At 41.0% G+C, this 144,179-nt stretch overlaps 1 long non-coding RNA gene across 1 annotated transcript; it reads left to right on the top strand.

The window, feature by feature from the left end:
• The first annotated feature begins 66,245 nt into the window (after positions 1 to 66,245).
• On the top strand, positions 66,246 to 129,064 carry LOC134353372 (uncharacterized). Its single transcript, XR_010019600.1, has 3 exons — positions 66,246 to 66,362; positions 127,394 to 127,469; positions 128,845 to 129,064. It is a non-coding gene; the product is annotated as an uncharacterized LOC134353372 (long non-coding RNA).
• The last annotated feature ends 15,115 nt before the right edge of the window (positions 129,065 to 144,179 follow it).

The following is a 144,179-nucleotide window of genomic DNA, read 5'->3' as shown; positions in this document are numbered from 1 at the left end:
AGATAATTCTGCTCACACCATGTGACAAAGTTTCCTACAGTAGCCCTGTACTCAATCTCATCTCCCTTGCTGATGCATCCAACTATGGCAGAGTCATCCGAAAACTTCTGAAGATGAAAGACTCTGTGCAGTAGTTGAAGTCCGAGGTGTAAATAGTGAAGAGAAAGGGAGACAAGACAGTGTCTCTCAGTGTGTATACTGTGCTAATTCTAGAAAATGATCATCCAATATTTATTTCAAACCCTATTGTAAAACTGAAGGTCCACTTACTGTAACTACTGTTGCTTGGCAGTAATAAGATGGAGATTTCTCAGTTTTTCAATGTACTTCTCTTCTGTCACTCTATTTCTGATTACAAAGTTCAAAGTAAATTTACTGTCGAAGTATGTATATGTTGCCATATACCAACTACCTTGAGATTTATTTGCTTGTAGTCATTTACAGGGGGAAAGAGAAATACAATAGAATGTTAGGAAAAATTATTCCCTAAACAGACAATGACTGACAAATGATCAAAGTGCAAAAGAAGATAAACTGTGTAAATAAAGATAATACTGAGAACATGGGTTGTAAAGAGTCCCTGAAAGTGAGTGTTAGGTCAATTCAGAGTAGTGGCGAATGAAGTTATCCACCAGATCAGAAGCCTGACGGCTGTTGGGTAATAACTGTTCGTGAACCTGATGGTGTGGGACCTAAAGTTTACATCTCCTACTGGATGCTAGTAGCGAGAAGGGGTCATGCTGCTTTCTTGTGGCACACTCTACTCAATACTCGGTAGTGGGGAGAGCTTTGCCTGTGAACTACTGCGCTGTATATTTTATTTATTTATTTGTTTGTTTTATTTAGAGATACAGCAGGATAATAGACACTTCTGGCCCAAGGTGTCGGTGCTACCCATTTACACCCATCTGATCAATTAAGTTACTAATCTTTGGAATAGTGAAGGAAACTCTCACTGTCACAGGGAGAACATACAAACTCTTTGTAGACAGATGCAGGAATTGAGCCCAGGCTACTGCATTACGCTAACTGCTACACTACTGTATCCACCACATTCTGTTGCCTTTTCTGTTCCTGGATGTTGGTGATTCCATAACAGCCATGATGCAACCAGTTAGGATACCCTCTAATGTGCATCCATAGGTCTATCAACCTTTTGTTTGATGAAATGCCGAATCTACACAAAATTCTAAGAAATTAATATGCCCCCTAAAGTTAAGTGGGCCACCAACGTCACAGTTCCTTGAAGTCGATGGACAGTGTAGGAGTTATTGGTAAGTAAATCTGGGACACCACCTTGAAGCTTCCATCACAATTTTTAAAAACTCCTCTCCAGGAAGCAAACCTTAATATTAATTCAACCCAGCATCTAGAGCATACCTATAAAGAATATGTATGCATGAAAGAGCTTGTTATTACCTCAAAGCCTACTTAACTGATTTTTAAAGTTGTTATTAATTAAATACTTTTCTATTCATTTGTTCCTTATATTTTCTGTTTTGGAATAACAGCACATCAGGATTTTTTTCTGAGGAAACAAGGCTACCGAATAGTGTTATCAACAAGGCTTGAGAAACTTAATGTAATCAGAACACTTAGAAAAGTTCTGTAGATTGTAAAGATGAGGAAGAAAGTAAAAGGCTCCTACAATACAATCTTTCATTCTAGTGACTGCCCAAGTCAATGGGTTACAGGCTACAGAATTTGATTTCATAATGTCCTTTGGGGTACTACTGGTACAGATAAATTCAAACAAGGTAAATTATGTATGCACTCACATTTTTAGCCAGATGTTAAAATCATGAGAATAATATTCTTGGTATTCTCTCCGACAGGCTTCTGCAGGAATGAATTTGCAGACAGATTCAACTCTTGCATAGATAAAGGTCCCACATAAAGTAGATAATGTGGAATTTGAACTTGGTGCAAGAGGTGAAGCACCTTCAATAACTCCAAAAGACTGAGGTTTGGTAAAATACTGAAAGGCTTTTATTCGCTGTACAATACGACCTCCACGACCTCCACGGTGAGTGTCTGCCCCGGCCTGAGGGGGAGGGGCAAGGCCAAACACCTTTATATAGGATTCTGTGGGAGGAGCCACAGGGGCAGTCAGCAGAGGGGCGTGTCCAGACAGTTAACCCAGTTACAACATATATATATGGTTTACCACAAGAGGTTTGATATCAGCTCAGTCACCCGTAACACACTTCTCTCAATTAATCCATAAAGCTATTCAATGAGTGTCTAAACCAATATCTCAAATGTTATCTTATAGCACGGATTCAAATGCTTAAACCTTGACTTCAAGGTTTGTGTATCATCCAGTGGCTGCAGACATGGGTGCATCAGATTGCATTATTGGGAGAATGGACAAAAGGCACTCAGAACAGATCAACCTGCTTGAGGAGGAAGGAGGGAGGAGAAGGCTACTCATCCTAATATGACATATCTGCCCAGGATGACTGCCACCAGTTCTCATGCCCAAACAAGTATGGAAGGATGTGTAAAATAACTGCACTTGATTAAGACCATATTCACAGAAGTATCCCATGCTCCAATCGCAGTTCCAGCCTTAGACCAGAGAGAGGAGGGCAATGCCATTGAGAAAGTCTCTTCAGGCTGGAAATGAGAAATTCTCAATATCCCATTTTCCTATTTGCTATCGAATAAGGACTTTCTCATTGTCTTTGCATTGTTTATTTGGAGGGTCTTTGACGTCCCTTTGGAAATAGGACATCTCTCCTACTTTGTACCTCTTCCACCAAAACCCCTATTAGAAAGCAACGAACCACCTTTCTAGACCCTTGAATGATTTCAGATGATGCACAATTCCAGGAAGCCTATACCAAACACCCAATTAATGGGTCTATGGCTACTCAGAACACTGGTTGCCTTCTTGAACAAATAAGCCAACAAACCATACTAGTTTTGACTACATATATCAATCATAAATGAGCAGGCAGCTGAAACATTTGTCAATTATATACATGGACAGGATGAAGAAGGTTGGTGTGCTGAAGAACACAAGAAATAGAAGCTAGAGGAAGCCATGTGACCCCTTGAAGTTACTTCTGCTTTAAATAATATGGCCGATTCTGGTCCCTAGCCTATTGTCACACTTCGTCCACATATTCCTTGATTTCCTTGGTATTTGAAAATCCACCTGTTTGGTCCAGAATAGGTTCATTGACTAACATTACAACAGCTCTGTGAGGAAGTGGATTTTGAAGATTTATATTGCTACACTCTTAACTGTGTGACTAAGCGCAGCTCAAGTGCCATCTATAAATTTGCCAGTGACACCACTCATTGTTGGTAGAATCTAACTGGGCAATGAGGAGATGTAAAGGGAGGAGACAGATTGATGGATAAGTTGTGTCAACACATTGATACCTCCCACAAAGAGTCCAGATTCTCTACAGGACAGATAGGGGGCACTTTATCCTTAACAGGTTCAAAACAAAGAGCAAGGTGTCTACTACTTTCATCATGGATCTCCAATATGTAGAGGAGAACACCATCTTAGCTCACTCTGTGGAAGATCTGCAGTGCATAATGGATGTTTTTGCCAGAGGATACAAGTTCCTGGGACTTGATCTAAACATCAGGAAAACCCAAGTCCTGCACCATCCTGCTCCAGATAAAGCTCCTTAGTCTCCAACCATCCAAGTTGACAACATCCCTATGGAGAACACTGATCATTTACCATATTTTGGCAGCTTTCTTTCTTCAGGAGCCAACATTGACCTTGAAGTAAATCGCAGAATAGGCTGCACGAGTAGAGCTTTTGCCAGGCTGTGAAAGAGGGTTTTTAACGACCAGGATATCAAGACCAACACTTAGCATCTGGTCTATAAAGCTATAGTCCTTTCCTCCTTGCTATATGCAGCAGAGTCATGAACAACATACAGCAGGCACATAATATCCCTAGAAACTTACCATCAAAGATGCCTCCAGAAGATTCTGAAAGTTAGCTGGAGAACAGGTGTTCTAACTCTAGCATCCTGGAGGAAGCTAACATTAACTCCATAGCCACAGTCTTGACTCAACGCCAATTGTGATGGATCAGCCACATCATCCGTTTGCCTGACTCCCGCCTCCCTAAACAACTCCTGTTTGGCCAACTCAAGGATGCAAAGCGCATTCCTGGAGGGCAGAAAAAGCAGTACAAGGACAATATCAAGACTCACCTGAGGAAGTGTAGTATCAATCTGAATGTATGGGAGAAATTAGCACAGGTTAGGAAAATCTGGAGAAGGACAATCAATGAGGGGACTGCATAGCTCAAAGAATACTTCCACTGTGCCGCTAAGAGTAAGCGGCTTCAGTGTTAAGGAGAGACTGGGAAAGACCCAACCAGCTACATCCACCATCAATTCTATGACCTACACCAGCTAACACTGCAATAGTACTTGTGGATCACAGATTGACTTCTTCAGACATCTCAAGACCCACAAGTGACCAAATCAACCACCAGGAGAAGAATTATACTCAACTACGAGTGATTGTTGATGATGAAGATGATGACAGTCACAAAGAAGGCACACCAGTGACTCTACTTTATTAGGTGCTTGAGGAAATTTGCCATGTCTTCAAAGACTCTTACAAATTTCTATCGGTGCACAGTTGAGATCTTTCTGACCAGTTGTAACCTCCAATCCATAGGATCAGAGGCTGCGGAGGGCTATAGACTCAGCTATCTCCATTTTAGGCAGATCCCTCACCACCATCGAGGACAGCATGAATAGGCAGTTCTTCAAGAAAGTGATATCCATCAATAAGGACACTCGCCATCTGAGACATGTCCTCTTCTCATGACTACCATTGGGGTGGGTGGAGAGTACAGGCGCCTGTAGACCCATACCCATACTTAGCAACTTAGGAACAGTGTCTTCCCCTCCACCATCACATTTCTGAATGGTCAATGAACCCATGAACACTATCATGTTATTCCTTTTTTGCTTTATTTATTTATTTTTGTAATTTATAGATTCTTATGTCATTGCAAATCAATGAATTTCATGTTACATGTCAGTCATAATAAATCTGATTCAATTATATAGGAAGAAACTTTCCCTCAAATCAATCCTAAATGGCTATTTCCAGAAATTATGCCCCACCTGTTAAACAGCCAAGCTGATGGATTAATCTTTTACAGTCAATCTACTTGCTTTGGGAAGAATACCCACATGTTAATTGTGCATCAAAATCTCCTTTAGCCTCATGGAAGCTTACCAGATATTTAGCGATAAGCAGGCAAGACAAAGACATCATGCTGAAAGACTGCAGCAAGTTCAGCGGTATCAATGGAGAGAACTAAACAGTTGGTGTTTTGGGCTGAGACCGTTCATCAGGACATGATGAAAGGTCTCAGCCTGAAATGTTAATTGTTTATTTCCCTCCCTAGATACTGAATGACCTGTTGAATTCCTCCAACATTTTGTGAGTGCTGCTTAAGATTTCCAGCATCTGCAGCATCTCCTGTCTATAGTTATCACCGGTTATATTGTGAACAGTTCCTTGTGTGTTTTACATGCCAGTGAGTGGGGTCTTGTCTGAGGAATGGGAGATTGCTTGGATTAATAGCAGTTTAGCATGGGCCAATAAAAAGAAGCGAGGTTTAAGAAGAGCAACCAGCATTGGAGAGGACAGACTCCAATTCCACAGGCTTGGATGAGAACAGGCACAGGCTAGAAATGAAGTTTGAGAAATTAGAGATGTAGGCGAGATGGTAGTTCAGGAAGTAGAATGCTCCTCCTGTGAGACGTGGGATTTCAGGGTACCTAACAGTCTACCTAATAACCACATCTGCAGGAAGTGGACCTAACTTCAGCTCCTGGATGACAAAGCCAAGAAACTGCAAAAGGAACTGGATAGATTCAGGTCCCCGTGGGAGGCTAGAAACTTCATAGATGACATTTTTACTGAGGTGATCACACCAAGAGTGCAGGCTTCAGATAGTAGATGGGTGACTACCAGGAGAAGTAAGGGGACAAGCAGTCAGTGCAGGCTTCCCCTGTGGAAATTCACCTTAGCAATAACCTTTTGTATACCCCTTTGGATACTGCTGGGGAGTGGTGTGACCTTTCAGGGCACAGCAGCCCCAGCCAGGCTAGTTGTTCTGTGGCCGGCTCTGAGGCTCAGCAGGGAAGGGTAAAGTTAGGCAGAGCAACAGTGATAGGAGACTTGATAGTTAGGGAGGTGGACAGCAAATTCTGTTGCCATGAAGGAGAAGCCAGGATGCATGTTGTCCCCAAGTGCTAAGGTCCAGAATGTCTCAGAGCAGCTGCAAAAGATTCTCAAGAGGGAGGTTGTGGTGCACATTGGCACAAATAACATCGGTAGAAAGGGGGAAGAAGTCCTCCACGGTGAGTATAGGGTGTTAAGGAAGAGGCTGAAGAACAGGCCTCCAAGGTAAGCTAGTCAATCATATAAAAGAACATCACAAAATTTTTTCAGAAATGAAGAATAAAAAAGAGGTGAGAATAGATATTGAAATGCTGGAAAACGATGCTGGAGAGGTACAAATGGGGGATAAAGAAATAGCTGATGAGTTTAATCTGTATTTTGCCAGAAATTAGACAGTGTCAAGGGCCAGAAGTAAGTGTAGTTGTTCCCTTCACCTTACAGAGGAGAAGGTGCTTGGGGAACTGAAAGCTCTGAAAGTAGACGAGTCACCTGAACCAGATGGTGTGCACCACAGGATTCTGAAAAAGGTAGCTTAAGAGATTGTCAAGGCATTAGTGATTCTTTCCGGAAGACTGGCAATCTGCAAATGTTGCTCCGCTCTCTAAGAAGGGAAGGCAGCAGAAAGAAAGGAATTATAGGCCAGTTAGCCTGACTTCAGTAGCTGGGAAGATGTTGAAATCCATTATTAAGGAGGTAGTTTCGGAGTACTTGGAGGTGTTTGCTAAAGTAGGCCAAAGTCAGCATGGTTTCCTGAAAGGGAAATCTTGCCTGAAAGATCTGTTCGAAATCTTTGAGGAAGTAACTGGCAGGATAGACAAGAGAGAGTCAGTGGTTGTTGTTTACTTTGATTTTCAGAATGCCTTTGATAAGGTGCCATACATGAGGCTGCTTAGCAAGATAAGAGCCCATGGTATAACAGGGAAAATACTAGTGTGGAAAGGAGATTGGCTGACTGTCAGGAGACAAAGAGTTGTAATAAAGGGGGCCTATCTAGTTGGCTGCCAGTGACTTGTGGTGTTCTGCAGGGGTCAGTATTGGGACCCGCTTCTTTTCATGTTATATATCAACAATTTGAATATGTAATGAATGACCTTTTGTCAAGTTTGTAGGTGATACAAGGATAGGTGGAAGGACAGATAGTGTTGAAGAAGTACCAAGTGGAATATAGTGTAGGGACGTGTAGGTTATCCATTTTGCTAGAAGGGATAAAGGCATGGTCTATTTCCTAAACAGGGCCAACATTCAAAAATCAGAAGTGCAAAGGGACTTGGGAGTCCTTGTGCAGGATCTTCAAAAGGTTAGCTTGCAGGGTGAATCAGTGATAAGGATGACAAATGCAATTTTAGCATTCATTTTGAGAGGACTGGAATATAAGAACAAGGATGTAATACTGAGACTTTATAAAGCATTGGTTAAATCACACTTGGACTATAATGAGCAGTTCTGGATTCCTTACGTAAGAAAAGGTAGTTGACATTGGAGAAGATCTGGAGGAGGTTCACAGGAATGATTCCAGGAATGAAAGGGTTAACGTATGAGGAACGTTTGATGGCTCCGAGACTGTGCTCACTGTAGTTTAGAAGACTGAGGGCAATTTCCTTGAAACCTATCGAATATTGAAAAGCCTGTACAGAGCTGATGTGGAGAGGATGCTTCCTACAGGGGGTGAGTCTAGGACCAGCAGCCACAGCCTCAGAATAGAGGGATATCAAAACAGAGATGAGAAGTAATTTCTTTAACTAGAGGGTGGTGAATCTGTGATATTCAGTGGCATGGAAGACTGTGAAGGTTAAGTCACTGAGTATAGTTAAAGCAGAGGTTGATCAGTTCTTGGTTATTCAGGGCATCAAAGGTTACAGGGAAAAGGCAGGAGCATGGCATTGAGAGGGTTAATAAATCAACCGTGATGAAATTGCAAAGTAGACTCGATGGATTAAGTAGCCTAATTCTGTACCTATGTCTTATGGCCTTACATTTGCAGACTAATGCAGACAATAACCAACAGTGCTTCTTTCTATACACTCCTGGTCAAAATGAAAATAATGTTAGACCATATACCACAATGTGTTAAATTGTTTGGCACGAGAATAAAGCATTGTGATTGCCCCTATACCTTGCACAAAGAGAAAATAGCTGTAATTTTGGAAGACAAACATCCTGTCCTGAGGATATCACTGCAGAGGTTCCTCAGGCCTTTGGCTCAGGCCCAAATGTCTTCCGCTGCTGCATCATTGGCCTTCTTTTCATCATGAGATCAAAACTGGGACTTTACTAATGATTGCAGAACACCACAACAAAACGGCAGTCCTTGCTTGTGTGAAGACACACCTAGACACTATGTAAGCACGGGCTGATTAGTAGTAATTAACATCCACACCACAAAGATATCAGAAGATGACTACCTCCAATAACAGTTGCCTTATTATCATCAAACCGAATGCTGTAATTACTATGCGAGTTACTATTCACAAGAAACTCAGCAGAACTATCCACATCAGTACTGTGGCTACAAGACTGAATCAGGCACTGGAAATCCTGCAGTTAGTGAGAGCATGTTGGAATATTCTCCACTTGATTGCATGAGTGCAGTAATAATAAAACTCTGGAGCCTCAACATCATCAAATCTGATTTGTTGCTGGCCTGTTTTCACCACGCATTGTTTACTATCTGTTAAATGCACTGCAAGTACTTGTCTAGACATTTGCAACTGCATCTCACAGACATTCAATCTGCAACCACTACAACCAAGATCAAGCATGTCAGATGGATCACAACATAAGTTTCTCACAGTTACCATCCTGACTTAATTATACATTGACATTCCTGCATCACCATTGAAGTAAAATCCTGAAATTTCTTTCAAAATAATATTTGGAAGTATCTTCAGGAAGGTGGTTAATACCAGCATCTCGGGACAAGTGGGGATGAGTAACAAATGCTGGCGCAAGAAAATGAATAAATTCGGCAAATTAGAGCATGTAATGTTAAAGAATGTGAAGGTATGTTCAGTGAAGCATGGAGGGTAGATAAAGTCAATTAGAGAGACTGAGCTTACAGAGGAAAAGGAGCATATGTAAAGTATAGTTAACTCTTTAACTTCAAGGGTTCAAAGTTTCAAAGGTTCATTTTATTATCAAAGTATTCAACTCTTCAGTTTTCCAGCCATAAAACCAAGAAAGGAAAGAAGGCAGCATGACAATCAGCATCCAAATCCCACCCTCCCCCCCAAAAAAAACAAACAAAAATAAAACAGGCACATCAACCCCTAAATCCCTCCTCCCATTCAAAAACTGAGCAAGTATAAACTTAATTGCATTTTCAATGAAACAATAAGGAAAGCTGTCCTACTTTCTCAGGTGTGATAAAGGGCCTTCAGCCTGAAATGTTAACTGCTTCATTTTCTATAGTGGCTGCTTGACCTTTGGAGTTCTTCCAGAATTTTCTGTTTTTACTTCATGAATACTATTTGATTATTTAAAAATATAGATAACCATTGTGACTATAACACCAGAGTAAATAAACCATTACATAGCATAACATTAGGAGATAAAGTCATGAAAATATGGAAGAGCAAGATGGCGTGCCTGAATGACTATTGACCTGCGGCTCTGACATCAATTGCTATGAAGTGCTTCGAGCGATTGGTTATGGCACACATCAACCACAGCCTACCGGTCAACCTCGACACTTTGCATTTTGCCTACCGGAGCAACAGGTCAACGGCAGATGCCATCTCTCTGGCCCTACATTCCTCCTTAGAACACCTGGAGAATAAAGACACATACGTAAGGCTCCTTTTCATTGACTACAGCTCTGCCTTTAATACAATCATTCCAAATAAACTGATTCCTAAGCTCCGGAACCTGGGCCTCAGCCCTCAGATCTGCAGCTGGATCTTTAACTTCCTCACAGACAGGACCCAGGTTGTAAAAATAGGGGACAAGCTCTCCTCTACAATCACTCTGAGCACTGGTGCCCCACAAGGCTGTCTACTCAGCCCCCCGCTGTACTCACTGTACACCCATGATTGTGCAGCCAAGTTTCCATCAAACTCAATATATAAGTTTGCTGATGAAACAACAATTGTAGGCCGTATCTCAGGTAATGATGAGTTTGAGTACAGAGAGGAAATTAAGAACCTGGTGGCTGGTGCAAAGACAATAACCTATCCCTCAACGTCAGCAAGAGGAAGGAATTGGTTGTTGACTTCAGAAGGAGTAGTGGACTGCACGACCCAATTTACATTGGTGCTGCGCAAGTGGAACAGGTAAAAAGCTTTAAGTTCCTCAGGGTCAATATCACAAATGACCTGACTTGGTCCAACCAAGCAGAGTCCCCTGCCAAGAAGGCCCACCAGCGCCTTTACTTCCTGAGAAAACTAAAGAAATTTGGCCTGTCCCCTAAAACCCTCACTAATTTTTATAGATGCACCATAGAAAGCATTCTTCTAGGGTGTATCACAACCTGGTATGGAAGTTGTCCTGTCCAAGACCAGAAAGAGCTGCAGAAGATCGTGAACACAGTCTGGCACATCACACAAACCAATCTTCCGTCCTTGGACCCACTTTACACCGCATGCTGTCGGAGCGGTGCTGCCAGGATAATCAAGGACACGACCCACCCAGCCAACACACTTTTCATCCCTCTTCCCTCCGGGAGAAGGCTCAGGAGCTTGAAGACTCGTACAGCCAGATTTGGGAACAGCTTCTTTCCAACTGTGATAAGACTGCTGAACAGATCCTGACCCGGATCTGGGCCGTACCCTCCAAATATCCGGACCTGCCACTCGGTTTTTTTTTGCCCTACCTTACTTTCCATTTTTCTATTTTCTATTTATGATTTATAATTTAAATTTTTAATATTTTCTATCGATTTGTAATCCAGGGAGCGGGAAATGCAGAATCAAATATCGCTGTGATGATTGTACGTTCTAGTATCAATTGTTTGGGGACAATAAAGTATAAAGTATAAAGTAAATAGACTCATAGTTTTATAACCACAGACACAGGCCCCATGGTTCAACTTGTACAGGACAGCCATGGCATCACTCTGAGCGAGTCCCATTTCTCTGTGTTGGGCCTATTGCCCTCAAAAATATTTTTTTTATACATGCCCCTGTCCAAATGTCTTTTATATATTGTAATTGTAACTAAACGACACCTTTTGCAGGTTGTTCTGTTTCCCACCACTCTCTGAGTGGTTTTAAGATAGCTTTGAAAATTGTTATAGTTGAGTACTTGGCATCTAATCCACATTGTCTCATCACTGACCCAACATCTCCTGAATCAATGCAAGAAATGGTTGTAACCAAGGAAATAATGTGAATTGCAAGCTAATCTCTAAGCATTTTTTGAAGGAAAGGACAAAACTTAACAACAGCTCCTAAGAGATCAAAGATATAGTCTATCCTTTTTGTTAATTAAATATTGCAAATCCATAGTCAAAACATTAGCCCAATGTGTTATAAATCTGCTTGGTTTTTTATACACCAACCACAGTGAAATAGAATAGTTACCCTATCACCTTCTAAATTAGAAGAAACACTTGTAATTTGAATAGTAGCCAAGATATAAAGTTGAAGGATTTCTATTTGACCTCAGGCCCTCTACAATTACCCAGTTATAAGCCTGCCCCCCAGTAGAATGATCTAAGAAATTGTCTGTATTGAAAAGGATGTTCCAGTCTCAGCAGAAGATCACCAAGAGACCAGTAAGATTTTCAATTTTAAAAAATTGGAAGTTAGTTCAAGGGTATCTCTGTGGGCCTAGAATGACTGACAGCCATAATTAGTCCATTTGGCTGCAGAGGAGAAAGTAAAGTTACATCCATAATAGTTGGAAGTCCTGGAACTGAAAAAAAAATAATACTAAGAACTTATTGGAAAGGATCACTACTTGCCTAAAGCATAGAGTGCCTTGAAGATTTGGACCTGGAGCAGAGGGCAAAGGGCAACACACCAAGGTCCTATGAACACAACATGCAGAGGGCATGGCTTGAATTGTCAGAGGAAAGGTATCAACATGACTTCAGTAAGTGCAGTATAGATGATGCACCTCACATCTGTGTATGATATAATTACATTAAATCCAGTCTGAAAGCAAAATTAAGGATAACCGTCGATTGCTGCTAGCCAAAGGCATTAAAAAAAAACATAATTAAAACCAAGAAGGACAGTATCAAAAGACATAGACAGTTTCTGTCAAACACTTTAAATGCTAAAGAGGTGAAGGCATAGTGAAGACAGAATCAAGCCCAGGTTTAGATTATGATGCCATTGTTTTTAAATGATTTATTTTGGTTGTCACCATAAATCTACAAGGGTTTGATGATTCCTAGAGTCTCTTAATGTTCCTAAAATCACCATACAATCTAGTGTTTTGTCCTAGTTGCAGGCTTCAACAAACCAATGAGGATAGGCATATTAATATGCATTTCTTTAAGATACAGTAAGTCAGGAGAATGGGCAGATTGCACACAAAAGTGAGAGAAGATGTGATAAGAGCAAGGGCAAAAGGAGATGTGCTCTCTGTAGATATACTCCCTGCTCGCCAGAGGAGATCTCCTGCCTGATCCTGAGGCATGTATTAGGGTCTGTGCTTTGTTGAAATAAACTACTTGCTTCATAGATGGCATGACCCCCAAGGCAGAGCAAGAACCAGAGCAAGGTTGTGGCAGACAATGGATAAACATCTCATGGTGTGCTATCCACTATTTCATAAAGACAGTGCTGGTGCTCTCTGTTTGTGAAACCCAGGGAGCGGCTGACAGAGCAAGCATATGGTTCCATAACAATTGCTGGTGCTCTCATCACACAAGATCCCATTGATTCTTAGGACATCAGATATCATCCCTGAATTTTAATGCAACTAGATGAGATTCTATTTGCATCATGTCCAGCTGATGTGAAACAATCACAGCACATCGTGCAGGCAATAATCTTTTTTTTTCGTTTTATATGTCTGTTCTTCCACTGGATTGAGTCAACATAATAAGCCAAACTGCAAAACCTATCCACCGACAAAATGCCTTTGACTTCAGTTGTTTGCATGCATAGGCAAATGTAGACAATGAATAACATGTTCCTTCACAAAATGCAAGAAAGCAGACTAATCCCTGGGGCTCTCTGGAGGGTCCTGCAATACTCTGCAATGCAACTGTCAGAACTAATGGCGAGCAATTGAAAGGTGAGCATTCATGAAGCAGGAAGAAAAGGAGAAGGATGGAGGAAGGTGAATGCACTACTAATTACATGGTCACTTTCTGAAGCTATTCATTTTAGCTTGTCATTGTTACTTTGTGCAATATGTCCTTCAGTAAGATTCAACAAGCAGTATTAGTAGATGTTGAAATCACAACTACTTTGATTGTCTTGGTTATCTTTGTCTTAAGTTCATAATAGCACTTGACACAAGTGATTAATTGCACTATTAATGAAGTAACTGAAGCTAGTAACACATGGATAAACAACAGATAGGTCTGATTGATCTTTATCAGTTGGCTCACCTCAGATGAAATGATCTTCATCTTCTATGGGAATAACATCACCTTCAAATTCTCTTCCAAATATCAACTTGTACATTTGCCCTTCCTTCCTCAAAATTGGTTCTTTTCCCTGGTGTTTTCAAATTAAGACCGTAAAACACAGGAGCAGAATTAGGCTATCAGCCCATCTAGTCAGCTGATTTATTAACCCTCTCAACTCCAATCTCCTGCCTTATCTCTGTAGCCCTTGATGCCCTTACTAATCAAGAAACTATCAACCTTTGCTTTAAATATATCCAATGACTTGGGCTCCATAACCATCTGTGGCAATAAATTCCACAGATTCACCACCCTCTGGCTAAAGAAATTTTTTCGCATCTCTGTTCTAAAGAACGTCCTTCTATTCTGAGACTGTGCCCTCTAGTCTAGACTTCCCACATCCACTCTATATAGGCCTTTCAATATTTGATAATATTGAAATATAATTATCAATAATATTTGTATATATTAACTACATGGATCTACTGTAGATGAAGAAGAATGTGACTCACCTCGACCTTCCCAAGAACAACTAAAGATGAGAAATGTATGTTGGTCTTGCAGACAATAATTGAAGCCCAAGAAAAAAAGATTAGGGTAAAAGCAATTAGCATTAACATTATTGAGTAAAAGGAAATTGGAACATTTTGCTCACAACACTGACATGCCTTGTATAGATGAGTAAGAAAATTAATATGACAAGAAACATTTCAAACTCTTGAAATATTTTGACAGCTTTTCTCACTTCTTAATTTCATGCAGGATCAGTAAGTCTGCTATAGAGCATTTGTTTCTTCTGGGGTATTATCAGAAAGATTCTTCAAACTGGTAAAAATTATGGTCTTTGGTGATTATTTTGATCAGCTTATCAATAAATTTTATGAATGCTTTGCTGATTTGATGCCTGCTGTCTGATTATTTACACCTGCCTTTTCTTACAAAGAAGAGTCTAAAGACATAGTGCTTAGTAGGTTAATTAGTAATTGCAAATTACCCTCTGATTAGCCTAGGTTAAATAAGTGGGTTGCTGGGTGGCATGGCTCAATGGGGTAAAAGGACCTATTCCACGGGAAAGAAAGAAAGAAAGAAAGAAAGAAAGAAAGAAAGAAAGAAAGAAAGAAAGAAAGAAAGAAAGAAAGAAAGGAAGAAAGGAAGAAAGGAAGAAAGAAAGAAAGAAAGAAAGAAAGAAAGAAAGAAAGAAAGAAAGAAAGAAAGAAAGAAAGAAAGAAAGAAAGAAAGAAAGAAAGAAAGAAAGAAAGAAAGAAAAAAAGAAAAGAAAAGTAAGAAAAGAAAAGAAAAGTAAGTTAGTTAGTAGCTTGGCCACCTTTCCCCACAGGTGTCATACAGCTAACTCAGTCAACTTACCATCAGACAGAAGACGACATTCTTTCTCCCCCACTTGGGTAAACCTTCATACCACACAAATACCACATAACAGCAGTCTGCAATCATGGAAAATATTACTACTTCACTTTGATAATGGTATTATCATTAATATCAGTAAATTATCCATTATCAATATACAACAGAGAAATAATTATTAAAACAAAATCCAACAGTTCCACTGTGGTTGGGTGAGACCATGGGCTAGAGATCATGGGTTAAGGGTGAAAGGTGAAATGATTAAGGGGAACATTAGGGGGAATTTCATTGCTCAGAGGATTTTGAGAGTGTGGAATCAGCTGCCAGTAGAGGTTGTGGATGAGGGTTCAATTTCAAAGTTCAAAGTTCTACGTAAATTTATTATCAAAGTACATATATGCCACCATTTACAATCCTGAGATTCATTTTCTTGTGGTCATACTCAACAATTCTATAGAAGAGTAACTATAACAAAATCAGTGAAAGACCGCCCAGCCAAGTCGTTCAACTAGACAACAAACTGTGCAAATATAAGAGCCTGATGGCTGACTGTTCTTGTACCTGGTGGCAGCAGTGAGAGGAGAGCAGGAGCTGGGTAATGGAGATCCCGGATGGGCACTGCATTCCTGTGACAGTGTTTCTTGTAGGGGATTTCAACACTTAAGAGCAGTTTGGATAAGTAAACAGATTGGAGGGTATGGAGGGCTATGGTGCAGGTGCATATCAATGGGACTTAGCCAGAACATTAGTTTGGCATGACGAGAGGAGTTGACGGGTTTGATTCCTTGCTGTAGTGCTCTATAGCTCTTTGACTCTGCAGCTGAGGGAGAGGATTCTGAAAATATGAACCTCTCTCCTGTGTTCCCTATGTATTAGTACTGTTAACAAGTACTAACTAGGACTGTGACAAAATATTCTCTACTTCCTTGGATAAGTATAGCTCCAAATAGAGTGAAAAAAGACATCAGCTAGGATAATGCAACTTATTTCATTGAATATTTCGACATTACCCTGAACACTTCCTCCATCTACCACAGGTGTAACTGAGTCATGTATCATTTACAAATTAATGGAAATAACTCACAGAGGCTTCTTCTTCAGAATTTAGAATATCTATGACCTCCAAAAACTACATGGACAATGAAACCATAATAATGGAGCTTTAAAAGATATTCTAAAAAAAAAGTAATGAGCACAGATTTTGCTGACTGGGTATTCTAATTGTGACAATGGCATAGAAATAGCTTTTCAGGAACAGATTCTTCCCCTCTACCGTCAGGTTTCTGAATAGGCAATGAGCTCGTGAATACTACCTTACTACTTTTTCTTTACTTTTTTTTTGTCTCTTTTAGCACTAATTATTTAATTTAATTTTTATGTATACTTATTGTAATTTATAGTTTTTTTTCTTATTCAATGTACTGCTACCAAAAAACAACTAATTTCACAACATATGCCAATGACATTAAATCTGATTATGATTCTGAATAAAAGTTCTTAGTGTCAGATACACTAGGTCAAACTTGCAAAAATGTTTTACTCTCAACAATTTCACTACATGTTTTCAAGTAAATCGAACTTCTCATACTTTCTCTTTTAAATATCGACACCCCACACCCCCTCTGTGTTTCTAAGGGAACGGTTGTTCTAACTTTACATATAGCAACATTGAAGGTACATTCAAAAAGATCTCTTCAATCATCTCTTCAGAATATGATCAGAATAGACAAATGATTTGGGCAGAATGGAGTAGACGGTAAAGCTGTTGTATCACATCTCCAGCAGCCTGGATTCAATCTTAATTTCTTTTGCTGCCTGTATGAAGTCTGCACATCAGACTATAAGATATAGGAACAGAATTAGGCTATTCAGCCCATTGAGTCTGCTCTGCTATTCCAGCGTGGCTGATTTATTATCCTTTTCAACCCCAGTCTCCTGCCTTTTCCCTGCAACCGTTAATGTCCTGACAAATCAAGAACTCTTCGACCCCCTGCTTTAAATATATCCAGTGACTAGGCCTTCACACCATCTGTGGCAATAAGCGAGTGCAGGTCCACAGCCATTAAACGCTCCTCATAAATTAACCCCTTCATTCTGGGTCTCAATCTCGTTAACCTATTCTGGACCCTCGCCAATGCCAACACATTTTTTTCTGAGATAAGGGGCCCAATATGCTCACAATAATGACCAATGCCTTATAAATCCTCAGCATTACATCTTTGGTCTTATATTCTAGTCTTTCCTTACCAATGACTCAATCTGCAAGTTAAACTTTAAAGAATCCTATATGAGGATTCCCAAGTCTGTTTGCACCTCTGATTTTTTGAATTTTTCTCCATTCAGAAAATAGTCTACTCATTTATTCCTTCTACCAAAGTGTATGACTAGGCACTTCCCTACACAACTCTATATTCCATCTGCCACTTCTCTGCCCATTCTCCTAATCTTTCAAAGTCCTCCCTGCTTCCAAAACTCTACATGCCTCTCCACCTATCTTCCTATCATTCGCAAATTTGGCCAGAGAGACATCAGTTCCATTATCCAAATCATTCACATACAACGTGAAAAGAAGTGGTCCCAACACCAACCCCTGCAGAGCACCACAAGTCACTGGGAGTCAAACAGGATAAACCCCCTTTATTCCAACACTTTGCCTCCTGCCAGTCAGCCAATCTTCTACCCGTGCTAATATCTTCCCTGTAATACCATGGGCTCTTGTTAAGCATCCTCACGTGTGGCATCTTGTTAAAGGCCTTCTGAAAACCCAGGTAAACAAAACCCACTGACTATACTTTGTCTATCCTACTTGTTATTTATTTAACGAATTCCAACAGATTTGTCAGGCAAGGTTTCCCCTCAAGGAAACCATGCTAACATTGGCCTATTTTATGATTTTACCTCATCCTTAAGAATGCACTCTAACATCTTCCCAACCATTGAAGTCAGGGTAATTGGCCCATAATTTCCTTTCTTCTGCCTCCCTCCCTTCTTAAACAGGGATGGGAGGCAGAGTCCCAGAATAGTAAGAGAAGAAATTGTGGTGGCAGGTGATGGTAAGACCTCAGACAAAGTTAGGAATCAAAATGTTGAGCATGTTGCAACTAGTGTCCTGAGCTGCATATATTTCAATGCCAGAAGAATTGTAGGAAAGGCAGATAATAGCGCTGAAGATTACGTAGCTGCCTAACAAACGGAGGCAATGCGTAGTGAGGAGAGACTGTTGATCGGGCAAAATTGCAGTCAGCAGGATGAGTTGCAATGTAAAAAGCAGACAAAATTGAAAAGGGTGAATACAGGACTGTAGGTATTGTATTTGAATGCATGCCGTATACGGAATACGGTAAAGGAATTTACAGCACATTTGCAGATTGGGAAGTATGATGTTGTAGGCATCACTGAATCATGGTTGAAAGAATATTATAGCTGCAAGCTTAATGTCCAAGGATTGTATCAAAAGGAGAGGCAGCAAGGAAGAAGCAGCGGTGTGGCTCTGTTGGTAAAGAATGAAATCAAGTCATTAGAAAGAGGTGACATCGGGTCAGAAAGTGTGGAATCATTGTGAATAGAGCGAAGTAACTGAAAAGGTAAAGAAGACCCTAATGGGAGTTGTATACAGGCCCCCAAACAGTAGTAAGGATGTGCGCTACAAATTATAATGGGAGATTGAAAATGCATGCCAAAAGGGGAATGTTACAATTGTCATGGGGGACTTCAATAGGTAGGTAGATTGGGAAAATCAGGCTGGTGCCAGATTCAAGGAGGGGGAATTTCTAGAGTGCTGTGATATGGCTTTTTAGTGGATCAGTTATTCTGGATTGGGCGTTGTACATTGAACCAGCATTTATTACAGACCTTAAGGTAAAAGATCCCTTCGGGGAAAGTGATCATAATATGATCGAATTTACCCTGAAATTTGAGAAGTTAATGACAGATATATCAGTATTGCAGTGAAGTAAAAGGAATTACAGAGGCATGAGAGAGGAGCCGGCCAGATTGGAAAAGAACACTGGTGGGGATGAGGGCCGAGCAGCAATGGTTGGATTTTCTGGAAGCAATTTGGAAGGCACAGGATGTATACTTCCCAAAGAAGAAGTATACTAAAGGCAGGATTATGTAACCATGGCTTGCAAGGGAAGACAAAGTCAACATAAAGCAAAAGTGGGGGGGGGGGGGACATAGAGCAAAAATAAGTGGGAAATTAGAGGTTTGGGAAGCTTTTAAAAATCAGCATAAGGCAACTGAAAAAGCCATTAAGAAGGTAAAGATGGAATACAAAAGTAAGCCAGTCAAAAATATTAAAGAGGATTCCAAAATTTCTTCAGTTATATTAAGTGTAAAAGAAAGGCGGGAGTGAATATTGGACTGCTGGAAAAAGATGCTGGAGAGGTAGTAATGGGGGACAATGAAATGGCAGATGAATTGAATAAGTATTTTGCGTCAGTCTTCACTGTGGAGACACTAGCAGTATGGTGGAAGTTCCAGGTGTCAGGGGTCATGAAGTGTTTGAAGTTATCACAACTAGAGAGAATTTTCTTGAGTAACTGAAATGTCTGAAGGTGAATAAGTCGCCTGGGCCAGATAGTGTACACCCCAGGGTTCTGAAAGTGGAGGCTAAAGAGATTTTGGAAGCATTAGTTAATGATCTTTCAAGAAACACTCGATTCTGGACTGGTTCTAGAAGACTGGAAAATTGCATTTATCACTCCACTCTTCAAGAAAGAAGGGAGCCAGAGGAAAGGAAACCATAGGCCAATTAGTCTGACCTCAGTGGTTGGGAAGACATTGGAGTCAATTATTAAGGATGAGATTTCAGAGTAGTTGGAGGCACATGATAAAATAGGTCACAGTCAACATGGTTTCCTCAAGGGAAAATCTTGCCTGACACATCAGTTGGAATTCTTTGAAGAAATTACAAGCCGGATAGACAAAGGAGAATCGGTCAATGTTGTGCACTTTGATTTTTCAGAAGTCCTTTGACAAGGTGCCGCACGAGGCTGCTTAACAAGCTGTGTGCCTATGGTATTACTGGAAAGATTCTAGAATGGATAAAGCAGTGATTGTTTGGCAGGAAGCAAAGGGTGGGAATAAAGGGAGCTTTTTCCAGTTGGCTGCTGTTGGTTAGTGGAGTTCCACAGGGTCTGTGCTGGGACCGATTCTTTTTACATTATATGTTAATGATTTAGACAATGGAATTGATGGCTTTGTTGCAAAGTTTGTAGACGATATGAAGATAGATGGAGGGGCAGATAGCACTGAGGATGTAGAGAGGCTACAGAAGGATTAGACAGATTAAGAGAGTAGGCAAAGAAATAGCAGATGGAATACAGTGTTGGGAAGTGTATGGTCATGCACTTCAGTAGAAGAAATGAAACGGTTGACTATTTTCTAAATGGAGAGGAAATACTAAAACTGAAGTACAAAGGGACTTGGAAGTCCTTGTGCAGGACTCCCTAAAGGTTAATTTGCAGGTTGAATCTGTGGTGAAGAAGCCACATACAATATTCAGTTATTCTATATTCAGTTCAAGAGGACTGGAATATAAAAGCAAATATATAACTTTGAGATTTTATAAGAGGCTGATGGCTGCACTTGTAACATTGTAAGCAATTTTGGCCCCTATCTTGGAAAGAATGTGCTGAGGCTGGGGAGGGTTCAAAGGAGGTTCACAAAAATGATTCTAGGATTGTGTGGCTTGTTATATGAAGAACATTTGTTGACTCTGGGCTTGTATTCATTAGAATTCAGAAGTATAAGGGCTGACCTGTTGAAACTTATCAAATGATGAATGGTGAATGGACGTGGGAGAGTCTAAGACCAGAGGACACACCCTCAGAATAGAGGGGCATTCTTTTAGAATGGAGATGAGGAAGAATTTCTTGAGCCAGAGAGTGGTGGGCCTGCTGGATACTTTGTCACAGGCAGCTGTGGACCAAGCCTTTATGTATATTTAAAGCAGAATTTGATAGATGCTTGATTGGTCAGGGCATGAAGAGGTAAGGGGAGAAGGCAGGAGATGGGGGCTGAGAGGAAAATTGGATCAGCTATGATGAAATGGCAGAGCAAACTCAATAGGCTAAATGGCCTGATTGTGCTCCTAGATCTTATGGTCTGATGTTCTTAAAGATTGGACTGACATTTGCAAATTTCCGGTCCTCAGGAACCACTTAAGAATCTTGCAATTCTTGAAAGATCATTCCCAATGCCCTCCACAATCCCTTCAGCCTCCTATTTCAGAACCCTGATGTGTAGTTCATCTGGACCAGGTGACTTACGTACCTTCAAACCTTTCAACTTCTCAATCACTTTCTCCTTAGTAGTAGCAACTACACTCACTTCTGACACTCTTGAATTTCTGGCATACTGTTATTGTCTTCCGCACTGATGACTGATACAAAAGACTTGTTAAGTTCATCCACTATTTCTTTGTTTCCCATTACTACCTTTTCAACGACATTTTCTATCTGTCTGATATCCACTCTCACCTCCCTTTTACTCTTTATTTATCTGCAAAAAAAATGGTATCCTTGGATATTATTGGCTACCGTACCTTTATATTTCATCTTTTCTCTCCTCATGGATCTTTAGTTGCCTTCTGTTGGTTTTTAAAAGTTTCCCAATAAAACTTCCCACTAAATTTTGTTATATTACATACCCTCTCTTTTGCTTTTATGCTGTCTTTGACTTCCCTTGTCAGCCACAGTTGCCTCATTCTCCTTTGAAAATACTTCATTTTTGGAATGAATCTATTTTGTGGCTTCTGAATTGTCCCAGAAACTCCAGCTATTACTATTCTGACATCATCCCTGCTAGTTTCCCTTCCAATAAACTCTCACCAGCTTCTCTCCTATGACTCTGTAATTCCCTTTACTCCACTGTAATACTGGTACATCTGACAGTAGCTTCTCCCTCTCAAACAGCAGGGTGAATTCTATCATATTATAATCATTGCCTCCTAAGGCTTTGATCACCTTCAGCACACTAATCAAATATGGTTCACTGCAAAACACCCAATCCAGAATTGCTTTTCCCCCGGTGGGCTCAACGACAAGCTGCTCTAAAAAGACATTTCATAGGCATTCTACAAATTCTCTCTCTTGGGATCCAGCACAAACCTAATTTTCCCAGTCTACCTGCATATTGAAATCTCCCATGACTATCATAATATTACCCTTTTTGCATGGATTTTCTATCTCCCATTGTAACTTGCAGCCCACTTCCTGGCTTCTTCGGAGCCCTGTATATAATTCCCATCAGGATCTATTTACCCTTGCATTTGTTAAACTTACCCACAAGGATTCCACATCTTCCACCCTATGTCACCTCCTTCTAAGGATTTGATCTCATTTTTTGCCAACAGAGCCACACCACCCCCTCTGCCTACTTGCCTGCCCATTCAATACAAAGTGTATCCTTGGATGTCAAGTTCCAAATTATGAGCTGCTTGCAGTCCTAACTCAGGGATGCCTGCAACATTATACCTACCGATCTCTATCAGCACTACAAGAGAGTCTACCTTATTCCATATACTGCGTTCATTTGAATATGACACCTTCAGTCCTGTATTCATCACCCATTTAGATTTTTCCTCATGTTACACTTCAACTCAGCCCACTGACTGCAATTTTGCCCTATCATCTGCCTGTCCTTCCTCACAGTCAAAATGCAACTGCATTGACTTGTATACCAACTGCTCCATCCTCAGCCCTATCACAATGGTTCCCTTCCCCCGCCAAATTAATTTTAGCCACCCCAACAGCTCTAGCAAACCTGCTCACAAGGATATTGATCCCCTGTAGGTTCAGGTGTAACCAGTTCATTTTGTACATGTCATAGAGTACTGTTCAAATGTCTTAGGTACCCTAACTATTGGCTGGTTACTCTTTTCCGTAAATGTTTCCCGGCCTACTGAATTCCGCCTGCTTTTTGTGTGTAGTACATTGATTTGCAGCTTCTGCAGATTTTCTTTTGTTTGTGACCCTAGCTATATGTATGTGTGTCCAAGACTTTTGCACATTACTGTAACAATTTTATGTCACAAATACGAGAAAATCTGCAGATGTTGGAAATCCAAAGTAACACATTTTTGCTGGAGGAACTCGGATGGCCAGGCAGCATGTATGGAAAAGAGTAAACAGTCAACATTTCATCAGGACCCTTCAGCATTATGCATTGCACTGAACTGCTGCTGCACAAAAAAAAAACATATTTCATAATATGTGAGTGATGATAAACCTAATTCTGATATGAGTCTTTACTGTTGACTGAGAGTGGGAAGGGGACAGGGTGAGAGGAATCGTGATTAGGAAAAGGGGAAGTGGGGGGGAGTGGGAAGCACCAGGGAAACATTGTAATGATCAATAAAGCAATTGTTTAGAATCAAATGACCTTGCCTGATGTCTCAGGGCCACAACCCCTTCCCCTGCCCTGGCACTCCTTCTCTACCATCTGTCCCACACCCCTCCCATGGCACTCCACCCTCCCTATTCCCAACCACCTTTGCTCCCGCTATGTTAACAGACTTGCTCTCCGCTCCACATTGACAAATACTGTACCAAAGTCTTAGATGCCCTAGCTACATAGATGTGCTTAATGCTTTTGCCCAGAACTTTACCTTCCTCTGTAGAGACTCCAATGACTCAGAAATCTGAAACCCTGACCCCTGCACCAATCCTTCAGCCACATATTCATCTGCCAGATCATCCTATTCTTACCCTCATTGACGTGTGGCACAGGCAGCAATCCAGAGATTACCACCCTGGAGACCCTGCTTTTCAGCTTTCTACCTAATTCCCAATATTCTGTCTTCGGTACCTCCTTCCTTTTCCAACCTATGTTGTTGGCAGAAATATGTATCATGACTTAGACCATAAGACCATAAGACAAAGGAGCAGAAGTAGGCCATTCGGCCCATCGAGTCTGCTCCGCCATTTTATCATGAGCTGATCCATTCTCCTATTCAGTCCCACTCCCCCGCCTTCTCACCATAACCTTTGATGCCCTGGCTACTCAGATACCTATCAATCTCTGCCTTAAATACACCCAATTACTTGGCCTCCACTGCTGCCCGTGGCAACAAATTCCATAGATTCACCACCCTCTAACTAAAAAAATTTCTTCGCATTTCTGTTCTGAATGGGCGCCCTTCAATCCTTAAGTCATGCCCTCTCGTACTAGACTCCCCCATCATGGGAAACAACTTTGCAACATCCACTCAGTCCATGCCTTTTAACATTCAAAATGTTTCTATGAGGTCTCCCCTCATTCTTCTAAACTCCAAGGAATACTGTCCAAGAGCGGACAAACATTCCTCATATGTTAACCCTCTCATTCCCGGAATCATTCTAGTGAATCTTCTCTGTACCTTCTCCAATGTCAGCACATTCTTTCTTCAATAAGGAGACCAAAACTGCCCACAGTACTCCAAGTGAGGTCTCACCAGCGCCTTATAGAGCCTCAACATCATATCCCTGCTCCTATACTCTATTCCTCTAGAAATGAATTCCAACATTGCATTCGCCTTCTTCACTACTGACACAACCTGGAGGTTAACTTTAAGGGTACCCTGTACGAGGACTCCCAAGTCCCGTTGCATCTCAGAACTTTGAATTCTTTCCCCATTTAAATAATAGCTTGCCTGTTTATTTTTTCTGCCAAAGTGCATAACCATACACTTTCCAACATTGTATTTCATTTGCCACTTCTCTGCCCATTCTTCCAATCTATCCAAGTCTCTCTGCAGACTCTCCGTTTCCTTGGCACTACCGGCCCCTCCACCTATCTTCGTATTGTCAGCAAACTTAGCCACAAAGCCATCCATTCCATAATCCAAATCGTTGATGTTGACTTCTGGCTGCTTATCTCCCCCACCTTCGGCATGCTGTGGACCCAATCCGAGACATCCCTCACCCTGGCACCTGGGAGGCAACGTATCATCTGGGTGTCTCTTTTGCATCCACTGAATCTCCTGCCTTCTCCTCTAACTATGGAATCCCCTATCAGAACTGCACTCCGCCCCTCTCCAGCTGAGCTACAAAGCCGAAGACCAAGGTGCTGTGGCTTCCCCTTGGCAGATTGTTCTCCCCAACACTGTCCAAAGTGATGTACTTATTAATGAGGGATCATTCCTCCCACATCACAAAAATGCGCAGATTGATAAATTAACTGGGCACTGTAGATCGTACCTCGTGTGTAGGTGAGTGTAGAATCCAGGAAGAGTTTTGGGGAGAATAAAATGGGATTAGTTGAAATGGGTGTTTGACGGTTGGAGTGGATTCAGTGGGCTGAAAGGTTTGGTTACATACTGTATGACTTTTTGATTCAAGGTGCCTATGATGGAACAGACTTACCCATGGTCTTGTAAACCAATACTAATGTGGGCCAGATGCAGCAAGCCATTGTTGCTGGCCCTTCACACCCTCAAGTCCACCAGCAAGGTCCAAAAGGTAACTGAGCCTCAGGCAGCACAGTGTGTAAACCCCACCCCTAAAATGCACCCTGACGTTTTGACAGAGGATAAACCTTGGTGCTGAACTTCCTGTCTGTCAAAGCTGTCATTTAAGTGAACACTTTTTAAATGGCTCTGACATCCAAAAGTATTTAAAATGTATTAAGGTTGAAGTAAATAAGCAAAATAAGGATTACTAATTTTAGAAGCTGAAATAACAAAACTAAAAACACAAAAGCAACTTTAAGTAATTGAGAGCATCTAATTGGCACAAATAATTTTAAACAATAATTTACCTTTCTCTTTGTTTTCAATCGGCCTGCCTTCAATCTCAATCTATATCAGCTGAGTTTGTTTTTCTGTGCCAGGTCTGACTAGGGCATGTGAAATGGATGTCTGGGAATCCCAGCAGGTTTGGGCTCCATTATCGAACACCATGAGGAGTCCAAGCAGTGGAATGCAGTGATGGATTTGTCCAGTCCACCAGGACACGTATCTGCTGGAAAGTCCTGCTCTTGGCGTATGTGTGAGACTTACTTTAGCTTCAATGTTGGAGTGGCAATAGTTCTGTTGAAACTACTGGACCAACTAGATTCAGCCTGGTGTCTATTGGAGTAGACATACATGTATTCTCGCAAAACATAGTTAGAAGGTTGTTCTCCTCTTTCTGATTAAATGAGCTTAGGAAAAATTATTAATTTCCCCACAACCCCAATAAACTATACTTATACATACAAAGGATAATTGTATTAAATAGCTTACATTATAGAAAAATTGAACCACACCTGCCAAATAACTCCAAACTCATAAATTTGATTTTTTTTTTGTGTCTGAGCTGTTCTATTGTTGCTTGGTACATTGTATAAAAACGGATTTCCTCTCAAACAGAAGCACATGGACTCACAGTCCAAAAGCAATCTGGAACCAGTTAAGTAAGACAGGCATGCCATACAATTTCCTTTGAGGAAACAAGACCTGGGGCTATAATTAGTGTTTCATTACGCACAATTCCTCACTGTAATCCAAACATAAATTAACCCTGTCCACTACTGCAAACAGTTCTCAATACTAAAATATGAAAATACAAACAAGGAATCAGCTTTTATTTTATTCTGGCTCTCTCTGTTCCTCACAGGTGCCAGTCACCCTCTGGTACCTTGCACAGAGAGCCATTTCTCATTTTGAGCTTAATCATTAAATTATTTTGAGAGCTATTTGATAGTGTGCTCGTCACAATTGATCTTGACCTTATCAGACTTACACAGAAACACACTTTCCAACAAATGTAACTGGTAACCACAAGAGCTGGAATAATGGAGAATTCTTTGCACTTTTGAATCAAAGGCATCTTATAGGACACCTAGTAACAAAGGTCAGCTAGTAGCACAGAATAAGGATCAGAAGGTGCTCAGACCAACTATATTTTGTTACCCTTCAAACAGAACAGGCTGGGGGTAAAAATTACTTTTTTTTTAAATCAATCATGATTAGATACGGACAGGATTGTTTCTAGTACAAAGGTCATTATGTGTTTTGAAATCTTTACTTGGTTCACCAGATGGGTTATAATGTATAGCAAGAATCCTTGGTTTACCATACATTCCACTTTTGCTATATTATGCAATCTTTTTTTAGTTTTTCTTATTTTCCTGGAAGAGCAGCAGGGTGATGCTAGGCAGCTTTATAGAGCAGTAAACTGTCAAATAACATAAAAACATCAAATCTTAAAAGTGTTCTTTTTAAAATTAAAATTGCACCTTCAGGAAATAACAAATGCATTAGCTGCTTAATGCAGGAGCATCAGTTTGTAATACTCCTTAGTATTGCTGCAGGATGGAAGAGATATCTCATGAGCAATTGGCTGTGAGAGATAAAGTTATCTTTAGTCAAATGCTGAAGAGTTCTGACATAAAGTCAACTTTAGCCCTGCATAGAGGAAGTGTGTGTCAGACATGGTATTTCTGCTCATCCTTCTCCAGCAGCTCACACACTTAATAATCCTATTTGTGAGTGTTTGAAGGGATCTGTGCTACTGAGGGGAAAAAGTGGATGCAATGATATTATTTGGTGCTTATTTGGGATCTAAGAACTGTAGGGAACATTTACAAATCATTTACTGAGTATGTCACTATTCCATTGAGCATTTCAAGGCAAAAGCAACATGTTAACTTAGATTTAAACACCTTCTACTTTGCTCCAGCAATTTACTTTAGCCCTGTCTTCCACTGATGTACCACAATTTGACATCTCCATTTAGCCTGCCAGCTGTCCTTAACTCCTGTGTGAGTGAAAATGTGCACTTACTTTTTCAAACTGAGGGTTGTTTTGGGGGTGTGGACTGTGCAAAATGCACTTTGCTTCATTACAAGAATATTATATCAGTACTGAATAGACATTCTTGTGATTCTCATACTTTTAGGGCTTAACTTCAGCACCAGGGATGGAAGAGGTGGACTTTAACTTATTATGCCAAAAATACATCTTTATTTATCTTTCACAAATCTTTGTGTCTTTAAATAAAGATGTTATAGTTCTAAATTTTAACTGAAGGATTGTTTTCAAATATTTCCTGCAAACCATCTTTTATTCCTTATTATGAGTTACTTTCACTTTCTCATCCTCGTTCACTTAAACTTGCTTTAAACTCCACCACTTCATAGATTTTCCCTTTAATTTACTCCTCAAATGTTTATCTATATCTTAAAGTTTAACATATCTTCAGCTAATCCCATTTCCAATTAAAGGTTAGCGACCTGATTTCTATTTCTTACTGGCTAACATATGTAATATTACCAGTAGATTCCGTTTTTGTTTTAGGCATCCTGTATTTGTGGTTGGAATAGAGAGAAAGGATAATAGGAAGATCTACAGATTGCTGAGCTGAACCTACATGCATTAAATATATTACTGTGACATTTATAGTAAGATGAACGAGATGTGTTCAAGTTTACTGGTAACACAAATATAAACAGCATTTTAAAAAGTTCGAAGTCCGAAGTTCAGCTTAAATTCAAGTTCAAGTTCAGTTTTGCTATTCAATTGTACACATGTATACTGCCAAATGAAACAAAGTTCCTCTGGGCCAAGAAGCACAGCACAGAACATATAATTCTCACGCACACGCACACTCAGTTGTCGAGGCCTCCGTTGGTCGGGGTCAACCATGGATGTTGTGCAGCAGCTACCTACATGATACACAAAGAGTACACAATTCCGGCTAGTACAATATGGAGAGCAAGTTGTTGCCCATGTAGCAGGCTCCCTACACAACTGATGAATCCAAAGAAATAACAGAGAACAATATAGTTTGGCACAGGCAGTGTCGCAGGAGATTAACTTGACGTAGGATGCCTAAGGGATTCCAGCTCCAGATATTTCCTCTAAGTTTACTTCCGAAGCCTTCCCCATGAGTGGGTATAGCCACACGGCACTGGACATTTGAGATCAGAGTTTTCTTTCTCCTAAATGAGCTGCAACCATAGCTGATGAGTCCCATCTGCCTGAAGCAACAGGTTTTAAGATGCCTTTGTCCTTCTCCTTTCAGTAGAAATGGTTCCACTGGACTTAGTAGCTAAGCCACACGTGAAGGTCAGGAGCTGGACTTGGCTGTCAAGGGCTACTGGAGACAGATAACTTTGGGAGAATTTAACAGGCAGTGGTAGCTTATCCCCACTACCATTCTCAGTTATAACAACCATAAAGAATCACACACACGAGACATAGAGTAACATTACCACAAATAAATTAAGAAATAATAAAGTGCATTTATTGCACAAGTTAAAAACTAAACAGGATAATGCTTCTAGCACTTCATATATGATGAATGCTTGGAGGTGGCAGGGAGTTCAGTAGTCTTATGGCCTGGGAGAAGAGGCTGTTTCCCATCCTAACAGTTCTCTTAATACCATGATACTTCCTGCCTGATTGTAGGGGGTCAAAGAGATAGTTGCAGACATTCACAGGAAAACAAAGTTTGTATTCATAATGATAGAACAGAGTACTTGCCAAAGAGTGAGAAGCTAGAAACAGTGCTCATGGATGTTAATGTACATAAGTTAAGAAAATATCATGGACTGGCAAAGAAAACGATCAAATAGACAAATAGAAGACTGACCTTTATATTTAAGTTGGGGTAGAAGGTGCTTGAAAATATGCATCACCCTTTTTGGACAATAACAAGAACATTTAATTTTCTGCTCAGCACAGTACTGTGTACATACTCCAGAATAATACTTAGACACCAGGAAAAGATTACATTATAAAGGGGAAAAACTACAGAAATTGAAGTTGTATTCACAGAAATTTAAAAATTTATGGAGTGAATTGATTTTAAATTTTAAGTGGAACTGAAATTCAGATATAAATTATTTCTGCTGGAACAGGGGACATGAACTAAAATTGGAACCAAGATTTTCAGAAGTGCAGTTAGAAATCATTTCTACAATAAAATGACAGTATAAATTTGGAAGTCCTTTCCAATGTGGCAATTGATGTCAGAACAAACGTTATTTTTCAATCTGAAATTAATAGATTTCTATTTGCCATAGGTATCAAGATACATGAAGAAAATGCAGGTGTATGCAATTAGATCACAAATTAGTCATGATTTATTTGAATAATAGATACGCTCCAAGGCACTAAATGGGCTAAATGTCCTTATTTTTCTCCTGCTCTGTCAGTTTCATGGTAATATTTCTTCCGATAACATTGGAATAAATACAGATGGAGAACCCTGATGAAGTTCTGAAATATCCAAAGGGCTCTATTCTAAGATGCTGTTTTACCTAATGTTCCACCCTCCAATTTATATTTTGTTCTGGTGCCATCAGAATTAGCAAATGGAAAATATAACCTTCGGGTGCTATGTGTCAATGTCTGGTAATGGATTCAAATTTTTTTATTAAAGAAAATCAACCCGCCATCTGTTAGGGGTTACAAAATTTGTATTTAAAGATTTGTTCAGTCTGCATTTTATAGATTCTATGCCATATTTCCCCATCCTCAATTAAGACTTTCATAACCATTAGGTCCAGTTCAGTCATAATAGTAGCATGACCCGGCTTTCAAACATCCTCTAAGGAGTTACAATTTAGCGTGGTATGGTGATTAGGAACGCAGTCACACTATTGACAGTGCCTGTAATAGATGTCATACTGAAGCAATAAAACTGTCTGGGACACTGCCTTTAGCCACGATAGCATTGAGTTCAAACCCAATCCTGAGTAAGTGGGGGAGGGAGAGCACTGAGCCTGGAAAAAATCAAAATGTTTGACTGTCTTTTTTTCATCTAAATTTCTCCGCAGGGATTAAGTTCAATCTGCCAGCCAGAAGAGTTTGGAAGTAATAGAATTACAGAAATCATTTTCCAAAAGGCAACAAATAATAGTTAAATAATTAGTTTTATTTATACAAGCACTGATCTAAAACTGATAAAGTGAGAATGGTTACGACAGAGTTCAACATATAAAAAGCTAACTGCTGTTTATGCATCATGCAGTCGATAAGCTGAATTTGTACAGCAGGTGATTGCTATTCATAACTGGCATCTTTTTCTTACTGAAGAAGGTTGGCTATTCTTGGCTGCTCCTCAGGATCAAGGGTGACTTGCTTCCACCGACGATTAGATGATTCCTGTGCATATTTCTTTTAATGTGGGATTGCCATTGCAATGCAGTCTTGACAGAGCAAGTTCTGTGACATGGTAAGCCATCGAAAACTGGGTCTCTGTCATCAGCTGTTTTCCTCTCTAACACTGAGTCCCTCAGTGTCTGTATGCTCGGCTTTATTTCTGGTCATACTGAAAGTAACAGCACAGAGGCCAACTTTAGCGTTTTACCTCAGTGCTGAGCTCAGTGATGTTATGCCTCACAAGTTGCTGCATAAACTGATAATAGTATGGTAAAGGAAACAGGGAATTTGGAACCTTACCAAATGACAGAACCACAGACTAGTAATATATAAGAGAATTCAGAAAGATGAACTAGACTCAACTTAGTTGCAGAAAGTAAAATAAAGAGGGAAAGAAAAAGTTAAAAAAAGAGGAAAGAGAAAGTAATGAAAAGACACAAAAGACCCTATTGGATTTACAGACAGAGAATAAAAAGTTATACTTTAAGCCAATAACTTTTATTGGGAAGAAATATTTGATTACAAGGAGAAAAGTGAGGTAAAAAGGAAAATGAAAACAAAATAAAAAATTTCATTAAATACAGCAAAGCAAAATGAGCCACCCCAATTTCCGCTCTGGTCTGTTGACGATGAATTACTTTTCAGTAATATGTACCTTATTAATCCTTGTAATTTCTGGGTCTGATGTTACCCTGCATTAAATTGCCAATCTTCTGCAGTGAGTTTAGTTTTTAATTAAAACACAAATTCAGCAATTTCGTGAAACTAACAATAAGGTTTGAGATCAGGTTATCATTTTTGTGAGTTTGACATTTTTGTAAGAAACTTGTCCAGCAAGTTGTGGTGAGTTTTATTTATATCTCTCATGCTACAAATTGCTGGATTATTCACACATCAATAATGACAAGCAGAAGTAAAACACATTGTTACTTGATGAACTTTGCCCAATTTTGAGATATAGTTTCAGAATGGTAGTTCCTTATGGTTGTCATACTTGGGGGGGGGTTTAGTGGGAATAAGCTCCCATTACCTATTAAATGCTCTCAATAGCTTGCGTCTCAAATAGCTTCTGACAACCAAATCCAGCTCCTGGCCTTTCCATGTGGCTTAACTACTAAGCCTGGTTGAATGCTTCTACTGACAGGAGAAGGGGCAAAGGTGGGTTACTGGTGCCATAAAACCAGTCGCTTTATCAGCTGTGGTTGGCACCTCATCTAAGAGAAGGAAAACTCGGATCTCAAAGCTCTGCTAACTTGCGGTTATACCACTCATGGGGAAGGCTTTGGGAGTAAACCTGGAGGAATAATCCAGAGCCGGGATCCCTAAGGTAGTTCTACATAGAGTTCAATGCTGACTGTCAACTCATGCAATGCCGTTGGTGCCAAGCTGTATCGGGCTCTGCCGTTCCTTTGGATTCATCAGCTGCGTGGAGGGGGGGTATCTGCTGCTTGAGCAACAGCTTGTTCTCCGCATCGAACTGCCGAGACTTGTGCACTGATGGTAGGCAGCTCGAAGGCAACATTCATGGTCGACCCCGACCAGCAGAGGCCTCTCCACTTGGAATAGTTCTGTACAATTCAACATCACTTGGCAGATTATTTTACACATTCCACATTTCATGTTGATACTTAGATGCTGCATTAATTTCTCCAACGTCTTCTCAAACCACCAGAGTTTGAGAATCTTTGTCTACTTTTTTCAAGTTTTAAATTCATGGAATCATTTGTCCAGGCTCTAATGTGACACATTAGTTTGTTTCACTGCCAATTTTATCATTGCTTAATATTGTTTGGATAACTCACTGAAAATAATTTAACAAACATTTTTCAGGAGGCTTAGAGCTCTATAAATCTATTTTGTAAAGTCATTTTAGACATTTTTCAGGATATGCTCATTGCTCTATTTGCCAAAGCAAATATATGTTTCTAAGTCCAGTAATATAAACTAGTACCAGTGATTCTGCAGATTATGCAGGTATCTGACTTGCAGCAATGCTGAGACACAAGCCCAATGACAAGGGGTATGGAGAGCAGCCAATTATCATTAGTAACGAGCACATTTAGCAGTCCAAACTTTGGATATCCAATTACAAACAAGCATAGCTTATAATGGAAGAATTTCAACTGATTAAAAGGTATTGAAGCAAATGTAGAAAAAAACAGAAAGAATCAAGTTGTGTCATTATATAGATAAATAACCACAGCAGACCAACTTCAACCTGTCCTGTCTGCTGTAAATATACTCTACTGACAGGGTCTCACTACCAACTACATCTTTTAAGCAATATACAGTAAATACAGGACATATCATGATGAGCTAAACATCTTAATAAGTCTTCTACTTGAGAGATAACTATTAAGTGGGTGTTTCTGAACTGGTATCGGCACAAGTAAAATGCAATGGCACAGGTGACAAGAAAATTGCAACACTGAGGCTATGTTACAATTGAGGTGTTCGGGTAGTCATTCGTTATTTTGACTGGCCTATTTGAAAAAGATGTCCTATTATAATGTTAAGTAAAAGAGCTTACTTAGCTGTCCAAGATTAGATTTTCCCTTGGGAAAAAAAATCCTGTTAACTATAACGAGTACATGGAGAATGCACCTCAAACTAGAATTACTTTATGATGAGAAGTTAGCAGGCTTTGCTCAGCTAACTGTCTCCTACCAGTCTCTGAGCTGACCCTCATTCATGTGTTCCCATGACAACTGCCTATGCAGGTTTCTCTTCAATGTGCAGTCCGGTTTTCCATTTAATTGTTCTTCTCCAGCAGTGTGTTTGGAGCCACTTATAGATCACCTTTGGAGACAATATTAAAAGCAAATGAGCAGCCTGAATACATTTCCCCAAAGGAGAGTGCATTACCTAGTATACAATAACTTCAATGATTTACAATAACTCTCAAGGTGGACAGTGTGAGCTTGGAGAATGATCTAAAGACGAACTTGGTGTGATGTGTTTTATGTTGGTTTACACATGGTCATTCCTGACAACTATGTGTTGTACATGCTACAGGTGCGAGAAGAAATCAGCCTCAACTTCACATTTTTGACTTTTTTGACCATAAGACAAAGGAGCAGAAGTCGGCCATTCGGCCCATCGAGTCTTCTCCGCCATTTTATCATGAGCTGATCCATTCTCCCATTTAGTCCCACTCCCCTGCCTTCTCACCATAACCCTTGATGCCCTGGCTACCTATCAATCTCTGCCTTAAATACACCCAAAGACTTGGCCTCCACTGCTGCCCATGGCAACAAATTCCATAGATTCACCACCCTCTGACTAAACAAATCTCTTCGCATTTCTGTTCTGAATGGCGCCCTTCAATCCTTAAGTCATGCCCTCTCGTACTAGACTCCCCCATCATGGGAAACAACTTTGCCACATCCACTCTGTCCATGCCTTTCAACATTTGAAATGTTTCTATGAGGTCTCCCCTCATTCTTCTAAACTCCAAGGAATACAGTCCAAGAGCGGACAAATGTTCCTCATATGTTAACCCTCTCATTCCCGGAATCATTCTAGTGAATCCTCTCTGTACCCTCTCCAACGTCAGCACATCCTTTCTTAAATAAGGAGACCAAAACTGCCCACAGTACTCCAAGTGAGGGCTCACCAGCACCTTATAGAGCCTCAACATCACATCCCTATGCCAGAGTCTGCCATGCCATAATGGACAGCCCACCCATTTACATGGTTATCGATCAAAAGTTCACTATCTATCAGACCCTGAAATTTGAGAAGGAGAAGCTGAAGTCAGATGTATCAGTATTACAGTGGAGTAAAGGGAATTACAGAGGCATGAGAGAGGAGTTGGCCAGAATTGATTGGAAAAGAACACTGGCAAGGATAAAAACAGAGCAGCAATGGCTGGAATTTCTGGAAGTAAATTAGAAGGATCAGGATGTATATATCCCAAAGAGGAAGGAATATTCTAAAGGCAAGATCACAAAACCATGGCTAACAAGGGAAGTCAAAACCAATGTAAAAGCCAAACAGAGGGCATATAATTGAGCAAAAATTAATGCGAGTTAGGGGACTTAAAAGATTTTATAAACCAACAGAATGCAACTAAAACAGACTAAATGAAGGCAAAGATGGAACACAAAAGTAAGCTAGCCAATAATGTTAAAGAAGATACCAAAAGTTTCTGCAGATACATCAAGCGTAAAAGAGAGGCAAGAGCAGATATTGGACCATTAGGGGACAAAGAAATGGTGGATGAACTGAAAATGTATTTTGCATCAGTCTTCACTGTGGGAAACACTAGCAGTATGGTGGAAGGTCCTGGTGTCAGGGCTTATGAAGTGTATGAAATTACCATGAGTAGAAAGAAGGTTCTTGGGAAAATGAAAGGTCTGGAGGTAGATAAGTCACCTGAACCAGATAATGTACACCCCAGGGTTCTGTAAGAGATGGCTGAAGAGATTGTGGAGCCATTAGTGATGATTTTTCAAGAATCACTCTCTCCAATCTTCAAGAAGGGAGAAAGGCGGAAGGAAGGAAATTATAGGTCAGTTAGTCTGACCTCTGTGGATGGGAAGAAGCTGGAGTCGATTATTAAGGATGAGGTCTCAGGGTACTTGGGTTCGCATGATAAAATAGGCCATAGTCAACATGGTTTCCTCAAGGGAAAATCTTCCCTGACAAATCTGTTGGAATTCTTTGAATAAATAATAAACAGGATGGATAAAGGAGAATTGGTTGATGTTGTGTACTTGGATTTTCAGAAGGCCTTTGACAAGGTGTTACAGATGAGGCTGCTTAGCAAGCTACAAGCCCCTGTTATTACAGGAAAGATTCTAGCATGGCTAAAGCAGTGACTGATTGGCAGGAAGTGGGAACAAAGGGAGCCTTTTCTGGCTGGCTGCTGTTGACTAGTGGTGTTTCACAGGGATCTGTGTTGGGACTGCTTCTTGTTATATGTCAGTGACTTGGATGATGGAATTTATGGTTTTGTTGCAAAGTTTGCAGAAAATATGAAAAAAGGTGGAGGGGCAGGTAGTTTTAGAGAGGCTAGGGAGGCTACAGAAGGACAGATTAGGAGAATAGACAAAGAAGTAGCAGATGGAACACAGTTTTGGGAAGTGAATGGTCATGTACTGTGGTAGAAGAAATGAAAATGTTGACTGTTTTCTCAACGGAGAGAGGCAAAGGGACTTGGGAGTCTTTGTGCAGGAATCCTTAAAGGTTAGTTTGCAGGGTTCAGTCCGTGGTAAGGAAGGTAAATGGAATATTAGCATTCATTTCAAGAAGACTAGAATATAAAAGTAATGTTGAAATTTTATAAGCACTGGTGAGGCCTCACTTGGAGCATTGTGAGCAGTTTTGGGCCCCTTATCTTAGAAAGGATGTGCTGAAACTGGAGAGGGTTCAATAGCAGTTTACAAAAATGATTCCAGAATTAAACAGTTTGTCATATGAAGTAGGCCAAGCAGCATCTATAGGAAGAGGCGCAGTCGACGTTTCAGGCCGAGACCCTTCGTCAGGACTAACTGAAGGAAGCCTTCCTTCAGTTAGTCCTGACGAAGGGTCTCCGCCTGAAACGTCGACTGCGCCTCTTCCTATAGATGCTGCTTGGCCTGCTGCGTTCACCAGCAACTTTGATGTGTGTTGCTTGAATTTCCAGCATCTGCAGAATTCCTGTTGTTTGTCATATGAAGAGCATTTAATGGCTTTGGGCCTGAATTCACTGGAATTTAGAAGAATGTGGTGTGTCCTAATTGAAACCTACTGAATGGTGAAAGGTCTTAATTGAGTGGGTATAAAAAGGATGTTTCATATAGAGAGAGTGTCTAAATCCAGAGGACACAGCCTCAGAATCAAGGAGTATCTTTTTAGAAAGGAGATGAGGAGGAATTTCTTTAGCTAGTGAGTAGTGAATCTGTAGAATTCTTTGCCACAGGCAGCTGTGGAGGCAAAGTCTTTATGTGTATTTAAGGCAGGGGTGTATAGTTTCTTGATTGTTTACGGCATGAATGATTACAAGGTGGGGGGTAGGGTAGGCAGGAGACTGGGGATGTGAGCAAAGTTGGATCAGCCAAGATGAGATGGCGGAGCAGACTCGATGGGCCAAATGGCCTAATTCTGCTTCTATATCTTTTGGTCTTATTGCACATGCCATTGAAGTAATGTTTAGGATAAGAGGAAAGTAACGAGTGGGTGACTGGTGAGAGACATGATATGACCACCATAGAGTAAATGAAAGTCTCTCCTTCTGGAGACATGTGAATTTACTTGATTTGCTTAAAACTTGGCTTTTGGTGCCAACACTTAGAAACCTGAACTAAGCAGCTCAGTTATTGTTCCTTGCCATTGTTATATTTTGTGACTCCAAAACATAAATAAATTAATTGAAAGGAAAACAAGGGAGCCAAGAGATAACAAGGCTGGTGAGACTTGTGGCTTCATCTTGACAGTAGAGGAGGCTGTGGATAGACATATCAGAATGGGAATGGTAGCTCCCCATTTACTACCCCACCAGCCTCCGGGTCCAACATATAATTCTCTGTAACTTCCGCCACCTCTAATGGGATCCCACCACTAAGCACATCTTTCCCTCCCACCCCTTCTGCTTTCCGCAGGGATCGTTCCCTACGCGACTCCCTTGTCCATTCGTTTACCACCCCCCCATCCCTTCCCACTGATCTCCCTCCCGGCACTTATCCTTGTAAGTGGAACAAGTGCTACACATGCCCTTACACTTCCTCTCTCACCACCATTCAGGACCCCAGACAGTCCTTCCAGGTGAGGTGACACTTCACCTGTGAGTTGGCTGGGGTGATATACTGCGTCCGGTGCTCCCGATGCGGCCTTCTATATATTGGCGAGACCCGAATGAGGCTCGGAGATCATTTCACTGAACGCCTATGCTCTGTCTGCCAGAGAAAGCAGGATCTCCCAGTGGCTACACATTTTAATTCCACGTCCCATTCCCATTCGGATATGTCTATCCAGGGCCTCCTCTACTGCCAAGATGAAACCACACTCAGGTTGGAGGAACAACACCTTATATTCCGTCTGGGTGGCCTCCAACCTGATAGCATGAACATCGACTTCTCTAACTTCTGTTAATGCCCCACTTCCCCCTCGTACCCCATCCCTTACTTATTTATTTTCTTTCCCCCTTTTTATCCTCCCTTTTTTCTCCCTCTGTCCCTCTCACTATAACTCCTTGCCCATCCTCTGGGTTTTGCCACCCCTTTCTTTCTCCCTAGGCCTCCCGTCCCACCTGGTATTCCTTTTGCCAATCAATTTTTCAGCTCTTAGCTCCATCCCTCCCTTCCTATCTTCTCCTATCGTTTTGGATCTTCCCCTCCCCCTCCCACTTTCAAATCTCTTACTGAATCTTCTTTCAGTTAGTCCTGACGAAGGGTCTCGGCCCAAAACGTCGACTGTACTTCTTCCTATAGATGCTGCCTGGCCTGCTGCGTTCACCAGCAATTTTTGTGTGTGTTGCTTGAATTTCCAGCATCTGCAGATTTCCTCGTAGTTGGGTATCTGCAGGCTTCAGTTTAGTATCTTTGAAATGGCAGTCAAACTCATTTTCTGAAATGACTGAAACAGCAAAATGATTTTAATTAATTTACTGTTCACTCCTAGTGTAAGCCATGTTACCTATCTTATGTTAGTTTTAACAATGTAAATCTCAAGTCTATGCGGTCCTGTGTCACTTTCATCATTATCAGTTTTACATCAACAGTGTGCAGATTAGTGCTCTTTTTGAAACTGCAACTTGACTTTATAATCTTTTTCTCTACTCTGTGCAGTCCACTTATTTTTGTCTGCCTGATTTGCTCTTTGTATGTGTCTTACTATCTTGTATTTTCTGCAAGTTTCTCCCTTAAATCTATATTGGTCTGGTATATGTGACCCTCTGCCACAACAGTAATACAGTCTGTTTGGCCAGGCAAGTCTCTGTTTAGACGCTACAATTTTGTTCATGCTCACATTTATACCTGATTGAAACTCTGTTTGCAGTTTCTATTAATACAGCAATTTCAACTGTTCTTTTAAATGTAAGTTGTGCTTTAGTTAGGAACTGTTTTTGAATACTTTCTTGTAAGATTCCGAAAACTAAAAGATCTCTCAATGCATCAAGCCCATTACTGAACTTAAAATGTTCAAACATCTTCTTCAATTCAGCCACATACATTGAAGTGAACTCCCCTTCCTTTTGAATCTGCTTATGAAACGTAAAGCATTCAGTAAGCAACAATGCTTTTGGTTCTAAATGTCCTTGCGTTACTTCCATGATAGCAACAAAGCTCATTTCAGCTGGTTTGGTTTGAAAAGATAAATTTCTAAGCAACCTGTATGCCTTTAAACCCAATGCATTCAGCAAAACTAGCGCTTGCTTCTCATTGGCTACTTCATTTGCTTCAAAATACTGCACAATTAGCTTAGTATAAATGATTTGTTATCCATTGAGCAATCAAATGCATCTTTTTAAAAATGTAGCCAGTCATTTCTGCCCCTTTTTTTTAAGATGATTATCTCTCAGTACTCATTGTCTATTAACCCACGGATTCTTCAATTTTTTGCCTTTTTTTAACTCAACAGTCTGGGTCTGCTTCCAAAGAAACATATGCTGAACTTTTTTTCACTCAAACATTTCTCAGTGCACTTTTTTAAACTCAAACATCTTGCTGTGCTTTATTTTAATTCATATGTCTCACTGCACTTCAACAGGTAGGTCATCATCTCAGGTTTGTTTAAAACTTCCTCATCACCACTGTAATGTTTTGTAAATTCAAAACATTAAAGCTAATTGAAAGGAAAACAAGGGAGCTGAGAGATAACACATAGCCTACAATGCATTTTGTAAAAAACAAAAATGCTTACTCTAACAATATACTTGCAATATTACTCAAATATTACTGAAATATTAAATATTCAACAGTCATGCTCAGCAATATGGTAGAGTGTATCTGGAAAAGTTAAGTGCCTGTTGCTTACTTATTGAAGAGGTCTAACACTTCTTCCAGATGGTCACCCCAGCAACCTGAAAAATAGCCTGACATACATTTCTGTCATCTTTGGGATTTAGGAGCAGCTTTTTAGACTGGCACCTCATTTTGCCTTTTAATGTCCAATAAAACAGAACAGAATGTTCCTTCGTACTTAGTCTTTTAAGACATTAACCTAGATTTACTGAGGTTCCCTCAGCTTTTCAGAGATTCAGCAATTATCAGACATTGCAGGGGTTGCGGCTTGGCAGCGGCAAAAGAGGCAGAAAGTGTGAGAGAGAGGGGGACAGCGACAGACACAGAAAGAGGGAGACAGACAGAGACAGAGGAGAGGTGGTATATGAAAGATAAAGAGTTGACAAATGCAATCTGCTGGAGGAGCTCAGTGGTTCAAGCTGCATACTGTGTGTGGAGGGAAGGGGATAGTCAATGTTTTGAGTTACTGAATGACACTGCATCAGCCTGTATGATGATTGAAAGGGAGGGTTAGGGAATGAGCCCACAGTGCAGAGGGAGATGATGAGTAGATGAATCCAAGTAGGGTGAGGGGATGGTGGATTTTGAGACAATGGCTCGAAGGTGATAAGAAGAAACAAGCTGAAAGAGGTAACAAAAGGCTGTCTGAGTAGTGAAAGGTGTGCACTGCAGTGATTATTCCTGTGGGTCACTGTGCTTCTCCCCATTTTTTATAGCACTTTCTAAAGCCGGCAATGTGACCCAAACTGCTTCCAATCTTCTTCCTTTCTTGCATCTTTTAAGTCAGTCTCCAATAAATTTATTATCTGTCCATGACTTGCCATAGCATGTTAAGGAATGGTTCTAAGAAAATGGGAGCATTTCCAGGTGCTGACATTGTTCAAGGTGCTAATTGAACTAATTTTGATGCTGCCTTTAGAAAAACTGCACAAGAATTTCTGTGACTTCCAGTGGCAAGAAATATTTCAGAAGTAGTACTGCTGCTCTAAGTTTGCTCTGCCTTGAAAACAAGGGTCATGGAAATAAAACGCCATGGTAGATTTGCATTCCTGTTCCACTATTAATCTAGTTACAGGAATGGAATCCAGGCCTCTCTTACTTAAACAAGAATGGGTGAATGCAAAGGAGACCCAAAACCACCATTAGGTTAAATATAAATTTTCAGAAACAAATCACAAACTGATGACCTGAGGCCATTGGTTTGATCTAGTGTCTATGCTTGTGATTAACTTCATGTATCAGCAACAATTACCTTATTTTAATATGCACTTTATCTATTTCCATGTTTATCTTGACATCCTTGTCCAAAGTTCAGTTTGAATCCATTGGAACTGAAAAGGTGGGGTGGGCAGAGTTAGATGTGTCGGTGGTGTTAGAGGATGTAATGTGGACGATAAAATTAATGACAGAGATCCTGCATTTGATCTTTGGAATACTGAGTTCTGTTAATGGATTCATTAACTTGCAGACTGTAAAATGAATACTGTTAGGTCAAGTATTTATTGCAAGGCTTCAGGATTGTGACCTGTAATATCTGTAAGTTAATGAAATCCTAGTGACCTTTTAATGCTTTTTTGTCATATTATAATGTCTGTAACATTTCTGAGAAATATCAAGATGGAGAGGTCAAAATGTAAGTACAAACGGTTAAATAGAAAATATTTTCCATTAGTTTCCATTATGCCAGCAATATGCTTTGCTCCCTGTCATTGATTGGCCTGTTGCTTCCCCTCTCATCTTGGTATCTCAAATGTGTCAATTGCTATGCTGTTCTCATGTTTAAAACCAAGCAACCAAGGGTTGGAAAAGTCAAAGTTTAGACCCTGAGACATTGATTGATCTTGACCGCATATAATCAGTTAAATATCTGAGTAGAATTACTGCCAGCAAATCTCCTCTTCTGCCCACACAAAGGCATGCTCCCAGGTGACATTGCTGAATTTGAAAGGTTAAAAATAAATCATGTGGTTTTACTTTCCCTTCTTCTTAAGCTGGAGGTCAGATTTATTTTTAAGACCATCTTTTATTCCCTACATACATGTATCCAGTCCATCCAGGTTCAGTAATGCATGAAATCTGAACTGGACTTTTGATCCTTCTACATATACTCTACCTCAATGTAGAAAGGTACTGAGTCCCCATTCACAGGTTTACAATCAATACACTATTACAGAGCATGTTTAAATGCACTAGCTATCTCTTATCAAAAAAGTGATCCATATACTTTTCCCTACCAAACTTCATATTAGAAACATAGGAAAATTAAGGTAATATTGTTTTTGGCAGGACTGTGCTAATAGCTCATTGACTAAGTGACCTGATTGCTAAATTGCCTTATATTCTACAGTAAAATTATTAGTGACAGATGGTTTTTAACCTAAATTATTAACTCTTTCTTTTTCCACAGATCCTGCCTAACCAGCATTTTCTATTTTTATTTCAGACTGCCAGGATCTGAGGGTTTTTTTTATATTTCTGTATTCATTGAATTCTTTTATACCTACAGTATCTCAATAAGTTTGTAAAATAAATGTAGACGAGAAACATTTACCAATCCCTTCTATTCTCATAAAGAAGCCATACTTTCTAAACCTTTTAAAACTGAGAGTGCTCCTGGTCAGCATGTATAGCAGTCTCTCAGCACTGTACTACCAGTCTAGATTTCTACTGAGTTTTGAGCAAAGAATTTCCTTAGTCAAAGGGAAGAGAACATACTAATTACAGAGCAGAACCACACTATTTACCTCATTTATAGTTCATGTAAACTTCCTACCACCCTGTTGTATCCAACACTATCAGCATCATCTTGTTTACCTTATATACTCTTTACCATGAACTGATTTCTGGTTTTCTTTGTAACCATTCCATATGGCTGCAAGATTAATTTCTAGTTGTTGTCTGTACAATAAACTTACTCGTGGATTGTTCAATACATGGTTGCTCTGGAGCCGAGGTACTCTAATTTCCTCCACAATGCCCGACAAGGAAGTATTGCTTGAGGTACAATGTAACATGATGTTCACCTAATGTAAAAAATACAGCTCATGTTCATCATACCATAAGATACCCAAATGAATTTCCAAAGTTTTTCAAAATTCCCCATAGATGGGCTTTATCTCATTTCATTTCAATGTAAATATACTTTCAAAGAAATAAATTAAAATTAACCAGCACCACACAATTTACTTTCCAGTCCATTGTCCACAAACAAATGGAAATAATAACAACTTGAAAGAAACAGCAAGAATAGGACAAAAAAGTGTTCTCTAAACATGGGAATACCTCATTGAATGATTAAATCCCCCACAGTCTACCATAATGCAGGAAAGACTGAAGAACATTAGACAATCAGGCTCCAGACTCTGAACCAAAGATCATTCTGTCAGAGGTTGAAAATGATATCAAACTGGCGCCAAGAAACAAAGCCCCTTGAGTCAACAGTTTACTGGCAAGAATAATAAGAACAACAGAATCAACAGGAGAAAAGTGGCACATAAAATCACAAACTGGGAAGACCTAAAGACTCCCCTGGACTGGCAAGAAGCCATTGTAATCTCAGTTTAGGAAAACAAGGGAAAGAGAAGAGACACTACGAACCTTTGGGACATTTCACATCTGACCATAGAGGGAAAATGTCTGCCAATGTACTGGAAAGAAAAGACCCAGAACACAATAAACACCAGTTGTCAGAAGTATAGATGGGGTTCCAAGAAGGTAATAGTTGTAGAAGTGCCATCATTACAAATAGGGTTCACTTTTAACCGTTTGGAGCCCAATAAAAGACAATTGATGGCTTTTGTTGATCAAGGGAAAGCTTTTAAAGCGGTCTGCGGGACTAAATTGTGGTGAGCTTCACAAAATTATGAATAAGGTACTGATATATGTCAAAGACTTTACAAAAGTTACAAGTACAAAAATTTTACTATCTTACTATCTCTTCTTTCAGTTAGTCCTGATGAAGGGTCTCAGCCTGAAACATCGACTGCACTTCTTCCTATAGATGCTGCCTGGCCTGCTGCATTCCATCAGCATTTTGCGTGTGTTTGCGAAGTACAAAAATTTGTAGTTCTTTAGAGTTACCTCTTAAGAACAATAAGAATCAACATTCAACTTTTCTCAGAGTTCTTACTAATGTATCTGGAAATGCAGTAGGAAACAAAAACATGTCCACAAAAGTACCTTGTGGAAGGACACATTACAACAAGAAAGTTCCATTATTTTTCATAAAAAAAGACAATGCAGAGCATGAAGAGAAACTTCACCAGAATATCTCAAGACTATACAAAGCATGTGAGGAGTAGAACGCCTGAATAAGTGCTGAACAAATAGAAGTGATATAATATAAAAGCTATGGAGAGGGTATATAATAGAACAAAAACTAGTGGGAAGTTAGAGAATTGAGAGGCTTTTAAAAACCAACAGAAGGCAATTAAGAAGGTCATTAAGAAGGTAAAGATGGAAAACAAGAGGTTTTTTTTTGGTGCCATTCTCTGCCAGAGCCTCGGTGACCACTTTTCAAGTCATAGTCAAAGTCATAGTCATAGTCATACTTCATTGATCCCGAGGGAAATTGGTTTTCGTTACAGTTGCACCTTAATTAATTAAATAGTGATAAAACCATAAATAATTAAATAGTAATATGTAAATTATGCCAGGAAATAAGTCCAGGACCAGCCTATTGGCTCAGGGTGTCTGACCCTCCAAGGGAGGAGTTGTAAAGTTTGATGGCCACAGGCAGGAATGACTTCCTATGACGCTCTGTGTTGCATCTCGGTGGAATGAGTCTCTGGCTGGAGGAAAGACTCTGTGAGTGGTCCCCCACATCCCTCTCACAATGCAGTTTTTTTTTCAAGGCCGAGTTGCAAGCTCGACACTCAAGCCAGCACGGATGGAAAGTGTGCCCGGGACCGGCCCGACTGGATTCGAAATCAGGAACCTTCGCTCTGGAGTCCAGCACTGATGTCACTGCACCACCAGCCACCAATACAAGAGTAAGCTAGCCATTAATATTGAAGATGATACCAGAAGTTTCTTCAGATAGATAAAGTGTAAAAGAGAGACGAGAGTGGATATTGGACCACTGGAAAATGATGCTGGAGAGGTAGTAATGGGGAACAATGAAATAGTGGATGAACTGTGTAAGTATTTGCATCAGTCTTCGCTGTGGAATACACTAGCAGTGTGCTGGAGGTCCCAGGTATTTGGGGGCATAAAGAGTGTGAAGCTACTATGACTAAAGAGAAGGTTCTTGGGAAAATAAAAGGTCTGAAGTTAGATAAGTCTCCTGGACCAGATGGTGTAAACCCCAGAGTTCTGAAAGAGGTGGCTGAAGAGATCGTGGAGGCATTAGTAATGATCATTCAAGAATCATTAGATCCTGGAATAGTTCCAGAAGACTGGAAAATTGCCAATGTCACTTCACTCTTCAAGAAGGGAGAGAGGCAGAAGAAAGGAAACTAAGGGCCAGTTATCTGACCTCTGCAGTTGGAAAGATGTTGGATAGATAGACAGATAGATAGATACTTTACTGATCCCAGACAAAATTATAGTGTCACAGAAGCATTATAAAAGCACAGATACACAAATATTAGAAGTAAGAAAGAATAAAAATAAGCTGCCTTAAAAATAAAATATACAAGATTTACAAGTCAAAGATTACAAGATCACTTACCCAGCTATAGGCTGACTCATTATAGAGCCTGATGGCTGAGGACAAGAATGACCTTTGGATTTGATTACTAAGGATGAGGTCTCAGGGTACATAAAATAGGCTATAGTCAGCATGGCTTCCTCAAGGAAAAATCTTGCCTGACTAACCTGTTGGAGTTCTTTGAAGATCTAACTATCAGAATAGACAAAGGAGAATTCGCTGTTGTTTGTACTTGGATTTTTAGAAAGCTACGAGCCCATGGTATCCACAGGAAAAATACCCAGTATGGATAAAGCAGTGGCGGATTGGTACGAGGGAAAGAGTGGGAATAAAGGGAGACTTTTCTGATTGGCTGCCAGTGACTAGCAGTGTTTCACAAGGGCCTGTGTTGGGACCGATTCTTTTTACATTATATGTCAATGATTTGGATAATGAAACTGATGGCTTTTTTGCAAAGTTTCCAGATGATATGAAGAAAGCTCGAGGGGCAGCTAGTTTTGAGGAAGTAGAGAGGCTACAGGAGTACTTGACAGATTAGGAGAATGGGCAAAAAAATGGCAGATGGAATACAGTGGTGGGAAGTGCATGGTCATGCACTTTGGAAGGAGAAATGAAAGAGATGACTATTTTCTAAATGGAGAGAAAATACAAAGAAAACTGAGATGCAAAGGGTCTTGGGAGTCCTTGTGCAGGATTTCCTAAATGTTCATTTGCAGGTTGAGTCTGTGGTGAGGAAGGCAAATGTAATGTTAGTATTCATTTCAAAATGACTAGAATATAAAAGCAAGGATATAACAGTGCAACTTTATAAAGCTCTGTTAAGGCCTCACTTGTATAATTGTGAGCAGATTCAGGCTGCTTTTCTTAGAAAGATGTACAGAAACTGGAAAGAATTTAATGGAGGTTCACAAAAATGAGTCCAGGATTGAATGGTTTGTCTTATGAAGAGTGTTTGTTGATGGCTGTGGCCCTGTATTCACTAGAATTCAGAAGAATAAGGGTTGACCGCATTGAAACCTATCAAATGGTGAATGGCCTTGGTAGAGTGGATGTGGAAAGGACTTTTCCTATGGTGGGAAAGTCTAAGACCAGAGGACACAGCCTCAGAATAGAGGGGTGTCCTTTTAGAACAGAGATGAGGAGGAATTTCTGTAGTGAGAGAGTGATAAATCTGTGGAATTCTTTGTCACAGACAACTGTGGAGGCCGAGCCTTTATGTATATTTAAGGCAGAGGTTGATAGATTCTTGACTGATCAGGATATGAAGGGATGAGGGGAGAAGGAAGGAGATTGGGGCTCAGATGAAAATGGGATCAACCATGATAAAATGGCAGAGCTGACTCGTTGGGCCAAAAGGCCTAATTCTACCCCCATATCTTATAGTCTGATGGTCTTAAGTGATTACTTTAAAAAAAAAACAAGCACTACACTCAGATAAAACAGCACATCACTGAAACATTATGAGATTTCAGGTACCTGAGGATCACTTTCAGAAATGACAGAAGAATGAACAGAGAAGTACACAGAACCAAATGGTAAGACAATTAATAAGCAAAATGTCATCAGTCTTATAATAACTTATCAATACACATCAGCAACAGGAAGAAATTTGTGTTAGCAATATTTCTACAGATGTTTTGCAGGCAAGATTACATCAGCACCCAAAAATTACATCACAAAAGGACACCAACAATTTCTGAAATGAAAAGCCCTCCGAGACCAAATAAGAGACAACTTTTTCAGAAGTATTAGGGATCCAATCCTATATCAATTATAAAAATAAACTGATAAATAAATTAACAAATGGAGCAAAGTAACCAGAAATAAAAGTCGGATACATACTCACATGGTGCAAAGAAGAGACTAACAGATAGCAAGCAAAAGGCTTTCCTTGTAATGATTTTGAAACCCCAAAGTTTCAAAACTTTGATTCTTGAGTGATTCTAGAATGTTTCTAGAGTGATTCCAGAGTGGAGTTCTCATCCTGCAATAGAAAACAAAAAAAAGTCAAGGAAAAAAATTGTATCTCCCCTCAACATTGAAAGATAGGAGAGATATTTACATGTGGAGCCATCTGCATTTATTTTCTGAAGAAACTTCACAAGATTTTTCTGATAAGTATGCATTTTTTGCATGATCTCTTCTGAAAATCATTGTATAAAAGGTTGCTGGTGGAATCATTGTAGGAAGTATTTTATACTGTGTCCACATTTGCCTTTTTCAGTAGCATGAACTTCCAAAGTCTACATTTAAGTTCTATTAAGGAGGACTGATACTCCATCACAGTCTCTAGTTTCTCCTTTTCCTGCTATACATTCTGTACATATGTACAGCACCAATGATTAACAACAGAATGATTCCAGACCAAGAATTAAAATACACATGAAAACACATCCTAAAATGGTGCAGCACAAGTTACCTTAACAGGTTTCATTCAAGGCTGCAGGAGAGTATTTCTTGTGTGGATATAGTATATAAAACTTCAAGTCAATAAACTGCATCACTTGCTTGATTGCATGTAACTTCAGGAGTTGGGCTGAACACTCACCTGGATAATGTACCATCATGCTTCTAGCCCTTAAAGTGACAGTACACAGCTATTTGAAGTAGTGGGAAAATGAAAGACTGTAAAGAATTCTAGGATAGGTACCCTGTTTCTCCAATGCTCTGTTGGAGATTCTGGCAACAGGTCTTGAAGCATTGAGAGTGGGATTAAGGAGAACAGGCATCTATAGAAATATAAACGTTCATGATGAGAAATCTGATGCATCATAGATTTTTTCCCAGGCAACAAAGCAGATAAACTTTGTTCATTTGGGGAGCACTGAAATGTGTCCACTTCCTTTCCTAAAAGTTGGCTTTCAGGGTAAGGCACATGGTGCTTCCTAGTCATGTGTTCTTGGTGCAATTTGCAAGTGACATCAAATACATATCCAACAGCATGTGTTCAACAACTGGTATCATTGCTTCCTACTAGAACTAGGAGACATAGCCTCAAGATTCAGGGGAGTAGATTTAGGACAGAGATAAGGCGAGCTGTTTTTCCCAGAGGGTGGTGAATCTGTGGAATTCTCTGCCCTCAGTAAATATATTTAAGAAAATGTTGGATAGACCTTTGAATAGTAGGGGAATTAAGGGTTATGGCAAAAAGTAGGTAGGTGGAGATGAGTCCATGGCCAGATCAGCCATGATCTTAGTGAATGGCGGAGCAGGCTCGATGGGCCGGATGGCCTACTCCTGCTCCTATTTCTTATGTTCTTATATTCTTTATTCCCAGAAGCCTTCAGGCAAAAACAACGAGTGACTCAACATTGCATGTCCAATATACACTACATTGTGCAATTCATGTTTCATGACTACTTTTAACTTTCAACTGTGCAGCACCTAAAAGCGTAACACATTGAATTTTTAAGACGTCCATGTAAAGTTTGTAATAGGCACAAAGCTAGTCTCTGGGATGTTAATAATGAATAATGTCACATTTTCAGTTAAAAAAAAAGCATCCTTTTTCAGAAGTAGAGCAATGGTTCAGGCATTTTCACCACTTCAAATACAAATGGAATAATGGTAATTTCCTAGTCCGAAGGGAGGAAAGAGGGAGATGAGAGAATGTTGAAAGCCACTGGGGCTTGTAAACTTCAGCAAGTTGTGAACAGAAGTATGGAAGAAGAAGAGGTATATTGTGAAGATATTCTGCAGTAATGCAAAGCACAGCCATGACTCTCCATCCTCCTGTGACACCCACTATACTGATCATTTGTTTAATCTATTTCACTTGGCAACAAATCAAAATCACAAGAAATTCTGCAGATGCTGGAAATCCAGAGCAACACACACAAAATGCTGGAGAAACTCAGCAGGTCAGGCAGCATCTATGGAGAGAACAAAGACTTCAGGACTCCTTCGGTGGATCTCAGAGATTTGTTGTGCACAAACCTCTTCTGCAAACAAGAAATGTTAGTGAATGGCCTATCAAGTGATTTGGAAGCTCCTTATAATAAAGGATTATTTCTTATACTCAACGTACAGAGTATAAGAAGAAGGCAAGGAAGATTTGTAAGATTAATGCAATGATTACAGGAAAGAGAAGGAGACAAGTGACGAGAGGGTTTCTGGTGTGGATTAAAGGTCAGATTCCACATGGACAGGAAAGTTTCAAATGTTGCCAGTGATATCCCAGCTGTATTCGACCAATCAACTCCTCATGGAATCTTGCAGCAAGGAAGAAGCTTGCAGAAATTACCAGCATTTACGCTGGGGACCCTGCTCTCTGAACATGTTCCAATTTAAACTTGGTCCATGAGCCTATTTATTTAAATAGGGATCATATGGGCTGCAGAAAAAAAAGGGAAAAATAACATACTTTTAATTATTTATGTTTGATTTAATGTTTTAATTGTTCAAAAGTTTTTAATGTTTTAGTTGTTTTTTTTAAAGAATATGTTCAATGGCTTTTTATTTTTAATTACTTAATCATTAAATGTTTCCTTATGTCAGAAACATTCAGAGATGTTGAAGAATTTTGGCTGTTCTGAGGAACAGCCGCTAGTCAGGGGTGGGGTTTGGCTGTCAGTCAATGGCTTTCAAATAAATTTCATAGGCAGAGCTTCAACCAACATAGTGGGGAGAGAGGGAGAGCGCCATAGGGGAGAACCACTGAAGAACAAATGTATACTGCATCCTAGGGCTACAGGAGATTGTAGAGGTGGAGCAAGGTGAGATCATGCAGAGATCTGAAGACAAGTCTGAGGATATTGATGTCAATACACCAAAGGATAAGGAGATCACATTTTAAACCTCAAAACTTAAATATAATATGATAGATACAGGAAAAAATAGCTATATTTCATATTTTCTGAAAGAATTAAGCCCACATTCAGATGCAGACTCTATTCTTCAAAGATCTGCAAGGTTTTCCTTATTGTGCTCTGTCTTTTTCTTTTCTCTGGATAACCCACATTATTGTTCAACTATTAGCAAAAGGAAGGCTGTAAGGGGAACTAACCAGAAAACTCATTAGCAATGCCGAAAAGGATCCCACGAGAAATGGTTCCTACCCACAATGGTGACAAAAGCAGCAGGACGGGGATTTTAATGGAGGTGTGAGGGTGCAAAACCACTCTGCTATTTTTCTTGACTACCTTTGTGTATCAGGCAATACCTATGCAGGCTATTCCCTTTGGAGATTAATTCAGTAGGTTATAAAGTACTGCCAGCAGTAATATTCTTAAATATATTGATCTTGAGATCTTTTTAATGTGTGCCTTTGCTGGAATGGAGTAGAAATGTAAAATTAATTTCTCTCACTCACTGTCCTTATATCAACATGAATCAAGACCATTAAAGCAATAATGAAAGCTCAGCTAACTAAACATCAAGTGCTGATAAATGGTGGATAGACTCAGTTTTAAAAGAGATTGACATAAGGATTTGATGGACAAAATGGGTGTTTTTCATTTCATATTTTTATTATCCTATTCATGCTTTTACGGGACATAAAAGACAACCAAAACTCAGGTAGGATTCTAGGACTCGACAATGTGGCCTGAGAGCAATCTTGCCTCACTATCTTTATCGCTTCAATGATATTTTTGTTGAAGACAAACCAAGGAAGAAAAGGGAAAATCCATAGTCAAAATTACTATTAAACACTGGCCCTTTGCATCTGACTGGTGTGTGTTGTTAAAGAAGTATTGAGGGACTAGTAGTGCACTGAGGATTAGGGTACTCACTTACAGTAGGTGTTTATTCCGTAGATATGCCCCTCTAACAGACTTAAAAGTGACCCTAGGGGTAACAATAGGAGTCAGGTAATCTCCTCTTAAAAAGAAAAGTTAATTGCCTGACCAAATTTAAGGTCCTGGTGCCCCTGTTTCACTGTTGCAGCATTGAATTAAACTGCCATACAGTGCTATAGCTGTGTTGTTTCTCATTTCACTCTGCTTTTCCCTTGTTGGTTTAATAATTCTCTGTAATTTGGTTAATTAAGGTTGATACTCTGAGAAATATTTTTGCAATTTCCTATGAATGTTTGTGGTTTTCAGATCTCCCCCTCTGAGCCTCAGGCTTGGATTATGGCACTGATGGGAGAGTTCAGAATCTTTTTCCAATTGAAGTGTTTTCTTAACAATCACCATTGAAAGTTAACCCTTCCCACATGGAGTCTTTCATAGGACATGTTCGCAGTAGTCCTTCTTTTAGAAGATTCTATTTCATTTCAGCATACACCCAATCGATTCATTTATGTGACTGAGGCTTTCCAGTGATGTGGAAAAATAAGGAATATGCAAAGCATTGATATCCATTGTTTTAATCATTGTGCCTTCGTTTTGTAAGAAGGTAAAAATGATTCAGCATTGTTGATTTGCCTGTGCTAATCAGGTGACCATACAATTGGAATAAACAAATCGCATTCTATAAATCAGTCAATTTAAGTTTAACACCCAACACAGACATTTCATTTGTGTGTGTGTGTGTGTGTGTATATATATGTACACACACACACATACACACATATACACATACACAAGGGGTGATTGAAAAGTTTGTGGCCTAAGGTAGAAGGAGTCAATTTTAAAAAACATAGCACATTTATTTGTCAACATACTCCCCTCCTACATTTACACACTTAGTCCAGCAGTCGTGGAGCATGCGGATCCCTTCTTTGTAGAAGTGGTCCACAGCAGGGATGATTGATAAGTTCGTGGCCTACAGTAGAAGGAGATGAGTTATACAGCTCTCATTACATGCATGTGCAGTTCAACTCTTTGAATGAAAATGCAGAAAGTTTGAAGTTAATAACTCATCTCCTTCTACCTTATCATCTCCTTCTTTGTTCGACTAGTTCTGAGCTCCTGCAGGTCCTTTTATTCTTTGATCTTTTTAAGTACAGAAGAACGTGAGCAGGCAGTTTAGCCCTTCAAATCTACTCCAACATTCAGCTGAATCCTGGCTGGTTTTGAAACTCAAATCTGTTTATCCATTATTGCTCCTGCTATTGATAACTTTACTGAATGAAATTTTACCAATTTCAATCCTAAAGCTCCAGATGTCAGAATCTCCTTAGGCCTTCAGAGAAAGAGTTCTATGTTTCAACTACCTTTTGTGCAAACGGGTATCCTGATTTCCTCCCATATAACTTGGGGCTAATTTAGAGGATTTATTGCACAACACAAACACACCCAACTCCTCTTAAAGGAAGTAGTTTCTTTGTATATTGCTTATAAATCCTCTCAACAGTTTAAACATCTTGATTAAATTGACCCTTCATCTTCAATACATAAGAGTTTAGTTTGAAGCCGAAGGTTAACACAGCCTGTGCTCCCTTTGAGCAGGTCTCTGCTTTGTTGGGTGCTACAGTGGTGATCCTGTAATTAGTGGGCTTACTTAGCACCCTCTGAGTCTACTTAATATTCCTCACTCCAAGCCACCTATTATTAATACATCAGAACCCTGGTGCAGAGGGAAAATCTATTTGACCTCAGTAACCAAGATTTTTTCAGAAATGTAAAACAAAAGGATTTCTCAAGTGCAGTGATATTTTCTTTTAATATTTTATAATTAACAGTCCAAATGAATGTGCTTTAGATAAATGTCTGAGTACATGATTTGCGACAGACTTTGCTATTAAAATAACAAGCAGTTAATGGAGATTACCATTATTTATGCACAAATTAGACAGCTTATCTTCCCATTTATGTATTTCCATAAATGTTTGAAATTGATGTTAGAGACATGAAAGAAACCCATTTGATTCTTATATATATTCCTCTCATTTTATTCAATCTTTATTTTCCTCTCCTTAATTCATTTTCATATTAACTCCAATTTACATACTCTGCTTCAGTTTGTGAACCGTTCATTAATACTTCTTCACTGTAACAGGATTAGAAGGCTGTTTATTCCATTCACACAGACCCCTATAGAGGGTGCTGCATTTTTGGCAGTTGGTTGACAGATGCTTACTGAGTTAGAACCCATGGGATGTCCATGAACAAGTGCAAATATAATGAAAAGCTAGAAATGCAGATAGGAAAATTCCAGTCGTTGACTTCCGGGATCTCTATCCTACGGTGGAAATCTCCCATAATTTATCAGATTCAATCTTATGTGAAGAATCTGGAGATTCTCAAGATTTCACTCTTCACTAAAAGCAATGGCGAAATGCCTGCTACCTCTTTACCCACAGATTACTGCCAAGAACCTGCACACCAAAATCACATCTGTAAAGTATACATATGAATGAAGTGACAATCTCAAAATTTATGATGACTGAATAAGTATGTCTATGAGATTGACATTTACAGAGCAAGTACCATGTCAATAAACCTTTCACATTTATTTAATTGCTGGAATAGAGGGTGTATCTACATGCTTCATTCACTTCCCTGAGAAAATAGAAAAGCAACACTTCAATAAATACATTTATGTTCTACTATAATCTAACCGTTATCATTTTCACAGGTCATATCTCAACAACAGCAATCCTGTTCCATGAAGCATTTGATCAGTTAAGTCTTTTTTAATGTTTCAGTAACTTTGAACATTAAAAAAATTGTTGACTGTCCAAAATGCTCCATTTTGACGGGATCAATACGGATAGCCTTTGTTGCAGCATTCAATTCTGTATATTCAGTGCTTGAGTGAATGGATTTTCTTATCTAAAGATTATTCATTTCATTCAAAAGCAAAAGAGAAAATACTATATAAAAGCAAAATTGCTGGAAGCCCTCAAAGTCAGGCAGCATCGGTGACGAGATAAAAATAGCTTTAACATTACAGACTAATGATCTTTTATTTATATTTTATTTTCAATTCCTCTCATTCAGCATTTGTTATCCAGATGAAATGTCTTGGTTTCCTCCTGGCATTCGGAAGGCCTGGGAGGCGCTCTGGCACAGCTAGGTAGAGGTACTGCTTCACAGTATCAGTGACTAACATTCAATCATAACGTCCGGTGCTTTCACGAGTAGTATGCACATTGGCCCTGTGGCCATGTGGGTGTCACCACATGCTTTAGTTTTCTCTGGTATCCAAAAAATATGTGGGCTGCTAGGTTAACTGACCACTGTAAATTGGCTCTTAACTGAAGGGTAGAATCCAAGGGTCAGTCAATGGGAATGTAGGTACAATAAAATGGATTAGGTTAGGATTCCTGTAAAAATACAGAGTTCTAGTCTGCATAGACAGTGAGAAATTGGACGTGTTTTTGTGCTATATCATTTTACAAGTCTATTTCATCATTTATTCAACTCTATTTTATCACGCTTCCTAAGAAACCTGGAGCAATAGAATGTGAATTACATAGGACTATAAGCTTAATGAGTCATATCACTAAGATATGTCTAAGAATTTTGATGACAAGAGCCAAAAGTAAGATACAAGCTGAAATAGGTAAAGAACAATGTGGTTTAGTGAAAGACAAAGGTACAAGAAATGCAATATTGATGTTAAGGATACTATCAGAACGAGCTATTCAAGTGCAAAAGGATTTATTTGTTTTATCAACTACACAAAAGCATTTGATAAAGTGAAGCACAATAAGTTATTTCAAATATTACAGGAAATCCTAGATCTAGATTCGAAAGACCTCCACCTAATCAGAAATCTGTAGTGGGAACAAACTGTCGCTGTAAGAATAGATGGAGAAGTGAGTCTGTTTACGAAAATCAAGAGAGGCGTTAGACAAGGGTCTGATTTATTTAATGTGTACAGTAAAACAATGTTACAAAAAATAAGAGGCATCTTGGGAGTCAAAGTTGGCGGTGAAAACATCAATAACTTCAGAAATGCGGATGGCACTGTGTTCATTTTAAGTACAGAGGAAGAACTACAAAACTTAATTGATATAGTTGTTGAAGAAAGTGCAAAAATGGGTCTATCTATCAATTGCAAAAGGACAGATGTATGGTGATATCCAAAAAAGAAGGAGAATCCGATCTGCAGGCTGAAAATAAACAGGGAAGACATAAAAAAAGTACAGAACTTTTGCTGCTTAGGAAGCTGGGTGACATCAGATGGCAGGTGCGACATGGACATCAAAAGAAGAATAGGGATGGCAAAAGACACCTTTCCGAGAATGAAGAGTATACTGACCAACACGAAACTAGGCATGGCAATGCGCCTCAGAGTACTGAAATGTTAAGTTTATCCAGTTATGTTATATGAATCAGAATGTTGGACAATATCTAGTAACAAGAGGAACCAAATTGTAGCAGCAGAGATGTGGTTTTTGAGGAGGATGCAAAGAATATCATGGATGAACCGAATATCTAACGAGGATGTCATGAACAGAGCAAACACAAAAAGAGAAATAATGTACGAGATCATGAAAAGGCAACATAACTTCATTGGACATGTGATTAGGAAAGAAGAGTTAGAATGCACAGTAAGTATGGGGAAGATCGTAGGGAAGAAAGCAAAAGGAATGCAAAGACAAATGACGATGGAGACAGCAGCCAGAGAACTGGAAATGAATACCAATGAATTTATCCACTTGACCGGAAACTGGAATGTGTGGGCCATGGCAGTCAAAGCTCAATCTGGGCATGGCACCTGATGATGATAATGATGATGATGATGATTTCATCATACATTGTGCCTTTTCAACATATGCTCTAATAAAAACAAGTGCAGCTCTGTGAAAATTTTTCTAGATGATCTGGAGAGTAATGGCTAAAATCATGGGTATTCTTTGAACAACTCTTATAACAGACCATAACAGACTACAAGTCCATCCTGTGTGTCAACGACAATGACGCTTTTCCTCCTGATTGGCTGAATGCCCTTTACACTCAGTTTGATGCACAGAACGATGTGCCGGCACCCTTCCCACCGAGGAGTAGGCACTCTGTCTGGCTGCAGCTGATGTGAGGAAGACCCTGGCCAGCATCAAACCACATAAAGCTGCAGAGACTGATAATATATCCGGACAGGTGCTGGGGGACTGTGCAACACAGTTAACCGAGGTTGTAACAGACATCTGGAACAGTCCACTGTCCCCTCAGGATTCAAGGTGGTAGCCACCACCAGGAGGGTGACAGTATCCTGCCCCAATGGCTACCATCCAGTGGCAATGATGTTATAAATAATGAAACACTTCGAGCAGCTGGTTATGGATTGCATTAAATCCCATCTTCCTGCTATATACTGGGCCCTTTCCAGTTTGCTTATTGCTCAAATCAGTCCACTAATGATGTCGTAGTCTCTGCACTCCACTCTGTCCCACACCACATGGAAAATGGTGCCTCATTCACAAGGATAGTGCTTATTGACTTCAGCTTAGCATTCACTATTATCATACCTCAGAAGCTGATGGGTAAGTTGTCCTCATTGGGTCTCAGCACCTCTCTCTGTAACTAGATCGTGGACTTCTTGACAGAAAAGCCAAAATCAGTCCACATTGGCAAAAGCATTTTGAGCTCCATCATGTTGAGCACTGTCACTCCTCAGGCTGTGTGCTGTTCACGCTGCTAACACGTGACTGCATGCTTGATCCAGTTCAAATTGAATCATCTAGTTCGCTGATGACACAGCAGTGGCTGGCCTCATCAACTATGATGACGAGACATGTACAGAGAGGAAATAGAGCAGCTGATAGAATGAGGTGAGCACAGCAACTTGACTCTCAACGTGGACAAGGCCAAAGAAACTGTTGTGGAGTTTCAGAAGGTGTGGACTGACTACTCCTCCCTGCACACACATGGCTACTCCATGAAGAGAGTTAGGAGAACCAAGTTTTGGGAGTGCACATAATGAATGATCTCATCTGGTCCCTCAACACTATCTCTTTGGTCAAGAAAGCACAGCAGTGCCTCCACTTCCTGAGGAGAATGAGGTGAGTGAGGACCCCCATTTTAACCGATATTTACAGAGCATCATTGAGAATGTCCTGACCAGCTGCATCTCTGCCTGGTATGGGAATTGCAAAGCATCTGACGCCAAGTCCCTGCAAAGGATTGTGAGAACTGCAGAGGGGATCATTAGGGTCTCTCTTCCACCAATTAATAGGTTTCAATAGGTACAGTTAATATCAGAGAAATGTATACAAAATACATCCTGAAATTCTTTTACTTTGCAAACATCTACAAAAACAGAGGAGTGCCCCAAAGAATGAACGACAGTTAAATGTTAGAACCCCAGTTCCCCCCCCACCACACACAAGAAGCAACAAGGCAATAACCTGTGTATGCAAGACCCTTACCATTGTCAGTGACCTCTCCCATCTGTTCAACAATCTCTTTGACCCCTTCCATCAGGCAGAAGATACTGTAGCATTAGGACAAGGATGGTTAGGATGGAAACATTTTCTTCCCCCAGGCCGTAAGGCTACTGAACTTACTGCCACCACAGGTCTTATTACATATGAAGTGACAGTAACAGAAAATGGTACTGCCTATTCATCTTATTATTTGTTAATTTATTTGTGGTAACATTACTTTATGTGTTATGCATTTGAGTTATAGTCACTGTGTTAAGTACCTTAGTCTAGAGGAACATTGTCTAATTTGATGGTGTATATGTGTACAGTTGATTGACAAGAAACTTGAAATGAAGTATTGTTGGCAGAATTTGATGATGAGGAGGTGTACAGGAGTGAGATAGATCAGCTGATTGAGCAGTCTTGCAACAAAAAAATTGCACCCTATGTCAACCAGTAGACTTGGTCAGTAAAACCAAGGAATTGAGGACATCTTCAAAAGACAAAGCCTCAAAAAGGAGATATCCATCACAAAGGGCTGCCACACCCTGGATATGCCTTCTCCTTCTTGATACCATCAAGGAGGTGGTACAGAAGCCTGAAGTCACACACTCAACTTTTTAGGAACAGCTTCTTCCCCTCCATGATCAGATTTCTGAATGGACAATGAACCCATGTACACAGCCACACAAGTTTTTTTTTTGGCTGTCTTTATGCACTACATGTATATATTGTGGGATCATTTCAAAGATCGGGCGAGTGAAGTTGAGAGAGATTAGCTCCTTTGTTTCAAGACCCAATGATTGAGGGGTAGTAACTGTTCCTGAACTTGGTGATGTAAGTCTTGATGCTCCTGTAACTTCTTAAGACCATAAGGCCATAAGATATAGGAGCAGAATTAGGCTATTTGGCCTATCAAGTCTGCTCAGCCATTTCATTATGTTATAGTCATAGTCATATTTTATTGATCCCGGGGGAAATTGGTTTTCGTTACAGTTGCACCATAAATAATTAAATAGTAATAAAACCATAAATAGTTAAATAGTAATATGTAAATTATGCCAGGAAATAAGTCCAGGACCAGCCTATTGGCTCAGGGTGTCTGACCCTCCAAGGGAGGAGTTGTAAAGTTTGATGGACACAGGCAGGAATGACTTCCTATGACGCTCTGTGTTGCATCTCGGTGGAATGAGTCTCTGGCTGAATGTATTCCTGTGCCCAACCAGTACATTATGTAGTGGATAGAAGACATTGTTCAAGATGGCATGCAACTTGGCCAGCATCCTCTTTTCAGACACCACTGTCAGAGAGTCCAGTTCCTTCCCCACAACATCACTGGTTACGAATGAGTTTGTTGACTCTGTTGGTGTCTACTACCCTCAGCCTGCTGCCCCAGCACACAACAGCAAACATGATAGCACTGGCCACCACAGACTCGTAGAACATCCTCAGCATCGTCTGGCAGATGTTAAAGGACCTCAGTCTCCTCAGGAAATAGAGACGGCTCTGAACCTTCTTGTAGACAGCCTCAGTGTTCTTTGACCAGTCCAGTTTATTGTCAATTCGTATCCCCAGGTATTTGTAATCCTCCACCATGTCCACACTGACTCCCTGGATGGAAACAGAAGTCGCCAGTACCTTAGCTCTCCTCAGGTCTACCACCAGCTCCTTAGTCTTTTTCACATTAAGCTGCAGATAATTCTGCTCACACCATGTGACAAAGTTTCCTACTGTAGCCCTGTACTCGGCCTCATCTCCCTTGCTGATGCATCCAACTATGGCAGAGTCATCAGAAAACTTCTGAAGATGACAAGACTCTGTGCAGCACTTGAAGTCTGAGGTGTAAATGGTGAAGAGAAAGGGAGACAAGACAGTCCCCTGTGGAGCCCCAGAGCTGCTGATCACTCTGTTGGACACACAGTGTTGCAAGAACATGTACTGTGGTCTGCCAGTCAGGTAATCAAGAATCCATGACACCAGGCAGATCCAATTTTCTCTCAGCCCAGTCTCCTACCTTCTCCTTACATCCCTTCATACCCTGACCAATCAAGAATCAATCAAACTCTGTCTCAAAAATAAATAAAGACTTGTCCTCCACAGGTGCCTGCGGCAAAGAATTCCACAGATCCACCACTCTCTGGCTAAAGAAATTGCTCCTCATCTCCATTCTAAGAGGACACCCTTCGATTCTGAAGCTGTGTCCTTTGGTCTTAGACTCTCCTATCATAGGTAACATTTTCTCTGCATCCAACACCTTTCACCATTCAATAGTTTTCAATGAGGTTACCCTCATTCTTCTGAATTCCAGTGAATACAGGACCCGAGCCATCAGAGGCTCTTCATATGACAAACTATTCAATCCTGGAATCATTTTCGCCAACCTCCTTTCGAAGCACATCCTTTCTAAGTTAAGGGACCCAAACCTGCTCCCAATACTCCAAGTGAGGAATCACCAGTGGTTTATAAAGTCTCACATTACATCATTGCTTTTATATTTTAGTCCTCTTGAAATAAATGTGAAAATTGAATTTGCCTTCATCGCCACAGGCTCAAACTGAAGATTAACCTTTATGAAATCCTGCATAACAGCTCCCAGGTCCCTTTGTGTCTCAGTGTTTTGTATCTTCTCTCCATTTAGAAAATAGTCAACCCTTTCATTCCTTCTACCCAACTGCATGATCGTACACTCCCTGACCTTGTATTCCATTTGCCATTTCGTTGCCTATTCTCCTAAGTCCTTCTGTAGCCTCTCTACTTCCTCAAAACAACCTGCTCCTTCAGCTAATTCATATCATCTGCAAACGTTCCAACAAAGTTATCAATTCCATCATCTAAATCATTGACATATAACATAAAAAGGATCGGTCCCAACACAAACCCCTGTGGAACTATTCATCCGATGGCAGCAGCGAAAAGAGAGCATTTCCAGTGTGGTGGGAGTCCCTGATGGAGGGCACTGCTTCATTGTGACGGTGTTTCTTGTAGATGTGCCCGATGGTGGGGAGGGATTTACCCATGACAGACTGGGCCATATCCAGTGCTCTTTGTAGGCTTTTCCATTCCAAGCAGCCAGTCAATATGCTCTCCATTACACACCTATAGAGGTTTGTCAAAATTGGAGATGTTGTGCTGAATCTCCATAAAATACTAAGAGGCACAGCCATGATTTCTTTGTAATTGTACTTACATGCTGTCATTTCTTTGTAATTGTACTTACAATGTTCCTCCGGACCCAGGACAGGTCCTCTGAAATAATAACACAGAGGAATTTAAAAACCCTCGACATGACGAGGACTGGCTTCTGGTTTCCTTCTCCTGAAGTCAATAATCAGCTCCTTGGTCTTGCTGACATTGAGCAAAAGGTTGTTATAGCACCAGTCAGCCGGATTTTCAATCTTCTTCCTCTATACTGGCTCATCAGCACCTTTGATTCAGCCTACAACAGTGGCGCCATCTTGAAAATAGCATTGGAGCTCTGCTTAGCCACACAGTCTTAAGCATAAGGTGAGTAGGGCAGGAAGCTAAGAACACAGCCTTGTGGTTCACCTGTGCTGATGGAGATTGTTGAGGAGCTGTTGCCGCCAATCCAAACTAACTGAGGTCTGCAAGAGAGGAAATCAAGGATGCAATTGCACAAGGAGGTATTGAGCCCAAGGGCTAGGAGCTTATTGATTAGTTTTGAGGGGATAATGGTATTGAATGGTGAGCTGTATTCGACAAAGAGCATCCTGATGTATACACCTTTACTTTCCAGACGTTCTGATTCTGATGATCAGAACCTGATCCTGATTTTGAAATACTCATTTAGGTAAGTGAAAAGTGATGCATTTTAGGATGTTAAACCAGAGCAGTATATATGCAGTGAATGGCAGGGCCCTGGGAAGTATTATAGGACAAAGGGACTTCGGTGTTACAGGCTCATCGTTCCCAGAAAGCAGCGACAGTTAAGACAGGGCGGTGAAGAAGGAAGGTTACATACTAGCCTTCATCAATTGGGGAAATGAGTACACGAGTTGAGGCATCATGTTACATCTGTAAGAAACATTAGCGAGACTGGACTTGTGTATTATGAGTAGTTCTGGTCACCATACTACAGGAAGAATGTGATTAAACTAGACAAGGTTTAGTAAAGATTCAGAAAGATATTATTGTTACTGAAGAACTTGAAATATAAGGAGATACTCGATAGGCTGGGATTGTTTTCCCTGAAGTGAATGTGGCTAAAAAGATGTCATTATAGGTGTTTATAAAAGCTTAAAGGCACAGATAAAATGGCATAAGCTTTTTCCTGGATAGTGTAGTTTGAAACTAGAAGGCACAGTTTTAAAGTGAGAGAGGAAAGATTTAAAGGAAATCTAAGGGGGAGGTTTTTCACATAGAGGGCAGTGGGTACATCCAGTAAGCTGCCAGTTGAGGTGGTAAAGGCAGAAATAATTACCATGTTCTAAAAGACTTTTGGACAGGCACATAGATAGTAAAGGTTTAGAGAGCTATAGGCTCAGGCAAACAAGATTAACTCAGATAGACACCTTAGTGGGCTTGTGATGTATAACAAATATTCTGCCTCTTCAGTTGGTCAGGTGTCTGAAACTTACTATTTACATCAGCTGCCATTAGATTCATAGAGTAATACAGCATGGAAGCGAACTCCTCAGCCAACTGGCCCGTGCTGACCACAGCATTCTCTCTGCTAGTCTCAGCACTCAGTCCATAATGCTCCAACCACATCCCTGTCATATACAGTACGTATCCTAATGTCTCTTAAATGTAGTGATTGTGACCTCCTCAGACACTTCCTGTTGCAGTTTATTCTCAGTGCTCACTACCGTCAGTATAAAGAAGTTACCTCTCAGGTCTCTTTTACATCTCTCCCTCTTATCTTGTATCTGCACCCTCTCGTCTTGAACTCCTCAGCCCTGGGAAAATGATTGTGACCATCCAGATTATTCATACTCTTCATGATTTTATAAACTCCTATGATATCACCTCGCATTCTCCTGCACTCCAGGGAGTAAAGATCCAATGTAGCCAACTTCTTCCTATAACTCAGATCCTCTAGACCTGATGGTATCCTCATAAATCTCTTCAGCATCCTCTTCAGCTTGTTAACGTCTCTCTTGTAACAAAGTGACCAAAACTGTGCATAATACTCCGTGTGGCATCATCAATTACTTATGTAAGTCTAAAATTATGTGATTTACCCTCAACCCGATGTCTTGATTGATGAAGGCTAACAATGCTAAACACCTTCTTCACCACCATATCTCCTTGCACAGCCTCTCTCAGCAAACTCTGCACTTGTACTCCCACGTCCCTCTGTTGTACAACAGAGTCCAGTGCCCTGCCATTCACTGTTCAGGATCTACACTGATTTAACTGTCCAAAATACATCACCTTACACTTATCTAATTTGAAATCTATAAGCAGAAATAATATATATTAAAAAAGTAAGGTAGTGTCCAAGGGTTCATGTCCATTTAGGAATTGGATGGCAGAGGGAAAGAAGCTGTTCCTGAATCACTGAGTGTGTGCCTGCAGGCTTCTGTACCTCCTACCTGATGGTAACAGTGAGTAAAGAGCATGCCCTGGGTGCTGGAGAGCCTTAAAAATGGACTCTGCCCTTCTTGAGACACTCTTCAAAAATCTCTAAAAGGTTCATCAGACATGACATCCCATGCACGAAGCCATGCTCCCTATTCCTGATAGGTCTTGACTATCCAAGTGATGACAAGTCTTGTCTCTCAGAAATTCCTCCAGTAACTTCCCTACAAATGAAGTTAGGTTCACCAGCCTGTAGATTCCTGGCCTGTCCTTGCTGCACTTGCATAGCCGTTATGAGAAAGTGATTCCATATATCAGAAATTAAGGTGAATAAATCTAAACTTGTGAGGTGACTAAGTTAACTTACTTTTCAACCTTGGTCAAATTTTCTGAAACATGCAGTTCACATTTTTCCTTGACCAGTTACAGAATTACTCAGTATTTAATAAGAAGGAAAATCAAAAATCTAAAAATACCTCACAAAAATGGATATCCTTGATCTTTAGGAAATCCAAGTCACAGTGAATGAAACTAGTGTTTTTAACAGAAATCTTAAGATAAACATTTCCTTTATTATTGCCAAAGATTGCTTGGCTCAGTTTCATCTCCTGTTCAATATAAACTACTCTGACTAAGATGTATTCATTGCATATATTTTAAATGAGAAATGCAAAAGTTCTAATTAATCCTTGGCATTCACAAAGGAGCCGTTTCCTCTTTCCCTTTTACTTCAGTGTGCCCAGCATCTACATTCTTCGACTGGGAAAGAATTCCTTGCAAAATCCAAACATGTTAATTTTTGCCAAGTATTTTTTTTTAACCAGATTCAGGATATAGTTTATTCCTAAAAATCCAACTATTTCCCACTCTGGTTAACTTGCTTGGACAATTGCATTTCCTTTTCTCTAACAATCATGTTTCCTTTTAACTGTTCAAAACTCTCTAAAAAATCAAGGATTTAAATTTTACTGTCATCTCTGAAGAGACTTCTAATGCCCAGCTGTCATTCCTGAAAAGAGTACAGACAGTGAGGCATGATTTCCAAGGTTCTCTGCACTTCCAGTTCTTCAATTCCTGTTGTTAGTTACACTTATTAAAAATGGTTTCCTTTCCGTGGTAGAAGATTCTGTACAGATTGTCTTAATGATGCACAATGAGCCAAAACTGATGGAAGTGCTTTTAATGGGGTATCAGATATCTAATTTGAAAAGAGATATATTTAACAAAACAATAAGCAAACTGTTCTATTCTGGATGAAATTAAATTAATAAGTTTAACTAACAGTATACTGAAGAAATAAAGTAACAATGGAGTAAAGATTATCTTTGTGTATACTGGAAATATCTATAAGGACATAAGAAATAGGAGCAGGAGTCGGTCATCTTGACCATCAGGCCTTCTCTGCCATTCAATATACAGAACAGACTCTCCAGCTTACAGAGAATGGTGCTAAAAAGAATAAAACATCCAATGAATGGCAGTTCCATGGGCGAAAACGCTTTGTTAATGAGAGAGATCAGAGCAGAATAGCCAGAATGGTCCAAGCTGACAGGAAGGCAACAATAACTCATATAAGCACATTATCACAGTGGTGTGCAGAAGAGCATCTCTGACTGCACAGCACATTGAACCTGGAAGTGGATAGGCTACATTAGCAGAAGACCACAAACATACAGAAATATCTCCTGTACCTAATAAAGTGTATCTTTTCTCAAGCAGAGAGACCAGAACTCTATGCAGTTCTCCAGGTGTGGCCTTGACAGTACCCTGTATATAACCTCTCTGCTCTTTAATGCAGTCACTCTAGCAACCAAGGCCAGCATTCCATTTGCCTTCGGTAACTTGTTACATACAGAAGCTCTTCCAAGTCCCTCTGCAAAATAACATCCCACTATTTTTCACCATTTAAATAATTTATAGTAAATACTCATCATTTTTAATGCCATTAGTAAACCACTTGGAGATAAAATGCGTTGGCACTGCTTTTGACATAACAGAGCAAAGAAATTCAAATAACCCAGCAAAATGTATGAAAATTACAATAAATAATTTCATATTTATGTTGATTAAGTAAATGATTAAATGCAAATTAATTACCATTATCATTCCAATCATCAAAATCACTACCTATACATTTAAAAAATATAATCTTCGAAGAAATTCAACTAAACTTCAAGATATTAACCTGACTTAACACTACTACTATACTAGACTAATAGCTTGCAGTTAAGGAACGAACATGGGAGGTGTAATGTTATTACTTACATCCTTAAATTTTATTTCATACAAATTATTTACAATATCTATCTACTTATCTTAAATAGGATTGCATAACCACTAAAAGTGAGGAATTTCAGACAAGCACATTAAGAATTCTTACATAAGTACCCCATTGCTTTACTCTAGAGGTTTTGAACAGCTCTGCATAGTTCCTGTTAAATGCTTACAACCTCATAGTATCCAAGAAAGCTAAACATTTTTAATTAGTATTTTACACTATAATTCTCGCTGTAGAATATTTGTTCCAGTGGGAGCATATTAAATTTAATTTTTTTGCATCATAAAAGAGGCTTACGGCCTGAAACACGCATACTTTTCAACTCCCCGGCTGTGGGCCCATTGTAAAATGGAGCCAGCTGCATCACCTGGGTTAATGGTGTTGAGCCTTGCTTTGAAGGTGATAATGAAGTACAGAGATCTCAGGTTTTTGGCACCAGTCAGTGTGGAATTAGTCAACCTCTGCAGAGCCTGGATGCTGCAATTAGTTCAGTGCTCATGGCTAGCAGGGTGGAAATGCAGCCTTTTCATATGCCTTCAGAGCTACAGAATAGCCAGCTGAGAAAGGTCCTGAAGATTGGCTGTCAATACATCTCCACATAAAGGTAAGATTGATGTGCAATTTTTATTATGCAGAGAGCTCTTAATAAAAAAGCTGCAATAGCTTTACAGGTATAATTTAGTGCTGGTGGAGATAACAGATGCAGTGTGGGGAACAGATCAGGGGTGGATTCTTCAGCATGCTGAGCACAGTGCCTCATATTGAGAGATAAAATTGAAGTTAATTCCATATATTGAACAAGGACTATTCTGTAACAAATGTGACATTTTAATCCCAAGATCATTTTATTTGTAAGAGGCTTAACCACACAAACGTACCTATCAGAATGATAATGATGGACACTGAATGGAACTTTTATCTGTAATAAAGTTAAGACAGACATTTATAGTATGCTATAAGTTATTAATTATTCCCTTTTTAACATTTTTGTATTGTAATTGTATGGGAAGATTTTAGTGCAAGGGTTTAACATTTCCCCATCTGGACATGCAGCATCATCGTTGGATGCTCCTGTCATAGAAGGTGCAGCACAGAAACACGCAACTCAGCCCAAATATGTTGTGTCATGATTTATAGTTCGAATAGACCCCACATCATCTTACCTCATCATAATCTTTATTCCTCTGTGACCTTTCCTATCTCCCTCCTTAGTCCTCCTCATTATTCCCTCCAACATGACCTGGGTACAGGGTGAAGCTGGTCCACTGATCATTCCCCTTTCTGACATAGATATGTTAGATTTGGTTATTTCAATAATCAGAACTAGAATCAGGTTTATTATCACTGATGTATGTCATAAAATTTGTTGTTTTGCAGCAAAATACACAAAAATAATACAAATTACAATAAAATATATATTGTATATATTTGTAATTAAGTAAGTAGAGCAAAATTAGTGAGGTAGTGTTCATGGGTTAGTTCATTATCTGTTCAGAAATTTGATGGCAGTGGGGAAGAAGCTGTTCCTAAAATGTTGAGAGTATGCCTTCAGGCTCTTGTACTTCTTTCCTGATGGTAGCAAGGAGAAGAGAGCATGTTGTGGGTGATGGGGGACCTTAATGATGGATGCTACCTTCTTGAGGTGTCGCCTTTTGAAGATGTCCTTGATGCTGGGGAGGATAGTGCCAATGATGGAGCTGGCTGAGTTTATAATCCTCTTCAGCTTTTTTTTTGATTCAGTGCAGTGGCCCCTCCATACCAGGTGATGATGTAACCAGTTGGAATGCTCTCCATGGTACATCTGTTGAAATCTGCTGCTCTTTGGTGACACAACAAATCTCCTCAGTCTCCCAATGCAATATGACCTGGATGCCCTCTTCATAATTACATCAATATGTTGGCCCAGGATAAATCTTCAGAAATGTTGACACCCAAGACCTTAAAATTGTTCATCCTTTTCACTGCTGACCCATGAATGAGAACTGCTGTGTGTTCCCTCAACTTCCACTTTCTGAAGCCAACCATCCATTCCTTGGCCATACTGAGTACAAGATAGTTGCTGCAACACCACCATCCAACTCCTGTTTGCCTCCTCAATACCATCTTAGTTTCTGTTATCAGTGAATTTGTAGATGGCATTTGCGTTGTGCCCAGCCACACAGTCACGGCTGTAGAGAGACTAGAGCAGTGGGTGGAGTGTAAAGCCAGTGTCAGTATGTTTCATGAAATATTATAATTGCATTGGTTTTCCTATGAAATATTTCCAGGTCAAGTGAAGCATAAGTCGTGTCCATGTTCACGGAGAAATTACAGTACCTCACAGAAACAGTAATTTGACCAAGCCAGCTCATAACACAGTTCATCCTTTGCATAAGAAGTAACACATTTTGGAACTAAGTAATGCTTTTTTGGAATTCAGAAACTAAATACAGCTGAAAACATCTTTATGGTTGTGCTCAAGAACATAAATGGAAAAATATAATTGAACTTGCACAAAAGCATAACTGGGCTACAGTTCAAGTATTGCACATATCAAGAAATATCTGAAAACAATGAAATCAATGCGATATAAATTTACTTCAATATTACTAGAGGTAAAGTGTTATTGGAATAAAGGAGTATTTGAAATAGTAGTGTATTTTTCTGTTGTAGATTTAAAAAAGGAAAATGTGTAGGTATTGAGTTCAGGGATAGAGGATTTCAGCTTCAATACCTCTCTGATAAACCATTATCCAATTATCCACAACTCTCAATGGTTTGGTAACTGGCTGACTGGGTGACACTTCTTACATTCTCGCTAGGTTTCTGTTTCCAACACCCCTTCAGACTCACCAAGGCGCCATTTTCCATGCTCCGTTTAGATTCACTGGGACCTATTTCCCATATTCCCTTGCAGCTCACTTGGACCCTCCCTCATACCCTTTAAACTTGGTGGGGCCATTTCGCACACTCCCTTAAAACTCACCAGGCCACTATTTCCCACAGTCCCTTTAAACTCCCCAAGGCATTATTTCCCACACAGCTTTTAAATTCACCATGCTTTGAAACTCGCCAGGCCTCTGCTTCCAACACTTACTTCAAATTCAAGAGGGCCACACTTCCTATGTTCCCGTAAAATTTACCATGGTCCTATTTAGGGTCAGAGATTCTTGGCATCATTCAACATGGAAACAGGCTCTATGGCTCATAGAGTCAATGCTAATAATCATGCCAGTCTATACTAATCCTACTTTCCTACATTAAATCCATATCCCCTGTTCCCTGCTCATTCAAGTACCCACTCCCATGTTACTTTTAAATTCACACCATAGGTGAGTCTGGAGCAAGAGGACATAGTTTCAAGATAAGATCATGTCATTTAAAATTGAGGACAGTAAACGTTTCTTGTCAAAAAAGGTAGTGAATCTCCAGAATTCTCAACCCAATAGTTGTGGGAACTACATCATTAGGAGTCTTCAATCCGAGAAGATATCTTTGAAAGATCAAGGAATTGAGAGCGAAGTCCATCTGGCACAAAATAGGCCTGGAATAGTCATATTAAATGATGACATAGGCTTGATAGGTCAGGCAGCCTACTACTGCTCCTATTACAAGCTGAGACCCTTCATCAGAGCTGCAAAAGAAGGGGGCAGAAGCCAGAATCAAATGGTGGGGGAGGAGTAAGGATATAAGTTCGCAGGTAATAGATGAGACCAGGTGAGGGGAAAGGTGGGTGCGTGGGTGGTGGACGGGGATGATGTGAAAAGCTGGGAGGTGATAGGTGGAAGAGGTAAACAGTTGAAGAAGGCAAATCTAATAGGAGAGGACAGTAGATCATGGAAGAAAGGGAAGGGGGGAGTGGAACCAGTAGTGGTGATAGGCAGACCATGAAGGCACAGGAGGATTCCTTTTTACCCTTGTGACCATGACAACTGTTATACCTGCCCCTACATTCTTCCATAACCAGCATTCAGGGCCCCAATTTGTTAATATTACCTACTTCCTTTACAAGCCTGCTCTACTGCTGCTTCACTTTGTGCTTTAGCTGTATTACCACATATTTTTTACAGTACATGCAAGCTCAAATAAAGCACTGACTAATCTCCTAAGAGGTGGTCTTGTTTTAACTGCTTAACATTCTTTTTAGCACAGGCCTTTTTAATCTTAGTCAGGTGAGTTTTAATCACATTCATATCTGCTTTGGTTTTGGGACATCATTACATGTGCTTCATTCACCAAGCTTGTGATGGGGCTATATTTGCTGTATTGGACCTCAGGTCTACTCAGACAGGACCAATGCATCCCAAGATGCAAATGACTTTTGGGTCTTCTTGGTGCCTAGTTCTGTGATCCTTTCAAAAATATCCTTTAAAATGAGATACCCAATCAAGCCCACTCCCATCATTGTTGTTTCATGGTGGGAGCTCTTAACAGTGCCAGGTAAGAGACGCATCTATCTTTGGCAGAAGCACAATAGTACAATTCGCCATTCCTTCTGTACATGTGCCAAATGTCATTTTGGTCTGTCTCAATGGAAAATAGGTTTATCAGACACATACCCATTCCTACATCGGTCTTATCATCTGCAGTATCAATGCACATATTTACATTGCTTTTTCAGTCAAAAAGATGGCCTTCAATCTATTGGCTTTATCATGCTCCTCTTGTTTGCAATATGTGCTGTTAATCTCTGACTTTTTCACCTCTTCATTACCCAACTTTACTGTGTGTGAACTAACACAGCAGAGCAGTTCAATAAACCTGCATGCTGCTATTTAGGGCCATCATTTTACTATCACATATCTTCTTCAAGGATTTGGATTCCGATGTATTATGCCTTTCCATGTAATCATTGTAAACTGGACTATCTTGAACAAGCATGCTGAAGTTCGGTGGTTCTCTTAACATCAATAGTAAGGCCTCCTGTGCTTTGCCCTTTCACCACCTTTTGAACTTCCCTAACATAGAGGTTTACCACTGATCTTATTCATAGCATCAACAAGTTGTGTGCATTGTTGCTGTTTGCTTAAGAATATTAACAGCAGGAGCTATAAAGTGCAACATGCTTCATTTAGGGCAGCAACTCTCAATTGAATAGTAGCAAAAAGCACAACTATGTTACCAAAGTCACACCATATGTACATACATCAATTGAAGACATACACTATGAGGAGTACAAAATACAGTCACCAGAATTGCTCGTTAATCTATTTTGTACATCCCCAAATTCTAATGCTTCATACATCTACATGAAGAAAACTTTAAAACAATCTTTATATGTATTTCTATGACCATTAAACTCTTCCTCATCAAATAATTATTCAAGATCCAAGTTTGCTTAATGTCATTTCCAGTACTCAAGTATAAAGGTGAATGAAATAATTGTTACTCCATATCGAATGCAGCACAAAAAATATATAAGATAAAAAACAAAATAATAAAAAACACAATAAATATAAATAGTTATATACATGGATTGATTGTATGCCCATAATGTCAGGAATTGTAGAGGAGGCTTGACCCAAAAGCAGAGCAGGTAGAGATGATGCTAATAAACTACAAAATAACCAACCATGAGGGGCCATGAAACAAGAGAGAACAGATATTAAACACACCAAGGCAACAACATAATAGAAGGCTAGGAGCAGCCTGTTGAGACTGGCTGGTTCAATGGATGAACAAGCACTGCGGATGAGAGATGGAGTTAAATGGACTGCAGGTGACGAGTTTGAAATAAGTGGTCGCTGGACGGAGACTGGGTGGAGCCTGTTAATGCAGGCTTGACAGGACCCCTACCCTCCTACAGAAGGTAACCAACAGCCCAGGATAATCCAGATGGGTCTGCTGTAACTCAATGAGTGTTGGATTCAGGATGAAATGAGATTTCTTCCTCAGTGCCATCCATTTCCTTGTCGAGCAGCCTCTGCATAGCCCGTCCATGATGATGCGAATCTATCAATTGGTGAACCATATGTATTGGACCTCCTTTCATCATCATTGGTTCCAAAGATGAAGGCTCGGGGGGGTTGAGTTGTCCATGGACTATAGGCTTGAGGCAGGACATATGGAAGGTAAGTGTGATCCTGAGGGATAGTGGCAGCTGGAGACAGTAAGTAACTGGGTTGAAGACATGGCTAATCTTAAAGGGCTGATTGAACCAGAGTGAGGTCTCACAGGAGTCGGTGAACAGGGACAGATCTCAGGTGGCAGACAGGCATGGTCCCCAAGCTGGAGTAGTCAGTCTGGGTGCCGCCAGCAGTCAGCCTTGTGGCAGCAGGCATAGTTGACAGCTAGGATGGGCCTCTTTGCCCTCTTCCGAGCATTCCAACATCTGTGTACCAGGACTCTGGAGGATGGGACCTCCTTCGTTGACTCCTCCATGGGGAAAATAGAGATTGGTAGTCATGAAGCACTTCAAAGGGTAACAATCACGTGGCAGAGGAGATGTGTAGACTCTGCAACAGATTGGCCCAGAGCAGATATATCATCCATGTGGAAGGATTAGAGGCTGTGAAGCATCAGACTAATTTCTCCACTTGTGGATTGGTGCTTTCTGATTGAAAGGTGGTCTGCAGATAATAGCTAGAGGACAAACACACTGAGGTGAGCAGGGAAAAGCAGAAGGCTTGCCAGAAATGGGAGACAAACAGTGGGTACCAGTCTGACACATTGTCCTGAGACAGACCGTGGAGGCAAACTACATGTTAGAGAACCAGGACCACTGTTTCTGCGGCTGACAGAGGTTTGGGGAGGTCAATGATGTGGACCACCTTAGAGAACCAGTTCACCACTGTCATGATCACCCTTCAGAAGGTGGCAAACATGTGATAAAATCCATGATGATGTGAGACCACGGGCAATGGGGTCCAATAGTGGCCTCTAGTGGCAGGAATTGACTGAGCATATTGAGGGCAAGAAGAGATAAACTGGCATACATCTGCGATTATGATGGACCACCAGAACTGGCATCGCAGAAAATCCAGAGTCTGCTGTGCAAATGGATGGCCGGAGAGGGGTGAGGAGTGGGGCAATTGGAGTGCCCCAGAGCACACAGCTGTCAACATGTACATGCAGTTATCACCGTAAGCAGGCGCAATCTGTAGGAACTAGCAGACCTGGTTCTCAACATCCTAGGTGATGAGGGTCATGCTGGAATGATGGGCTGAGGGTCAACCTCCATGTCAGCTGGGTCAGCTGTCATGACAGGGTGTCCGCCTTCGTGTTCTTGGAGCTGGGTCAATAAGAGTTAGTGAAGTTGAGTTGCTCAAAGAAGAAGGCCAAGTGAGCCAGACGTAGGTTGAGTTTGCTGGTCTACTGTATGGAAATGAAGTTCCAGATCCAGATCAGGAAGAGCTCGCTGTTTCCCTTCAGCCAATGTCTCCATTCCTCCAAGCCCTATTTAATGGTGAGTAGCTCCCTGTATCCCAGAGCATTAAAGCACTGGGTGGACTTGAACACGTACAAGAAGAAGGCATAAGGTGTGTCTTCCCATCCAGTCCTTGCTGAGAGAGGATGGCCCCAGCATCCATGTTGGATGTGCCCACTTTTACCACAAAAGGTCCAGAGGGGTTCGGATGGCAGGGAATGGGAGTGGTGGTGAAGCATTCTTGAAGGTGTATTCTGTAACTCCAGACCACACTATGCATGAAGTAGGTGGTTGGGTGCGCAAGTGATTTGGTGAAAGTTCTTAATGAAACAGCAGTAGAAATTGGAGGAGCCCCAGAAACACTATAGGTATTTTGAGGGAACACGGTCAATGTCACTTAACGATGGTGCACACTTTTGCTCTGTCCATGGTTATGCCGTGGGGGTGAAAGCATATAACCCAGGAAGGAAATGACTGGGGTGTGAAAATTACATTTCTCTAACTTGCAGTACAAGAAGATGCTGAAGGGCTGAACGGTCATGACAGACATAGTCCTGGGGGTCCTTAGAGAAGATAAGGATGTTGTCAATGTAGACGAATACATGCCTAAGTAGCATGTCTGGGATGATTTCATTGATGAATGCTTGGAAACTGGCTGCACTGTTGGAAAGTCCAAAAGGCATCACCAGGTATTCATGGTGGCCAATGGGTATTATGAATGATGTCTTCCACTCATCTCCATGGTAGATGCAAATCAGGTTGTACACACTCCATAGATCCTGTTTGATGAAGATCTGGGCCATATAGAGTATATTGAATGCACTATCCATCAAGGGGAGAGGGCAATAGTTCTCTTTAAACTTCACCGTGGAACTAGACAAGGCTGTCCGTTGAGTCCTTTGCTTTTTGATCTAGCTTTAGAGTCCCCTGTCATTGCTTTTGGAGAATCTAATGATATCTGTGATATTTTAAGGAGAGGTATCACCCACAAAATCTCGCTTTACACTGATGATATATTGCTTTTTATCTCTAATGTTGAGACCTTGCTACCTTGCGTACTTTCTTTACTCTCCTGTTTTAGCCAGTTTTCAGGATATAAATTGAAACTACATCAGAGTGAATTATTTCCTTTAAATAATTTGTTATCAATTAATACTAATCTCCCTTTTAAAATTGTAAGGAATCAATTTACTTATTTGGGTGTAACAGTCACTAAGAATTACAAACATCTGTTTAAAGAAAACTTTCTCAGTTTATTGAAGCATGTAAAAAGGATATCATTAAAATGGTCACCTCTTTCAATATCGTTGATTGGATGAATATTCTGCCTAAATTTATATATCTTTTTCAGGCTTTACCAGTTTTTATTCCTAAATCCTTTTTTGACTTTCTTGAATCTATTTTATCCTCCTATACATGGAAAACCTGACATACCTCAGCAACGAATTCCTTATATTTATTGTAAATGGTGGTTTTGTCATCCCCAATTAGTGGTGGCCCAGGTCAGAGTTTGCCCAGTCAAGAGAGAGATGACAAAGACAATCTTGGCTCATTCTGTAGAACACAGAGAAGGCTACAGCCTGAAGTGCAAGATGTACTGGGACAGATAGTTGTGGCATCAGGCATTTAGACACCCAACTCTGGGGTTCCAAGGGAGGGGGTTGACTGGCGCAGGGTCGGCTGTATCGAGACAGAGGACTGAGGTGATGAGCAGACTGTGTAATGTTAGTTCAGGTTCACTGGTCTGGTGAGTGAGACAGAAAACACTGACTGTGAATAAGTACATCAATCATTTATTTACTAAGAGTAAAAATTCAACTAAACATTCATGTTCTCCAAGTTACAGGCACTACAAAGCTGAATATTCAATAAATATACCTAGCTAAAGGTGTGCACAACGCATACCTTCCCAATGGTTATGTGCACTGCTTGCCTTAAACAAAGGAAGAGAGAGTAAGCCTATTTTGGCATATACATGTTTGGCACAACTTTGTGGGCTGAAGGGCCTGTATTGTGCTGTAGGTTTTCTATGTTTCTATTTTATATCTGGGGTAATTGAAACTCGACACCAGGTGGCTAACCAATGGGAAAAGCAGCTGCAGTTCCTAAACTAGCCAATCACAATAGAAGTGAATTTCAAAAATCAGCGTAAGCCGCAGGTCACACCACCCCTCAGAAGTTGCAAAACTGTGACAATTCAACCCTCAGACAAGTATGATCCTTGCGAACTCCCTACTAAGTTACATACAAAACACAAGAGTACAACACCCAATACTGTAAACTTAATAGTTAATCCCCCCCGCACTGACAGAATACCACAGTAGTCCACCAGCCTCCCTGTGCTCCTAAAAGCCACCAGCCTCGACCTGGAGTGTAATAGCCAACGAGCTGGTCCCCTACTTAATCCTATACACTGACTCTCAGATCTGTTCAACCAGATGAGTGATGTTACCCAACACCGTACGAATGTAGGTGCAGCTTTCTGGACCAAAAACAGTACAAGTGCCATCTTTCCTTGTGAGCAAGTAATCCAAAACTATCAAAATCATGTCTCGGAACAGTCTTGCCATACGATGCTCAGAAAGGCTATCATTCAAAATCTTCCTTCCTTTGTAATAACTATCCTATCAACCAGCATGGGCAAAGTGCTCATTCAGGGCACAAGGGTGGCATACATATGGCACCGCATATCAACTGCACCACCCTCTGTGAACCATGGGTAGGCCTAGGAAGAAGTTCCTTTCAGCGTCCAACAAGTGCCCGCCTCCACAACACCATTTAGCATAGACACAGCCGTCCAAGAATACTGTTACTGCTGACACTTGCCATCCATCTTACTACCTTGTACCTGTACTCAAAATACTACTACACTAACACTCTGTCAGTGGGGAAATCATTTTAAGAGTAGGACAAATGGTACATAGGGAAATACCAACCCTTAAAGCACTTACTCGACAGGAGCTATTAAGGCTCAAGTCCCTCAGACTGTTACCATACTCTGGGTTGAGGTTGGATGGAACAGACTACTCCCTTGCACCACCCCCAAAGAAGAATACCAAAACCCGAGAAGACAGATAATTTCCCTCAATGGATATTTTCTTTGTCATAAAATGCTTCGATATTAGTGGCATCCCTTCCGCGATGAGGTAAGGAGTCCTCATACAGATTCAGCAATCTAATGCATTGGTCCAGTGTGCAAATTCAAACACCATCCCCAGGAATGTATCACAGGATCTCCCACCACAAGTCGGCATCAACCACTTTTCCATTCTGTAATGCAGGGAGATACAAATCCACTCACTCCTGATAAGTCATTGTGTATTTAGAAAACATGTAACAACAGAACTACTGGAATTGTTCCCCAAATGCTTATGTCCCTCTGAAATGTGGGTATCTTATATACACAATGTTGTCCAAATTTCTACCCCATCTCAAATCTCACGTGGCCAGTATGAATTGTGAGTCATCCCTGAAACCAATTGCATGTGGGAATGTAATGCTCAAAGTAACAGATTAAGACACAATAAACTTGTAACAGATAAAAAAAAACAAGAAACAAAGTAATAGACAAAAAAAACAGAAGAAACAAAGTAACAGATTAGAACACAAAACATAAAGCCCAGGCTGTACTACTCTTTATATGTAACTGCAAAAACTTAAAACGGACAGTTAATTTCTCACAGAGAAATAGCACAGTTATCAGAGAACTGAGAAAGGGAAAACAACTGGGCAGGCCCAACACATTCACACAGTCTCTTAAAAGCAAATCACACACACACACAAAAGCAAACTGACGCGTGTGGCCAAACCTCACACTTCCCTGCATTCAAATCATTCATACTATTTACAGGGAACAGGGAAGCAGGTCAAATGTCCCCCTTCTTGTGAGAATGAGACATGAAGGCACTAACCACCACTTGATACCCACTGCTGCCAAATAATAGCTAAGGCCCTTTGCAGGAAATCGTGAATGGAATGTGAGGAATCTGGTAGAGGACAAAATGAGAACTTATCAGGAGGGGTTATAAAGAATGACCCTTCCCCCTCAACTGACACCCTTTCTTGTTTCTCTGGACAGTACTTCCTCCACTTTGCTTAGGGGGTGGGAGTGGAAACCCCATTTACCTGTTCCTCCAGGACCCAGCTTAAAGCAATGCTAAAAACATTTCTTTATAGGATAAGTGGGAATCCCCACTCCCCATCTGCTTACCCAACATCCATAACTGGCCTCGCGCAACTTCTTCTACCTACGCTAAACCTTGTAATATCTGAATAGCTGTACTTCCAGGATTGAAAAGCTCGCTAAAGTACCCATTTCTCTGTTGGATAAGCTCACTCTGGTATCCCTCTCATCCCACATCCTCACTAACCACAGGGCTAGAGACTCCTCAGACATTTGTCCATATCTATCCCTTAAACTCATTATTTCCTTAGTGGAGACTTCCCTGCGCTCTGTTGTCTCAAAGATGCCCATTGTACTATCCCCCACACATTCCTGATCCTCTCCCCCCTCCTCCTCCTGAGAGGAAGAAGCCACGGGCCAATGCGCCCCATGGCGGGTGTGGGAACACGTGATACTGGCCTGACCTGCACCTTTTTTGGACACGCAGGGGAGAGTGCAATCATTTTGAGAAGGATTTTCAGAATACCACTCCATTCCCTCTGCCCCATCCTCACCTTCTAGGCAGACATCCCCATTCTCTATCTACATGTTGAGATCATCAGCCTTCCTCATCATGGCTCGAACCTTAACAAGATCTGGTTGCCAATTAGCCTTCAGAGTCATCTCTAATTTCTGCACCTTCATAGCTGACATGCTATCTCTATATTCTTATCCTCTAACTTAGCAGCCTGACTCTGAGCCACCAACAGTAATTCACCCAGAATAATACAGTGCTGACTTAGGTCTTCCAATTCATTCTTAAGACTCACTATTGTGTTATACTGATGTCTTACAATTGCTGCTAACAGCCAGAAAGCATCCCACAGCTGTCCTCTCTCCTGGGAAAACCCGATGATTTAAGTATAGAAACAATGTGCTGCCCTACTTGAACCCCATTGAAATCTAACTGTCTGACCAATCTGCTGGCATCCCATCACCCATTGGTAGGTTAGCAAGACTTCCAAATCTCGTGCTATTATCTGTCCATCCTGGGAGTCTGCAACTCTCATTCGGGGGGGGGGGGGTCCTCTCTTTTAAATAACCTTTTAAAGAAATACATTTCTGCTCAGATAGCCAGATCCTGCTCACAGCACAAACATTTAACATTGAATCAGGTTCGTGGATCTGGCGAGTGAGGCAGAAAGCACTAACTACAAATGAGTATATTAATCATTTACTTACAAAGAGTAAAAAATTGACCAAACATTCATGTTTCCCAACAGACACTAAAAACTTGAATATTCAACAAACATACTTAGCTAAAAGGGCACACAGAGCATACCTTCCCAATGGTTGCATGCACTGCTTGCCTTAAACAAAGGAAGAGAGAAACTCTTCCACGTGCAATTTTATACCCAGGATATTTGAAACTGGTCACCAGGCAGTTAACCAATGGGAAGAACAGGTGTAGTTTCTAAACTTACCAATCATAACGGAAGCGACTTTCAACAACCAGTAAAAAGCCACACCACCCGCAGGACAGATGGTCAGTGGTTTCCTGCTACTTCAGGATTGTGAGCTCCTGTCAACAGATTATTTCCTTTAAGTGAGCATACTCTGCTAGGTCAATTATGGGTTCACTCATCTTATCACGAAATGTAGAGGAGGCTTGAACCAAAAGAAGAGCAGTGGAGACGATTTAGAAGTGTACAATATTTTACTAATAAACTCTAAAATAACAATCCACATGGGGCACAAAACAAGAGAGAACAGATACTTACCACGACAAGGCACCGAGGTAACTGAAGGCTAGGAGCAACTGGTTAAGGCTGGCTGATTCAATGTGTGAACAAAGAACTGTGGATGAGAGCTGGGTTTAAATAGGCTGCAGGTGATGAGTTGGAAACGAGTGGCCGTTGAATCCCATTAGCTGGGCGGAGACTGGGAGCTGCCTGCCTGTGTAGTCCTGACACATAAAGTGATGCTAGATTCAGAAGTGCCTGTACATAAGGTGACTCTGACAGGAAATGATAAAGTAGTGGTGGCGTGATACGGTAGTCGGTTTAGGTGTTGATTAGCCATATTGCTTGCGGAAAATAACTGTTTTTGAGTCTGGTGGTCTTGGCATGGATGTTACGTAACCATATCCCTAACAGGAGTGGGACTACTTAATTTGTAAAAGGATTAATTGATCCTGAGTATATTATTTCCCCTCAGTATTGATTCTCCATAGACTGTTCCTTTGGGTAAAAATAGCTCTTTTACCCGATATCAAAAATTCTTTTGCATTTTATACTAATTTGCATCCCTCTTACAAATTAAAGGAACGTTCACTTTGACTTTTATTTGCTTTCTTTTTTTCAAAGTCATTTGTCATCTTCTCAATCATAGCAGGAACAAGCAGTCTGGACTTTCATAGCAACAGCAAGGAAACAAAGAGAGATACAATGTCTTTGAACACCATGCTGGTCGAGTAAAGCTTAAAAGCTCAAGAAACAGAATTTTATCTTTTTGATGAAGCATATAACAGCACGCCAAGTTCTGCTGCAAAATTGTAAAACAGAACTACTGCTCTTGATAATTCAGTATTTCCATTTTTCAGATGCAGGTAATGAATCAAAATCAGAATCAGAATCCAAGCTAATATCATCAGAATATGTTGTGAAATTTGTTAACTTTATGGCAGCAGTACAATGAAATACATGATGAATTAATACCTGTAGAGAGAAAAAAACTGAGTTACATTAAGCATATATATGTCTATTAATTCATTAAGTTAAAACAAGTAGTGTAAAATAATATAAAAAAAGTAATGAGGTAGTGTTCATGGGTTCAATGTCCATTTAAGATGGCGAGTCACAGAGATCCTGAATCACTGAGTGTGTGCCTTTAGGCTTCTGTACCTCCTTCCTGATGGTAACAGCGTGAAAAGGACATGTTCTGGGTGGTGGAGATTCTTAATGATGGATGCTGCCATCCCAAGTCTCTGCTCCTTCAGTCTAGTACTGTACCTATGATGGAGCTGACTAATTTTACAAGTTTCTGCAACTTACTTCGATCTTGAGACGTAACAACACCACCCCACACCCCCTGCCCCCCGCTCCCATAAAAGACGGTGATACAGCCTGTCAGAATCTCTCCATGGTACATTTGCAGAAGTTTTCAAGTGTTTTAGTTGACAAACCAAATCTCCTCAAAGTCCAAATGAAATATAGCCATTGTCTTGCCTTCTTTATAGCTGCATCAATATGTTGCATCCAGATTAGGACCTCAGAGATATTGACTTGCCTTGCCTTACAAGTCACAAAACGAAAGACTGTGTAGCGCGCCACTCCTCACATAGACTGTAGGTGGCCATTGACTCACAAGGAGTTTATCCGTCCTTTGACAGGTCTTGTTTGTAGTCCTGCTTTTTGCTGGACGCCAACCCCCTAGGTCTGAGTCGATGTAGTAGTAGTAGTAGTAGTAGTAGTAGTAGTAGTAGTAGTAGTAGTATTAGATATTGACACCCAGGAACTTCAAATCACTCGCTCTCTCCACTTCTGATTCCTCTATAAGGATTGGTTTGCGCTCCCTTATCTTTCCCTTTCTGAAGGCAACAATTAGCTCTTTGGTCTTGCTGATATTGAGTGCAAGGTTGTTGCTGTGACACCACTGAACTAACAGGTATATCTCACTCCTGTACGCCCTTTCATCACCATCTGAAGTTCTGCCATCAATGGTTGTACCATCAGCAAATTTATAGAGGGCATTTGAGTCATGCCTAGCCACACAGTCATGGGTGTAGAGAGAGTAAAGCAGTGGGAAAAGCACACATACCTGTGGTGTTGCAGTGTTGATTGTCAGTGAGATGGAGATGTTATTTCCAATCCACTCAGATTGTGGCCTTCCACTTAGGAAGTCGAGGATCCAGTTGCCAAAGAAGGTACAGAGGCCTAGGTTCTGTAGCTTTCGATCAGGGTTGTAGCAATGATGGTGTTAAATGCTGAGCTATCGTCAATGAACAGCATGCTGACATAGGTATTTGCATTGTCCGAGGCGATCCACTGCTGTGTGAAGAGCCATTGAGATTGCGTCTGCTGTAGACCTATTGTGGTGATAGGCAAATTGCAGTGGGTCCAGGTCCTTCCTGATACAGGTGTTGATTCTACCCATGACCAACCTTTCAAAGCATTTCATCACCTTTGATGCGAGTGCTGCTCTTCTAATACATCAACTTACACCTCACCTGGACCCCACTCCTCATTCTTATTTCAGCAGCTTTTCATCATTCTTATTCTTTTTGCTTTTCTCCATCATTTTAGCTCTCCTGCCTTTCCCCACAACTCATGCTGTTGGCTTGGAGGAACGAGGGAGAAAGAAGTAAACAGTCGACATTTCAGGCCATGACACTTCATCGGGATTGGATCAAGCATCTGCAGAATCTCTTGTGTTTATGACATGCTGTTGTCTTTATTCTTTCCTGCCTTCTCTTTCTCCACCACTGTATTTACTAATAGTGTACCAGCTTTTAAAAGTTATTTTCAAGTTCTGATTAAAGGCCACCAGCCAGTGTTTCTGACACTGTCTGATTTCCTGAGTTTTTCCAGTACTTTCTGCTTTCAAGTAAGAATAGGGGCTTGGAGAACAGAGAGAAGAAATTGACTGAGCAAATGTAAACAGAATGAGGGTGGGAAATAATATTTATTCAGAACGAGAATGTGATTTGGCCATAAAGGGATGCAGAAGGAAAGAAAGAAAGTAAATTATGAACTAATGTAATGATAATTTGATTCTGCTGACAGAGCAGGGTTTTCCTCCTCAGGCTGGATATCCCACAGACAGAGTCATGCATCTTCTCCTTGAAATCTACTCTGATCCACCTCCCTGGTTAAGATATATTTGGAATGCAAAGCAATATTCTGTCCCGATTCCTGGGACTCTCAACAAATAAAAAAGTATGAAACTCCACCAGTTTTGCTTTAAAGACACTATTAAAGCTCAATATATAACATCGCTCTGCGACGACACCGGTGCCAAGCTGTATGGGTCCGAATGTCCTTCCCTTGGACAACATCGGTGGCGTGGAGAGGGGAGACTTGCAGCACGGGCAACTGATGGTCTTCCATACAACCTTGCCCAGGCCTGCACCCTAGAAACCTTCCAAGGCGCATATCCATGGTCTCATGAGACCAACGGATGCCTATTTATTTTTATATAACAATCTTCAAACAAGACAAAGGCATCAACAGGTGAAGTTTGTTATGAGGGTTGAGGTGTGAGGGGACATATTAGGCTTTCTCCATCAATATAGAAGTTCTTGCAAGTTTCCCTGAGACTTCTCTCTCTCTCTATCCATTAGACAGTACCAGTAGGAGATGGGCTGGAGGGAAATAAGGCAGGTCTTTTGTTATCACTGACAGTTACTGCCACTGGATGGAGAATGGAGAGTGTGAATGCCCTGACGGGGATAAAAGAACAATGTTCACAAGAAGCAGTATAATCCTCACAACCTCAGTATTCTCATCATTCTGCTCAATTGTGGAAAAAATCCAGTCATCCAAGTTTGAATTCCTATTTGAATTCTTATTTACTGCTAAATATGTAAAAAATCAAGTGGAAGAGCCTTGTGTATATCTTTAATACTTCCATTATTCAAAGGACATTTAATTGTCTCTGTGATACTTCTTGCAGAACTTGACTAGAGATGGCTGTTGTCATTTACTACTGTGGAGATAGTTTGCCACCTTCAGGAAATGTGCTGTATCACATCCATGATCAAATTTTAGAAAATGAGTGATGTTTCAATTGGACAACTTGTAAGGATTTTAGAAGTGCAAAGACTTAAATCCCAACTTTTCATCTTGAGGACATGAACTTGAACACAGCCTGGCCTAAGAAGATCACTTCTTCTCTGTTTGTGCTGAGTCAAATGTAAATAAATTGATGTTCCATGTTCAAAATGTATTTTTATTGATGTACATATCTATTACCATATATTACTTTGAGATTCAAAAGAGAAAAGAAATACAGTAGAATTTATGAAACACTATACCTAGGCAGAAAAAGATTTGCAATCAATGTAATAAAGAAGACAAACTATGAAAAATTAAAAACTCAAAAGTGAGGTTGTCATTCATAGCACCTGTACAGAGCAGTGTTGATTGAAGCTATCCATGCTGGTTCAAATCCTGACACTTGTAGGGTAATAACTGTTGCTGAACCTCATGGTGTGTGACCTACACTACTTCTGCCTCGTGTTTGTAGTGAGAAAAGTGCATGATCTGGATGGTATGGGTCCTTGCTGATGGATGCTGCTTTCTTGTGGTAGTGTTCGATGTAAACGTACTGAATGGCTGTAGATACCATATACTGTTGCCATTCCTGGACATTGGTGTGTCAATACCAGGCCATAATGCAACCAGTTAGGATACTCTCCACTGTGTATCTATAGAGGTTTGTCAAAGTTTTTGGTGACATGTCAGTTCTATGCAACATTCTAAGTAGAGCCACTGTCATGCCTTTGTTGTAATGATGCTTATTTGCTGGTCACAGGACAGAACCTCTAGTATGTTAACTTCAATGAATTTCGAGTTTCTGATTCTATCCATCTCCGCTTCCTTAATGAGGAGTGACCCATAGACCACTTATGTTACAGATTCCTACCATAAAATGTGCTAGTAATTCCATTCAGAAGGCCAAGATGGTTCAAGTTCAATCAGGTATCAAAAAGATTACTGATATAGCAAAAAAGGAAGAGTAAATTGCTAGGTAATTGTACTTCAGGATGTTCCTTTCAAATTAGGGAGAGCCAGCATAGCTTTATGCGGGGGTGAGTTTTTTGATGAGATGTTGAGGGTGATCGATAAAGGTAGAGCTGTGGATGTTGTTACATGTATTTTAGTAATGCCTTTGACAAGGGAAGCTCATCTAGAGATTAAGATGCATGAGATTGTGACGGGATCCTGAAGTACCCCTATGAACTGTTGTTTTGAAAAGAAAGAGAGAGAGAGAGAGTTATTTAACACCAACAGCTTGTTTGTAAAAGAGAGAGAGAGAGACAAAGACTAACTGTTGGACTGTCACTTTAAGGCACTGGAAATAACTTTGGATTTCTACTGAGTTGGATTTCTGCTGAAGTGGAGATAGCACCAAGCAGCTCGTAAATTGCTATGGTGACCAAGGGTGTTATTAAATGGACAATTGATGTTATGATTTTCGGCAGGTTGTTAATACTTCTTCAAGGACTTTTTGCCTGCTTGCATTTCTTAACAGAGAGAGGAAGGAGGAGTTGTTTGAGTGACAGTTGATGCTCAGCACGGGAAGATAAAATAGAGGTCAGATGATACAGACCTAAATAGGAGGTTCTGGACACTGAATGAGCTTTGTTGTGCCCGCGGGAAAAGTGGGGTTTGGAGGATCGATCAGGCGGATCGATCCATCGTTCTTGCAGTGGAAAGAGGAAAGGGGTTGACTGGAGGGGAGTTGTCCATGTGTCCACCCTCGCTTGGGGGATAGCTCCACCACAGAAAACTGGTCCCCTTTGTTAAAGTCACAGTCGGTGACTTCTAAAGGATTTCGAAGGACAACAAGAAGATTGACAGCGTCAGCTCACCTGAAGACTCAAATCTCTCCTTCTCTCTCTCTCCATCACTACTTAACTCAATACCATGAACTGAACTGAACTGTACTTTACTCATCATCGGAAGACTGTATCTTTTTACCCCTAGACTTAAAGAAGCTTGGTTTTTCATACATATATTTCCACACTTACTGATATACTTATTTATATGTATAATCATTGCTAACCTGTTTGATTTATCTACATTTATATTACAGTATTGTGTAGTTACTAATAAATATTATCAGTTTATAGCATTTCTGGACTCCAAAGTGTTTTCCATCTCTGCTGGTTCTTTATTGCCGTCACGGGTTTCGTGACAAAGATCAATAGTGAATTGGCTATTTGGATTCAGAGCTGTCTATACATAGAAGACAGAAGGTAGTGGTTGATGGGACTTATTCTAGCTGGAGGTCTATGATTAGTGGTGTTCCAGAGTGACCTGTTCTGGGACCTCTCGTGTTTGTGATATGTATAAATGATCTGGATGAAAATGAAGGGAGGGTAGGTTAGTAAATTTGCCAATGATACAAAGGTTGGTGATATTGTGGATAGCATAAAAGACTGGCCAAGAATGCAGCATGATATAAATCATTTGCAGATTTGGGCAGAGAAATGGCAAATGGGGTTTAACCCAGTCAAATGGGAAATGTCTGGGAGGTGAAATGTAAAGTGACAATACACAGTTAAGGGAAAGACCCTTAGTATTATTGATCAGCAGATGGATTTTGGGATTCAAGCACCTACGCAGATAGGTAGGGTGGTTAAGAAGGTGTATGAGTATATTGCATGCTTGTCTTTGTTAGTCGAAGCATTGATTTCCAAAGTCAGGGAGTTATGTTGCTGCTTTATAGAACTCAAGATGGGCAGCATCTGGAGTGTTGCATACAGTCTGGTCACCCCATTATAAAAAGGACATTGAGGCTTTAGAAAGGGCGCAGAAAGGTTTACCAGGATGTTGACTGGATTACACGTCACGTGCTATGAGGCCAGATTAGACAAAAGTGGGTTGTTTTCTCTGGAGTGGCTAAGACTGAGAGGAGATCTGCTAGAGATTTATATGATTATGCAGCATAGATAGAGAAGGCAGACAATATCTTTTTCCCAGGATTGAAATATCTAATAGCAGAAGGCATGCATTTAACGGGAGGTAATTTCAAAGGAGATGTGAAGAGCAAATGTTGTTACTCAGTGGGTGCCGGGAATGCACTACCTGGAGTGATGCTAAAGACAGATACATTAGAGACTTGTAAGAAATGTTGAGATAGGCACATGAATGTGAGAAAAATGGAAAGATATGGACATTGTGTAGGCAATGGGGATTAATTTAGTTGGCCATTTGATTATTAATGTAATTGGTTCGACACAACATTGTGGGCCAAAGGACAAGCTCCTGTGCAGTACTGTTCTAGGCACAATGTTCACTGCAGCTCAGCCTTACTTTGGGATGGATAGATTGGATTTGTGTGTTCTTATGGACAGAGCTTTATTCTGATGAATGATCCTGGACCTTAAGCATTAACTTTTTCTTTCCACACATGCTGCCTGAGTGTTGAGTGCTTCGAGTATTTTCTGTTTGATTCCCTCTATATCAAACCATATTACCGTGCCTGAAGGAATAGTGTTAAAGAGGTACCATCTACTTTGTTGGATTGTCTTCAATCATGAACCTGACCTGGGTGGAGGGGGCCAGATAGAAGTAATTTCATTTTGGACTGAATTGGCACTCCTGTTAAGCTCATAATAAAAGATTGAGTAGCTTAGAGATGGTATGGAAACCAATTGCTGAAACAAAGCTACAAAATGAGCAGATATTCTGGCAGGTATTTTTTCAAAATGTAGAGGTAACATACTGGTAAGTAAATGGGCAAGTGTGCAACTAACAACTTGTCAAAGTTAGTTGAGTAAGCTGATCATGAGGATACAACTTTCAAAAGGAGAGAATAGATGAACATCTAGAAATAAAAGGTATAAAAATGAATAGAAAGCAATGGATTTCAAAAAGGAAAACCATGCTCAGCCAGTCTGATTTTTCTCTGATTTTTTCCCTCAGATATAATAATGATACAATAGATATGTTTTATCTATATTTTCAAATAACCTTTAAAAAAGTACACCATAATAGTCTAATAAATATTATAATGAGGTCAGAGAATCTGAACTAATGGGACATGTAGCAACATGATTTTTTCCTGGATAGAAAGCACAGAGAGGGAGTCAAAGATGGTAGGAAATATAGTTTCACAGAACTCAAAAGCACAATTTCTAAATTTGCTGTTGTGATCATATTAATGGGGTTCGTCAAGAGTAAGAGGAAGTACGCAGAGGATACCAATCAATTTAGAGAAAGGACAAATAGTGAGGAAGTATATTTTAAAAAAAAATAGAAAAGTTAGTCATTATTTGTAAGGGTTCATCTGAGCCATAAAGAAATGCATAGCACTTGAATTTATTTCCAGAGGACAGAATTGAAACAGGGGAAAACTATGCAAAACCTCTACTAAATCTTGATTAGACTGCTTGCATTACTACATACAATTCTATTTGCTGCATTATGAAAACAATATAAAACTGTGCAGAGAGTGAAGAGAAGAATTACAAAGATGATACCAGAAATGTATTTTAGTACATATCAGAAAAGGACAAATGGAACCAACCTGTTTACTTTTGAGAAAACAAGCAGCGGAGTGACCTAACAGAGGTTACGCAAATCTGTGAAAAGCATTAACAAAGTGAATACAAGGATAATGTTCCCCTGCTGTAATGAGAAGAAGCATAACTGGAGGCATTCAATATGGTATATAATGTTTATGCTATTAGTACACAACAGAATGCAGAGTGGCTGCTGAAAAAGCTGCAAAATTAAACAACATTAAGTGAATTTTTTGGCAGTATCATTTAAAATAAATCTGCAGAGATCCTGTTTTGGTAGCTTTGATGTCTTTAATAACTTTGTCATGAACATTAGTTGCACATATAGAGATATCCCAGGTTAAGACAAGAGTAGGGCCAGAGATGATATGATTCGCTAAATCTTGCTGATTATATTTACATAATTGATCCAGTTCAAGGTGGTATGTGTGGGTCATGATTGTCTATATTCATATCTCCCTTGAGAATAATGAATCATGGGGATAATGCCAATGTTGTCACGGCTGGATTGTGATAATAAACTTTGCTGAAAGAAGAGGGCTCAAGAATGCCTAGCATTGGAGAATATTTTGAAGTGGGAATTATATATTGACATACCCAACAGATAAAGGCATTAGCAGCATCAGAAAATTCATGTGATTCTCGCAAGAATATTTATGTCATCTCAATTGGCACATGGAAAGTAGGGAAAATTGGCAAAGATATAACAGAAACAAATAATATTAGAATAAACCTCATCATGTCCAGTAGCTGTTCAACTTCAAACACTGTTTGAAGTTTTCTGGATGGTTAGATCATAAGACCATAGGATATAGAAGCAGAATTAGGCTATTTGGCCCATCAAGTCTGTTCTGCCACTTCATCATGGCTGATCCAATTTTCCTCTCAGCCCCAATCTCCTGCCTTCTCCTCATACCCTTTCATTCCCTGACCAATCAAGAATCTATCAACCTCTGACTTGTCCTCCACACGCACCTTGGCAATGAATTCCACAGATTCACATACCCTTGCTAAAGAAATTCCTCCATATCTCCATTCTAAAAAGATGCACCTCTGTTCCGAGGCTGTGTCCTCTGGTCCTGGTCTATCTTCCACAGGAAACACCCTCTACTCTTCTTTGAACCCTCTCCAGTGGCAGAATATTGCTTCTAGGGGCCCAAAACTGCTCACAATACCCCAAGTGAGGTCTCACCAGTGCTTTGTAAAGCCTCAATATTACATCATTGCTTTTGCACCTAGTCCTCTTGAAGGGAATGCTAACATCACATTTGCCTTCCTCACCACAGACTCAACCTGCAAATTAACCTTTAGAGAATCCTGCACTAGGACTCCCAAATCCCTTTGTACCTCAGATTTTTGAATTTTCTCTCCATTTAGAAAGTAGTCTACCCTTATATTTTTTGTACCAATGTGCATGGCCATACATAGAACATAGAACATAGAAAATAGAACATAGAATAGTACAGCACAGTACAGGCCCTTCAGCCCACAATGTTGTGCCGACCTTCAAACCCTGCCTCCCATATAAGCCCCCAACTTAGATTCCTCCATATACCTGTCTAGTAGTCTCTTAAACTTCACTAGTGTATCTGCCTCCACCACTGACTCAGGCAGTGCATTCCACGTACCAACCACTCTCTGAGTGAAAAACCTTCCTCTAATATCCCCCTTGAACTTCCCACCCCTTACCTTAAAGCCATGTCCTCTTGTATTGAGCAGTGGTGCCCTGGGGAAGAGGCGCTGGCTATCCACTCTATCTATTCCTCTTATTATCTTGTACACCTCTATCATATCTCCTCTCATCCTCCTTCTCTCCAAAGAGTAAAGCCCTAGCTCCCTTAATCTCTGATCGTAATGCATACTCTTTAAACCAGGCAGCATCCTGGTAAATCTCTTCTGTACCCTTTCCAATGCTTCCACATCCTTCCTATAGTGAGGTGACCAGAACTGGACACAGTACTCCAAGTGTGGCCTAACCAGAGTTTTATAGAGCTGCATCATTACATCGCGACTCTTAAACTCTATCCCTCGACTTATGAAAGCTAACACCCCATAAGCTTTCTTAACTACGCTATCCACCTGTGAGGCAACTTTCAGGGATCTGTGGACATGTACCTCCAGATCCCTCTGCTCCTCCACACTACCAAATATCCTGCCATTTACTTTGTACTCTGCCTTGGAGTTTGTCCTTCCAAAGTGTACCACCTCATACTTCTCTGGGTTGAACTCCATCTGCCGCTTCTCAGCCCACTTCTGCATCCTATCAATGTCTCTCTGCAATCTTTGACAATCCTCTACACTATCTACAACACCAGCAACCTTTGTGTCGTCTGCAAACTTGCCATACCCCCACATCCAGGTCGTTAATAAAAATCACGAAAAGTGGAGGTCCCAGAACAGATCCTTGTGGGACACCACTAGTCACAATCCTCTAATCTGAATGTACTCCCTCCACCACCACCCTCTGCCTTCTGCAGGCAAGCCAATTCTGAATCCACCTGGCCAAACTTCCCTGGATTCCATGCCTTCTAACTTTCTGAATAAGCCTACCACGTGGAACCTTGTCAAATGCCTTACTAAAATCCATATAGATCACATCCACTGCACTACCCTCATCTATATGCCTGGTCACCTCCTCAAAGAACTCTATCAGGCTTGTTAGACACGATATGCCCTTCACAAAGCCATGCTGACTGTCCCTGATCAGACCATGATTCTCTAAATGCCTATAGATCCTACCTCTAAGAATCTTTTCCAACAGCTTTCTCACCACAGACATAAGGCTCACTGGTCTATAATTACCCGGCCTATCCCTACTACCTTTTTTGAACAAGGGAACAACATTCGCCTCCCTCCAATCCTCTGGTACCATTCCTGTGGACAACGAGAACATAAAGATCCTAGCCAGAGGATCAGCAATCTCTTCTCTCACCTCGTGGAGCAGCCTGGGGAATATTCCGTCAGGCCCCGGGGACTTATCTGTCCTAATGTATTTTAACAACTCCAACACCTCCTCTCCCTTAATATCAACATGCTCCAGAACATCAACCTCACTCATATTGTCCTCACCATCATCAAGTTCCCTCTCATTGGTGAATACCGAAGACAAGAATTCATTGAGGACCGACCTCGCTCTCTTCCACAGCCTCCAGGCACATCTTCCCATCTTTATCTCTAATCGGTCCTACCTTCACTCTTGTCATCCTTTTTTTCTTCACATAATTGAAGAATGCCTTGGGGTTTTCCTTTACCCTACTCGCCAAGGCCTTCTCATGCCTCCTTCTTGCTCTTCTCAGCCCCCTCTTAAGCTCCTTTCTTGCTTCCCTATATTCCTCAATAGACCCATCTGATCCTTGCTTCCTAAACCTAATGTATGCTGCCTTCTTCCACCTGACTAGATTTTCCACCTCACTTGTCACCCATGGTTCCTTCACCCTACCATTCTTTATCTTCCTCACCGGGACAAATTTATCCCTTACATCCCGCAAGAGATCTCTAAACATCGACCACATGTCCATAGTACATTTCTCCGCAAAAGCATCATCCCAATTCACACCCGCAAGTTCTAGCCTTATAGCCTCATAATTTGCCTTTCCCCAATTAAAAATTTTCCTGTCCTCTCTGATTCTATCCTTTTCCATGATAATTATAAAGGCCAGGGAGCGGTGGTCACTGTCCCCCAGATGCTCACCCACTGTGACCTGACCCGGTTCATTACCTAGTACTAGATCTAGTATGGCATTCCCCCTGGTCGGCCTGTCCACATACTGTGACAGGAATCCATCATGGACATACTTAACAAATTCTGCCCCATCTAAACCCTTGGAACTAATCAGGTGCCAATCAATATTAGGGAAGTTACAGTCACCCATGATAACAACCCCGTTATTTTTGCACCTTTCCAAAATCTGCCTCCCAATCTGCTCCTCTGTATCTCTGCTGCTACCGGGGGCCTATAGAATACCCCCAGTAGAGTAACTGCTCCCTTCCTATTCCTGACTTCCACCCATATTGACTCAAAAGAGGATCTTGCTACATTACCCACCCTTTCTGTAGCTGTAATAGTATCCCTGACCAGTAATGCCACCCCTCCTCCCCTTTTTCCGCCCTCTCTATCCCTTTAAAAGCACTGAAATCCAGGAATATTGAGAATCCATTCCTGCCCTGGTGCCAGCCAAGTGTCTGTAATGGCCACTACATCATAATTCCATGTATGTATCCAAGCTCTCAGTTCATCACCTTTGTTCCTGATGCTTCTTGCATTGAGGTACACACATTTCAGCCCTTCTACCTTACTGTCTTTACACCGTTTATTCTGTTTCTCTTCCCTCAAAGCCTCTCTGTATGTTAGATCTGGCTTTACTCCATGCACTTCTTTCACTGCTCTATCACTCTGGGTCCCATCCCCCTCACAAATTAGTTTAAACCCTCCCGAACCATGCTAGCAAACCTACCTGCAAGGATATTGCTCCCCCTCGAGTTCAGGTGCAACCCATCCAATCTGTACAGGTCCCACCTTCCCCAGAAGAGGTCCCAATGATCTAAAAATCTAAAACCCTGCTCCCTGCACCAACTCCTCAGCCACGCATTCAACTGCCATCTCCTCCAATTCTTACCATCTCTGTCACGTAGCACTGGCAGCAATCCTGAGAACGTCACCCTTGAGGTCCTGTTCTTCAGCCTTCTGCCTAATTCCCGAAACTCACACTTCAGGACCTCATCCTTCTTCCTGCCTATGTCGTTGGTCCCAACATGTATCACGACTTCTGGTTGCTTTCCCTCTCATACCAGGATGCCGTGCACCCGGTCAGAGACATCCCAGACCCTGGCACCCGGGAGGCAACAAACCATGCGGGTGTCCTTCTCATGTCCACAAAATCTCCTGTCTGATCCCCTGACTATAGAGTCTCCAATGATGACAGCTCTCCTCTTCTCCGTCCCACCCTTCTGCACCACAGGGTCAGACTCAGTGCCGGAGGTCCTGCCACCGTGGCTCACACCTGGTCGGTCATCCCCACCAGCAGTATCCAGGATGGTAAACTTATTACTCAGGGGAATGGCTACAGGGGTGCTCTGCACTACCTGTCTGCTTCGCTTTCCCCCCTCTGACTGTCACCCAAAGACCTGCTTCCGACAGCCTAGGTGTGACTACCTCCCTGTAGCTCTCATCTATGACTGCCTCATTCTCCCTTATGAGTCGAAGGTCATCCAGCTGCTGCTCCAGATTCCTTACACGGTCTTCCAGATTGCCCAGCCATATGCACTTCTGGCAGATGTGACTCTGTGGGAGAGGGGAGTTCTCCCAAGACTGCCACATCTCACATCAGAGGCACATCACCGTCTCAGGAGACATTGTAAAAACTAACTGCGAGCTAGCTTGTCCTCCGCCTCTTCTCATCGTATCACTTCCTGATACTGTATTGCATCTGCCATTTCTTTTCCCATTCTCCTAATCTGTCTAATTCCTTCTGTAGCATCTCGTTTTCCTCAAAACTACCCACCCTCCACCTATCTTCGTATAATCTGCAAACTTTGCAACAAAGCCATCAATCCTTTTATCCAAGTCATTGACATATAACGAAAAAAGAAGCAATCCCAACACAGACTGCTGTGGAACACCACTAGTCACCAGCAGCCAACTAGAAAAAGCTCTCTTTATTCCCACTCTTTGCCTTCTGCCAATCAACCACTGCTTTATCCTTGCTAGAATCTTTCCTGTAATACCATGGGCTCTTAACTTGATTTTTCCTGGAGGAAACCATGCTGACTATGACCTATTTTATCCTATGCTTCCATGTACCCTGAAATCACTTTCTTAACAATCAGCTCCAGCATCTTCCCAACCACTGAGGTCAGACTGACTAGCCTATAGTTTCCTTTCTTCTGCCTCTCTTCCTTCCTGAAGAGCGGAGTGACATTTGCAATTTTTCAGTCTTCCGGAACCATTCCAGAATCTAATTATTCTTGAAAGATCATAACTAATGCCTCCATGATCTCTTCAGCCACCTCTTTCAGAACCAGTGGGGGGAGGGCGGTACACCATCTTGTCCAGGTGACTTATCTACTTTCAGACCTTTCAGTTTCCCAAGAACCTTCTCCCTAGTAATGTCAACTTCACACACTTCTGATCCCTGACACTCTGGAACTTCCACCATACTGTTAGTGTCTTCCACAGTGAAGACTGATGTACAATACTTATTTAGTTCATCCACCATTTCTTTATCCATCATTACTACCAGGGAGTGTGAAGCGCAGATTCAAATATCGCTGTGATGATTGTACGTTCTAGTACTAATGGTTTGGTGACAATAAAGCAAAGTATAAAGTACTACCTATCTAGCATCGCTTCCCAGTGGTCTGATATCCACTTTTGCCTCTCTTTTACACTTTATGTATCTGAAGAAACTTTTGGTATCCTCTTTAATATTATTTACTAGCTTACTTTTGTATTCCACCTTTTCCTTCTTAATGACATTTTTGGTTGCCTTCTATTAGTTTTCAAAAGTTTCTCAATCCCCGTAACTTCCCAGTAATTTTTGGTCTATTATATGCCCTATTATTTGCTCACCTTAGCCCAGTGGCATAGGCACTGTGACCAAGAGATTGCTAGTACATTAACCATAGAGCTTGTTGCCCTCCTCAGCTTGAACTTGCTTGCAGTGGCTGGCATGTATCCACTTACCGCACTTTTGCCTGTTTCTTTCACTGCCAAAATAGTAATTAACAGCACTTGATAAAGAGCTTTCCTTCAAGCTCCCAGTAGTTCCTAATGCAGAGCTGGGAGCTTGGTGATTTTATAATCAGGAACCATTCACCAAGAACCAGGGCATGTCCCCATTCTGTTGGATCACTGCAAGTGGCAGAAACTGGTTGAGAAACAGACTAGATAGCTTGGGTTAATTTCACCCAATACATAACTAAGCTGTTTGCCATAATGTTTATATCAGTCTCTATGAGACTGAGAGCTCCCAGCAGTGACTTGGAATGCCCTGTTACTACTTCAAATGTACTTTAATTAGTTTTCTTGTTTGGCATTACTCTGATGCTACATAAGACCATAAGATGAGCTGTAGGCCATGGTGTGCCATCTTCGTGATACTTAGTCAGCCGTTGTTTGATGATTCCATTCATTCATTCAACTTGTCCTGATGACCCTGGGTGATATGGAAAATGAAAGGACCATTCACTGTTTAACAGACAGCCTAATTCTTGACAACACACCCAGAGAAATATGTACATTGGCCGTAGTCAATGTGATATGGTAATCCCCATCTAGGAATATAGTCTTTGATCAGTGTTTTTGTTGTGTGTGTGTGGTATTGGCTTTCTTTGCTGGAATAGCTTCCACACATCTTGAAAACTTGCCCTCCTTCACCAGTACACCTGAGTATCCTTGATATTTTGGCAAAGTAATGTAGTCCACTTGTAGAAGTAAAAATAGACCAGTGGGGCAGGAGCACTTTACTTGTGGTAGCATTTTCTGCAGCTCCTGGATTTGTCTTCTGGCATGTCATGCACCTTTCAAACTTTAGTCAAGCTTGTGCCCTGCACTTTGGATCCCACCACCACTGAGTAAATCTGTTGATCATCTTTACCACACCAATGTGTCCTAGGGAAAATATCTGCTATGACAGATAAGATATCATTTCAGAAGATCTGTGTGGGGCCCAGTACACAAGTGCAGTTATGAAGAAGTCACAGCAGCATCTCTACTTTCTTGGAAGCTTGCGAAGATTCAGCATGACCTCTAAAACTTTGACAAACTTCTATAGGTGTGTGGTGGAGAGTATATTGACTGGTTGCATCACAGTCTGGTATGGAAGCACCAATGCCTTTGAATGGAAAATCATATAAAAAGTAATGGATGCAGCCCAGTCCATCATAGGCATAGCTCTCCCCACCATTGAGCACATCTACACGGACCACTGTCACAGGAAAGCAGTATCCATCAACAAGGACCCCACCACACAGGCCATGCTCTCTTCTCACTGCTGCCATCAGAAAGAAGGACCCACACCACCAGTATATGGAACAGTTATTACCATTAAACCCTCAGCCTCTTGAACGAGAAGAGATAACTTCACTCGCCCCATTACTGAACTATTCCCACAATCAACTGACTCATTTTCCAGGGCTCTTCATCTCATGTTCTCAATATTTATTGTTTATTTATTTATTATTGTTACTGCTCTCTTTTATATTTGCATAGTTTGGTGTTTTTTGCACATTGGTTTTCTGTCCATCCTGTTAGATGTGGTCTTTCATTGATTCTATTCTGTTTCTTGGATTTACTGTGTATGCCCGCAAGAAAATGAATCTCAAGGTTGTATATGGTGACATATATGTATTCTGATAATAAATTTACTTCGAACTTTGAACTATAGCTAGTGCCATATTGCCATGCTCCATCGCTGTGCAATTTCTCACTATTCTCCATCCAGAACCAATGTTCGTGGTTAGAGCATTGAGCCTGCATCTGTTAAATATCTTGTTTATGATACAAAGTCCAACTTTGTTACCATTATTTCAGTTGTTGGGTTCGCTGAATATGTTCTCGGTACTCCTTTTTTTTTCTTTCCCTGCTGTCATTTTTGCAATTTCATCCACAAATGTATTTCCACGGCTTTCCACTGTAGTTATTTTGGAGTGGCTTTTACATTTTAGCACAGCAGCTTCTGACAGCAATTAGGTAACATTTATGAGTTCTTCTACTAGTTGACCATTGTTGATTAGGGTTCTTATAGCTAGAAGAAATTCTCTTCGTGTCAGGCCTAGACAGGCAGATACCTCTCAGTCTCCACCCAGCTAACAGGAGTCGCCTGCCACTCGTTTCCGTCACCTGCAGTCTATTTAAACCCAGCTCTAATCCACAGTCTTTTCTTCACCCACTGGACCAGCCAGCCTCAACCAGTTGCTCTTAATCTTCAGTTACCTCATTGCCTTGTTGTGTTCAATATCTGTTCTCCCTTGCTTTGTGGCACTTCATGGCTTATTATTTTGCAGATTATTAGTAAATATCTTTTGATGTTATATTGCCTCTGCTGCACTGCTTTTGGGTCAAGCCTTCATGACCTTCCGTCTCCACGAGTTTCCAAAATCATGAACATCTTCAAAAGCATATCGAGAATCTGTATAGATATTAGCTGATGTTCCTTCTGCTGCCTTACAGGCTTCAAACGGAGATTTTAGTTCTGCCTGTTGTGCACAGGTACCAGGAGCCCTGCTTCCTAATACCAGCATTTTAGTTTCAGAAACACGCCCCATCCATCCATTCAAATTCCTCTTTCAGTCATTAAGAAGCCATTGGTGTACAGAATCAGATCATTGTCAGAGTAATAATTAACAGGACGCTATCGGATCCACGTTCTTGAGTTAAGACTGCCATCATGTTTCACATTGGCATACAAATAAATGATTTACCTGTATCAGGGACTCCTAATGCAGATGCAGTAAGCAATGTCACATTTAAAGTTTGAAACACTTTCAGTTGTTCTTCATTAAGAGTCAAAAAGGTTGTTGTACAAGGGCTGTTAAAAATCTAGTCAAGAAGAAAAGAAAAGCTTACGAAAGTTTCAAAAAACTAGGTAATGATAGAGATCTAGAAGAGTATAAGGCTAGCAGGAAGGAGCTTAAGAATGAAATTAGCGGAGCCAGAAGGGGTCATGAGAAGTCCTTAGCAAGCAGGATTAAAGAAAACCCCAAGGCATTCTACAAGTATGTGAAGTGCAAGAGGATAAGATGTGAGAAAATAGGACGAATCAAGTGTGACAGTGGAAAAGTGTGTATGAAACTGGAGGAGATGGCAGAGGTACTTAATGAATACTTTGCCTCAGTATTCACTACGGAAAAGGATCATGGCGATTGTAGGGATGATTTACAGCGGATTGAAATGCTTGAGCATACAGACATTAAGAAAGAGGATGTGCTGGAGCTTTTGGAAAGCACCAAGTTGGATAAGCCTCTGGGACTGGAGGAGATGTACCCCAGGCTACTGTGGAAGGAGGCAGATGAGATTGCTGAACCTCTGGCAATGATCTTTGCATCATCAATGGGGAAGAGAGACGTTCTAGAGGATTGGAAGGTTGCAGATGTTGTTCCCTTATTCAAGAAAGAAAGCAGAGATAGCCCAGGAAATTATAGACCAGTGAGTCTTACTTCAGTGCTTGGTAAGTTGATGAAAAATATCCTGTGAGGCAGGACTTATGAACATTTGGAGAGGCATAATATGAGGATAAGACGTGAGAGAATAGGACGTCTTATTTCTCAGCATGGCTTTGTCAAAGGCAGGTTGTGCCTTACGAGTCTGATTGAATTTTTTGAGGATGTGACAAGACACGTTGATAAAGGTAGAGCAGTAGATGTAGTGCATATGGAAAAATAGAGGGCTGTGGGTAACCCTAGGTAATTTCTAAAGTAAGTACATGTTCAGCACAGCAGTGTGGGCTGAAGGACCTGTATTGTGCTGTAGGCTTTCTACGTTTCATTGTTTCTATGTCACATGGTCATCTGAGTGCTTACTGCTCTCGTTGAGTGGTTGGCCAATTTCAGCATATGAATCTACTCATGCTCTGTTGTAGTTACACAAATCCAGAAAGGATTGGAATTGCTGAGCTGATGTAGGTGACTTTGCTGACTTAACGGCTTTTGCACAATCCTCAGTGATTTTACACTTACCTTGGGGAACGTTCTGTCCTAAGTAAATTACTTCTTGTTGCAGTTGTGCTTTGTGACCTTTGAAGAATAGATAATTGAGCAAATAAAGCACATCATGTTTATACTGGTCTACAGTACAGAATGCAATCAGGACATCAATCACATAGTGTATGATAGTTGAATTAATGGCTGGCAAGTCACTCAGATGTTGTCTGAAAGTAATGTGATGGACAACTTTTGTGGACTGTTGTGGAGCCCTTGTGGTAGCCTTGTCCAAACTAGTATTGTTGACCATCAACTGTGAAACTGAACCACAATTGACATTCAGTCATCAGTGATATGGACTAGAAACTATTGGCCATGTCAAACCCTGGAAATAAGTAGTGTGTGATGGCTTCAGGACATTGGAAATGGTTGATAGATCAGTCACTAGAGAGGTTACCTTGTTAATACATTGATTAGCAGCCCAGTAATCCAGTTAGTCTCTTTTCATATACCCATCTTCAGCCTGAGTGCCTTCTTTTCCTTGCTATTTATTGGAGCAAGCTGTGACATAGCTGCTGATCCTATGGTTTCATCACTGTTGTCTTCACTTGAGTTGCTAGTGCTCACTATAGAGTCCATGTTATGTCCATTTTACTTCCTTGGAGTTCAGATGGTGGTACTGTCTTGAAGGACTGTCCAAATTGGGTGGGGGAGGGGGTTCCCAAGAAGAAGCAACAGTAGGGACAACACTGGCAGGATCACCCGCTTGAACCCCTACAGAGTGTTCTCATGTTGCTTCAGTTGGTGTTAAAGCTCCATACAATTTACTTCAATTCGATTACACCTGTCATGTTGTTTTTCCACTTGTTCAGTTAATACAGACACTTGCTCTTTAGACTTTCTACTGACTCTATCATACTGTTTTTATAGTTTATCACAAGTTTCATGTTTCTTTCCCAAATTATTAGTAAACTTCTTTATTTGCTGCATTAATCTTTTCACTCACTCACACATTTGATCAAATCACATGTTCATGTTGTTAACTCACACATTCCAATTTCTTTTCTTTCCCTCAGGCATTCTCTGGATCTTATCACATGCCTTCTTAATAAACTTAACATTGATAGCATTTTTCATCTGGGATTTTTCATTAATCTTATGAAACTGGGTTGTGTTATTCAGGTAAGAGCTCAAATCCTCGGTCATTTGAGATATTGTAGTAGGTTTCACCACTTTGGCCATTGTTTTAATTCAATCTCTTGTAGCATTTGATTTGTATGTATTTTTTATTACTTTGACCATTATCCAAAATATTATGAGATTGTAAGCAGAGTGGTTCTCTGTACCCCACCAGCTTTGAATTTAACTTAAGCACAATATTAACTTCAGCGTTTTTTTCAAATCTGACTTTTTCGGAATAGCAACGTACTGTAGTATCTGCACTCCAAGATTTCCACCAGATAGAAATAGAATAGTACAGCACAGTACAGGCCCTTTGGCTCACAATGTTGTGCTGACCCTCAAACCCTGCCTCCCATAAAAGCCCCCACCTTAAATTCCTCCATATACCTGTCTAGTCGTCTCTTAAACTTCACTAGTGTATCTGCCTCCACCACTGACTCAGGCAGTGCATTCCACGCACCAACGACTCTCTGAGTGAAAAACCTTCCTCTAATATCCCCCTTGAACTTCCCACCCCTTACCTTAAAGCCGTGTCCTCTTGTATTGAGCAGTGGTGCCCTGGGGAAGAGGCGCTGGCTATCCATTCTATCCATTCCTCTTATTATCTTGTACACCTCTATCATGTCTCCTCTCATCCTCCATCTCTCCAAAGAGTAAAGCCCTAGCTCCCTTAATCTCTGATCATATTGCATACTCTCTAAACCAGGCAGCATCCTGGTAGATCTCCTCTGTACCCTTTCCAATGCTTCCACATCCTTCCTATAGTGAGGTGACCAGAACTGGACACAGTACTCCAAGTGTGGCCTAACCAGAGTTTTGTAGAGCTGCATCATTACATCGCGACTCTTAAACTCTATCCCTCGACTTATGAAAGCTAACACCCCATAAGCATTCTTAACTACCCTATCCACCTGTGGGGCAACTTTCAGGGATCTGTGGACATGTACCCCCAGATCCCTCTGCTCCTCCACACTACCAAATATCCTGCCATTTACTTTGTACTCTGCCTTGGAGTTTGTCCTTCCAAAGTGTACCACCTCACACAACTCCATCTGCCACTTCTCAGCCCACTTCTGCATCCTATCAATGTCTCTCTGCAATCTTTGACAATCCTCTACACTATCTAAAACACCACCAACCTTTGTGTCAACTGCAAACTCGCCAACCCACCCTTCTACCCCCACATCCAGGTCGTTAATAAAAATCACGAAAAGTAGAGGTCCCAAAACAGATCCTTGTTGGACACCACTAGTCACAATCCTCCAATCTGAATGTACTCCCTCTACCACGACCCTCTGCCTTCTGCAGGCAAGCCAATTCTGAATCCACCTGGCCAAACTTCCCTGGATCCCATGCCTTCTGACTTTCTGAATAAGCCTACCATGCAGAACCTTGTCAAATGCCTTACTAGAATCCATGTAGATCACATCCACTTCACTACCCTCATCTATATGCCTGGTCTCCTCCTCAAAGAACTCTATCAGGCTTGTTGGACTCGATCTGCCCTTCACAAAGCCATGCTGACTGTCCCTGATCAGACCATTATTCTCTAAATGCCCACAGATCCTATCTCTAAGAATCTTTTCCAATAGCTTTCCCACCACAGACGTAAGGCTCACTGGTCTATAATTACCAGACTATCCCTACTACCTGTTTTGAACAAGGGGACAACATTTCCCTCCCTCCAATCCTCCGGTACCATTCCCGTGAACAGCGATGACATAAAGATCCTAGCCAGAGGCTCAACAATCTCTTCCCTCGCCTCGTGGAGCAGACATTGGAATATTCCGTCAGGCCCTGGGGACTTACCGTCCTAATGTATTTTAACAACTCCAACACCTCCTCTCCCTTAATATCAACATGCTCCAGAACATCAACCTCACTCATATTGTCCTCACCATCAAGTTCCCTCTCATTGGTGAATACCGAACAGAAGTATTCATTGAGGACCTCGCTCACTTCCACAGCCTCCAGGCACATCTTCCCATCTTTATCTCTAATTGGTCCTACCTTCACTCCTGTCATCCTTTTTTTCTTCACATAATTGAAGATGGTGTATTGAAGCAGAACTAGGTGCTGTTTCCTGGATGATCTTGAACTAGAGGTAGCGCTTAGCTCCATTTAAGTTTGCGTGCTAAAAATTTGCACTTCAACTGGGATTATTCCAAATTCTTAAATCTTTTCAATCATCCTTGCATACTACACCAGATTGTTGAATTCTGATGTTTTTGATCCAAAGTTCTTTCAGAAGTCAAGAAAGAGATATAAAACCAGTTGCTTCAGGAGCGTTTTATAAGCGCTAATAGAACAAAGGAATTGGAAATAGTGGATAGCTAGTAGGGGAAGGAAAAGAAGAAGCAAAGATTATAGGCCAACATGCTTTGCCCTTCTTATACCATGGAGTCATTGAGTCATAGGGAAATACAACAGAAAAACAGGCTCTTTGGCCCATCAAGTCCATACTGAAAACCATTTAAACTGCCTACTCCCATCAATCTGCACAGAGCCAATAGCCCTCCACACCCCCACTATCCATGGGGTGTATGGGGTATCAGGAAGGGGTAGCGCCTCTGGTGGGGGAACATGTCGCGTCCTTTTCAGGGTGATTAGTTCACCTTTGGTCCCCACCTGGCACTCAGCTCTCACCTGTGGCTCCCCGTAGCTGTTTGCATGTGACAGCGGCCACACCCTAGGCAACGGCTTCGACAAGCCATCTAAACCAGGTGAGGGTAGCCGATAGGTCTCAAACCCTCAGTGAGATAGGGAGTTGTCTATCCCAGCATGTGAAGACAGACTCCGGTGGATTGAGCGGACGAGACCAATGGAAGGTCCAACGGTCAAGAAGGCGGTCTCTGCAAGCGTCATGGAACGTGTAGAGCAGGACAAGACACAGAAGACGTCCTGGTCATCCACTGCACCTAGTCCCATCTCCAGCCGTCTCGACTCTGTCTTGCCACTGGATCCAGATGGGAATTAGGAAGAGAGAGTGAGGCTGACGCTGTGCAACTCTCCCTCACTTAAATCCATATCACACACTAATCATAATGGTGTCGAGGTCCTCATCAATGTCAACAATGGACGAACACATCCATGTACCTATCCAAACTTCTCTTAAACATTGAAATTGAACTCGCATGCACAACTTTTGCTGGCAGCTCATTCTGCATTCTGACAACCCTCAGAGTGAAGAAGTTTCCCTTCATGGGTTCCTTAAAATTTTAATTTTTCACATTTATCCCATGACCTCTAGTTGTTGTCCCACCCAACCTCAGTGCAAAAAGCCTGCTTGCATTAACCCTATCTATGAGATATTACATTTTAATTTATAGTAAGTGTTAACCATTCAAATAATGTGATAGCAAAGCAGCTTCCAGAAAGAGAAAGAACTGTAACCACTAGGAGACACGCTGAACAATTGCATATACATAGAGTGACCACTAAAAAACATACTGAACAATTACATGTATATACATAATTATATAAAATACATATAGGCAAAAAAGTTAAACTACAGAGAAAATAACAGATACACACTCTAATCCAACATCAAGCTCCATCAGTAGTTATCTACTTCACATCCCAATTTGGTGTCAATCACAGCACAAAGCAGAGTAGATCCAAAAGTGGTTACTTCATTTACTTTGTTGTTAGCATGAAACAAAGGCATCTTGGACAGAATTTCCACTTCCGTTCAAAATATATAAGGAAGATATTTTGTCCATGAAAGCTATGCCAGCTCACAGAGCAATCACATTCCCTAACTAATTTTCCCGTTAACCTATTCTCCTCACATTCCCATTAGCACCCTCACATTCTACCCACTAGCAATGAATAATAATGGTCAGCTAACCAAATGACCCACAAATCTTTGAGATGTGGGAGGAAACAGAAGCCCTCACAGTTACAGGGAGTACGTGCAGACTCCTCATGGTGAGCACTGGAAGTGGGTTTGAATCTGGGTCACTGCACAGTGAAGCAGCAACTCCACTGGCTTCATCTCTTTACATTAGGATTTGTCAGTTGCTTGCTTTCTACACACAGGTTCTACTCGTGTGCTTATTTCTCTTTAGAGACATAGGATATTTCTTCATTAGAACGGGTTTCGATAAGCTCTTGTGCAAGTAGCTAGGTATCACTAAAGATTTTCCTAAACCATGTTTCTGAACATTACACATTGAGCATTAATCTACAAGGAGATTAACTTGTCAGACTTCTCCATGGCCATCAGTCCCTGGAGAGAATGATCCTGGAAAACAACAGTTATCCTGCCTCCCTGCATCTCGGCACTAACTCCCAAAGCTGGCTGAGGACTGACACAAGAAATGCAGTTGCACAAGATTCACGATGGAAGTGTCCATGCATGGAGAACTTATGGAAAATGAGATTAGTTTGTGTGATTGCAATACAGCATAGGCTCAGCAGGTGTAAAAACTTCATTGTCATGAGCTTCTTGCTGCACAACCCAGCAATCCAAACAGATTCTACTGCTGGAGGAAAACTCGGAGCATGGGGGATGTCTTGCGCAGTTGATGCAGAGTAGAATAAGGAGGAACAGGATGATGAGTAAGACAATAGGGAGAAGTTCTAACAGATCATCAGTCTCCTTTCCCAGCAGAGCCAAGGAAGGAGCCATTACAGTCCCTAGCTTGGACAATATTACCACCTTCATCCTCCATTCCTTCATACCAACTTTATCCATTGGCTGAGAATAGAACTAGGGAACATAGCCTCAAGTTTCGGGAGAGTAAATTTAGGACAGAGATGAGGAAGAACTACTTTTTCCCCAAAGAGTGGCGAATCTGTGGAATTTTCTGCCCAATGAAGCAGTGGAGGCTACTTCAGTAAATATATTTAAAACAAGGTTGGATAGATTTTTGCATAGTAGGGGAATTAATGATTATGGGGAAAAGGCAGGTAGATGGAGATAAGTCTATGGTCAGATCAGCCATGATCTTATTGAATGGCAGAGTAGGCTTGATGGGTCAGATGGCCTACTACTGCTCCTATTTCTTATGTTCTTAAAGTTCAGATAATATATATTCCCTCACATACTCCTTTGAGGGTCACCTGACTACGTTAATGAATGAATCCTTAATCCGTTACCTAAAATGGCATATCTTGTGAGAGCACATGAAACTTATTGCAACAATTCCTGAATGAACGAGGATTATCACACTTGGCAGTGCCAGACTTTTTGTTGCTGATGCCTAATTTGAAGAAGACCATGATAGTAAGCACTAGCATCCTTCTTTGATTGTTGCCTAACAACGTTTCTGAAGCTGCCTTCAGTCCCATTGGGAATTATTCAAGCTCTTTCTTAGCCCACACTTCTGAGTTTAAACCCATCTAAAGCTGCAAGAGGAGTTTAGACCCAGTTATACTTTGAAATATTCCTTCCTTAATTCATGAAGTTCTGTCCACAGAAAAAGTGATTAACTGTCATAGTTATACCAATGCCAAAATAAAAAAAACCAAATAAGAGTGAAATCCAGTTTCTACATTTCTGTTTCACAATCACAAAAAGAAATCTGCAGCAGGCAGGAGGAAGTGTAACTAATCTTTAACCCCAATTAATAGAAATGAATTGCAAATTGTCACATACTACATTCAGCTGAGGATGATCTCACCAAGAACCAATTAGCCTGCTCCAAAATGTTTCTGAGCTGACCAGAAGTATCAGGCATGTATTTGTTAGTGTAGAAATTTTTAGAAGGGCTTTTAATTGTAAAGCATTACTTATACAAGTTTACTAAAAGTATACTTTAATTATATTAATAGATTTTTCAGTTGGATTATTTTAAGTTGTGATTGGGAGAAGTGCACAGCCGCAATAGCTCTCATCGTACAACATTGCCGAGAAGAACTAAAAAGCGAGTTTCTTTTGGTGGGAGATACAATTGGGAAAAGGCACAGGTGCAGTGGCTCATCATCACGCAAGGCCGCTGAGAAGGTTCCAGGATAAAAGGGAGACACTACCCAGTGGAGTGGTCATCGGAGTAGCGTGAGGCAGAGTAGTAGGGCTTTGGCTCATCGGGGCTTCAGCAAGGACGGGCCTACCTAGACTGACCTGCAGCTCCTTAGAGACCGAGTTAGAGACCTGGAGCTGCAGTTCAATGACCTTCGGATTGTTAGGGACAGTGAGGAGGCAGTCAATAGGAGCTACAGACAGTGAGTCACACCGGGGCCACAGGAGACAGATAAGTGGGTGACTGTCAGGAGAGGGAAGGGAGAGCATTGCATAGTGGAGAGCATCCCTGTGGCCATTCCCCCCTAACAATATGTACTCCATTTTGAATACTGTCGGGGGGGACAACATACCTGGGGGAAGGAACAGTGGCCATGCTTCTGGCACTAAGTCTGGCCCTGTGGCTCAGAAGGGTAGGAAATGGAAGAGGGTGGCAGCAGTAATAGGGGACTCTGTAGTTAGGGAGACAGATAGGTGATTCTTTGGGTGCGATAAAGAAGCACGGATGGTAGTTTGCCTCGCAGTTGTCAGGGTTCGTGCTGTTTTTGAATGTATCTACAATATCCTGAAATGGGTGGGTGAGCAGCTAGAGGTCGTGCTACATCTTGGAACCAATGACATAGGTAGAAAGAGGGAGGAGGTCCTAAAAGCAGAATACAGGGAGTTTAGAAGCAGGACCTCAAGAGTAATAATCTTCGGATTACTGCTTGTGCCATGTGACAGTGAGGATAGGAATAGAATGAAGTGGAGGATAAATGTGTGTCAGAAGAATTGGAGCAGGGTGCAGGGATTCAGATTTATGGATCATAGGGACCTCTTCTGGGGCAGGTATGACCTGTACAAAAAGGATGGGTTGCACTTGAATCTGAGGGGAACCATTATCCTGGCGGAGATGTTTGTTAATGCTGTTGGGGAGGGTTTAAAGTAGATTTGCAGGGGGGTGGGAACCGAAGTGAAGAGGCAGAGGATGGGGTGGATGGTGCACGAGTAGAGGCAGCTTGTAGGGAGTTTGTGAGGAAGGATAGGCAGATGATAGAGCAAAGGTACACTTAGCCTGATGGTTTGAGATGTGTCTCTTTTAATACAAAGTGTATCATAAGCAAGACGGATGAACTTAGAATGTGGATCAATACATGGAACTATAACATTGTAGCCATTACAGAGACTTGCATGTGTCAGGGGCAGGAATGGTTGCTAAGTGTGCCAGTCTTTAGGTGTTTAAAAAGGACAGGGAGGGAAGGAAAAGAGGTGGGGACTTGACATTGCTAGTCAGGGATAGTATCATGGCTGAAGAAAAGGAGGAACTCATTGAGGGATGATCTACTGAGTCAGTGTGAGTGGAAGTCAGAAACAGGAAGGGAGCAATAACTCTACTGGATGTTTTTTATAGAGCCCCCCCCCCCTTAAAAAAAGTAACAGGGACATTGAGGAACAGATAAGGAGGCAGATTTTGGAACAGTACAATAATAATAGGGTTGTTGTGATGGGAAATTTTAGCCTTCCTAGTATTGACTGGCATCTCCTTAGTGGAGGGGGTTTAGATGGAGTGGAGTTTGTTCGGTGTGTTCAGAAAAGGATTTCCTGACGCAATACATAGGTAAACCAACTAGAGGAGAGGCTGTACTTAATCTCGTATTGGGAAGTTAACCTGGTCAGATGTCAGACCTCCCCATGGGAGAGTATTTTGAAGGTAGTGATAACAACTCTATCTCCTTTACCATAGTGCTGGAGAGGAAGCAGACAATTTGGGAAAATATTTAATTGGAGTAAGGGGAAACATGATGCTATTAGGCAGGAACTTGGGAGTATAAATTGGGAGCAGATGTTCTCAGGGAAATGCACGGCAGAAAGGTGGCTAATGTTCAGGGAACATTTGCATGGTGTTCTATATAGATATGTTTCAATGAGGCAGGAGAATGCTAGTAGGGTAAAAGAACTATGCTGTACTAAGGACATGGAAAATCTAGTTAAGAAGAAACGAAAAGCTTATGAAAGGTTCAAGTAACTAGGTACTGATAGTGTTCTAGAAAATTACAAGGCTGTCAGGAAGGAGCTTAAGAATGAAACTAAGAGAGCTAGGAGGGCCCATGAGAAGGCCTGGGCAAGCAGGAATAAGGAAAACCCCAAGGCATTCTACAAGTATATGAAGAACAAGAGGATGAACCGTGTGAGAATAGGACAAGTCAGGTGAGATAATGGAAATATGTGCATAGAGTCAAAGGAGGTAGTGAAGGTACTTAATGAATACTTTGCTTCAGTATTCACTATGAAAAAGGATCTTGGAAATTGTGGAGATAACTTACAGAGGACTGAAACACTTGAGCATACAGGCATCAAGAAAGAGGATCTGCTGGAGCTTTTGAAAAACATGAAGTTAGATAAGTCGCCGGGACCCTAGGATACTGTGCGAAGCAAGGCAAGAGATTGCTGAGCCTCTCACAATGATCCCTGCATCATCAATAGGGATGGCAGAAGTACCGGGGGATTGGAGGCTTCCAAATGTTGTTCCCTTGTTCAAGAAAGGGAGTAGAGATAACCCAGGAAATTACAGACCAGTGGTGGACAAGTTGTTGGAAAAGATCCTGAGAGGCAGGATTTATGAACATTTGGAGAGACATAATCTGATTAGGGACAGCCAGCATGGCTTTGTCAAGGGCAAGTCATGCCTTATGAGCCTGATTGAGTTATTTGAGGATGTAACAAAACGCATTGACGAAGGTAGAGCAGTAGATGTAGTGATATGGATTTCAGCAAGGCATTTGATAACGTTCCCCATTCAAGGCTCATTCAGAAAGTAAGGAGGCATGGGATCCAGAATGGGCTTGCCCATAGAAGGCAAAGGGTGATTTTAGATGGTTTATATTCTGCATGGAGGATGGTGAACCATGGTGTTCCTCAAGGATCTGTTCTGGAACCCCTCTTCTTTGTGATTTTTATAAATGACCTGGATGAAGAAGTAGAAGGGTGGGTTAGTCAGTTTTCTGGTGACACAAAGGTTGCAGGTTTGTGTATATTCTGGATGGTTGTCAGAGGTTACAGCGGAACCTCGGTAGGATGCAGAACTGGGCTGAAAAGTGGCAGATGGAGTTCAAGCTAGATAAGTGTGAAGAGGTTCATTTTGATAGGTCAAGTTTGAAGACAGAATACATTATTAATGGTAAGACTCTTGGCAGTATGGAGAATCAGAGAGATCTTGGGCTCCGTGTCCATAGGACACTCAAAACTGCTGTGCAGGTTGACAGTTTTGTTATGAAAGCATATGGTGTGTTGGCATTCATCAACCGTGGGATTGAGTTCAAAAGCTGAGAGGTAATGTTACAGCTATATAAAACCTTAGTTAGACCCCACTTGGAGTACTGTGTTCAATTCTGTCACCTCACTACAGGAAGGATGTGGATACTATAGAAAAATTGCGGAGGAGTTTTACAAACATGTTGCCTGGATTGGAGAGGATGCCTTATGAGAATAGGTTGAGTGAACTTGGCCTTTTCTCCTTGGAGTGGCGGAAGTTGAGAGGTGACCTGAAGGAGGTGTACAGGTGATGAGAGGCATTTATCGTGTGGAGAGCCATTTATCGTAGCTTTTTCCCGGGACTGAAATGGGTAACACCAGGGGGCATAGTTTTAAGGTGCTTGGAAGTAGGTACAGAAGGCATGTTAGGGGTAAGTTTTTCCACTCAGAATGTTGGGAGTGTAGAATGCACTGTCAGCAATAGTGGTGGAGGTGGTTACAGTAAGATCTTTTAAGAGACCCTTAGACAGGTACATGGAGCTTAGAAAAATAGAAGGCCATGCAATAGGGAAATTCTAGGCAGTTTCTAGAGTAGGTTACATGGTCGGCACAACATTGTGGGCCGAAGGGCCTGTAATGTTCTATAGATTTCTATGTTCTCTGTAACAATTTATAGACGGTTGAAAGTGTTTAGAAGTTTGTAATATTCTTTAAAGATTTTTAGCTTATTTTAAGGTATTTTAATTTTCCTAGCTTTTTGCCTTCTTTAATTTGAATTGTTGAATTGCATTAAAAGACGTATCCAGAAGTTATTTGTGAATGGAGCTGGGGATAATGTATTAGCATGGATAGGGATTTGTTTAAACAATAACAGGCAATGAGTTGGGATAAATGGATGTCTCTCTGGTTGGCAGTGCGTGGAAGGCTGCAGAGGTCAATGCTGGGCCCGCAACTGTTCACATCATACTTAGAAGTATGGTATAACTAATTTTGCTGTTAACACTAGATGAAGTGAGAAAGCAAATAGTGCAGAGGATTCAGTGAGCCTGCAGGAAAATACAGGTAGGTCAAGTGAGCGGACAAGTGTCTGGCAGATGGAGTACAATGTTGGTAAATGCAATGTCATCCACTGTGGAAGGAAATTAGGAGATTAAATTATTACTTAAATGGTGAAAGACTGCAACAGAGGAACTTAAGAGTGCTTGTGCATGAATCACAGAAGGTTGGCCTCTAGGTGCGGCAAGGTATCAAGAAAGCAAATGGAATGCTGGCCTTCACCGCTGGAGGAACTGAATTTAGAAGCAGAGATATTATGCTGCATACATACAGGATACTGATGTGGCCGCAATCGCGTACTTCTCACAGTTCGGGTCTCCTTATTAGAGGAAATAGATACTGGCTATGGCGGCAGAGCAGAGGACGTTCATCAGCTGGATTTCAAGGATGAGTGGGTTAGCCTTTGTGGAAATATTGAGTCACTTTGGACTAAGCTCATTACAATTTAGAAAAATGAGAGGGGATTTCACAGAAATACATAAAATTATGAATGTTATTGATAGGATAGAGACAGGAATATCGTTTGCATTGATGAAACAAGAACTAGAAGACATACCCTCAACGTTCAGGGAATAGTTTTTGGACAAAGATGAGGGAAACCTGCTTTTCCCAGGGGTTAGCGAATCTGTGGAATCCTCTGCCCAGAGAAGTGGTATAGGCTAACTCATTAAATAAACTATGGATTCCAATTAATTGGGATACCTTTGGACCAGTGCGTTTTGGCCCAATTAAGAGATTGCCCCAATTCATCAAAGTTTCATAGAAATAGTTTAAAAAAAAGAGAACAAAAATTGCAAACTACCATTTAACTGCATGACAAATTATAAGACCACAAGATAAAGGAGTAGAACTAGGTCCTGAAAGGTCCTTTTACCTTAAGGTCTCTAATCAATTCTGTTTCATTGCACAACACCCAATCCAGAATAGCTGATCCCTTTTTTAGCTCAACCACGAGCTACTCCAAAAAGCCATCTCGTAGGGTCTCTAGAAATGCCCGCCTCCTGTAATCCAGCACCAACCTAATTTTCCCAATGTACCTGCATATTGAATTCCCCCATGACTACTGTAACATTTCCCTTTCGGCATACATTTTCTATCTCCATTGTAATATGTAGGCCACATCCTTAACTACTGTTTGGGGGTCTGTGGACAACGCCCATCAGAGTCCTTTTACCCTTGCAATTCCTTAGCTCTATCTACAATAATTCAAAACCTTCTGACCTATATTACCTCTTGCTAATGATTTGATCTTATTTTTTACCAACAGAGCAATGACACCCCCTCTCTGTCTTCCTGCCCATCCTTTCGATACAATGTGTATCCTTGGACATTCAGCTCCTAGCTATAACCTTTCAGCCATAACTCAGTGGTGCCTACAACATCATACCTGCCAATCTGCAACTATGCTGTAAGTTCATCTGCCTTATTCTGTACACTGTGCACATTCAGGTACAACACTTTCATCCTGTATTCTCCCTTTTTGATTTTGTCCACCTTTTACATTGCAACTCAACCTGTTGACTGCAATTTTGCCCGAACAACAGCCTCTCCTCACTACACATAGCCTCTGTTTGTAAAATTATGTATTTAAATGAAATTCAAAACAAATTAGAACACCACTAATAGTCCTGCAGTACTATAAAACTGAGTATTAGGCACTATCAACAGAGAAAAATTCAACCAGTGTACGCTACTGTGTTCTTTTGATTGACTGGAAATGAACAACATTAGTGCAGATAATGGACTGCCTACATACAATGATTTCAACAATTGTATCCTCCAAATCTTTATTTCATTGTAAAATTCAGGAATATTGTTGATACCTTAAGATTCTTTGTAGGTCCTAACTTGTTGAAGTAGTGATATTGTTTCATTCTCACCCCCAGCCATTTCTGCACCCTCAATCCTGAATGTTGAAACCAGAGTAAGCAAAGCAGTTGTGAATTGTCTTACTGCTGATTTCTCACCAACTAGCAGTGACACAATTCACTGCTTTTTGAATACAAACACACACAACCGACACTTTTTGAAAACTGTTCATTCTATGCATGGTATAGCGTCTAATGGCCGCACAAGTGTACGCGACTGACTCTAGTTAGAAACTGTTCGGCAACAGCCTGCTATCCCAATTAAGCAGCAGAGTATCCCATATAAATGAAGGGAATCTCTGACTATTTTCTCGATCAGATTTTGTGCTTTCAGAGTTGTCCCAATTCAGTGGCTGTCCCAATTAACTGGAATCCACTTTTTTTAAGACAGAGTTAGTTATAACGGGGAATTAAAGTTTATGGAAAAAGACAAGTAAGTGGAGCAGAGTCCATGGCCAGATCAGATGGCACGGTCATGCAGTAGTTAGCGTAACACTACGCAGTGCCAGCGATCTGGGTTCCACTGAACGACAGAGCAGGTTTGGCAGGCCAGATGGCTCACTCCTGTTCCCATTTCTTATGTTCTTATGTTTTTTTTTTCCAATGTCTCAGACGCGTTGTGAAGCACTTGGAACATTTTAAATATTCAGCAGTTCTTACCCATGCCAAAGAGCATGGTTTAACTTGACAAACAATCCTGTATTCACTTTTTTTTTGCTGGCAGGGCTTGTTTCACCACTATTATATGGTCGCTTAACAGGTTGGAAATCTGTTCCAACATGCAAGGTCCTGCCACCATGAATTCCTCCCATGAATTCCAGAAGTATCTGCTGTCAGGTTTGAATACTTTTCAGAGGTCACTGCCGTGTATACGTGGCTCATTGTTGACTGCAAATGCTGCCCCAATAAACTTGCAGTCATTTAATGCTTTAGCATAGAAAAACATTCCAATCTACTTAAATATCTGCCATGTCAAGATCTGATGATTGACCAAAATAAGTAATCGTCTGTTCGTTGCCACATATAAATCATCTTTGAAAGTCAGAGTTCCAGCAAAAGAAACAAAATTACTTCTCGCAAATACAGTGGAACAATACAAATAAAGTTTCAAATATATTTATTCTAACAGTGCCATTTAAAGATATTAACCATCAACTACAGTAATTTTGTCTATAAATATTCCACTATATCACAACTTTGGAAACTTGTAGACCCATAAATAACTTATTCAGAATACTGGAAATATCCTTCCTTTAATTTAATAGGAGTATTAATTCACTAAACCAGACAATATTTGAAAGATAGATCATCAAAAAAACCAGACAAATCATTTTCATAACTTCACATCCAGCCCCCATGTGCCAAACATTTTGCCCACATGAATTATTTCAAGTTTTTATTCTTAAAATAATTAATTTGCATTACCATTTTGTGTTCTTTTCCTCTCTTCAAAGATCTGGCAAAACAATACTTTAGTGAAGTAGCTACATAGAAAGGATTCTGTGAGATGAATTCAGTCATTTTATTCACAGATGGTCATATTAAAAAATGATTGATACCATTGCTTGTTGTTCACTAACAAATTCACCAAAAATAGCAAGCTCTTCAGCACAGTCTTTAACCCGGTTAAGTTTATTCCCTTGGACACTTACCTAACCGATCACAGCAATATTTTCCCTGGTTTATCCTGGTGAATCAGAGATTTTCAGATAGGTTGAAACTAGATATGAGCACTGGATCGTATTCACTCAAAAACATCCTCGCAACTTAGCAACCAAACCATCTTGTTCAGAAATTGTTTTCTAGTGATGCTACAAGACTATAATCTAATATGTAGTTCCAATATTTGCAATCCAGACTCTGAGGATCTTGTCTGCATTAGAGAAGGATTATTGTGCATGGAATTCAGCTTCAGCTTTCTCCCACCAAACAATGTCAGTTATAACTTCTCAGCTTTACTACATTGGCATTTGACACCTTGGTCTTTCAAATTGGATAAATGTAATTAGAACATAAATATCATTTTTAAACATCTTTAGTTAATTTATTCAGAAAAATACAAAGAATCTGAACAGCATTTTGGTTTACAAAATTTATGATATTGTCAAAACCACCTGCAACTTACTATTTTAAATGTTAGGGACACAGAGAGAGCCTGGGGCATGTCAAATTGTCGGGTGAGCGATTAGTTTTTGTTGTACTGCAAATTGTCTCTCTTGGAGACTTTGCTAATGCTTGCTTGGTGGGCGGAGGATGCAGATGCTTTTTTTTGCTGGTGTAAGTGGGAGGCAGGGGGAGGATCGTTGCTTTGCTGCTGTTTGTGCATGGGAGGGGTGAGTAGGTGGGGCATTGGGGTTCTAACATTTTTACTGTCTCATTCTTTGGGGCACTCATCTGTTTTTGTGGATGTCTGCGAATTTCAGGTTGTATATTGTATACATTTTCTGATAACAAATGGAAATATTGAAATAATGCAATGATTATTGATACCTTGACATACTTGGTAGTTATTCTGCCTGACCAATTGCCCACAGGAAAAGAATGAGATGAAAAACAAATTAACCTGCTTTAATGCTACTTACTGAAAGAGATACTTGGACCAGAAGTGAAGTCTGCTTGGGTTATTTTTATGGATCTTTAACATCCAGGTGAATAGATATATGGTATTTCATTTTAACCAGTTACCTGAAAGGCAACCTTTCCACCAGTACAGAATTGTCTCATTACTACAGCCTAGTTTCACCTTAGGTTACATATTAGTTTTAGCACAAGGTCACATTAGGGCTTTGACCCAAAGGCAAGACAGCTATCACTGAGCCAAGCTAACGTGTAGTTTAATAAAGTGGAAGCCGGGCATGCATTAAAGGTTAGCTCAATGTCACCTGGTACCTTAGCAATCAGAAAGATCAGTGTTCTGATTGTAACTCGGTGACTCTACAGCTGTTCCCAGAACATTTATTTTCTTTTTATTGGAATTTGTTTTTTGCTTTACAGAAGATACCATAAATTTCCCATAAGAATAGAACATATCACATATGAACCATTGCAATTACTTTTCTACATCACATGGAATCTGGAAAAGAAACCTATATTCTCTTGCCTCTATGAACAATACATTAGATTCTTTCAATTGTTTTCTTTGTTCTTCTAAGTTTCTTCGTGTCTTAGTCAGTAAAGCATTTCTTTGCAACACTAACAACATTTCTGAGCTTTTAATCAATCCTAATTGTCATTCTCAAGTGATATGCTCAGGTCAGTAAATTCGCTAGGTGTTGTTCCAATATTTACTCCAACTCATTTACTGAAATCCTGGTTATGCAAATGCAGAAGTTTCTACCTGGACTCCAAACCCTATTGATATTGATGGAATGTCACAAATTTGTAGATTAGCTGCAGAATTCAAAAAGTGTGTTCAATGTGTGAGGGGGTGTCAAAACTCTTTCTCATCAAGAGTAATGCAGTCTTATAGATAGTGATAAACACAAAAGATTCTGCAGATGCTGGAAATCCAAAGCAACACACGCAAAATGCTGGAGGAGTTCTGCAGGTCAGGCAGCATCCGTGGAAAAAAATAAATAGTCGACGTTTCAGGGCGAGGCCCTTCTTCAGGACTGTAAAGGAAGGGGGAAGATGCCAGAATAAAAAGGTGGTGGGAGGGGAAAGAGGATAGGTTGAAGGTGATTGTAGAAGCCTGGTGGGTGGGAAAGGTAAACAGCTGGAGAGGAAGGAATCTAATAGGCACAGAGGGGGTGCGGTGAGGAGGGTCTCACTAAACTCCCTTTGAAAAGATTTAAATTGCTTCAAGGTAGGCATCTTTCAAAGAGTCTTCGTAGAGGGGCAGCAAATCATAAACACAAAAAATTGCATAGATGCTGCCTGACCTGCTGAGTTCCTCCAGCATTTTGTGTGTGTTGCTTTGGATTTCCAGCAACTGTAAAAGTTCTTGTGTTTATGATTTGCTGCTGCACTGCAGAGTCTCCTCAGGGAATGCCTACCTTGAAGAAATTTAAATCTTCATTTCAACAGGAGTTCAGTGAGACCCTCTCTCACTGCTCCCTCTCTGTGCCTATCAGATTTTTTTCCTTTCCCAACCAACTGGTTTCACCTATCACCTCTAGCCATCCTTCTTCTCCTCCTCTACTGCCAGTTTTTATTCCGGTGTCCTCCCCCATCCTTTACAGTCCTGAAGAAAGGTCTTGGCCCAAAACATTGATGGCTTATTCATTTCCATCGATGCTGCCTGACCTGTAAGTTCCTCCAGCATTTTGAAAGAAGATAGTGCACTTTCTAATTTTATTCTCCATCCCAAATAGTTTCCCCCGCACCTTTTACTTAAAGTTGCCAGCTCATATGAGAGGATGGCGCCACAAGCGTCTGTGTCCTTTTAGCACGTCTTCCAAGTTCCTATTCTTTATAACTGAACCAAGAAAATGAGCGTGAAGAGACCTACTCCTTTCAACACTCTCTATCTATACACAAGCATGACAGGTATGCACTTAGTGAAACAGGTAGCTGTTGGCATGAGCAGAGAACATCAAGTATGTGCCATCAACCACGAAGTAGTACAAAAAAATAAATTTGCTGTGTTTGCTTTTCAAGTGACAATTTTCAGATCTCCAGAGAAGTGTTTAATTTCTTTACTTTCTGTAGGGCAAATTAATGTATGTAATGGTTATGCACATGAATAACAAGGTTTTTAAATTTATTTATTGAGAATAAATACACAGAATAGGCACTTCTAGCCCTTCAGGCCACACCACCCTGCAAACCCCCGATTTAATCTGAGCCTAATCACAGGACAATTTACCATAACCAATTATGTGTTTGCACTGTGGGAGGAAACCAGAGCACCAGGAGGAAACCCACCTGGTCGTGAGGAGAACGTGCAGACTCCTTTCAGGCAGCAGCGGGGATTGAACCTGAGTCAAATGTACTCTGAAGAATTCTGCCCAGTTTGCTTAATCTGTCTTCATGCAGCAAATCTATGGTCTACACTACCGTGCCAAGTAAGTAAGTATTATCTATATTTGGTAATTCAGGAAATCAAACATTTGAATCAATCCATGATCCAATACTCAATATATAATTCAACATTTTCCAAAGAAAATACACGTCAATTAATTACCAATGTTCATTGTATTAGAATGTGATTCCTTATCTGTACCTAGTGCTCTCGTATGGTACTACCACAATGGCTGCAGTATACTGGATCAACACCTATGACTTTCCAATAGGAAGCTTTGGATTCCACTATGCACTTAGTGATTTTTCTGGAATCATATTCATTAACATATCATCTTCTTGAATGATGTTCATCTTCCTTCTGGGCTAGTAGTGAATTGAATACTATCTGATAGCAACAATGCAGTTAATGCTGTATGGCACTTAATGACTTTGGTCTTGAGTACTACACCCAGGGACTGGGGTCCTCACTCCAAGCATTGATCTATATAGCTCTCTGCTCCCACGCTTTCAGAGCATGCATCTGGCGAGCCTCCATGCCTCTACAGATACATGAAGACTCTCCTACCTTCTCCCTCCTCCATCACAGCTTTCAGTGCAGCCTTCCTAATCTTTCACATTATTCCCTCTTTTATTAAGCTATTCTTCCCAATTTACCAAGTCATATTCACTTATATAATGGTTGTCAAGAGCTGTTCCAGCCACAATGTATCCTCACCCCTCACTCTTTATGAGATGCTGGACAGCTTTAAGCAGTAAACGTTTATGAGAAATATATTTATGCATAAAATAAAGGATATATTTTCATTAGAGCAAAGACTCAACAGAAGGGCCATAGATTTGCTGCATGAAGACTGATTAAGCCATCTGGGCTTGTAATATCTGGAACTTCAAAAAATAAGAGAGGATCTCTGAAAATCATGTGGGGGCTGACTAATGAAATGAAGGCTTTTTAATTCTTCTTGTTGTGAAGCCCCAAAATGGCATTTTAGCATCAAAGTTAAGACCTGCCACTTTCAAAATTACTTCACACAAAGGGCAGTGAATCTTTGGAATTCTCTACCTAAGACGTTGGTAGAGGCTAAATATATTCAAGAGAGTCTGATGGAATATTTCTTGCAGGGCATCTGTTGTACTAACTCGTAAGCCCTGTGAAGTGTATGTGGAGGCCTACAATCCAAAAACAGCTTGTTGATGTCTTGCAAGGAAGAATAAAATGTAATCTCTCCATCTTAGAATAGAGAGACTCAGTCACCTCCTTTGTGCAGTAATGACTATGTAAAGGCAGCACATGCCTGTGTATAAGGATCACAAGTAAAAATTTAGAGGCACAGTGATCTTGATGGGCAGTGGTAATACATTCCTCACATTGCTCCACGATTGGAGTTCTGGCTGGACCAGTGTAGCAATGGTTCTAGGGACTGGATGGAAACTTTCCTCTCCATTAAGATCAAGTGATAAACCTAAAATCCAATTTTCTGCTTGGCTGAAGCTAGCTGAAAAATTAACTGATATCCAAAGATAAGCATACAATCTATTCTAGCTCCTTTAAGTACCACCAATTTCAAACCAGTGAGCTTTTGATTAGGGCATGTACTGCTAACCAGAGCCTTAAGCGTGTAATTTAGAGGTTAGACTCCTGGTACTGTATTGTGTTTAAAGTTAGAATTTTATGGAAAATTCTTACATTTAATATATGTCTTCAGAAATCATCACACAGAATTTCCTCAGGATTCTCTTGATCTCCTAACAGATCTCAAAACTACAAAAAAAAGCCACACACATCAAAGTTGCTGGTGAACGCAGCAGGCCAGGTAGCATCTCTAGGAAGAGGTACCGTCGACATTTCAGGCCGAGACCCTTCGTCAGTCCTGACTTTGATGTGTGTCGCTTGAATTTCCAGCATCTGAAGAATTCCTCTTGTTTGCGTTTTTTAAAAAAAGCCAGTCATTTCCTATTGATTTTTCTCCCTGCTGTATATTTACAAGCAACTTTCAATCTACCACAGTCTTCTCTCCCAGCCCCAAAATTAACTTCTAACTAATCTTAAAGACATACCTTTCTAGGTTTCATACCCGTGGAGGGAATCACACAAGGCTTACCAAAATTAGCTAAACACAGCTTACTCTTAACATGAGCTGTGGTCTATGAAGCACCTTCAATAACTCCAAAAGACTGAAGTTGGGTAAAATACTGAAAGGCTTTTATTCGCTGTACAATACGACCTCCATGGTGAGTGTCTGCCCCCGGACTGAGGGGGAGGGGCAAGGCGAAACACCTTTATACAGGACTCTGTGGGAGGAGCCACAGGGGCAGTCAGCAGAGGGGCGTGTCCAGACAGTTAACCCAATTACAACATATACATGGTTTACCACATTCACCCCTCCTTTTTTTAAAAAGAGTCCCGCGGGGTGAAGTGACTGACAATATTTAAAACAAGTATATTTACAGGTTAAGTCTATCAGGCGGATGAGTCCGTCGCTGTGATCTACGTAGCACCGGTGGTGATTACATCGGTGACGGCGGTTGTGCTGGCTCTGGCCTGACTTGAGGTGCCAGCCAGTTAGGCGTCGGTAATCCCTCGTGCGTGTGCGTCGCGCCCGGTATGGGAGTGTCGTGTGGTGTCTGTGTAGGGCTTGGAGTGCGCGGTGTCTCGTGGGTACATACATCGGTGGGTACGGGGTCAATAGTCACCATGGAGTGTTCAGGGTAGGGGCCCGGTTCTCCTGCGGGCGCCAGGTCGCGGACGGAGACCATGTCCTCCCGCCCATCAGGTAAAACCACATAGGCATACTGGGGGTTCACATGAAGTAAGTGAACCCTCTCGACCATCAGGGAATATTTATTGCTCCTTGCATGTTTCCGGAGCATCACTGGCCCCGGGGACGTCAGCCAAGTTGGTAGGGTGGTCCCAGTGGTCGACTTTCTGGGAAAAGAAAAAAATCGCTCATGAGGGGTGGCATTGGTGGCTGTGCATGACAGGGAGCGGATGGAGTGGAGTGCCTCGGGAAGGACCTCCTGCCAGCGGGAGACCGGCAGTCTCTTTGACCTGAGGGCTAAGAGTGTGGCTTTCCACACTGTGGCGTTCTCCTTCTCCACCTGTCCATTCCCCCGGGGATTATAGCTCGTGGTCCTACTGGTTGCAATTCCCCTAGCCAGCAGGTATTGGCGCAGCTCATCACTCATAAACGAGGACCCTCTGTCACTGTGGATATAGCATGGGTATCCGAACAGAGTGAAGAGCTTGTGCAGGGCTTTTATAACTGACGTGGTAGTGGTGTTGGGGAACTGCGAGCACTTGTCGATAACGTTAAGAAAGTACACATTGTGGTCGGTGGAGGGAAGGGGGCCCTTAAAGTCAACACTCAGTCGCTCAAAGGGGCGGGTGACCTTGATGAGTTGTGCCTTTTCGGGTTGGTAGAAGTGCGGTTTGCACTCTGCGCAGACTTGGCAGTCCCTGGTCATCGTCCTGATCTCCTCAAGGGAGTAAGGCAGGTTCCGAGCTTTCACAAAGTGGAAAATCCGGGTGACCCCTGGGTGGCAAATATCAACATGTAGGGCGTATAGCCTGTCGATCTGCGCACTGGCGCACGTTCCCCGGGATAGGGCATCGGAGGGCTCGTTGAGCTTCCCAGGCCTGTACATGATGTCATAGTTGTAGGTGGAGAGTTCGATTCTCCACCTCAGAATTTTGTCATTTTTGAATTTGCCCCGCTGTTCATTATTAAACATGAATGCAACTGAGCGCTGGTCAGTCAGCAGGGTGAAACTTTTGCCGATGAGATAGTCCCTCCAGTGCCTAATAGCTTCCACTAGGGCCTGGGCCTCTTTCTCCACCGCGGAGTGCCGAATTTCAGGGCCTTGAAGGGTACAGGAGAAGAACGCCACTGGTCTTCCCGCCTGGTTAAGGGTAGCAGCCAGTGCAAAGTCGAAGGCGTCACTCTCTACTTGGAAGGGAACGTCCTCGTCCACCGCATGCATTGCTGCTTTGGCAATGTCCCCTTTTATGTGGCTGAAGGCCGCACGGGCCTTGGCTGAGAGGGGGAATGTAGTGGACTTGACCAGGGGGCAGGCCTTGTCTGCGTAGTTAGAGACCCATTGGGTGTAACATGAAAAGAAGCCCAGGCACCTTTTGAGGGCTCTGAGGGTGTTGGGAAGAGGGAGTTCCAACAGGGGGTGCATACGGTTGGGGTCAGGGCCAATGACTCCATTCTCCACGACACACCCAAGGATAGCAAGTTGGGTTGTCCCAAACACACACTTATCCTTGTTATAGGTGAGATTGAAAGCTTTGGCCGCTTGGAGAAATTTTTGGAGGTTGTTGTCGTGATCCTGCCAGTCGTGACCGCAGATGGTGATGTTATCCAGATATGGGAACGTGGCCTTCAGTTGGCACTGGTCCACCATCCGGTCCATTGCCCTCTGGAAGACAGATACACCATTCGTGACACCAAAGGGGACGCGCAGGAAGTGATAAAGCCTGCCGTCCGCCTCGAAGGCAGTGTAAGGGCGGTCCTCCCGGCGGATGGGGAGCTGATGGTAAGCGGATTTTAGGTCTATGGTCGAGTACACCTTGTACTGTGCTATCTGATTGACCATATCCACAATGCGGGGTACAGGGTACGTGTCGAGCTGCATGAACCTATTGATGGTCTGGCTGTAGTCCACGACCATCCTATTCTTGTCCCCGTTCTGAACAACAACCACCTGCGCCCTCCAAGGACTTGTGCTTGCCTCAGTGATCCCTTCCCCGAGCAGCCTCTGCACCTCTGACTTAATGAAGGCTCTGTCCCCCACGCTGTACCTCCTGCTTTTAGTTGCCACAGGTTTACAGTCGGGGGGTCAGGTTGGCGAACAGCGGTGGGGGAGGAATCTTGAGGGTGGAGAGGCCACAAATGGTGTCCGTAGTGCGGCTGTTGGCATGGTGTTGGGTGGGATGTGCGGGTCGGTGTGTGGGGGTGGTCAGTAGCGGGGTATGTGACATATTCCTACAAAACTGAGGATTTACGACAGTGATTGGTGGGAGGGGCCCATCATACTCCATTGTCACGCTTTTCAGGTGGCTCTGGAAGTCGAGCCCCAATAGCACAGGGGCACACAGTTGAGGCATGACCAGTAACGTAAAGTCTCGATATTCTGTGCCCTGCACCACTAGTGTCGCTACACAACCCCCCCGGATGTCTGTTGTATGCGACCCAGAAGCCATGATGACCCTCTGACTTACCGGCCGTATCGTGAGTCCACAACGCTGCACCGTGTCCGGGTGGATAAAACTCTCCGTGCTGCCTGTGTCAAACAGGCAGCTTGTCCTGTGCCCCTCCACCAGGATGTCCATCATTGACCTTGCGAGCTGGTGGGGAGCGCTTTGGTCGAGGGTCACGGAAGCCAGGGTTGAGTCACTGTCTTGGTCCAGCGTGGTGGGGTGCCCCATGAGCACCCATTGGTTGTAGGCGGTGGGAGGTAGCGCCAACCAAGATGGCCACCCCATGTCTTGCACGTGGCGCTGTTTGATCCCGCTCGTGGTTTGGACTTACAGACCTTGGCGAAGTGGCCCTTCTTTCCGCAGCTGGAGCAGGTAGCTTGTCGGGCCGCGCAGAGTTTCTGAGGGTGCTTCTCGAGTTCGCAGACGTAGCACTTCACAGACTCGCGACTGGCAGCAGCCGTGGTCAATTCGCTGGCAGGTTGCGGGGTCTGTGGCGCCCACGAGGCCATCGGGAGATCGCGTGCCTGGAGAGCCTCAGAGTTGTGCAGAGCGTCCTCTAGCATGTCGGCCAGCTCAATTGCCAAACGTAAGGCAAGGTCAGCTTCTTCCAGCAGCCGCTGGCGCACATACACTGACCTGGTCCCCGTGACGAAGGCGTCTCTCACTAGGAGTTCTGCATGCTGTGCCGCCATCATCTTCTGGCAATTGCAGGCCCGCACAAGTGTCCGTAGGGCCTGGACGAACTCAGCACTTGATTCCCCAGGCCGTTGTTGTCATTTCGCTAAGTGATGTTGTGCGTAGACGCTGTTTATCGGCCGCAGGTATTGTCCTTTGAGGGCACTCATCGCGCCGTCATAGCTTGGCTGGCCTCTGATTAATGAATAGACCCGTGGACTGACCCTGGAGAGTAGAACTCGGCGCTTCGCTACAGGGTCGGCTACTTTAATCTCCTCTAGGTACGCTTCGAAGCAGGCCAGCCAGAGTTCGAAAGCATTTCCAACTTCAGGCGTTTACAGATTGAGGTCCAACTTGTCAGGTCTCAGAGATTGTTCCACGCTTTAAAATTTACAGCGAATAAAATTGAAGCACCTTCAATAACTCCAAAAGACTGAAGTTGAGTAAAATACTGAAAGGCTTTTATTCACTGTACAATACAACCTCCACGGTGAGTGTCTGCCCCTCGACTGAGAGGAGGAGCAATGGCGAAATCACCTTTATTCAGGAACTGTGGGAGGAGCCACAGGGGCAGTCAGCAGAGGGCCGTGTCCAGACAGTTAACCCAGTTACAACATATATATGGTTTACCACAGTCTATTTGCAAGGGAATCCAAAATCATGAGAGAACTCAAACGAGAAATAGTTTTATCTCCTGGTTGGGTCATGCATTACCTCAACATTGTAAGTTATGAGAAATAAAAGGACCAGAAAGTTTCCTATTTACAGAATTGAAGGCAGAACAAGTCCTACTTTTGTGTCTTTTCTTGATGTTGTGTACATACATCTATTGATGCTTCTGGACACATCTTCAGTGATGTTCCTGGAATCACCAGGTGTTTCGGGTCTTTTAACATCATACAACCTCCTTCGGGTGACCCAGCCGGGGCTGATCAGACCCCAGTTTGTGTCCAGATGGCGAGCTACTTATGACTCCATGGCTCCCCTCTTTTGAGCCACAGCCATCTTGAGGCCCTCTCTGCCACATCGGTGGTACTGCGGATGGCTCTCCTCTTCCTCTCTCCCTCGATGCCCAAAATGCTGAAGGCTCTAACTAAAGAACGGGCTACGAATCCACTACAACCAGCCTCTACTGGGAGACACCTCACTCTCCATCCAGCCTGCTGACATAAAAGTAACATATTTTAAAATAATTTATAAGTGATATCATTGTGTTTCTCCAAGTCTTTATCAAAAGATACTGTAAGAAAGAAAACTACTTACTCTGATTCAGGAACAATAATATCAGTTCCATTGCTCATCAGTTTCAAGTTCTGAACTCTGCAGACTTGACCTAGTGTAATAAGGCAATCTCAGTACATTTAAATACACTTTAGTCATCCAAAATACATAAAACACGTCTAATGATACACAGCGCTAAAAGGTTCAATTTGGTTGTCCAACATCAACAGCTATTAAGGGCTGTCATTGACCATTCTAAGGAACACATGTCCAATAATATAAAACATGGTCAACTATGGAGGCAGAGGGAGACCATTCAAGATATTACATTGGCAACGTTTACAGACAAAATTATAGTGCAGTTAACAAGAAAGGTACCCCTTTTAAACTAGTGCTATAAAAGCAGATACAGCAAGTCATTAGCAGAAACAAAAGTAAAGGATGGAAATCCACAAAAATTCTTCAGCCTCAAGTGAAAAATGGATCAGCGTTTCATCTATAGAACACTCAAGGAATTTTCTACCATGGGTTATCGGTCAAGGACACACTGGGCAGTTACAAGAAATACAGCTCATTTACTTTTTGATTTCTCAGTGACCACTTCACTCATGACCTCGTCAAAAGAGCAATCAAAAACGGTGCACCTGAAAAGCAACACTGGTGAAACGGATTGTCCAATGCATCACATCAGCTGTGCTGTGTTATCCAGTCGTTTATGCTCCCCTGCAACCAGCAGAGCAGAGCATAAAATCAGTATTGACAATGCTCTCAATCTCACTCAGTCACAGATTGACAAAATGGAGCCTTGCTTTTAACAAGCTAATCACACTAACACCAACCCATCAACCTTTGAGTTCTTTCATACTTAACGATGTGACATGTTGTTTAGTGGAGGTCAGTTGAAAGCTGTACTTCATTAAGGGAAGCCTCTGGAGGCCGAATAATTTGAGGAAGATCAATACCTTCCCTATCCTCACAGCAGCAATTTTCCTCCCTGGTAATGCTCTGCAATTATGCATGCTTTTTTGATGTAATACTAACCAATTCAAGATACAGAAATCACTGCACTTAGATTTACACCATTTAGTTCCATTTTTTACCCTACTTTTATGAAGGATTTGAACCTTGCTGACAAAGACACAATAAGAAACAGCTGGCTAAGTAACCATTGCTATAGTGAGACATGCAAATTAATCTTGATGAAGGACTTAAATTTAAAATCTCCATCCAAGTGTTTAATTCCTCCTGTGGTTGTATCACAGCAGTGCCAGACTCCACCCCAACCCTTCCATCAGCTCTACAAACCTCTGTTTCTAGTGTGTTACGTCACAGAAAGCCACAGTGAAATACAGAAGGGATAGAGGCCATTCAGCCCACTACGTCTGCACTGACTATCAAACTTCCACTTTTACACTAATTCTACTCTCATCTAGCTCCAATATCGCATTCAAGTTTGCTGACAACACTGTCATAGGCTAAATCGAATGTGGTGATGACTCAGTGTTTTGGAGGAAGATTGAAAATCTGGCTGAGTGGTGTCATAACAACAAACTCCTACACAATGCCAGCAAGACCAAAGAGCTGATTATAGTCATCAGGAGAAGGAAAGCAGAGGTCCATGAGCCAGTCCTCATCAGAAGATCAGAGGTGGCGAGCATTAGGAACTTAAAATTCCTCGGTGCTATTATTTTGGAGGGTCAGTCTTGGGCCCAGCACAGCAGTGCCTCTACTTCCTTCTGAGTTTGCTGAGATTTGGCTTGACATCTAAAACTTTAACAAACCTCTATAAAAGTGTAATGGAGAGTATATTGATTGGCTGCATCACAGGCTGGTATGGAATCACCAATGCCCTTTCATGAAAACTCCACAAAAAATAGTGGATACAACCCAGTCTGTCACAGATAAAGTCCTCCCAACCATTGAGCATATTTACATGAAACACTGACCCAGGAAAGCAGCATCCGTCATCAGGGACCCCCACCACCCAGGACATGCTCCCCTCTCACTGCTGCCATCAGGAAGAAGATACAAGAGCCTCAGGACTCACACCACCTGGTTCAGGAACAGTTATTACCCCTCAAACATCAAGCTCTTGAACCAAAGGGGTAACCTCACTTGCCCCATCATTGAAATTTTCCCACAACCAATTGACTCATTTTCAAGGACTCTTCAGCTCACGTTCTCGATATTTATTGCTTATTTGTTATTATTATTTCTTCTTTTTGGATTTGCACAGATTGTTGTCTTCTGTACCCTGGTAGAAAGCCATAGTTGAGCAGTCTTTTATTGATTCTGTTCTGAATAATATTCTATAGATTTATTAAGTAAGCCCAAAGGAATAATGAATTCAGGGTTCTATATGGTGTCATATACAGAATTTACTTTGAAACTTGAACTTTATTCTCCCCACATTCCTGTCAACTTCCCCGCAAATTCTATCACTCAACTACACACAAGGGGCAAATTAGAGTTCTTAGATTAATCTCAAACCTTCATATTTTGGGATGTAGGGAGAAACTGGAGCACCCCAAGGAAATCCATATGGTCACAGAGAACATGTGCAAACTCCACAATCATGCTTGAGTCCCAGACCACTAGAGCTTTAAAGCTTCCTTGGGTATCCTGATTATTTTCTTCATATTGTCAATGGCAATCATCCCATCACCTGAAGGCCTTTTATAAATTCTCAGCTGCCAGAACTCCAAATATGAAGTATTTGTAACTCTTCTTTTAAGACAACTTTTAGTTAAGACAATCCTCTACTGCCACAATGAGGCCAAATTCAGGTTGAAGGAGCAACACCTCCTGTTCCATCTGCGTAGCATCTAATCTGATGGTATGAATATCTCCTCTCTTTTTCCATTCCCCATTCTGTTTGCCCTCTCACTTCTCTCTTTACTCACCCACCCATCACCTTCATCTGGTTCCTCTCCTCGTTTCCTTTATTCCTTGGTCCACTGTCCTCTCCTATTAGATTCCTTCCTCTTCAGCACTTCACCCTTTCTACCTATCCCATCCCAGCTTTTTACCTCATCATCATTCTTCCTCCACACCCACCCTTTCACGTTACCCCTCACCGGGACTCAGCCATCACCTGCCAGTTCGTACTCCTTCCCCTACCCCCACCTTCTTATTCTGGCTTCTGCACTCTTCTGTTCCAGTCCTGATGAAGGGTCTCGGCATGAAACATCGACTGTTTATTCACCTCCATAGGTGCTGACTGACCTGCTGAGTTCCTCCAGCATTTTGTATGTGTTATTCAAGATTTCCAGTATCTGGAGAACCTCTTGTGTTTAGTCTCTAATACCCACTAATTTAACAAGTTTCTGGTCATTGTTCAGAATCCTTGCTTTTTTGTCATATTGCTTAAGATTCATAATTCTTCCGATGAATGTTTTAAGATATTTTATACTTTTAAAATACCTTATAAATACAATTAATTTTAGTAGTAAGAACATTGGCAATGGTAGTTAGTTACATGTGTTAACATGTTGACATTATCTATATCAAGCTCATTTGGACAATAACTAAATCCCTATTTCCCCAATTCTGAAAGACTACTGAGAAAGAAACAAGAATTTATGTCTTTGTAATAGTCCAACCAAGCACTTCAAACACTTCCCACACAAACATGAGTAGAAATGTTAACTGATTTAGACATGATGAGGAGGAACCTGGCACTTATTTGTGTATCAGTTAGCTGGTGGTCACAGGAGCTGTTGGAAACTCTTGCCCAGAACAACTATTGATGATTAAGCCAAGTGATGGTCCTGTCCTGGACAAGAATTTTCAACAGCTCCTGTGGCCACCAGCCAAAATTTCACCTCTAGGGAAGCAAAGATGACCAGAAATGCACTCTGTTTCTTTTCTACAAAGTGATATCTCAACCTTCCCTCTCACAGAGATCTAACTGAGAACTGTGGTTTTATTGGCAGGCAAGCTTTCATTATTCTTTCATCAGGTGCCTTCTGAAGCACAACCAATGTCAACAGCTTGCTTCAAGTATTGCAGGTGAGCCCGGGGCATCAATTTCTATTTATCTTTTGTCTTTTTCAAGCACGTTCAGCTTCAAATCACTTGAGTCTGGCAAACACTACCCCAAAGAATGATTTTAGTGGTAATATTCTCAGTAGGCAAACATGTCAGCTATTTTCTGCACAATAAACAGCAATGAGACATATCAACTGACACTTTTATTTTTGGTTGCACTGAGGTTTGTTGACTGTCATGGGATATTTTTTATTCACCCAAGCATTCAGATTAACATCACTTCCTCCTTTAATTCTCCCTTTGTACTGAACTTGACAGTCAAATTCACATATGGTATTCCAGGAGAAGGACTGAATCAACAAATCTGACATGATTTGAGAATGCTATTTACTCAGCAATAACAAAATAGCATAAAAGTAAGATGGTGCATTAAGTGGCGACTTCGTGCATGCAGCTCCGAATGGAATCAAATACTCTTGATTAGCACAATGTCAGCTGAAATGCACAGTCGTAGCCATGGGTACTTAGATAAGCAGCATCATTTTAAGATGTTTAAAAATCTATCAATACTCAAAATTGACAAACATTGGACAGCAGACTCAAGTGCACCTGACTGCATTTTCCCTTTAAGAAAATGGAAACAGGGATGCTACTCTGGTCTACAGGTATGACTGAAATACAAAGGCTTTAGACTTCCACTCCCAACTATTCTGCTGGTAAATGTACAGTCTTTGGAAAATAAAACTGCAGAATTCAGAGCAAGATTGCTGTGCCAAAGGGACATCAGAGAATGCTATGTAATTTGCTTTATGGAAACATGTCTCACACCAGCAATTTCAGTAGCTTCACCGTTCTCTACAAAGACATGACAGTTCAATCTTTTAAAGTGTTATGGGTCCACAGTTTTGATTCCTGTGGATGTCATGTGATATTAATTTCATTTACTAAGTGTGATGCATCTATAGTCCTGTTTTGCTGGAAGCTTGTAGTTTCAATTCCTGGGGGTGCCACGTGGTTTACTGGGAATCCATGACTTTGTTTCTGTGAGAGTCACGTGATGACATATTCCTGACAGTATAAAAAGAGTTGCAGTCATTTAGTGGGCAGTCACTCATTAGGGAGTCGCTCGGTGAGGAGTCGTTAAGAAATCGACGGGAAGAGAGTGAGAGTGAAGATTGCAGGCTTCGAGCGAACCCAAAGTATTGGTTTAGCCGGCAGCACTCTGTGCATTTCGAATGTGACTGACATTTCGTATAATCCATATGTTGGTTGTGGCACACACTCTTGGTTAACCCCTGCATGGTCTCGGGTTTTGTGTGGTGACTATTTTGGAGAAAGGGACATTCCCTGTCAGTTACTCTGTGTAATCTCACTCTTCTTTGACTCTTTGGAAAAGGTACTCCACGGCTGCAAACTCTGGTAACTGTTTCTTCAAGATCGCCGCTCCACCGTATTGTGAATCTCCAAGATCGCCTCTTCGTTGTATTGGAATGTACAAGTCTCTCCTCTCACTGATTTAATGAGTCACCTGGACTTTCTAAACTGCCACTCTAAGACTGTGCTTGAGTAAGACTTTGTTAAGAACTGTTTCTAAGTTTGATTGTTTGGGAACTATAGACGCCGTTAACTTCTGTTTAAGTTAGTCGTTTGTTTAATTTTCTATATTTCTGCATAAATGTTAATAAATTTAGTTGTTTTGCATTAATTCCCAGACTCCATTCTACATCTATTGTTGCTGGTCTGTAACAAAAAGTAGAGCAGATAGAGTATGTTTTATGATTAACTCATCATGATGCACAAACAGGAAGGTTTTGTCTCAGTCTGGCTGACCCAATCTGGAACATCTAGTGGTCAAGTGTCATGCGTTTTATCTACTGAGGAAGTTTCCTGCCATCATCCTGGTTGTGGTGTACATTCCACTTCAGGCCAATATCAGACAGGCACTGAAGGTGATGAGCAACATGATCTGCCCATCCTGATGCCTTCATTATCATTGCAGGAGATTACAACCAGGCCAATTTGAAAAAAAAACATCAGAACAACTACCAGCAACATCTCAACGGTGGAACCAGAGGACTCAACACACTCGACCACTGTACACCACCGTCAAGAACCCTTACCTTGCCATCCCACAGCCGCACTTTGGGAAGTCCAATCACCTGGCTGTACTTCTACTCCTAACATATAGGCAGAGAAAAGATTGCAGCACCGGTGTTGAAGACCAAGAAGATATGGCCAAGGGAAGCGAAGGAGCACTTACAGGACTGTTTGGTGGACTTAACAATATTCAGGGATTCATCTTTAAATCTGACTGAATATGCCACAGTTGTCACTGACTTCATAAAGACCAAAGTGTGCCTTCAAGAACATACTGAACATAACCAAACAAAAAGCCATAGATAAACCAGAAGGTTCACAGTCTGTTGAGGACTAGATCTGTGGCATTCAAGATCCAGAACTAGGAAAGAAGTCCAGGTATGACCTATAGAAGGCTATCTTAAGGGTGGAAAAAGCAATTTCGATTGAGGTTAGAGACAGAATTGGAGCACATCAGCTCTGGCAGGGTTTGCAGTCCATTATTCCTTCAAAGGGAAACCTAACATCATGAATGGCTGTGATGTTTCACTCCCAGAACAGCTCAATGCCTTTTATGCACACTTTGAAAGGGAGAGTAAAACTACACCTGTGCAAATCCCTGCAACATCTGGTGACCCTGTGATCTCTGTCTCTGAGGCCAATGTCAGAATGTCTTTCAACAAGGTGAGCCCTCACAAGGTATCAGGCCCTGATAGTGTGCCAGGTAGGGCTTTGAAAACCTGTGCCAACCAACTGGCAGGAGTGTTCAACAACATCTTCAATCTCTCACTGCTGTAGATGGATGGTCCCACCTGCTTCAAAAGGGCGACAATCTTTCCAGTGCCCAAGAAAAGCAGGGTGACCTCTGTCAATGACTATCACCCATTGCACTTACATCGACAGTAATGAAGTGCTTTGAGAGGTTGGTCAAGGCCAGAATCAACTCCTGCCTAAGCAAGGACCTGGACCCGCTGCAATTTGCCTTTCACCACAATTGTTACAGCAAGTGCAATCTTATTGGCTCTCCACTCGGTTTTGGATCACTGGGGTAATTGTAATACCTCGTCAGGCTGCTGTTTATTGACTACACTCAGCGTTCAACACAATCATACCATTAGTTCTAATGAACAAGCTCCAAAACCTGGGTCTCTGTACCTACCTTTGCAATTGGATCCTTGACTTCCTCATCAGGAGACCACTGTCTGAATGCATCGGAAATAAAATCTCCTCTTCATTGACAATCAACACTGGTGCACGTCAATGATGTGTGCTTAGCCCACTGCTCTACTCTCTCTACACCCCCAACTGTGTGGCTAGGCACAGCTCAAACACCATCTATAACTTTGGCAACAACGCAACTATTGTTGACAGAATTTCAGATGATGATGAGGAGACATACAGGAGTGAGATAGATCAGCTGGTTGAGTGGTTCACAGCAACAACCCTGCGTTCAATGTCAGTAAGAGCAAGGAATTGACTGTGGACTTCAGGAAGGAGAAGTTGAAGGATCAAAAGTGAGCAGTTTCAAGTTCCTGCACATCAACATCTCTGAGGATTTATCCTGGGCCCAACGTATTGATTCAATTACAAAGAAGACACAACAGCATCTATATTTCATTAGGAGCTTGAAGAGAATTAGTATGTCACCAAAGGCTTTGTCTAAACTGAACAGAGGCTGTGGTCTGCAATTAATGGTTTCCTGGACTGGCTGCAGTGATGTACTAGCTTTGCAGCTGTGGACTCACTTTCGTGAATTTCAGTTCTGAATGTTATTTGCTTACTTTTTATTGTTTGCATGATTTGCTTTTTACCCCTGCACATTGGGTATTTGCCAGTCTTTTCTTTAATGAGTTCTATTGGGGTTCTTTGTTTTGTGGCTGCCTGTAAGTAGACAAATCTCAAGGTAGTACCGTATAGAGTATACATACCTTGATAATAAATGTACTTTGACACTCACAAAATTTCTAGTTAGAATGGAGAGCATTTTAACTAGTTGCATCACCATCTGGTGTGGTTGGGCCTCTATACAGGATCAGAAAAAGCTGCAGAAAGTTGTAAACACAGTCAGCTCCATCATTGACACTGGCTGCGCTGGCATACAGGACACCTTCAAAAGGCGATGTCTTAAAAAACAGCGTCCATTATTGAAGACCCCCATCACGCAGAACATGCCCTCATGTCATTGCTACCGTCAGCTAGGAGGTACAGGAATCAGAATCAGGTTTAATATCACCAGCATCTGTTGTGAAACTTTATAGCAGTAGTACAATAAAATACATGATAAATAAGTGCCAAGGGAAAAAACTGAATTACAGTGAGTATACAGTATATATGTCTATTAAATAGTTCAGTTAAAGTAAGTATAAAAAAAGAGGCATGAACAGGAAGCTGAAAACACAAACTCAACATTTTAGGAACATCTTCTTCCCTTCTGCCATCAGTTTTCTGAATGGAAAATTAACCCATGAACATTATCTCAGTATTTTTCCTGTCTCATTACACTACTTATTTAATTTTATATATATATACACACATACACACACACACACACTTCTCATTGTAATTTATAGTTTTTATTATTCTGTATTGCAATGTACTGCTGCAAAAATACAACAACTTTCACAACATATGACAGTGATATTAAACCTGATTCTGACTCTAATAGGCCATCTGATCTTTGAAAATGTCTCATGCTGTCTGGACTGGGCAGATACTAACTAATAACATTAGAAGCTGTATAATCGACAGGAGGAACATTCATACTTGCTGTTTACTGGAATCAGTGGAGAGAGATTTAAAAAATAAGGCTGTGCAGAATTATCTGATGAGGTGAGTACTGTCTGAAATTACAAAAGACTTGTTAGGCCTGGATTTACTTTATCTCCAAAAAGAAATGAGAAAACCTTACTGCTGACAGAGCTCTTGATCTACAAAGGTGAACTTGAATGTACAGTGATGCTCTCAGCCTCCGGCAGTGTCCGTTCTAAAACAGAGATGAGTTGTTGCCATTGACTATTTCATCAAGTATTTACTCCCAATTATTTACTATTAGTGCATATTATTTGCCATTTCTCTGTCCCAGAAAGCTTTGATTTACAACAAACAGCAGTCCTTTCATAACATTAATTGATATTCCATCCACTGCATCTCACATCTTCACTGGTCTAGCGTAAACATTAAGATATAAGGACTAATGTGTGGAGAGCTGATAATTTTAACCCAATACACCATCACTGCTGTTTTGTGACAATTACAGAATTACTGCTACAAATACATCTTATTCAGAAAAACTTTCGGTATTCTTAAGGTATTTTCTTCTTTTTGCTTCATTTCACTGCAATAGCCACCTCTTCTAAAAGAGCAGTGAAGCGGCAAACATTTCTGCATTACTCTGCCTATTATTGGTTCACTCACCTACTTTTAGAGTGAACCTTAAAGATCCCCTGGTAATACCCGCAGTAGTCAAGACACCTCACCCTCACCAATAACATTTGAAATTGTTGAGTAGTGCCCTGCTGCTTCTGTTACATTTTTGCCACTTCAATTAACAGTGCGTTTTGAAATAAGAAATTTACCGCTTTATATAATGTGGCAAACAGCAATTAAATGCAAGTATTATTTTATGTATTTCTTTATTAACAAACTTCAGGAGAAAAAGCAAAGGAAGTTATAAGCAATTTTATGTAAGGCCTTACACAAAGATGTGCAACACATGCTACACCCAACCTTTGTGATGTTGAGATGTGCAGCAGTTGGATGACATTAAGTGTTTTCCCATTCCTATGATATGGAAATAATCTACTCCACGTTGGTAATGTTCTTTAATGTTCATTCTGTTGAAGATACAATGCCTGCTTCCAAACAATGTATGGCAGATTAAATTGACACAGCTAACTTGCAGGTACCAAGTAGCAACCTGGCACTAGCATAATCTTTGTTGCCGACCTGTTAATTTCAATGAAACCTAAACTCCTGTTGTCAGTGCTATAAATCAATGATACCATAACAGTATAGTAGCACTTAATTCGATAGTGATAAGTCTTTGGTGATTTCATGAGAATTCATGTTTTCATGTCTTGTTTTAAAAGTGACTTTCTGAGGCTATGATATGGTAACATCCATCTACTATGGAAACCTGCATTATCCTTCAGACATGCATCATGTCAACACTGAGAAGTCATGTTACTGTGGGATCATATACTATCAAGTCCATCCTGCCAACTTCCATTAACTCCCACTCTGATATTCTGGCTTTCTGCATTGTGACTGCACCATCAGTAAGTGCTTTGAGAGGCTGGTCATGGCACACATTAAGTCCAGCCTTCTTGATAACCTCAACCCACTGCAATTCACCTACCACTGAAACAGGCCTATGCAGGCTCTGTCTCCCTCACCATGCACCCATTTCTGAAACATCTGGACAGTAAACACACTTACAGTACGCTAGACTATTGTTTATTGACTTCAGCTCAACCTTCAATACTTTCATTCCAAGCAAATCCATCGCAAAGCTCCTAGACTGGGATTCAACACTTCCCTTTGCAACTGGACCTTGACTTGGTGATTTACAGATCACAATTAGTTAGGATAGCCAGCAACATCTCCACCACAATTATCCTCACAACTGATGCCCCCTCAGGCTGGGCCATCTGCTCCCCACTTTAATTTCTGTACACTCATGACTGTATTGCCAGGTTCTGCTCTAATTCCATATGCAAGTTTGCAAATGACAATACTTTAGTGGGCTGAATCTCAAATAACTATGAGTGAGACTACAGCAAGGAGATAGCCTTCTTTAATTACTTTTACATACCTTCTGAATTTATCATGTGTGTGGTGACATGAACTATCCCAAACAGTTTATAGTAAAATCAATAAACAAGACAGAGAAAACGGGGTAGAAAAGCAGGAGCAAAATGAAGCATTTTTTTGCAAGACCAAGTAAGTTGTGGTACTGCCTGATTTCATACTATTTGATGTAAATAGCAAACAGATGCAACTGGGGTGAAGCATTGGTCTGAATCTAAATTTGGGTCAGTGTAGTGAAAGGATTGATGCTAAATCAAACTGACCATATATGCAATGGTGTGTAAGGCTCTTCAAGTTGATTATATTCTCATATTTTACTTTCTTGTAGCTTTTACTCCTTTTGTTCATGCCACGTTAAATTACTTGCTTTTAATGAGATGTCTGCTGTTTTTGGTATCTTCAAGCAAGGCCATGAGCTCTTCTGCTGGCTGAACTCTTTCTGCCTTGTTAGGTTTATTTATGACATAGTCTTTATCTCATGGTTGACTGGGAGATTCAAACGAGTCAGATGAAAGTTACCAAATAAGTGTGGGCATTGAGATTATATTGTTTTGCCTACTGGCAGTTTTAAAAAAAAATCAAGAAGTGTGATCTCACAAGCTCATCTCTTCCAGTATATGCAAGCCTCTTTAACCTGACAACCATAGCTCGGGAAAAGGCTTGGGACTAGCAGCGGTAACTGAGTCAATGGGAGACGTGATGCATCAATAAAGGACAGACTAGCCTGAAGCAAAAACACTTGTCGGTGAAATAGGACATCATGAGCTGGCCAAAAAGAGAGGGTTCAGCTAGAGTCCAAGGATAAAAGTTTAAAATAGACTGAAGAGCAAAAGCTTGATTGATCATCAGATGAAATGAAAGTCAAATGATCATTAATAGAATCACACAACTAAGACATAACCTGCAGTATTATGGGCTACATTCGACCTCTTGCTGAAAATTCAGGTAAAGAGCTCTTTTTCTTTATTTTTTCATATTCAAACACGAAGTCTCATCTCCACTGGGATACAGAGAGCAAACAGTCATAGTACAACTTTAATAATAATCATTTAATAATGTTTTCAATGAAGAAACCATTTAACTGGTTTGCATTAGGTTCATTGGTTGAATTAAGAATTTGAGGTGGTGTGCTTGTGCGACATACGCCAACAACATCAACATTCATCAATTCTAAAAAATAAAGAATTATATAAAAATAAAGTTTGAGGTTAAAGTACTGATATGGAATAAAATATACATTAGTACACAAATATAGGCATGTATTTATATTCACACAGTTGTTTAAAGTGTTTGCATTACAGTGTAATAACTGAGGTAATATATAGAGAGGGGTGGGAGAGGAGGGGGCTGATCAACCAGTATAGAGGAGCGATGTATTTTCCTGAATTAATTAGCCAACAAGCTTCAAGATCTCTTAAACTCTAAACTTTATTTCATGCACCTTTGTGGCCCTTCATACAGAAATCATCCTGGGCATTTTTCTCTGACAAGGACATGCCCAAATATGAGTCAAAGGCTGTGAGTGAAGTATACAACATAGAGAAAGGCAATCTCTGTTACTATAAAAACTTGCCTTGGAGTACAGGAATAGGTTAACAACTTAAAGCTGTTATGTAAAATATTACTATAAAAGCAGAATGATAATGAGTCGGCCCTCGAGCGCCAACAATTTCATGTGTAGGTATATATTTTCACCTGGGAGATTTAAATTTATAATTGAAGCTGTGTCATGGCAAGGACACGAAAGAGCATGAAATTAAAAAAAAGAAATTGTTGGAAAAATTCAGCAGGTCAGAAAGCATACGTAGAGAGAGAGAGAAAGAGAGAAACAGAGTCAATACTTCCTCAGAGTTAGGAAACAACAAGATTTTAAACCGCACGAGGGGAAGAAGAGGAGAGAATATTGGAAATGTCAGTCACAGGGCAGGAAGAAAGGAAAACTGCAATGCCAATAATATTGCTGCTGGATGAAAATGGATCATACAAGCTTCGTAATTGTGAATGATCTTTCTAGAGGAGGTGAAAATAGGAGTGAGAAAGAGAGGGAAATACAATCCCGGAACTTACAGAACCCATTGGCAGAAACTGTTGCATCCAATGTTGAGACCTGGCAACTGTTACCTGCCTAATCTAAAGATCAGGTTTTGTTCCTCAAATTGTATTTGGCTCTATTAAAATACTATAAGAGGCCAAAGGCAGAGAGGGCAAAGTGGGAGTGGGATAGAGAACTAAAATGATAGGCAAATAGCAGCTTATGGTTATCCCTGTAGACAGAGTGGGGCTGTTCTGTAAAACATTTACCCTATCTGCAGTTTCCAATACAGAGAATGCCACTTTGTTAGGTACCAAATGTATCATATTAAATTGGAAGTAGTAAAGTGAATTATTGGGTTGACCTGAAAGAATTGATTGGATCTTTGATGGCGGAAATAGAAGAGGTAGGAAAAAAACAGGTGTTGCAGGTGTTGCATCTGCTGTGGTTGTATGGGGGAAGGAGAGAGAGTGTGAGTAGGAAGAGAAGAATGCAACAGGGAATGGTGGACAGAATGGTCCTTCCTTTCTTGATTCCTCTTGCAGGAAACTGGAAATGAGGACAAACTTAGTGAATGTTGAATGTGAATGAAATTACAAAAGATAATCTATTGAGTGTGAAGAAGAGTGGGAGTTGAGGTGAGAGGGTATAAAAGGGATATGCTCCTATTTTGTAAGGAAACTCACAAACACATGCAAGGGTAGGATTTTCCTACCTGACTCACTTTATTATTTGTACATAATAAACTGTAGGACACATGCCTTGAATATTTCATAACAAATGAAAACAGAAAATCCTCGAAATATCCTGCAGGTCCGGAAGCATCTATAGAAAACAAAGAGTTAATATTTCAAGTCAAAGTCTAGATGGATTTTCAATGCAAATACTTGTTTTATTACAGGAGGCGGAAAGTTTCAGATAAGGATTTAATTCAGCAGGGCTGTATGGTAACTATGATTGAAACAACAGGCAAGTGAACAGAGGTTGCTTTGTTGATAAAAAAATGAAATAAAATCCTCAGAAAGAAATGATATGGGATCAGAAGATGCAGAATCCTTGTGGCTACAGTTAAGTAACTGCAAGTATAAAAGACCCTAATAGGAATAATATAAACACCTCTGAACAGTAGCCAGGATTTGAGGTACAAATTACAATGGGAGATGGAAAAGGAATGTAAAAGGGTCAATGATATGATGGTCATGGAGGATTCAATATGCAGGTAGACTGAGAAAATCAGGATGGGGCTAGTTCCCAAGAGAGGGAATTTATAAAATACATATGAAATGGATTTTTAGAGCAGCTTGTGATTGATCCCACTAGGGAAAAGGCAATTCTAAATTGGGTGTTATGTATTGACCCAAATTTGATTTGGGATCTTAAGGTAAAGGAACCCTTAGGAGGAAGTGACTATAATATGTCAAAATTCACCTTCAGTTTGAGAAGGAGAAGCCAAAAGTAGATGTATCACTATTACAATGGAGTAAAGTGAATTACAGAGATGTGAGTGAGGAGCTGGTCAAAGTTGACTAGAAAGGGTGCTAGCAGGGGAGACTGCAGAACACAGATAGCTAGTGTTTCTGGGGGAAATTCAGAAGGCACAAGATAGATTCATCCCAAAGATAAAGAAGTGTTCTGAAGGGAGAATGCTAAGAAAAAGAGTTTGTGGAAAGATTGCCTTTTAGAGCAGTTTGCATTCAAATCCACGGGGAAAAGACAAATCTGGTATGCCAGTCCTGAAGAAGGGTATTGGCCTAAAACATTAACTGTTTATTCCCTCTCCATATACCGCTTGGCTTAATGAGTTCCTCCAGTATTTTGAGTCTATTGTCTGGATTGGTTGTTGTGTAATGAAGCAGATCTAATCGGAAGCTTAAGGTAAAGGAACCCTTAAAAAGTAATGATCATAATATGATAGAATCCCACTCTGCAATTTGAGAAGAAGCTAAAGTCAGATACATAAGTCAGAGAAGTACCAATATTACTGTTGAGTAAAGGGAGCTATGGAAACAAAAAAGAAGAGCTAGACAAAGTCAGCTGGAAAGGGACACTAGCAGGTATAACAGTAGAGCATCAATGGCTGGAGTTTCTGGGAGTAATTTAGAAGATGCAAGATTGATTCATTCCAAAGAAGGATTCTAAAGGGAGGATGAGGCAGATGTGCCTAACAAGGAAAATCAAAGACAGTATAAAAGCAAAAGAGAGGGCAGACAACATAGCAAAAAATATTGGGAAGCTGGAGGATTGGGAAGCTTTTTAAAAAAAAACAAAAGAAGGTAATTAAAAATCAATAAGGAGAGAACAGCTAGACAATAATATAAAAGAGCATACTATATGGTTTATTTCATATATTTAAAGAATAGAAGATAGGCAAAAGTGGACATTGGACCACTGGAAAACTATGCCGGAGAGGTAGTAATGGAGAACAAAGAAATCATGAACAACTGAATAAGTATTTTGTATAGGACTTTGCTGTGGAAAACATCAGCTGCATGTTGGAAATTCGAAAGTGTCAGGGGGCAGAAACGAGTGTAATCACAATTACTAAGGAGAAGGTGCTTTGGAAATTGAAAGGCCTACAGATAAGTCACCTGGACTACATGGACCAGATTTCTGAAGTAGATGGCCGAGGAGATTGTGGAGGCATTAGTGGTGATGTTTCAAGAATCACTAAATTCTGGAATGGTTCCAGAGGAATGGGCATCACAAATGGCGGACCACTCTTTAAAAAGGGAGTGAGACAAAAGACAGGAAATTTCAGGCCAGTCAACTTGACAAGTGCTTGTCAAGATGTTAGAATCCATTATTAATAATGATGTTTCAGGATACTTGCAGGCACATGATAAAATAGGCCAAAGTCCACATAGTTTCCTTAAGGAGAAACCTTGCCTGACAAATCAGTTGGAATTCTTTAAGGAAAAAACAAGCAGGATAGGCAAAAGAGAGTTAGTTGATATTGTTTACTTGGATTTTCAGAAGGCTTTTGCCAAGGTGCTATACATGAGGCTGCTAAACATGTTAAGAACCTATGATATTACTTGAAAGATACTAGAATGGACAGAAATTTGCTGACTGGAAGGAGGAAAAGAATGGAAATAATCAGTTCCTTTTCTGTTTGGCTGCTGGCAAGTAGTAATTTTCCATAGGGGCCGATGTAGGGTCCGCTACTTTTCACATTATACGTTAATGATGTAGATACTCAATTTGATGGCGTTTGTGGCCAGATTTATAGATGATACAAAGATTGATGGAAGGTCAGGTAGTATTGAGGAAACAGAGTCTGCAGAAGGACTTGGATGGATCAGGAGAATGGACAAAGTGACAGATGAAACATACTTTAGGGGCGTGTATGCTCATACAATTTGGAAGGAATAAAGTTGTCCAGTATGTTCTAAGCAGGGAGTAAATTCAGGATTCAGAGGTAGAAAGGGACTTGGCTGTCCCAATGCAGGATTTCCTAAAGGTTAGCTTGAAGGCTGACTCTGTGCTAAGGAAAGCAAACGTAATGTTATCATTCATTTCAAAAGAACTAGAATATAAAAGCAAGGATGTAATACTGAGGCTTTCTGAGGTGTTGGTCAGACCACATTTGAATATTGTGAACAGTTTTGGGCCCCTTATTGAAGAAAGGATGTGCTGACATTGGAGAAAAACCAGAGGAGGTTTACAAGAATGATCTCAGGAATGGAAGTGTTAGCATGTGAGGAGCATATGATGGCTCTGGACCTGTACTTGCTGGAGTTCAGACAAATGAGGGGGGATCTCATTAAAGCCTACCTAATATTGGAAGGCTTAGAAAGAGTGTACCTGAGCAGAATGTTTCCATTAGTGGGAGAGTCTAGCGCCAGAGGTCACAGCTTCTGAGCAGAACAATATAGAACAGAGATGAGGAAGAATTTCTTTAGACAAGGGGTAGTGAATCTATGAAATTCATGGCTTTGCAAGACAAGTCATTGAGTATATTGGAAGCAGAAGTTGGCAGGTTCTTAATTGGTTAAGGCATTAAATGTCACAGGCAGTACAGGGAAATAAATCAACCATGAATGCATGGCAAAGCAATCGACGGGTTGAATGGCCTAATTCTGTTTGTATGTCTTATGGTCTTATGAAGGGAGAAGTGGTAGAGATTTGGAGGTAGAAAGATGTTTTGTGACCTGTTTAGAAGCAGAATGTGTCAGTGGATGGTGGTTCCTTTACTCAGAAAGTATTGTGAAGAGTAAGTGTTAACTCAAGTGGTGAAGTATGTAATAGATCTATCAAGAACGTGCAGTGAAATGTAATGCTTTTTTTGTCAAATATCGTCACTTATTCCTGCACTAACAAAATTCCTGACTAGGTCATAAACACAGATTGCAGATGCTGGAAATCCAGAGCAACACACACAAAATGCTGGAGGAACTCAGCAGGTCAGGTGGTATTTATGGACTGGAGTAAGCAGTCGATGTTTCAGGCCAAGGCCCTTCAACAGCTCTAATGAGGAACCTCAGCCCGAAACATCAACTGCTTATTCCCCTTCATGGTTGCTGCCTGACCTGCTGAGTTCCTCCAGTATTTTGTATGTGATGCTCCTGAGCAAGTTCAGAATCCATTCCTTGCCAGGCCATTTACACGAACATGATAAGAATGAAGTCGAATCTGGATTAGTGAAAGGCAGCTCTAGATGTGTGAGACCCCCATTTTATTTCTCTCTGAGCTTTTGATAAAATAAGCTAATTGTCCTTCTTTTCGTGCTGCCTCGTTGATGTGCTGAGTATACAAATCTAGGATGTGGCCTGACAAGACAACAATTTAGGCTGATGCAGTAAGTGAAAATACCTTAAGTAATTTAGATGAAACTTTCAGCAAAACAATTTATTCACTGCTTTCTCTACTGCTGCACACTGTTCTTGAGCTGCTGGCAGATTTAGAGTGCTTTTAAAAATAACAGCATTGTTACACGGAGGTTTCCTGAGGGGAAGTCAGCTACTTGTGTAATTCCAACATGAACTACACCAGAGGTGAGTCAAATAATATTTACATTAATTTACCCCAGGAAATGTGTGTCCAACTCCCTTTACTGGTGAATAATCAAACTTTCTGGCATGACAACTTCAATAATGGTATCCAGGAAATTTAAGACACCAATACAAAAGGCTCAGAAGCATCTGATGTACGAAACTGGAAAATTCAGAGCTGCTGTGCCACTAACTCTTCTCTTCCTCAAGTACAAAGTGAGCATAGGAGGAGTATAAACAAAGGTTTAAGAAGTATGGAGAAACTAAGGAGAAATGTTCTTCTCCTTCAAATAAATTCTGTCCCATTGATGGACCACTGATGTGCTGACAGCACAAAATTTCTCTCATCCTGCTATAGCATTTGCAGCTTCAAACACATGAACTCTTTATAGACCTGCATTGTTGCTCAGTCATGTGAACAAAATACAATCAGACAACAGAGCTGTGGCAACAAAGCTATATGAAATTGATCTCATTAGCATCAATTAGATCAGATTTTGCAAATAATTGAGGCTGCTCGGCCTACCATTAACAGACTTCGTACTTGAAGGAAAACCTAAAATTCCTCACTTATGTAAGAAAAACTCCTCTCAGGTTATAAATGTGGAAAAATATGGTTTCTCTTCCAAATTTTGTTTGCTTATAAACAACTATTTCATTGTTGGGATTCAGGTTTAAGTTGAGTCCTTCAAGTACAAAGTTGATAATGCAATGAAGATATGCTATATAAAACTATGTTGGACTTGGCGTCAGAACACAAAACCAAGCTTACCTTAATCTAGTTTGGTTAATCAATATGAATGAAATGTTAGCTACTTAGGATAACTGAGCAACTAAATGCCTGCTTCAGGATGAAGAGTGTTATATTACGTTGTTAACGTAAAGGCCAGAGCAGCACTCTGCTACACCTGTAGTTCAACCTTTGTAGATCTCAGAACGTAGTATATTCCCCATCTGGTTATTACTTCAATTTGATTGGCATTCTTGACCTGAGATCAGATTGCATTCAGATCCATCTGCCTTCGTAAAGAACAGTAATGGAGGTCTAACCTTATTACTTCTTACTACAACACGTTCATTCAAATCAGTGTTCCAGCTCAAATTGTCCATTCCTCTCTCTTTATAATCAAAACATTGCTTGATATACACTTGGACATCTGTAGAAACTTTGTGCAGTCAATTGATCTAGGACTAGAAGTAAGTCTTCAATTATTATACCAAGTCAGGAATCAGATTCAGGTTTAATATCACCAGCTTAAGTCATGAAATTTGTTATCTTTGCAGTAACAGTACAATGCAATACATAATAACAGAATTACAGTAAGTGTATCTATATAGAATAGTTAAATTAAATTAGTACAAAAATAAAAATAAAAAAGTAATGAGGTAGTGTTCGTGGCTTTAATGTCCATTCAGAAATCAGATGGCTCAGGGAAGAAGCTGTTCCTGAATTATTGAATGTGTGCCTTCAGGATCTTGGACCTCCTTTCTGATGGTAGCAATGAGAGCCGGGCCTGTTCTGGGTGATGGGGGTGCTTAAGGATTGATGCTGCCTTTTTGAGTCATCGCTCCTTGACGATGTACTGGATACTACGGAGGACGCTGCCCATGATGGAGTTGACTAAGTTTACAAGTCTCTGCAGCTTATTTCAATCCTGTGCAGTTGCCTCCCCCTGCTCCCCCACCCCCCCACGCCCCCACCCCATACCAGACCGTGATGCACCCAGTTGCAATGCTCTCTGTGGTACATCTGTAGAAATTTGCAATTGCTCTATATGCCATGCATATTGAGTTACAGCCATGCCACTCTACAACAGTGCTTCCCAACCTGGGGTCCACGAACCCCTCAGTTAATGGCAGGGGTCCATGGCATAAAAAAGGTTGGGAACCCCTGCTCTACAAATTGACTTTCAGAACTCAGTCATAGTTTTCCATAGAATGATCATAATAAACTCATAATGCACCTGGTATAGCAGCAATGACCATGATTCTTCTATTTTAAAGTGCATCATACTAGATCTTGATAGGCAACTCTCTGAACGAATGATTGGAACTCAACATCATCCTCCCATTAACAGATGATGACCAGGTCATTTTCATGCTGCTATAACTAAGCATTATTGTACCAATGCTTATGCTATTAGCAATATGGTGACTGATTGAACCGTGAGCATTTTAAAATCAAGCTCATGTGTCTCATAAAAAGTTCTTCAATATACTGCTATCAATGCATCTTGAATTATAACATTATTAAAAAAAATGATGCCTCAAATGAAGAGGAGAAAGATGAAGACAATTGTCATTGCTTACAGATGCTCATCTCATTCTCTACATCTAATGCATACATCCATCATGAGAGAAAATGAAAAACATTATTTATCCTTAGTTGACATATCCTTTTTGCAGAGGGTATGGTGCAGTTTTTTTTTCCAGACCTTCACTGTGAAATCACTCCCAGGGAGTAGATACTAACTATTAGTGCAGAAAATTGTTATTATTGAGTTTTATTGCAATGATAACTCCTCAGGGGAATAATTAATTGAAGAACAGTCTAAAGGTTCCTGAATAAGCCTTTGTGAGAAGGTGAGAAATTAAGTAATTTTAAACCAAAGTGAGACTGGACATTTATTCAATGTGACATTCTGTGTCCAACCTTGGTGTGGCTAATTGTCCCATAAGTTAATAGCATGCCTGACATACATTTATTTTTCCCTCTTAATAAATATTATTATTGTCTGAAACAGGTGGGTGGCTCTCTGTCCACACCTCACAGTCTAGTTCATTTTCTGAATTCATTTAATTGTGACAATGAGCTTCAAGGTG

The sequence above is a fragment of the Mobula hypostoma genome, chromosome 10 (genome assembly GCF_963921235.1).
Source record: "Mobula hypostoma chromosome 10, sMobHyp1.1, whole genome shotgun sequence".
Taxonomy (NCBI): domain Eukaryota; kingdom Metazoa; phylum Chordata; class Chondrichthyes; order Myliobatiformes; family Myliobatidae; genus Mobula; species Mobula hypostoma.
The sequence above is the reverse complement of the archived record's forward strand: the minus strand, read 5'-3'. Positions and strand labels throughout refer to the sequence as shown.